This window comes from Pristis pectinata, chromosome 13 (assembly GCF_009764475.1).
Source record: "Pristis pectinata isolate sPriPec2 chromosome 13, sPriPec2.1.pri, whole genome shotgun sequence".
Taxonomy (NCBI): domain Eukaryota; kingdom Metazoa; phylum Chordata; class Chondrichthyes; order Rhinopristiformes; family Pristidae; genus Pristis; species Pristis pectinata.
Genome location: NC_067417.1, coordinates 31656967 through 31801145, shown reverse-complemented (window position 1 = coordinate 31801145; position 144179 = coordinate 31656967). Strand labels below are relative to the sequence as shown.

Here is a 144179-nt window from a genome sequence, read left to right as displayed (position 1 = left end):
GAAGGAGGCTTTTCTGACTGGAAGTCTGTGACCAGTGGTGTACCACAGGGATCAGTGCTGGGACCTTTTCCACTTGTGATATATTTAATGACTTGGATATGAAAGTAGGAGGTATGATTGGTACCTTTGTGGATGACATGAAAGTTGGTGTCGTTGTGTACCGTGAGGAAGATTATCTCAGACTACAGCAAGATATAGACCAGATGGAAAGCTGGGTGGAACATTGGCAGATGAAATTTAATCCTGACAAGTGTGAGGTGATGTATTTTACAAAGTCAGACAGGGATAGCGTATATTCAGTAAATGGTAGGGAGCTAAGGAATATTGGTGAACAGAGAGACCTGGGGGTTCAAGTCCATAGTTCCCCAAAAGTGGAAACACAGGTAAATAGGTTGGTGAAGAAGGCCTATGGCATGCTTGCCTTCATAGGTTGGAGAATGGAATTTAAAAGTTGGGACATTATGTTGCACTCTATGGAGCAATAGTTAGACCACCTTTATGGAGTGGTTGATATTTGGGTCTCACTGCCAGAGGAGTTGGTGGAGCCAGACACAATCACTACATTACATGTCAGAGATAATCGCTAGGGCGGCATGGTAGTGTAGTGGTTAGCGTAACACTATTACAGCGCCAGCGACCTGGGTTCAATTCTGCTGCTGTCTGTAAAGAGTTTGTACGTTCTCCCTGTGACTGTGTGGGTTTCCTCCCACATTCTACAAGGCATATGGGTTAGGAAGCTGTGGCCATGCTATGTTGGCGTTGGAAGCGTGGCGACACTTGCCAGACTGTGTTGGTTGTTAATGCAAGGAGACGCATTTCATTGTGTGTTTCGATATACATATGACTAATAAATCAATATTATTATTATTACTTTTAGACAGACACTGAAATAGGCAAGGCATAAACAGATCTGGATCTAGTGCAGGCAAATGGGATTAGTGTAGAAGGGCAAAAAGGCTGGCATGGACATGGTGGGCCGACAGGCCTATTTCTGGACTGTACAAAACTCTGTGACTCCGTTATAGTAGATTTCTTTCTCTGAAGGATATGAGCAAAACCCATTTTTGACAATCTGATAATTTCACATACAGCTATTAGCTTTTTAATCCATATTTATTTAATTACCTGAATTTAAATTTCCCTGTTGATGGGGTAGTTTTTAAAGGCTTGCTGCTGGATCAATGGTCCTGGCCTCTGGAAATCAGTCTAGTGATTTAACCACAATATTACTGTATGTGATAACACAAGTGATCAATGAACGGATATGACGTTGTGTGATATGGACAACAGCCTGAATTTATGCTCATGATTTTGATTTTTTTTTAAGGTTAACTCAGTTTAAGATTTTACATATAATGTTTACAAATTCCTCAAAATAACACAGATGAAGGATGGCTACTTTGAATGATGCTGATCCTGTGATCAACAGCACCAAATGTAAGATGGGGTACCAGATATTAACTGCCATTTAAAATAACATACATTTCTGGATTTTAAAATATCACTTCCAGTAACACCAGAAAAAAATTGTGGTTATTTATTTACCTTTTTTCACATAAATTCTGAAAGAGCAAATTTTATTCCACATCTCAAATTTCACAAGATCACAAGACAAAGGAGCAGAAGTAGGCCATTCAGCCCATTGAGTCTGCTCCATGAGCTAAACTAAACTATTCCTATCTAGCCCCAATTTCCAGCCTTATTCCCATATCCCTTGATACCATGACTAATTAAATACCTATCAATCTCCTCCTTAAATGCCCCCAATGATCGGGCCTCCACAGTTGTATGTGGCAAAGAATTCCATAAATTCACCACCTTCTGGCTAAAAAAATTTCTCTTCATTTCTGTTCTAAATGGGTACCCTCTAATTCTAAGACTGTGCCCTCTAGTCCTGGACTCACCCACCAAGGGAAACAGCTTGGCCACATCTACTCTGTCCAGTCCTTTCAACATTCGAAATGTTTCTATGAGGTCCCCTCTCATTCTTCTGTACTCCAGTGAGTACAGTCCAAGAGCCGACAAACGCTCATCGTATGTAAGCTCTTTCATTCTGGAAATCATCCTCGTAAGTCTTTTCTGAACCCTCTCCAACATCAGCACATCCTTCCTAAGATAAGGGGCCCAAAACTGCACACAGTATTCCAAATGAGGTCTCACCAGTGCCCCATAGAGCCTCATCAACACTTCCTTACTTTTATACGTTATACCTCTTGAAATGAATGCCAACATAGCATTCACTTTTTTTTTTACCACCGATCCGACCTGGTGGTTAACCTTTAGGGTATCCTGTACGAGGACCCCCAGTCCCTTTGCACTTCTGTACTTTGAATTTTCTCCCCATCCTAGATAATAATCTGCCCGTTTATTTCTTCTTCCAAAGTGCACAACCACACATTTCTCAACATTGAATCTCATCTGTCATTTCTTTGCCCATGCTCCTAAACTATCTAAGTCTCTCTGCAATCTTCCTGTTTCTTCAATACTCCCTACTCCTCCACCTATTTTGGTGTCATCTGCAAACTTAGCCACAAAACCATTTACTCCATAACCTAAATCATTGATGTACAATGTAAAAAGAAGCGGCCCCAACACCGACCCTTGCGGAACACCACTGGTAACCGGCAGCCAACCAGAACAGGATCCCTTTATTCCCACCCTTTGCTTTCTGCCTATCAGTCAATGCTCCACCCATTCTAATATCCTACCTGTAGTTCCATGAGCTCTCATCTTATTAATCAGCCTCTTGTGCGGCACCTTGTCGAAGGCCTTTTGAAAGTCTAAATACACAACATCCACAGCCTCTCCCTTAACACACTACGTGAGATTTCCTCCAAAAATTCCAATAGGTTGGTCAGGCAGGATCTTTCCTTCATGAAACCATGCTGGCTTGGACTTACCTTGTCTTGCACCTCTAGGTATTCCATAACCTCATCCTTGAGGATTGATTCCAATAACTTTCCAACCACCAATGTCAGACTAATAGGTCCGTAATTTCCTTTATGCTGCCTCCCACCTTTCTTATACAGCGGAACTACATTTGCAACCTTCCAGTCCTCCAGAACCACACCAGAGTCTATTGATATCAGGAAAATTATCACCAATGCCTCCACAATCTCTAAAGCCACCTCCTTCAGAACCCGAGGGTGCACTTCATCCGGTCCGGGAGACTTATCTGTCTTTAGTCCATTTAGCTTCCTGAACACCTTCCCTCTAGTAATCTTGACTGAACTCAGTTCTATCCCCTGAGACCTCTGACTGTCAGGTATATTGCTGATGTCCTCCACAGTGAAGACTGATGCAAGATACTCATTAGTTCCTCTGCCATCTCCTTGTTATCCATTATAATCTCTCCTGCACCGTTTTCACTTGGTCCTATATCAACCCGTGTCTCTCTTTCACTCTTCATATATTTAAAAAAACTCTTAGTATCCTTTTTAATATTATCTGCCAACTTCCTTTCATAATTCATCTTTTTGTTCCTAATGACCTTCTTAGCTTCTTTCTGTAAGTTTTTAAAAGTTTCCCAGTCTTCTGTTTTCCCACTATTTTTGCTTCCTTGTATGCCCTCCCTTTTGCTTTTATTTTAGCATTAACGTCCCTCGTTATCCACACTTGTGCCATTTTTCCATTCATAACCTTTTTTCTTGGAATATATCTATCCTGCACTTTCCTCTTTTCTTGTAGAAATTCCATGCATTTCTGTTCTGCCGTCCCACCAACTAGCTTACTCTTCCAATTAATTTTTGGGTAGTGATTTGTGTATTCTGTAAGGGTGAATTTCCGTTACCTGAACAGCTGTAACGGAGGGGTCGCCTGCATATTAAAGTGAAAAATCTAAAAGAGAAAGACTGTAAGCTCTGAAAGCAGAAATGAGCTGTATTGCTGCATCTTTAGACCACCAGTTCCCAACTTATAATTTAATTATGAAATGCTATGCACTATTTATACATTTTTAAGTAAGTGAAATTAGCCCTGAGGAGTTTTAAAATACCACTGAAAAATATCTATGAAGCTCACTTCATGAATCAGTCCACATACTTAAACATTGACTAAAGCCTCCTTTAAGGAATAGTTATATTTTTGCCACTTTCTGCTGACCATAGAAGTTCAGGTCGTATCGTTACTATCCTAACCTGCATCAAAGCAAAAGACTTACAAAGGTAAGGTTTATATCATACAGATTGATAATTGGTAAGATGAACAACAGATTAGAAAATTAGTTCTTGACAAAGCCACCCTGGTAGGGAAGGTGAAATATTGCAGCTTATCGTATCAATACTAAGTGTTTAAATACAGAGACCCAATCTGAACTTATAAGATACACCCAGAGGAATGACACAGAAAGCAATGATTCATGTTGGGGTCCTTTCCATAAACCATTTGATGCCCTAGGTGTTGAGTTCTGACAGCCTTTTTGAGTAAATCACAGTTTAAGTTGATTTACTTTTTACACAAAGTTCAAGTATGTATATTTTGCAGCTGTGGTCACTGGCTAGAGATGAGAAATAAGAGTCCTGGCTAAGTTTCCATCGCTTATAGCTCAGAGCAATGGCCAAAGCTAGGCCCTTACAGCTGCCTTGGCTGTGATTTGTTAACATTGCACAGATCAGAGAGTGAATTTGAGGCCTTCCTTCTCTGAGTCACTCATTGCCGCACAGAGCAATGAACTTACACCAAGGCGATCTTCACATTTCTTGAGCAGAAGGTTAAACTGAAATGGCAAGCACAACAGATGATAGAAGGATGGGCAGATGCTACATGCTGTTCTGGAGATTGAAGGTTTTAGTAGCTAGACCAGTGGAGTATTGAGCAATTGGTTTCCTGCCAAGTTAGAATGGCACGTGTCTGAATTTGCATTGGCACACAACTTGTCCCTTAACTGGGCTTCAGTTAAATTGGCATCAATTCAGCATATGTAAAAAACTAATGCAATTTGATAGTTGCAATTAACCTAATTTAGAGTTCGTTCCATCTTCTAAGATGCAATATAGCTGTGGCATTAAAATTAAGAAATGAGTAACAACAGAGAGAAACGTAAATCTGAAGAGAAAATTAGTGAAAAAATTGGCCTAGAAATTTAATTTCATATGTGCTGTGTGGTTAAATAGATGTATATAATTGATCACAAAATGGGATCAGCACCTCTGAATGTGGATATCACTTAATGGACAAATTGAATTGAAAGCTTCTGTGTGCACAACATACTGGTGCACACTTGATATTACTGCTGCAACGTTGGAGTCCACACAACAGGGAAACAGGATGAGCCTCAGCAAGGTAAACAAGAACAAGCCCTGCTTGAGTGTCGCTCAAAAACGCAGTCCTTACCTGAGCTTCTGTACTTTGCTGATGCACTGATGGATCAATTTTATATGAATTTTGCAAGTAACATCTTTCATTTCCATCTGATAGGTAACCTGGCCATGCTGATCATTGACCTGGTTGTCCACTTCCATCATCACCATGTCTGGTTGGGTGGCTGCAGGCAGGCTGTGCAGTGTTAATATCCATACTGACGCTACTAGTGTAATACCAAACAAGTTCACCCCACTCTTTGTCGCACTGTTTCCTGTTGTGAATCATCTCCATAAAAGCTCCTCACACAGGAAGTGATTGCTGATGTGTGATTTTATGTTTCACATAACTCACAAAATTACACATGACCATTGTACATAACTGCAGTGAAGTCCTTTATGCCTTTCACATTGTATATGCACGGCAACCCCTCTAAGGTGGCCCCTGAAGACACTGGGTTGTGTCCACTGCACAGTGCCATTTTAGTGCCTGCTGCAAAACATCATCCAATTTCCCACCCAGTAGATTTATATGTCATGGGCAGATCTTGCAGCTTCTGTGACAAATGGTTGCAAAAATTCAAATATATTCTGCAACCAACAATGAGTTTTACTTCCATCCTACACAGAAGGACTCCCAGAATCACAATGTGCACAGAAAAACACCAGTTAGTATATGCTTAAAGTAAAAATTACTGCTCTCCTGGATCTTATTGTCGTTAAGAAAACTGTTTACTAATCTGGGAGAACGTTAAAAAGCAACAATAAAACTTCTCTTCTTTCCTCTACTGCCAAGAGCCTCTCTCTTTTGCCAACTCCACCTTAATCTCCAAAATCAAAGTGAGAAACTTGTAAGGATTTTTCTTTCAAAGATTGAGGTCATTTATTCAGCATTCTCTAGTGCTTGACCCATGTTCACAATCGAACATAAAACCTTTCACCTTAAGCCTTTGAATACCCGTATCTGCCTAACTTCTCTGCCAAGCCGCTCCATCTTATTATGTGCATTTGTTGTTCCCTTAACCTTCTTCCAACTAAACAGTTGACTGACATGGCTTCAGGTTCCAATACTAGGTGACATTGTAAATAATTCTTTCAGCCACTGTCTTTCTTCCTTTCAAAAATCAATACAATCAATACACCATCCTCAAAAAATCCCATTCAGTCATTTCAATCTCTAATTTATCAGTACACTTTCAACCTTCCTTTTCCCTCCAAAGTCTATAGACAAGCCTTAAAATGGCAAGTTCTGAAAACCTGTTTCCTGCTTTAGTTTCAATTTTCCCACATCCTCACCATTTTCTTTTATGTGTCCTCAGACATTTTGTTGACAATCATCTGCAGAAATGGAAGCAACTTCCTCATGTGTGCAGAGGTTTCTTCTAACTGAAGGCTGAAACCTGAAGTGTATTCACTCACCAACCTCTCTGCCCCCATCAACTCCAACTCTTTTATCATTATAATAGTAAATATGCTGATTGAGAAAGCTAGTCAATTATAAGTGTCAACTTATTCAACTTATTCCTCAGTCTCCATGGTGTTATGGTAGAAGGAAAATTAAGATGAACTTTTGCAATATTGCCCAGAACAGGTTAAACAGTGGGCCAATTAATGCTTGATTCAAGTCACTGCCTGGAGTTGACACCTGCCCCATGTTCTTCCCACATCCACACTGACCTTGAGTGGATGCATGGGTCCAAATATCCTGGGCCTCCATGATGAGGCCTCAACTGGTGTATAGCTGAAAACACCTTGACTGCCTTTGACAGCAGGTAAGGTGGAGAGCGCATTCTCACCTCCTGTCAGTTGTCTGTGAGGCTTTGTGACAATTTTAGGAGGAATTTAAAAACTGTTCAAATTGCTCTAAATAATGTTTTTAAAAACTTTAAAAAAGATCAAGAGTAAATTATAGCACTAATAAACAACCAAAACATTAAAATAAAGTTCCTTTTCCTTCATATTTTCTATTTGAAGGAATGGGGACTTTGGTATGAGAGGCAGGTAAAACCTATCGCAGTCTACCTCAAGAACAGAGATGATCACAGCTTAAGGCAAGGCTTGGTCACACTCTTGTTTGTTTAGGAACAGGTTTTGCAAATATCCACTACCAAATAGAGAAGATGCAGTATCCTCCTAGAGAAAGCCCAGTGAATTGAACCAGAGGGAATATTTAGGGAAGCTCCAAAGGTGCATTTTGATTAGTGCGTAAATAGTCAATACTAGCGTGTGTCCTTTCTCTCTCCTTCCACTTTTGTACATTCCCCCCTATTTAGCTTTGTTTTCACTAACTTGTTTACCTTGCTCCATCCATAGTTCTCCAACTGTCTCAGCTCCCTTGGTCCTAACTGTGCCAAAGTTTTTCCCAGCAAGTCTCCTCAAGCACGTTATTGTAATTATTATTTTTCTTGTAGTGTAACCATAAGAATATGAAAATGTAAGATATAAGACCCAGAAGTAGGCCACAGAGACCTTCAATATTATGACTGATCCTGGCCTCAGCACCACTTCTCTTCCTGTTCCGTATAATCCCCAACTCCCCTTTAGTCCAAAAAGCAGTTTATTTCAGCCTTGAAAATAATCAATGACTCAGCCTCAGCAGCTTGCTAGGGTAGAAAATTTCAAAAATTACTGAATTTCTGAGAGAACAGGACCAGCCGCATTAAGTACTGTGGCCCTAGGGTCAGGGTCAGAGGATGAGTGCACTTTAGTAAGTAACTGACCTCTGACAGCCCAAAGTCTTTCCATGATTCACATGGCACCTGTCAGGAGGGTAATGGAATAATCTCCACTAGCCTGGATGAGAACATTTTCTATCCAGGTAAGCAGTCTCACCCACTATCCTATTCCCTTCACATTGGTACACCTAGTTACAGTGTGTACTATCTACAAAATGGCCTACAGTTACTTGCCTACACTATTCCAATACTACCTCCCAACCCACAGACTCTACCACCAAGAAAGCAGCAGGCAGATGGGAACACTACCACCTGAAGGTTTCCTTCCAAGTCTCACTCTGTCCTGACTTGGAGATCCATTGCTGTTCTTTTATCGCCACTGGATCTAAAACCTAACTTGCCATGCAATGTCATTGTATGAGTACTTTCACCAGAAAGACCGCAGCATTTCAAGAAAGCAGCTCACCGTCAACTTCACAGGGGCAATTAGGGATGGACAATAAATGCCAGCATTTTCCACATCCTGAATAATGAATAAATAAAACTAAAGATAAAAAATCCCCATCTCCATATTGATTGGGCAACCCATTATTCTGTGACTATGATCTTAGTTCCAGATTCCCCCGCAAGGGGAATTATCCTCTCAGCATCTGCCAATCCCCTTTAGAGTGTTATACATCTCAATAAGATCATTTCTCATTCTCTTGTACTCAAATGAACATAGACATAACCTCATAAAACAACCTTTTCATTGAAGGAATCAATCCAGTGAAACTTCTCTGAACTGGCTCTAATGCAAATAAATCCCTTATGTACATGTACATGTGAATAATAAAGATATCTTATAGACCAAAATTATCGACAATTGCACAAACCCCTTCTAAATTTGATTGCGACAAATCAGATTATACTACTATGCACAAGTTTTTAATGCTCTGCAAACACAAGTCTGAAAGTACATAAGTACAAACATTGTGAACACTCAAATCAGAAATTGACAATGTTCAAACCATTTTATCACTAATTCAAAGCTCATCATGGGATGATACATGATTAAATAGTACAGCTCACAACCATCCCTATCCTCAGTGAATATTTCCATTTGATTCTATAACAGTGATGTTAACAGCAACTTGCCCTTTGAAGAGAAACTTAAGCACAGGGCATGAAACATCATTTCAATTCAACAATAGAAACAATGAAGACAGCAGTATGATTTCATCTTTGTTTTCCCTTATCCTATTTTATTTGATGTGTACAACCTGTTAGAAGAATTGCAGCAGTTGGTAATGTACTATGGGGAGTTATGAGTAACATTGAACTCAGAGTCCTCTGGAGTTTCAAAAGAGTGATGAAAATCAGAGCTCTCATGGATGACCAATGTGCCCTTTCACCTAATTTCAATATAAAACTCGACCCCAGAACTAGTCAAAAAGCTAATTCAGTAACTCTCCTTGTGGAAGTAAACAGCTCTTCATCTAACACTTAAAGCTTGGGGAACGGCATTCATTTCAAATCACCTTACTGCAAACTGAAAATGACTTCAGAAAGGGATTTGTTTTGATGGCCTCCTTTTGTTTTAAGGTAAAATAAAGTCATTTTGGTGCGAAACTTCTACTGCAAGATTTTTCAATAGTTTGCTGAACTCGGTTAACAGCAACCACCACTTATAATTGAGATCTGATGACAAAATTGCCTTTTGGGCTTTGGAGAGGAGCAATACACAAATGTTGTTCTACAGGTGCTGTGAAGAGGCTGTGCTCCACAGAGCTGACCCCACCGTAATTCACAGTAAGACCATTTGAGTAAAGCATTGGATCCCCCAACACATAACGAGTGATGTGCTGTAAGTGGACAAAGGTCACAGATCAGATTAATCAATATCAGTAGCTCTTTATGGCAAGAAAACTGGTTGGGAGTCCAAAAAATGGAGGAGCAAAGGTACTGAGTACAGTTCCAAGAAACTGATTCAGAAGTATGAATGCAGGGAGTCTCTGCTGGCCGTTGATGGAGTAACAGCTATTTGCTGCTGCTCTCACTATATCTAACCTTTTCAACTCAATTTGAAATCCTTCCTTTCCACCCTCGGTAGTAAATTTAAAGGCGATTTTATCTTATTATGAATACAAGGGGTGCTAAGGCTATGAAAACCACTAAGGAAGATGTTCCTCCTGCAACTCTGGAAGCTATTTTCGAGCAGTTTCAACAACTTAATGCTAAATTCGACTCTTTTCAAAGAAGCCTGGAAGATCATGATGGATGAATTAAAGTGAACGAAGCCTCTCTTTCAGTTTTGGATGGGAAAATTGATGATTTACAGAACCTTTGTAAAATGTAAGCCAAAGACAATAAAAGATTAAAGCTGAAGATTACTGACTTAGAAAACAGGAGCAAAAGATCTAATCTTCGAATTCTAGGATTACCAGAATAGACTGAAAGTAATCAACCTACAGAATTCTTTGCAAAGTTTTTGACTCAGTTATTCCCTGGTATTCTAGAATCTTTGCCTAAGATTGATAGAGCACACAGAATACCTTTTTTTTAAACTTCCTACGCAAGTCAAACCCAGATCAATCATCATCTCGCTCCATGACTTTCAAACTAAGGAGCTTCTAATTCGGGAAGCACATCGTAGAGGAATGATTTACTATCAAGATTGTCAGATCAGAATCGTTGAAGATTACTCACCCGAGGTTATGAAGGAATGGGTTAAATTTAAAAACGTTATGTCGGATCTATATCAGAAAGGGTATAAACCGTCACTTCACTTCCCTGACAGACTTAGGATCATACTGAAAAATGGCTTGCAAAAATGGTTTCGATCATCCGAAGAAGCCCAGATTTTTCTGGAAACTCCCACTGAATGATTTCATATTCCTCATTATGAACATTTTCTGTTTTCTATTTTTTTTTCTTTTTTTTTCTAGTAATCACTTACTAATACTTGGGATGATTATGTTTTTTGATTTTTATTGTTTTTTTAAATTTTTTTTTCAATACAGTTTGAAATAAGAAAAAAGCAACATGTAAATCTGTGCTGAACTAAGAACACTTGTATTTTTAATTTGTAACTGTGGTTTCTTCGTTTATCTTATTGTTATGTCTGGGTTGGAATTTTACTAACCTTGAAGTTATTGAGCAGAGATAATTGGGGTTATATTGTCTTTAGGTAGGTGCCAGCTGTTTCTTAGCTGGCTTGTTCTCTTTGGGTGTTGGGAGGGGGCTGGGGGGTTTTCCTGGGAAGCTGTTCTGGGCTGTCAGCCAAATCTGTTGCTTAGTTACCTTATCTCGAAATCTACTGTAGTATTTTTTGCTGGTACATTCCAATGGTTTGCTCATTATTCTTTTTTTACCTACATTTAAATAATATTATAATGGATCGAGTTATTAATTTACTTAGTTTTAATGTGAAAGGCTTAAATCATCCTTTGAAGTGAAATAAAATCTTTGCCTATATTAGAAAACTTAAAGTCTCTATTATCTTTTTACAAGAAACTCACATTTGTAACTGTGATATTTCACGTTTTTTTACTCAATAGAATGGGCTCCAATTTCATTCTTATTTTCAAGCTAAATCTAGAGGGGTTCCAATTCTTATAGATAAGACAATTTTATTTGATCAACATAATGTAGTAACTGATACTAGTGGTCGTTTCGTTATAATATCAGGGAAAATAAATAATAGACCAATGGTATTGGCTAATATTTATGCCCCAAATACAGATAACCCAGGATTTTTTGAACAATTTTTTTCACTCTTAAAGATTTGAATTTTTACTCTTTGGTGTTAGGAGGAGATTTTAATTGCTGGTTAGATCCCAAACTAGATAGGTCATCCATATAATAAATCAGCTTATTGCTTCAATCGTTTTTAATGAAAACTGGTGTCATTGACATCTGGCATTTTTTGCACCCAGAAGATAAGGAATATTCCTTTTTCTCTCATGTTCACCATACATATTCCAGGATTGACTACTTTTTTATTGATAATCAAATGATTTCATCTGTTCGATCCTGTGACTATAAAGAGATTGCTCTTTCAGATCATGCTCCTGTGCTTCTATCTTTAAATCTCCCTGGGCTCCCTCAGACAAACAGATTTTGGCATTTTAACCTAACCTTGTTATCTGATAAAAAATTTTTTTAAATTTATGGATAAACAAATTACTCTTTTTTTTGAAGAGAATTCGTTGGAAGAGATTTCTAGTCTTATCGTTTGGGATGCTTTTAAAGCCTTTATTAGAGGTCAAATTATTTCCTATATGGCAAGCATTAGGAAAAAAGCTAACAGAGAAAGAGCCGATCTAGTTAATCAACTGAAACTATTAGATCAAAAATACGCTTTGGATCCAGATCCGGCTTTATATAAAAGGTGAGTTGAAATTAAAACTAAATATGATCTTCTTTTAACATATCCAATTGAAAGCCAAGTTTTAAAAGATAAAAGTCAATTTTATATTCATGGTGATAAAACAGGTAAATTACTGGCTAACCAATTAAAAATCTCCAGAGCTAGACAGCAAATTAAAGAAACTTCGAAAGCCAATTATGAGAGGACAACTGATCTTTTATAAATAAATGATACTTCTAGAGAATTTTATTTTAAACTTTACAGTTCTAATTTTCCTAAAGATAATACTGTAATGAATAATTTCTTTGACCAATTAAACGCTCCTATACTTTCTACTGAAAAACGAAAACAATTGGATCAATCTATTACATATGAGGAACTCGCTGAGGTTGTGTGATCTTTACATTCTGGAAAGACTCTGGGTCCTGATGGATTTCCTGGAGAATTCTATAAAGCCTTCCTCTTTGCTTATACCTCATCTATGTGCTGTTTTTTCAGATTCTTTTAAATTGGGTAGATTACCACAATCTTTTTATGAAGCCTCTATTTCACTCATTCTTAGAAAAATAAGAACCCAATAGAACGTGTTTCATACAGACCAATTTTGTTACTTAATGTGGATGTTAAAATTTTATCTAAAGTTCTAGCTCATAGATTGGAAAATATTTTACCTTTAATTATATCCGATGATCAGACTGGTTTTACTAAAAATTGATATTCTCATTTTAATATTCATCATTTATTGAATATTACCTATTCTCCCTCTAAGGAAATATCAGAATGTGTGATATCTCTAGATGATGAGAAGGCCTTTGATCGGATTGAATGGAATTACTTATTTAAAACTTTAGAGAAATTTAATTTTGGGCCTGATTTTATCCAATGGATTAAATTACTTTTATTTATCCCCTTCTGCTCAAGTTCTTACTAATTTTCAAAATTCTAAATCTTTTAAACTTCAACGCGGAACCAGACAGGGATGTCCTTTGAGCCCTTTGCTCTTTGATTTGGCCTTAGAACCTTTGGCTATTTCTCTCCGAGAATCTAGGGATATCCTTGGTATCTCCAGAAGAGGTATTAATCATAAAGTTTCTTTATATGCTGATGACTTATTACTTTTTATATCTAATGTTGAAGCCTCGTTACCTCTTATGCTTTCTTTATTTTCTCGCTTTAGTCACGATACAAATTGAACTTACACAAGAGTGAACTTTTTCCTCTGAATAACCTGGTACCATTTGATATTAACATTCCTTTTAAAATTGTAAGAAATCATTTTACCTATCTGGGGGTGTCAATTACTAAAAATTATAAACATTTATTTAAAGAAAATTTTTTCACCTTACTGCATTATGTGAAAAGGGTTTTATCAAGTTGGTCTCCCCTTTCTATATCATTGATTGGCCAAATTAATGTTATTAAAATGAATATTTTACCTAAATTTATATATCTATTTCGGGCTCTACCTGTTTTTATTCCTAAGTCTTTCTTTGACTCTTTTGAGTCAATTATATCTTCCTACATATGGAATAACAAACATCCTAGACTAAATAAAGTTCACCTTCAGAAGGTTAAAAAGAAAGGATGTCTAGCCTTACCTAATTTTAGATTTTATTACTGGGCAGTCAATATACAAAATCTTACGTTTTGGCTACATTACATTAATCAAGAGGCTTGTCCAGTATGGGTTTCTTCGGAAGTTAACTGTGTTAAAAAATTTTCTATTATTTCTCTGCTTGGTTCTTCACTTCCAATATCATTAAATAAACTAACAGATAATTTAGTAGTTAAACACGCTTTGAGGATTTGGTTATAATTTAGAAAATATTTTGGGTTATTTTCTTTGTCCAGTGCCATTTTCTCTGATTATTTTTTTAAATCTTCTATGACTGATGTAGTTTTTAAACAGTGGGACAAATTAGGTATTAATTGTTTTCAGGATCTGTTTGTTGGAGGAAACCTTTCTTCGTTTGAACAATTGTCTACCAAGTATAATTTACTAAAAACTCATTTTTTCCGATATTTACAAATTAGAGATTTTCTTCGATCTCAATTACATTCTTTTCCTTTGAGTCCCGATAAAAATTTATTAGATGTAATCTTTAATTTGGAACCCTTTCATGATGGCGCAATATCTAATATTTATGACAGGTTACTAGGAATGAGTAAGGTACCACTAGATAAAATTAAAAATGCTTGGAAACAAGATTTGCAGATGCCAATTTCTGAGGAAACTTGGAATGAAATTTTCAAATTAGTTAATACTTCCTCATTATGTGCCCGTCATTCTCTCCTTCAATTTAAAGTTGTCCATAGAGCTCACTTGTCTAAAGATAAACTATCTCGTTTTTATTCTGATATACCTCCTTACTGTGACAAATGCAGTAATGGAGTGGCTTCTCTAATTCACATGTTCTGGGCGTGTCAGAGTCTTAAAAAATATTGGGCAGAGGTCTTTCAAACTTTTTCTGTACTTTTCAAAATAAATTTTAAACTTAATCCTTTGACTGCATTATTTGGGATCGTTGGAGAAAAAGATATAACTTTGAAGGCTTCTGATTTACACATTCTGGCTTTTATTTCTCTTATAGCCAGGAGAGCTGTATTGCTTAAATGGAAGGAAGTTACTCCGCCTACTCATGCTCAATGGTTACGGGATGTTATGTCATACCTGAATCTAGAGAAGATTCATTGTTCAGTTTTTGAAACTAACTTAGACTTTCAAACCTTATGGGGACCTTTTATGAATTATTCTCAAAATCTCTGATTTGGTGACTAAAATACAGATATTGGTTGACGTTGTTACATTTTAAGGGTTTTTCCTTGTTTTTTCCATCAAACAGCTTCAGTTTTTGGTAGTGGGAGTAGATTTTTTTCATAATAAAATATTTCATTTTTTTCCTTTATTAACTAACTATTACATGTGATTATTAATTTAGAGTATTGTGATCTTAAGTATGATTTAACACAACGTATTTAGTAGTATTTTTACTCTCTTTCTTGATTCATGTACTCGGTATTTTTTTCATGGATTTAATAAAAATATTGTAAAGAGAAGTATGAATGCAGAATGTGCTCCAATAAAGAGCATATCTGGGGCATAGGTGAAAATGCTAGGCAGTTAAACAACGAGGGTACCACTGTGGAGACAGCACGGTATATTATTCTTGTCTCATTTGTGACCTTTATCTTGAAGCTAGTGGGGACAAAATTTGTTGGGCTGTGTTTGATTATCATTGGAAGCTTACTGGCATGTTACATAATCTAACAACATTGCTTTGAATAAGACCACTGTGACATTCATGTTGCACCGCAGAAATATTATATATACTCTTCAGGAAATGTTCAGCGACTTCCTGAATGTGCAGGCATGGCCACACTTTACTTGGAAATTCTGCATTGCTGCCATTGTAAATAATTTGGTCTGTAGCCTATGAAAATTGGCAAGCAAGAAAACACCAAGTATTCTATAACACAAGCAAAGTAAGACAATTTTTTAAAGTGTTTTTTGGCTTGGAGAGGTTAGCCCCCACAGATCTTTTGCCATGTTGTCTTATCTCAACATCTGTTACTGATAGAATCATAGAACCATGGAATCGTACAGCACAGAAATGGGCCCTTACAGCCCACCTTGTCCGGGCCGACCATGATGCCTGTCTGCACTAATCCCATTTGCCCCTATTAGGCCCATATCCCTCTACTCCCTTCCTATTCAAGTACCTGTCTAAACACCTTTTAAAAATTGTAATAGTATCTGCCTCTCCCACCTCCTCTGGCAGCTCATTCCAAATACTACCCCTCAGATTTATCTGCTGGCAAGAGAAAATTGTGCATAACTCGCCCCAACAGAATGAGGTTGTCTAATTTGCAACCCATCGCTTCTTATGAGAGAACTTTGAAGACTATAAACAAGAAAATAATAAGAAGACAGGTAAAGGTAAAATTGTAAATCTCTGACAAGTCCATGTTCAGTATTATCCATTGATTTGCAAGATTTCGTTTCACTCACTCCCTTACTTACATTGCAGCCTAACACACTGCAATATCTGCCAAGGAAAACTCTGTAAGGCACAAGAGAAATAACAAAGAGAGGAAAAACAAATTCTGGTTGAGTTGCAGGAGCCTGTTGATTGGAGGAACAGTTTCATCATTGCTGCGACACCGAAGTCAGGGACTGCGATCTCACAAACCCCACTTACAAATTTCACTTGGTAACTTAACAGCTCCTGCAACCAACTTAGAACCAACATTGTCCAACCAACAAAGTCTGCTTGGCGATCTCCGGAAAAGTTGATTGAACTTTACTTGATTTCAACCTCTCAGAGATGAATCTACTCTGCAATATAGGAGACAGTTGATCCACTAAGAGGAGTGAACAGTAAGGGAAAATCTGAGCCTGATATCTAATGTAAAGCTCAAGCCATATCTACTGGTTCTCAGTGGCAGAAGTCTTTGTGGGTAGGTGCCAATCCTCAACAATGTTACAGAGGGGAATTTCTTTTGAAATTGCATGATTGCACTGATGGCTGGGATTCATGTGCAGATAACAGAAATATTCCAGGTTTCCTAGTAAGTCACATGAATGTCCCTTTTCCCATGACATCAACTATGAGATCCTGTGTGATTAATAACTTCAATTAAACTTTCTCATCAATTAAACCACAACGTTATCACACAGCAGGATATCTACAAAAAACAGACATACAGTGCAAATTGGTGTTAGAGATACATTGAATGGACGTCATCTGAAGAAAAAGAATGGAGCTGATCAAGCCAGGAAACTTATCTCCACCTTGATATTCACAGCAGCAGTTTGAGACACTGATCTCCATTTATTTACCCTGCCAGTTATGTCTTCAAAAAGCTTTTATTAGATTTGTCCAACACAATTTTCCCCACATAACACAATGTTGACCTTGGCTGATCACGTACTGATTTTCAATGTGCCAAGCTCTAAAAAGAATTGAACATAAAGAAGAGAAGCAGGAGTAAATCATGCAGTTCCTCGATCTTTTCTGTCATTCAACAAGATCATGGCTGATCTATGCCTCAAGTGCACATTGCCACTTAAACCACTATCCTTTGATACATTGTGTTCCAAAATATATGTTGGAATTCGGCATTTTGTCAATGTCAGACTAACATGTCTAGTTTCCTCTCTATAGAAACTGTATAGAAACTGTAACTTCTTTCAAACCTATTGGAACTGTTCCAGGATCAAGGGAATTTTGGAAGATCATTATTAATATGTCCACCTTCTCAGCAACATCTTTCTTAGAATCCTGAGATGGAGGATGTTCAAGAGATTTATCCTGTTTTAGTTCCCTTAAGTCTTCTAGTACTTTCTTTTTAGTCATATTAGTTACTTTAGTGAAATTATTTATTGTAAGCTCCTCGAAGGCATTAGTTCCCTTCCTTTCCTGTTACATTCATTGTATCCTCGGTGGTGAAAAGGGTATTCGTTGAATGGCTCATCCATTTATTTCCCATAATATCTCCTGTCATTGACTCTTCAAACCTCATATTTAAATTTGCTTTCTTTTTACACTGTTATAAAAGTTCTTCCAATCATCTTGTATACTTCTTGCTAATTTGCTTTCATATTCTGTCTTTTCCCTCTTTATCAACTTGTTCATCAACTCCTTGGCACCTCCTAAAGCTTTTCTACTCCCCAAGCTTACTCCTCTTCTTGGCAACATTACAAGTCTCTGTTATCTATCTAATACCGCTGTTATTCTCCTTTGTTAGCCATGCATGCATTCATTTATAATTCTTTTCTCTCTATGGAATGTAAATTTATTGAGAATAAATACACATTCTATAGAGTATTGTTGTTATCTAAGAGCAAACCTTTCCCGATCAAATTCAGGTAATTCACCTCTCATGATTAGCTATCTTTAAGTTCAAGACTCTTGTTTCCAAAGTAACTTTGTCTTTCTTAAACTTACAGCATAGAGAGTTCACTCTGCCCTAGATCTATTAGGTGATTACTAAATAACCTTGTCTCATTTCAGTATAGTTGAAGTAATCCCTTCATTTCTAATCTGCAGATGAGGACTTTTGCAAGGAGTTTGTTAGTGGTAAGACAAAACAGAATTCCTTCTATTCACAGGAACTGTCAGAGAACTGAGGTGAAGGGACAGAGAGAGATGCCAATCTTAGCATCTGTCAAAGAGAAGCAATGTTGTTTCAATAAAATAAAATGACTTTCTTGTTGGTCATTTCTGGTAAGGCCAACACATAATGCTGATCATTAATTGGTCTCCGTAGAGAGGTACATTGCAGGAACAGGCCCTTTGACCCATCCTTGCCAACACTACCCGTTAGTGTTGGCAAGCCTCAGCCATTACCAGGAAGTCCAGCAGTGAATATTCTTCCAAAAAGCAAGTCCCTGTGTTTTCTTGACATCATTGGTGGTTGCCACCAAACAAGAAATTGCTCTCCATGCCTCCTTGGTTCTCTCTCTTTTTTTTCTGCTCTGGCAGCTCCAGTGGTGGACCCCCCTTCATCTCCTCACAATCATCTTTCATCACACTGCCCCCTCAGCCGCAGTAGTTTGAGTATAAGGCAAGGAATTGCCAAAATATTGGCTGAAGATACACACTGAGGAAGCTCTAGCCCTCAAGAGTTCTCTGCTCTTCCTTGGTGCCATTCAGCTCCTTATCAGGAGTCTTGGAACATAAGGCACAGCAAAGCTTTTTAAAAAAGCTTAAGATGTTTAACAGCTAAAAGCTCATTCTAACACTTCATAAATGGATTCACTGCATAGAAAGAGAATTTTGCAGGAGGAACAAGCGATGGAATTTGATTACCTTTTCTTATCTATAGAAGTTAAAGAGTAGATCCATGCGACAAGTCTTTAAATCACTGTTAATACAATTCTTCCATTTTATGATGTTTAGGTTAAAGGACACATCATTTACAGACAGATTGTAACTCTCAAAGGGTTCCAGTGCTTTGTACAGTGCTCAGATAATGTGAGAACTAGCAAAGGAGCAGACAAAACAAAATCTTTCATCCTCTCAGACTTTGTACTGTTTGCAAAATCTGCCTTCAGATGATTGTTAAGTGGAACTGCTTGTGTGACGTGATTATTGTCTTAATACAGGACTTTAATCAAATGGTGCTGAAACAAGATAAGTAGGGCAAATAGACCAGTTGGTTTTAGGTTGATCTTGTTGAGAAACTATTCCCAAGAATGACGAATGTCCAGTGTCGTTTGTTCTGGTCTTTTAATATTTTCCAATGTATTCCCAGATCGTGACGAGCCTTTGGAATTCTCTTTCCAAGAAGGCTGTGGAGGCTCAGTTGCTGAGTTTACTGAAGGGAAAGATGTTTTTTTTTAAATTTTAAGAGAATCACAGGATATGAGATCAATAAGATTACCTCTCATTCTTCTAAACTCTATAGGCTCAGTCTGCTTAATTTTTCCTCATAGACCAACCCTGCTATCCCAGAAATAAATCCATGGAAATTTTGTTGTACACCCTCTATCACAATGTATCCTTCCTTAGTTAAATAGACCATTCCTCTACACAATACTCCAAGTGTGTTTCACTCGGGCCCTGTACAACACCCAAATCCCTCTGAACATCAACACTTAAAAAAACACTTCTCTACTTTTATTACCAGACTGGGTGACATCACATTTTTTCCACTCTATTTCACCTACCATGTCCTCACCCGCTCAGTCAGCTGCTCTCTCTCCCCCTGAGCCTCTCTGCATCCTCCTCACAACACCCAGCCCTCTATCATATGCATACATGGATATATACCATTGTAGGCCGTATCTCAAACAGTGAGAGTCGGAGTACAGGAAGGAGATAGAGAGCTTAGTGGAATGGTGTCATGACAACAACCTTTCCCTCAATGTCAACAAAACTAAAGAGCTGGTCATTGACTTCAGGAAAGGGGGCGGTGTACACGCACCTGTCTACATCAATGGTGCTGAGGTTGAGAGCTTCAAGTTCCTGGGAGTGAACATCACCAACAGCCTGTCCTGGTCAAATCACGTAGATGCCACGGCCAAGAAAGCTCACCAGCGCCTCTACTTCCTCAAGAGGCTAAAGAAATTTGGTTTGTCCCGTGACTCACACCAACTTTTACCGATGCACCATAGAAAGTATCCTATCACGGCTTGGTACAGCAACTGCTCTGCCCAGGACCACAAGAAGCTGCAGAGAGTTGTGGACACAGCCCAGTGCATCCCAGACACCAGCCTCCCCTCCTTGGACTCTTGTCTTTACCTCTAGTTGTCTTGGTGAAGCAGCCAGCATAATCAAAGACCCCACCCACCCAGGACATTCCCTTTTCTCTCTTCTTCCATCAGGTAGAAGCTACAGGAGCCTGAGGGCATGTACCACCAGGCTCAAGGACAGCTTCTACCCCACTGTGATAAGACTATTGAATGGTTCCCTTACACAATGAGATGGACTATGACCTCACGATCTACCTTGCTGTGACCTTGCACCTTATTGCACTGCACTTTCTCTGTAGCTGTGACACTTTACTCTGTAATGTTACTGTTTTTACCTGTACTACATCAATGGACTTTGTACTAACTCAATGCAACTGCACTGTGTAATGAGTTGACCTGTACGATTGGTTTGTAAGACAAGCCTTTCACTGTACCTCAGTACAAGTGACAATAATAAACCAATACCAATACTGCATTTGATCCCCTCAAGCAAATCATTGATGTAATTATGAACAACTGAGGCCCCAACAATATTCCCTGCAGCACCTCTACTAATTATAGCCTCCCAACCCAAAAAATGACCCAAAAAACAACTCTATTTTCTGTCCATTAACTAGCTGTAATTTATGCAAGTATAATGCCCTTAATGCCATGAACTCTAATCTTGTTTAATAGTTTCTTGTGTGGCAACTAAACAAAGGCCTTCTAAAAGTCTCAAGTCTAATGGTCTTTTTGCTCATCTATTCTACTTGCTGCAATCACATAAAACTCTGACAGATTTGTCAAGCATGATTTCCCTTTCATTAATCCATGTTGACTCTTGACAAATTCTATTATTATTTTATGGTGCTATAGTGTAGCAGTTAGCGTAACACTTTACAGCGCCAGCGACCGGGGTTCAATTCTGACCACTTTCTGTAAGGAGTTTGTACGTTCTCCCCGTGTCTGTGTGGGTTTCCTCCAGGTGCTCCGGTTTCCTCCCACATTCCAAAGACGTATGGGTTAGGAAGTTGTGGGCATGCTATGTTGGTGCCAGAAACCTGGTGACACTTGAAGGCTGCCCCCAGAACACTCTATGCAAAAGATGCATTTCACCGTGTGTTTCAATGTACATGCAACTAATAAAGATATCTTATCTCCTTAATAATAGAGGCCACCATTTTCCTATCAACTGATGTCCAGCCATCTTATCTGTTGTTCCCATTTCTCTCTCCTTCCTTTCTTAAGTGGTGTGGATACGTTTGCTACCTTCCAAACTGTTCTAGAACCTGTGAAATTTTTGTACATGACAACCAATCACCATCTCTAAAGCCACCATATTTAAACTTGAGATGAGTTCATCAGGTTCTGGGGACTTAGTGGTTTTCAGTCCCAGTGATTTCGCCAATTTTTTTTAACTCATGGGTAACAGGGTCAAGCAATAAGCGATAAAAGGGGTTCAGTAACATATGGCCCAACCAAATGGTTGTCTAAGTTGGATTCTACTTCATTCATTTACTAATAAGTATAGTTGCATTGTTATCTGGCATTTTGTTGGTGAGAGAAATGCAACATAAGCAACTCAAATGCCCAAAGTCTACCAAACTCTTTTAATTGGATATGCTACCAATAAGAGAAATTATTTAGAAAATGCATTGAGATTTATTTCCCTTTAAAACTCAGTTCTTATCAATACATGAAGAAAAGAATTAACCAAGAGCATTCAGTGATTTTATCTCTTGTACTGTATTAATATTTATTTACCTTTCATTTGCTTTCAGTCTCAGTAAACCCTCCAGCCACTTTTCCTGAAGGTCATTAGCATTTAATTAAATATTCAATAAAAACCCAGACACAGGAACAGGAGTTACAGATATTTGTAACAATAGTATTTGAGTTTTATATTTTAATGAGTGTACTTAATTTTTAAACATTGAACTCTTAAACTTTTGATTGTAGTAGTTTTATAAGCATAAAGCACAGAAACAGGCCCTTCTGCCTAACTCATCCATGCGAGCGTGATGCCCATCTATGCTAATCCCATTTGCCTGCACTTGGCCCTTACCCCTCTATTCCTTTCCTATCCAAGTACCTGTCCAAATGTGTTATAAATGCTGTAATTGTATCTGCCTCGACCATCTCCTCTGGCAGGTCATTCCATATAAACATCACCTGCTATGTCAAAAACTTGCCCCTCAGATCTCCTTTAAATTTCTCCCCTCTCACCTTAAACCTCTTGGTGTATTAAAATGAGCTGATAGCCCAAGTTCAATAAGCAGTAACTGATTGTAATTTATTAATATGTAAAGGACAAGTTACTTTACTACCATTTACTTTTACATGTTACCCTCTTGTAAACAACATCTGAACATATCTTTGGATCTTCTGTTGAAACAAATGGTTGTACTTAAACACTTTGGAATCATAAGCACTTTTGGATTTCACCCCACAACATTTACATGCTGTTCTGTTAATTTCTTTTGTGAAGAGATATTTAAAATATTTCACATTTGCTATCTAGCATTAGAATGTAATAACTATCCATCAAATTGTAACAATCATGGAATCTGTAAGCGTGGTTACTCAGTTCTTAGTAATCTTAATTATTTAGTTTATTTTTAACTAAATTACATTCCCTCCCTCCAGGTTTTCTACTTTTTTTATCTTGATGAATAATGCAACTCTCTAATCCTGACTGTGCATACAATACTGATGGTGTCTCTTGAAGTACACAGAATATAATATTAGTGAGAATTTGCATTTTTGTCAAAAACACAGGGAAACAGATCAGAAATTACTAGTTCCTAAAGTGAAGTACTAATGAACTTGGTAAAATAATTAGTCTCAAGGACACAGGTTTCTTTTAATATAATTGACTAGTTTACCTTTAATGAAAAGGGGTTTCTGTTGGCACAGTTTTACTATTAAATAAATAAAGCATTTAGTCAAAACCATCTATATATACTATACAAAATACTGGAAGATATATTCAATTAAGGATACTGCAAAAAAACGTGCTTTCAGAAGGGAACATTATGAACTGTGTTACACAAGTAGATTTACAACTGAATGGTACAATATGTACTCAATACAGATTTAAATTTAAATACTGTTCTTATACATGGCTGTCAGAAAACATTATACATTGGGAATGTACACAAACGTGTAAGATATATTAATGATGGAGTCATGATTGCATTAAACTTTGATAACACAGGATTACTAATAATTAAAACACTAGGACACAAAAAGCCAATATGCGCAGCAGACGTGTGATTTTCAGTCCAATATATATTCCATAAATACAAAGTATATTTAGAAGGGAAAGACTGCTAAACAAGCAGCATTCTTAACATACCTAACAAGGTTCAACTCTGTCTAAGCCCAAATAAATGAAACATGTTTGTGGCCTCTAATTTCTTCATAAATCTGAAAAGAATCCTGAAAATGCACTTATAATGTTTTCTTCAAGATTGATGTTGTATATAAAACAGTACAATCTTAAACATTTTCTTCTATGGTCCATGAGCAATGATACAACTGTCCAAGGCATTGTCCTTTCGTGCCCATATGTTTTCACAAATGGGAGATAAAGTCCAATTCACACAGCAATGTATCTCTTGATAACTTTGAAACATTTGTCTGAACAGACAGCAACAAAGCCAGCCCTCCTGATAAACAGAAATATATCATGACCTTCCAGCAGTGAAAGTTTACTACATGACTTAAAAGCAAAGAGCTTTGATCATACTAATTAATGCAATAGATTTTACAATTTGCTTCTCATTACAGTTAGATACATGACAATTTTAAATGCAAAACCGTGAGCAAGATCAGCAGAACTTTCACTGAGAAAAAAGGTCAAATCAGATTTTTTTTTCCTCACATTTCCCACCTGGTAACAACCAAAGTTTATTAATGTCTTATTCCTAGAGTTCAAATGATCATTTGCAGTGATATATTTATTGCTGAGTGAATAGGGCTGAACACTTGAACATTAGCAGCAGCATGTAGTGTTTTAGAATTCCTTTGTAATAGAGCTCAAAATGCCAACCATAGAATAAGCAGGATATCTCTTTCACTCCAGACCTCCTTCCATTTGTGCAATAGACTCATCACATCCAACTCCTGACAGAATCCAGCATGTCACCGCTGTGGGTAAGATATCTTCCCCTGATTAACTCCAATGCTATTTCAATAACTTTCAGAGACAACTTCAAAAAGAGTAATGGATACACTATATTATGTCCCATCTTTCTCAAAGAAGTCTACCATCAACAGAACAGACGTATTTCCAAAAAAAATTATTCAAACCACAGTTTTAAGAGAAAATGCACCTGAGATAGATTATATACTTGCCAACTTCTCTGAAATGTGTAAAGGGTGTCCAACCTTCTGTGTTACTTAGTCACATCATACAGGGTCTACCACCATGGTTACCTAGAGTTTCTCCAGTTGATGGCACCAGCTTGACAGAATTGAGAACAATATTAGGATTTACTTGTATACGTACGCACTTCTTATACTTTGCACTTTGCACCATGTCAAACACATACAAGTGATATCACCCAATATTTGATGGTAATAACGTAAACTTACTGGTAGAGGAAGTTTGGAAATTATATCCACAGTACTGGTTAGTCAATACACTCAATGCAAATATACAGTTAGAATAAAGTTAATCTGGGAGATACGCCACTGTCTTGGATATTCCAAAAGAACTCAAATGCAAGTTCAACTGCAAAACATTCAAATTAATAATATTTCAGAAATCACTGAATGTAAGCAACCAAATAAACTAAGAAAATTTGCATCAGTAATGGCGCCAATGCCTCAGAACACCTAGCAGTGCTTCAGCTCCCTTTCTTCAGGCTTCCTCTCAAAAGGTTGAAACAAAAATTTGAGTCCGCAAAGAAGAATTAACAGTACAGTTTTATATTAACTGAAGAGTTGGCAAGTGTGGTTAATGTGAATCTTAATACATAAAATAAATCACAGAAAGTCTGGACAAAATGAAAAGGTTACAAGTATTCAGAACAATAAAACCCCCTGTGACTCATTTAATTGGTTAAAGAAAATAAAATCTGAATTAAAACTAGAGGTAGCCAGCTGTTCAATAGTCTTTTAGTTTCACTTCATGTCATTAGCTTTCACTGTCAAAGTAATGAACTGCTCATTTTATAATTAACATTAACAATACTGTATAGATCAGTGGTCACAAAATCCAGTCAGAAATCTCTCTTCAAATTGGATACTGTGGTTTTAAGTTCCTGTTGAATACCCTGTAGTGCTCTGCTCATGTCTGGTAGAAATGATGGTAGTGGTGATGATGTTCATGGTGGTGATGGTGTTCATGTCTCTGAACAATCCGACCAACATGCCCTTCATACAGCAGAAGAGAAGGCAAATCCCTCACATGTTCCTGTTCTACCACTCTTGAAGAGGGCTGGAAGGCTTTATACAATTGGTGGCTATCCTTAACCCTCTGCTTGTGTTTCTTATGGCTCTGTTGATGCTGTTGACTGAGTTGCATGGGTAGACATGGAATATTTGGGCCTGCTGCCAGAGGAGTAGAGGTCATTGGTATATAGGGACTCTGCGAGGGCTTGTTCTTTCCAACCTTCCCAGCTGCTCCTGAAGCCATCATATCTTTCCTCAGAGCTTTGGGAGATTTAATTAAGTGCTTGCCAATGTCCTGATTGCGTAGTCTTTGCTGCAATTCAATCACCCTGTTGTATGAAGAATGGCTAAGATGACTATATCCCGGATCTATGGTTTGAGACCTCCTGTGGTGACTGTGCATGACTTCAGGTTCATGGGAACGGGATCTGGCTTGATGAGAAATCTTCACATGATTTTCTTTTCTAGAAGCCACAGGAGGTGAACCTGTGAGATAAACAGTTGCATTAGTCTGTATCTCAAGTAAAGTTGTTGAACTTGCATCAGCTTTGAAATGAAATTTCTTTTAATTTTAGTGTGCGTTCGGCTTTCAGTTTTTTTTCTCATCTGGTTTATTCCAAACCTTCTGATGAGTATTTCTCTGGAACCCTTTTCTTGGAGGCATTCTTAGTAATTTCCAGTGCTGATGACAAAGAGTAGGCAATCTACAGAGTACATTCCTCACTCTGATGCCTCCTGTCAGTATATCCAAACTGTAACAGAGATTTGCTTCCATGTCCTATCTCTAAATATTCAATATCACCAAACAAATAATTTATCTTCTTGTTTAAATGTTACCAATCATTTGCACTTCAAAATAGTGCCACATAAGTTAGGAAGGTCCTAAGTTTAACTCCGGGACTTTGCTGCTGAAAATGAGCGACAAAGCAGAGAGAAAGAGTAGAATGGAGACCTGGCTAAAGATGGAGAAATAACATGGGCTGCTGATTTTCCAGGACTCTCTCTGCATTCACAGCTGTCCCAAACAGTTTATTTCAGGCCACTCTGTCCTCCTTGCACTAAAAAAGCAGCAGAGTTGTAAACGGATGCCCATTTAGTGACAGAAATCAGCCACAGAAAGATTAATGACTTTGATTGAAATGGAATAGACATTTGCCTAATCAGGAACAGCTGATGAATCCCATTGGCTGACATCTGATCATTAAAACCTACTCTTTCAAAGAATGCATCTAGCTTTGCCACCAGACAGCAACCTTAATGAAGTCTCTACCTCCATTGGCCTAGCTGAAGAAAATTCCAAATATTCACTCTCTGTTTAATTTTCTTAAATTAACCCTAACTTTGTAAGTGGAACCATACTTCTATATGGAGCGGGAAGACGATATATAAAAAGCAATTAATGTAAACGAGAGAAGAAAGAGCGACACTATCACATGCAAAAATAATTCAGGGACTGGACTGTTCCAATGTACCTGGTCCAAATTTTGAGGTGTAGTTTTCTATCCCTGCCAGGTCAAGATAGTGGTTTCTCCTTTCTGTGTTCTCATCAACACAGTGTTGATGGCAGTTATTCTGCTGAGGATGCTGATCACTATTGTGACGTCTGAGAAAAAGAGGAAGTTATTTATGAATAGTCCAGATGAGACCCAACTTTTTGCATCCAATCAAAATGCAGCAGCAGTAAGTTCTACTTGAAGCCCTAACATACACAGTTAGGTTTAGGATACACTCCCGGTAAATTGTGAGGAAGTGGTGTTCTTTGGAACAATATAACCCTGTAAAATAATGTATCTAGAAACCATGGTGACAATATGGTTACTGCAGGCCACACCAGGAGTCATTCCAGTTATGGGATTGCCATTGCGAGCTTCAGCAGCTTCCAAGCCCTCAGGGAATGGGTGTTGCATTTCCCCATGACTGGAGATGTGCCACCCAAGAATGAAGCTGTGTCAGCAGTGAGAGACAGATGGCAATGATAGAGACCCAAGGGAAATGGGTCAACTCTCATTTGCAATCATATAGAGTGACCAGAGTTTTAGGGCAGGCATGTTGGTCAGAGGTCAGGATTGGAGTCTGGGGTGTGGGTCGTTGATCTGAATTGGGGCTTGGGGAGGATGGGATAGTGGGCGGGTGGATGATGATCAGGTAAGGTGTTGGGGAGAGAGGCAGAAGGAGTGGGGGCAAGGGGGGGGACTGTAGGGAGAGAAAAAAATTATTAGCTTGATGAGGGGGAAAGAGTCTTTTGGGCATACAAGGAGAGGGCTGGGTCAATCAGCCAGAAGTGTCAGGGATGGTGGGGTATTGGTAGAAGGGTATGATGGATACAGTGAAGGTGGGTGTAAAGGACAGAAGGTAAGTTTGGGATTTGCCACAGTGGGGTCCCATTCCCGTGCTGTGCTTATGTAAGCCTAATCATACTGGCTCTGCCCAACGACAGTTCTTCCAAGAACAACATGGACTAATTTTTCCTTCATTGCTCCAAAGGAGCGCCGCATAGGGAAAGACATCATTTGATGCATTTCTGATCTGGAAATCAAGTCATTCAGGTGAACACTACTCCCACTGGGAAGTGCCCAGTCACATTTCTAAAGTGCTGCAGAATGACCTGGAAATGTCCAGTAACACATTTCACTCTATGGCAAGTTCCTTTCCAATTGTGCGGCTTTACGTGATCTAATCTCTAGGCTAAGATGACTTACAGCAAGATGTGGGAAAAAGATTACTGAACCCTTTAATAGTTAAGTTTTAAGGACAGGATACCGTAAAATTTCAGTCACTTTAACACACTGGAAGAATCAAATTGGCACTTGTGTTCTTGGAAAAGATTCAGAACTTTAGTTTATTTCTTACCTGAGAAGAGTGCGAGTTTTCTTCTCTGTATTCTTTGACTCCTCCACACATTTATTATCAGCCTTTTGCCATGGACTGCTAACATCTAAGACGGAGGAGAAAACTAAGTACATTAATTTTTTCAGTTCTGAGTTGTACAGATTCTCACAAGCAACACAATTCAAAATTAAAACTGAAAGTACTGCTGTTAAAGTGGAACAGAGGCTTAGAGGCATGCCATAAATTTGAACCAGTTAGTTATCTACTCCACTATTGCAATATATCATACAGGTTTGATAAATATCAAGTATATAAATATTTTAAACTAATTCAGTTATGCCTTCAAAGGAATTTTATTTGCACAAAATGACCTCCTGTTCAAAGTCATTGCTGTTACTCATTAAGTGCATTTAAATGGCTTCCTTTATAATAGACTCCAATGCATTTCCTACCAAGTTGATAGGCCTATAAATCTAGAGGTCAGATTTCTTGCCTTTCTTCCAAGAAATGGAACATAAGCTATTTTCCAATCTTCTCGTACCTCTTCTCTTAATGAGCTTCAAAAAGAAAAATCAGCCACAATTCCCTAAACTTCCACTCTCGTTTCCTTAAGTGCTGTTGGATGCATTCCATCTGTGCCTGTACACTAGCAAATAATCAAGGGTTGACTATGTCTACAATCTTTAGTTTTCTCTGCAATGCAAATACATTAGTCCTACTTCCAATTACTGGAAAGGGAATACAGTTAATACCTGAAAAGAATAACACAAACTCTCCTTTTCAGCATTTTCCCCCTATTTTTCACATGATGCTGTTCTTCAATAATACAAGTGTAGTATTATGCTTGCTACAAACATACATAGTAAGAAAGCTACTTTCTATTCTATCAATATCCCTTGCAATTTCATAGTCAGTTAATTTAATCGTACACATTTCCCAATCTCCTACTTTGATTGATTAAATAAATCTTTTTTTAAACATCAATGGGGAGAAATTCAAGGGTGCAAACTTTTGGTTGCACACCACCCACCTGCGCACACACACATACATACACACATGCGCACACACACACACACACACACACACACACACACACACACACACACACACACACACACACACACACACACAGAGTTATATCAGGGACACATATGTTGGACCTCAAACCTCAGTGCATTGTTTAAAATGTCAGAAATCTCAATCTTCACAAAGTTCTGACTAATTAAAGTGATTTTTTGGTTTACCAAAAATGACAGAGATCTTTATACCTACCACCATGTACAATTAACGAAAATCAAAAAACTTCAGATGTTGGAAATCTGAAATAAGAATTTGAAGTAAAACAGTAAATGTTGGAAACACCCAGCAGGTCAGAAGGACCTACAACCTGAAATTTTAATATTGAAATAGTGATAGAGTAATACAGCATGGAAACAGGCCCTTAAGCCCAACTCGTCCATGCCGAACAAGATACCCATCTAAGCTAGTCACATTTGCCTGCATTTGGCCCATATCCCTCTAAACCCTTCCTATCCATGTACCTGTCCAAATATCTTTTAAATGTTGTTATTGGATCTGCCTCAACCACTTCCTTTGGCAGCTCATTTCATATATGGACCACCGAATGTGTGAAAGAGTTGCCCCTCAGTTCTCTTTTAAATCTTTCCCCTCTCATCTTACACCTATGCCCTCTAGTCTTTGATTCCCTTTCCCTGGGTGTGCATTCACCCAGTCTGTGCCCCTCATGATTTTATACAACTCTCGTTACTCTCTGCACACATGCTGCCTGACATATTAAATGTTTCCAGCATTTCTGTTTTTGCATCATTTACAATTACATGATTTCGTCTGGTATAAAAGTCTTTCGCTTACCGGCCTGGCATGTTTGATTGCCTTTCTTCTTCTGGTTTGCATCAGGTGTCACAGTCAGCTTTACCCGCAGTGTTTTACTGCTACTTGGAGAGTGGTTCACAGATGCATCTACTACTTCATAGATAGTGTGCAGAAGACTAGTGATATCCTGAAAAAGTATTAAACAAAAACACTTTAGTATTCTTATCAGTTAGGTTGCCCAAATTACAGTATCATATAAACTAATTTCCAGATATTTTCCTATGCATATTAGTTTTTGTAGCTTAACAAACAGTACATTTAAGAATTTGTTAAAATTGGTACACAGAAAAAAAAAGGATCATGATTACATGTGTTATGGCTACATATTTGGGATATTACAAATATAGACATTGTGAAACCTGACAAAATAGTATGATAGGATGAATTCAATCTCCTTATTTCGCATGGAAGGATTCCAACTTTTTTTCATATTGGCCACTTTGAAGGAGATTGTCAATTAAAAAAGAATCTTTTATGAGCATGGTCATAACATGCTGATATCACATAAACTCATTTCAAGGTCAAAAACTGCTTCATTGAAAGCACATGCAAGTAGATATTATTACCGATTATATTGCATTAAAGTTGCAGAGAAAAAGAGAATCCATTGCTGGAGAGGTGCTGTGGTTGGGCTACTAGTAGGTCAATAATGTAAATCTCATCCCACAGTGATGGATGATAGATGATGGCAGCAAATCAAATTAGGCACAAAATTCTCCGGTTGCCAAATGTCGCAAAATCAGAAACCTGTTTGAAGAACAATCAGGGAAGTCCTTCAAAAACTATTTTTCACATTGCTACACAGAACTACCAAATGAATCCCCCTTGGTGAAAGTAGGATCCGAATTCCCTGTCGTGTACTGGCAGTGACTAACCACATTCACAATGTAACAGTAATTTTTGTGTGATACGTGGAGCTCTTTCAACTGTGGAACCATATACCAATCTGAGGAAAGGTGGTCAACGATGGGAAAGGAGAAAAAACCACAAAGGAAAAGCTAAATAAAGACAAGAAGATAGGGAGCACAAGATTTTAGACATTCTAAAAGCAGTTGGCAAAAAACTTATGTATAGTGGGACAAAATTTTGCTTGGGTATAACAAACAGATTTTGTAAAATCATTGAAACATTCCCTTCTACTACATTTTCAGATTGGAAGCTGCAGGTCTCACAGTTCTGGAGCCAATATCATAATTAAAACAAAACTTTCACATAGCAATCTGCTATATGAATCTCTGCCCTCAAGCAGAATTAAAGATCTGCAGCTGAATATTTATTGAAATGATTGATCATGAGAAGATTGGCAGCACTAGATCTGTCACATAATGCTGTTACTGATAGCAGGGGATGTGGTCTCATGCACAACCCTATCATGAGTGCTATTCATTCCATATCTATTTTCAAATACCTGCAGTTAGATTGAAGTGCTGCAAATATTTCACAGGCCATGAATAGCAAACATAAGATTGGAATTGGAGTCGTTTTCTTTTTAAATGCAAGTAGTATCATAACCATACTACTGGAACAATTCTTTGATCCTTCTACAATAAGCTATAATCCCAAAACATGAGAAAGGTAATTTTTAGAATTTCTTATCCATAAGAACATTCTATAAGGGAGATAGGGGCAAGACTTTCTGAGCTGGAACAGATTTAATGCATTGTCAGCACAATATCAGCTCTTGATTTATTAATGTTATAGAAATACAGACACAAGCCTTCCTCTGTGTTTAAGTACATTCCTCATTTACAAGCTTTTTAATTATACTACAAATTACACTGCAGTCACATACAAACCACCAGACAATTCTAGCATCTAAAAGCTTTAAATCACTTTAAGCAACATAGCTGCAAAACTTTTTGCATGAACTTGATAGTTTATAATTTTGATTTCCATTTATTTTAACTGAGGTCCCAGTGAAGGTAATTAGAAGATAATTAATAGTTCTCAACAGACCACAAGAACAAAATTAGTTAGGCCTTTGAATAAGAATAACAAGTGAGATTGCCCTGTATTTTTTAATCCATAATGTTTGCTAATTTATCTTCTAATAAACACAAAGTACTGTAAAAGGGCTTTTATTGGGAGTTGATAAAATTAGTACTACCAATAATTCATAAATAGTCTATATTGATATTGATTCTTAATTACTCTTCCAGCAGATTAATTTTGGTAGCTTTTTTCTTCCATCATCTGTTTAGTAATTAAATACGGCGTGTCCTAGTGTTATGGCCATTCAGGTAATGGAAATTTATCCTTAAGGAGTTCACAAATCACTATCAAAAAATCTGAGATACAGAATAAAAATTCACTCTTACTGAATTTATGTGGGGGAATAAACTAAATGAACACAAAATGTGAAATAAACAACGTATTTTGTCAATTTTTGTCAAAGATTTACATTACGGAAAATTGCAATAGAGACATTCTTTTTAGGGTTGCAAGCTTCCAATAATGTGGGGGTGTACTGTATTCGTTAAAAGAAAAACAGTAATTTAGATAAATCTTTTGGATCAAATGCCCATTTTAAATTAAATGCATTTTAAATAAAATTTACTTTTACAAATACCAAATTTGAATCACAAATACTAATGTCATGCATATACCTTTCAAAAATAATTTTAAACAAGTTTGAGAAAATATTCAACAACTTTGTTCTGGAATAGGACATAGAACATAGAACGTTACAGCACAATAACAGGCCCTTCGACCCACGATGTTGTGCCGACATTTTATCCTGCTCTAAAATCTAACTAACCCTTCCCTCCCACATAACCCTCCATTTTTCTATTATAATAATAAAGAAAATTATCCACAGCAGTTTTCAGGAGCTCAGTAGGAAATAAGGGACATGTTATTTCATTGGTGCTTTGCCTATAATCTTTGAATTACATGGAAATGTACACATCACTCCTCCAGCCTATTTATTTAACTGTTAATCAACCAATTTTGCACAATCCAATGCAGTGCTCTTGGTTCCAGTATGAGTTAGGCATGATTAGAGCTGCAGCTTCTCAATGGTGTCCATAGAAACCTACTAAGAGCCCTCTCAACTTCCAGTAGGTAGTCTCACCGCACCAAGAGAGGCAGCAGAGGAAGGTCCAACATAGCTGAGTCCAACTTGCTAAAAGAAATCTGGACATCCCCAGAGTCTTACTCTGTTCCCAGAGATAATTTGCTACATACAACATAGATTAATATTGGCAAACTGTTCTGTCACGTTAGATGCAGCCTTGGTCATTATAATGCAGAGAATGGACACAGATCGTGAATCATGAGGTCTGTTATAAATCATTTATTATTTTAAATACTTAATTTATTTCTGAGTAAATTTATGACCATTTGTGACACTTTTACTGGGTTGCATGACCTCCAGAAGGTAAGCCTAGTGGTATTTCTGCTCCATTTCACCAGAAATGTTGCTATGGTGATAATTATTTCTAATCTAAATATCTGCACATGGAGTTCCACCAGAACTTTCCAAATAAAATAAATATGTGCATATTTGCCTCCCTAATGAAGCAACCCGATTTAGCTGCAATAACATGAAAGAAGGAAATGTGGATTTTTTCTTATTCTTCCCTCTGATCACGTTATTCACAATACTTTAAAATGAAGAACCTATTGTATATCAGAGTACACTTAACAGTTACATAGATAAACCCTGGAGTAACAAGAAATGACCAAGTTGTAGATGTACTACTCCTTCTCCAATGTTCATAAATGTTAAACAAAACAAGTGTAAAAGGAGGATATTTACTAAATACTGTGTGAACCAAAGCCTCTTGTGAACATTAGGAGGCTTTGTGCACTGTATTCACTATGAAAATGGCTCCAATACAGCTGAAAACCAACAGCAATCTATCCTGAATCAGACCAGTCTCCATGTAAGTACTCAGTAACTCAACAAACCATTCACTGCAATGATCTGCTCATTATGCATTTTATAGCTATCAAAAGACAATCTTACATTGCAATATGCTACTTTACAATTCATACTTAGTTGAAACAGAAATGTTTTAAGACAAACAAGTATTTAAAATATCTTTTGAAATACAACAAAATATAAAGCTGATGTGTCATTTGTTTAGATTACCTCACGGGTGACTTTCCCATTGTTATCGAAGTCATACAGAGTGAATGTCCACTCCTGCCTGTTGTCTTCTTCTACAGACACATCACATTCCAACTCCTGTAAAATGCAGTTTAAGGGCTACTTCAGACTTTCTCTCAGCACAAAGTCTTGACACATTCTGCACTACAATATTCAGTAAATTTCAAACCTTGGGAGAAGGTATTGTCCTACAATTCACTTGAATCAATGCCAAATAAAGATATCTTTACAGAGTTGATAGCTTCCCATATAAATAAATAAATTGCAACGATAATCTCAATAAATAATTATCCAACCAATTTATATATTGATTCCTGATTAACAGTAACTGATTTACAATAAATCTATTGCATTGACCAAGGTATCCATGAATTGCAAGGAATACACTTAATTCCATTTTTTAAGAAATCTGAATCACATATTCAGCAATTTAATATAAATAATGCAAATATCAAGATGAAACATATGTGTTATTTCATAGAGTGTGGTGAAAAACCAAATGGTAGAAATTCACATGTAATATGGTGGTGTCTCCACTTTCAAATAGTGGCGTTCTCCACTTCCAAAATTGACTTCAGTGGAATGACATTTCACACATACTATATTACATGATTAAGTCATGTGACTGTGGACAAATTTCTACCCTCAAATCACTATCTTTTGCTGGAATTATATTTAAAAAAAGGCACACAATGAAGAGAAATATTTTAGATTAGACCAGAGACAACAACTTAGGTTTATTTAAAATCACATAATCAGCACACTTTGGTACTCATCTCCCACTCCTGAATGTAATGGCTTATATGATAGAGGGACCCATATAAAAGATCCATCATCTAGATTTCTGAGGCATTCCCAAAAATGATATTAAGTGTTGATGAAAGTATTTGAGATATTAAGAGGAACCAATAAGGAGAGATAGAGAGAAACTATTTCTGCTAGTTAGAGAATACATAATGTCTATCCTTACCAAATATCACTCCATCTCATACTTCACTTTCCTCTCCAAAGCTCCTGAAATGTCATTACCTCCCATTTTACCTGGAAATTTCTGTTTCAATTCCTCTAATCATGATCACATTATACCACTGAAAAGGCTCTGCACGAAATCACAAATGACATATTGTGTTCTATATCAAAAGTGATCTCTCTCTGCTTACCTTCCTTAAACTACCTATGGCAATCGACAAGGCTGACCACAGCACATTACGCTAATGCCTCCCCACTATTGTCAGGCGAGGTGAACCTTCTTGCACCTGGTTCCCTTCCTATCTTTCCAATTCAAGATAGAGAACCAGCTGCAATGGTTTCAATTCACTCCTGAAATTATTATTTCTGACATTCCCCTCTATTTGACCCTTCCTACTTTTCATCTCTCAACTTCATCCTAAAACATGACATCCATTTCCACAGGTATGCCGATGACACTTTTCTATTAACTCTCATGACCTTTTACAGTGTCTGAAATTCCTGGCAGCTTGCCTGACATCCAGTTTGGACAGATACTCCTTCCAACAGAGAATCAGAATGACCAAAGCCAAAATTTCCCCTATGGCCATCAACATCAACTTTATCCCTGATCACCAGTTGAAACAGACCATTCATTACCCTGACCAGCCTTTCCCTTTATGCTTTATGTTCACATGAGGTTATCTGAAATGTATGTTCGAATTCATTCCACCTCACTCACTTATTACCTGTTCCTGCTGACCTATTATGGCTCTTGGTTAAGCAATGGTTCAATTTAAAAATTCTCATTTTTGAAAATTCCACCATGATATTGTCCCCACCAAATCTCTACTATTTCCTCTAACCCCACAACATTCCAAGATTGGCAAATTCTCAAATTCCAATCCCCAAATTTAATCTGTTCACCACAGACAATAATACCTTCAGCTGCCAAGGTCTTGGTTCTGCAATTCCCTCTCGTAAACCTCCTGGCATTTTTCTTTCTTTCTTTCATGATGACCTTTTGTTTATCTGCTCACAAATGTGACTCAGGTACTTTGTTTAATAACACTGCGATGAAGCACTTTCTGACATTTAGTTAAAGGTGCTCAGTAATGGAAATCATTGTTGTTCTGCTGAAGTAAGGACACATGTCTACACATGAAAGGTAGGGGGAACTTTAGGAAAAATAGCAATTGATGCTGAATCAATTATTCATTTTAATATGAGTTTAATGGATTGATTAAGAGAAATGAGGCAAAGGCAGGTTAATGTTGCTGACAGCCATGAACTCCCTAAATGGCAGATCAGCCCCGAGGGGATAAATGACCAAAGTATGTCCCTATGTGGATCTGAGCCTACAACAGGCATGGGCCAAGCACTCCAAAGGACTGAGATGGGAGGTGATGTTCCCAGTCATTCCATGCTATGGCCTCGAAGATGTTCATTCTCAGAAGCTCCTTAATGAAATTGAGGTTGGTTCTTGTGTTTGAAATGCCTCAAGTTTATCATCAGTACCATCCAGTTCCTTCAGATTCTGTATACACACGCACACACACACGCACACACACAGAATCCAGCAGCTGTCACTGGATAATGATTGTGGCTAATTTTTCCTCTTTCTAGCTTGTAAATGCTGAAATGAACCACGTCCCACTATCATGCAAGCACAGACTGAAGATAATGCTTGTAGCTTTCTTAGTCAATATGCCAAAACTCCTCGTTGGTAGTTCAGATACCAGCCTTGGGAAGAGCTTCTATAAAGTCAATGATATTGAGTGGGAATTGCTTTCAAATGAAATGTATGTGTCTTTGCCTTGGTGGTCCACATCGCTAAGAGTGCACTTCATCAGAAAGGTATGGAAAACCATGTTAAATAGATCTATGTCCAGAGAGGGTCCTTTATATGTCAGTCCGCATTAGCTGAATTCAGATCCAACCTGAAGGTTAGTTCTACTAGTACATAACTGCCACTGAGACAAGTAGTGATCAGCACTGATGCTGCTTAGAATTCCTGAGCTTTAACAGGTCAAAGGTTTAATAGCAGCTGAGACTCGAGTTCTGGGCCAGTGCGAATGTCGGAGTGCCAAGATCAATATCCTGCAGCAGGAATATTGCCAATCCTCAGTGCCAGCCAGCTGGAAATAGACCTGTGAAAATATATCGTCCAAGAGTTCTTTTCCCACTGAAAGATCTAATCCTGCAGTCTCCAGAAGGCTATTTAAAGTCTTATCCAAATAGGAATAGCTTCTCCCTGCAAGTACTGCACTGCTAATTGGTTATTAAAGAAACAGTTCTATTAATAAAAAGATATAATAAATGCTTAAAACATATTTTACAATTATCAATCAATAATTATCAGGTTTTTTGCATCAATCATACATAAATAATAATTCCATATAACTACTACAGTTGAAAGAAAATAGGAGGTCACTTTTCATTTGTTCTCTATGATTTACACTCAGGAGTAACATCTAAAGAGGAAAAGACAGTGTATTTGGCAAACAGATGTCCTGACTAACAAGGAATTTTACTCATGCGCGTAGGCTCCAGTCATCGCTCAATACACACTGTCATGATATAATGATTCTCACCCATGTGATGCTTTAACTGTTTCTTGAGTATTACATCTTCAAGTTTATAGTGCAGATTCTGTTAGTGATACTCAGTTTTAACAATGGTTAGCAAGAGTTGGACATGTCCAAAATTTTGGCTGTGTTTTCGAGAGATGGCAAATGTATGCTGCTAACGCCTAGGCTACAGTACTGGTGAAATTTGTTGATGTAGGAAAGTTCAGTCCAAACATTAGTGAAATTTAAAAGAGAGTTCACCAGATTACACATCCCATTTATACTGAGCATGCCCTGTCCCATAATATGAACTTGGCTATTTAATGAACATCACCTAAAAAGTATGTAAAAATTTTGTAAGATGTTAATGTTTGACACAGTCAAGAAAGATATATAATTAATGGATTCTCTCTACTCTCCCATTATGATGAACTTTTATAAGCTGTGCACTTTACTCTGCATTCTGTATTGTTTTACCTTGTACTACCTCAATGCACTGTGTAATGAATTGATCTGTATGAACAGTATGCAAGACAAGTTCTTCACTGTACCTGGCTACAAGTGACAATAATAAACCAATAATAGATTATAAGCCTTCCTACACTTAGCTTCTGGAAGATAGGCTATTTTTTAAAAATTTCCCTCCCCAATTTTCTTTCCCAGTCTTTTCTTTGTTATAGAGGTAACTCCATTGTCCACAAGGTGTGTACAAAGTGTTTCGAAATAATAAAATCAATAAGGGTAAAATTTCATGTCACTTGGAGCAGTGATGGATGGATAGCAGGAATCCACTCCTAATATGGTCAGGTTTGTCTGTGAACCACAAGGGATCATTTAGGAAATATTAGTAGGTCTAAAAGTATAAAAATGCTGACTGCCTTTGCGTTTTGTAGCCAGAAAATTCGGAGGATTCTGAGATTTCTCTTCCAATTCTAGCCTCTTGAATCTTCCAACTTGAATTCATCTATCATTCAGCTAACTAAGCCCCAAACTCTGCAACTCCAAAATACAAATCTACCAACAAAGTGCAGCACAAGGTCAAGCAACAGCACCTCATCTTCTGACTGGGCATTTTACAGCCTTCTGGGCCCAGCACTGAGTTCAAAACTTTGAAATAATCAGCATTTTCATTTCAAGTTTCCAGCATCTATGAATTATTTCTCTGGGAGTTTCAAATAATTGTTCTGGCTCTCCTATTTACACTTACTCCAGATTGACCTTTTGTTCACTTAAATAAAAGCAGAGGGTGCTACAAATATTCAGCAGGGCAGGCAACGTCTGTGGAGGAAGAAGTAGTGTTAACTTTGTGGGTTGAGAATATGTTATTCGTCTTGATGAAAGAACATCAACTTGAAATGTTAAATATATGTCTCTCTCCACAAATGCTGACTGCCCTGCTGAATATTTCCAGCTTTCTATATTTTTATTGCACATGTTGGATGCAGCAGGACAGGGAAATAAGGTGTTTAAAAAGGCATAAGAGATGATTTCCTTTACCATCCTGGGGTGAATGGGCAGTTGCTAAATTGGCATCACTCATGTCTCTGTGACAGTAGATTCAATTCAGACATGAGTACAAAAAAAAATCTAAAGTTTCCTGAGGACGTGTGCTACATTGTCAGAGTATCTGTTATTGAGTGAGAAGTTAAAGGGAGACCCCCCATCTACTCTCCCTCTCTTGTCCTCTCTCCTCCTCTCTCTGAGGGATATAAAGGGTCCAACGACACCACTTCAAAGAAGAGGCAGAGGCGGGGGTGAGTGGTGGTTTCCCCAACATCTAAGTCAATATAATATCCCTCCATCAATGTTTTTGAAAACTGATCTGCACTCCATCACATTGCTGTTCATGGAAGCTGCAGTATAAAAATTGACAGCCTTGTTTCCTACGTTACACAGGAGCATTAGCTATAAAGTGGTTTGACATATTGTGAAAGAGATGTGGAAATAGTCATATAAATGCATGTCTCCCATGTCTTCTTTCCCTCCCTTAACCTCCCCACTTCTCTACTCTCCTTCTGCCACATCACTCCTCCTTACTCCTTTTAAGAACCTTCCTTACAACTTAAGTTTTGGAGCAAACTTTTGGTCAAAAGTGCTGGATCAATGCAAGCAGTTGGTGGATGCATGTTGAAGCCGGAACTTAGCCTCAGACCATGCTTTCCAAATTGTTTTTGAATAAAGAGCACTATATCTATCCCCCAAGATTCTGCCTTGACAGAATTAAAGGGGGCAACTTAGATCTCAGATGATAGTGTAAAACAGGCAATATTAATTCAGCTGCCCAACTCTCCCAAGTTTCATTTACATTGAAGTTTCACATTATCGGGAAAAATCAAAATTAGCTGCAGTACATCAATTGCCCTAGTGCAATTTTATGATGATCATAGTTCAGTATGTAACTGAAGGTGGTACATCTGTCCTCAGCACATAGAATTTACCTGCAGAACAGAATACGTAAAGGATTTACTCTCCTTCCCTTTTCAAATTATGAATTGGACGATGTGCAAGTGAATGCATTTATAAAATATTCATGGTGATAAAAGATACTCAATTGCTGATGTTTCCCTTCAGTTTCCAGCACAGTAAGACCACCAAGCTCTTTTTTGACTTTGTACACATTACACGTTGTTAAACTGAGATGTTTAAAACAAAACTCACTTCAAATTTCAATTGTTTCTTCATGCCACTCTGTCCAGTTCCTTTTTCCATCTTCTTCTCAGCTGTACCGATGAAGCCATCCGTGTTCTCTGGAGGCAGAGCAACTTCAAATTGCAAAAACAAAGGTTGGGTAAGTTGTCCAATTCATTACAAAAGAACATTTCAATAGGTACAGTCAGCAGAGGTATTTTTGGTACTGTACATTTTTTGCATTTTTCACATAAATTTCATAAAAATGTAAACCAATCTCGTAATCATAAGTACCAATGTCCAAAATATAACACTATGGCAAAACATAGTAAAATACATTAAAAATCAAATGTTAAGAATTTATCATGGAAGATACAAAAGAAATAAATGTTCCACTTGTGTCTCAGCAAGGTAACAAATATAGAACCAAACCCCTTCCCCCCCCCCCCCCCCCGCCCCCCCATTCCTCACACATATCCATGATCTTTTGGGTCTTTCATTAAAAGTACCCTTTCCTTCAAGGCAATTCAGACAGTATAAAGAGTATTGCAACAACCTTCACAAATTCCATTACTACTTCATTTAGACTTGGGTTAAGTGCCAAGCCCTGACCTCAGGACTTTTACTTAATGAGGCGACAGAATACATAGAAACACAAAATCAGTGCAAGAGGACAAGGGCTTGGTATGGAGCATTCAAATATAACTGTAGAAATGAGAGAAAAATACTTAACCAAAGAAGCAAGTCCACCAAGACAAACAAAACTTCTATATGATTTTTCTCAAGTTTGTTCTATAGAATCTTAGAAGATTTTAGCACAGCAGTATAATACCTGCTGCTCCAACAGACTAGCATTTGACAACTTAAATTATTTGCATTAATGTTGCAATTATTTTTTCCATTATTTATTTATTCATTGATTCCATTTCAGAACATTGCTTAAAAATGCAGCTGGTTCATAAATAAAAGTGTATTCTTTAATATGGTTGACTATACAGCCCTGTACACTATTGATAAAATCTGAGACAGCAGTCGTTGGGTACCTGTAAATCTAAGTGATATGTTTTGACTATTTTTAACCAGGTCCTGAGGCATGTCTCCTAAGCATCAGATTGTATTTTACACCTGTGATCTAAAGTCAGAAATTAAAGTTTAAAGCTGTCTAAATCTCTTCTCCAGCAGGAGCACCTGGACACACACTGTTCGTCAGTAATTCACCTCTGAACCCACAAGTGACAGCTTTAGTTCTTAAACTTCAGTTAATCTTTTCTTTCAAACTGTAATCATCTAATTTCCATAAAGCAACAATTCAGGTATTATATTTTCCTAGAAGCCACAAGATTGATTGAAGGATTTATTATTGCATTCTGGGACACCATTAGGATGCCATTCATTAACAAGCACATTAAAGAGAGAGTAGCAAGTGGTACTAATGCTTCAAGTGTGCAAGTTTAGTGCCATTTAAACAATTATGTAAACCATCTTAAAACTTGTCAACAAATACAAGCTGGCCACAGTAAGCTGATTCTTTTCTCCACACCAACTTCCCACTCCTAAGACGGCACTCATTCTGGGATACAATTTAAGATATACCAACAATCTTCCATTACCTCACACAAAGGGCAAGACCTCACATGCTATTGGATAGTACAGCAGAAACCCTGGCTGACTTCTGCCTTCCCTAGTCCAAGGACATGGATTAGGGAGATTTGTATATAAATAGATCCATGTTATTACTCATATAATAGCATATGAAGAGCCAAAGAGCCTTGTTCCAATTCTTTTTTTAAATTTCAGATACCTGCATTCCCTTGTTTAAAGTTGTCTTGCCATCATAATTATTTATAAAAAAATAAATTAATTGAAACAATCCAGTTTTGGTAGTCTTTTTGTTTTCTTGACATTGAAGCACTATTTTGCCTTAACTATTAGAATTATCAACAAATTAGGAGGGGTTATTGAGCATCCAACTTTAACTGAGTTCCATTATTTCCCAACCAATATTCAACACTTAAGCAAGTTTCAATACTTAAGCGTCAGTCTTTTTCGCAGGGAAAGGGAATCAAAAACTAGAGGGCATAGGTTGAAGGTGGGAGGGGAAAGATTTAAAAGGCATCTGAGGGCAACTTCCTCACACAGAGGGTGGTCAGTATATGGAACGAGCCACCAGAAGAAGTGGTTGAGGCAGGTACATTAGATACATTTAAACTTGGACAGGCATATGGACAGGAAATGTTTACAGGGATTTGGGCTAAATAGGATTAGCTTAGATGGGCATGTTAGTTGGCATGGACAACTTGGGCCGAATGACCTGTTCCCATGCTGTATTATTCTATCACTTTATGATTCTAGTGATAATTATATTCAAAAGTGAGCTCTTGCACGTGGTATCAAGATTTTTGATAATCACCCCCGAGTGCAGAAGTTCCCACTTCACATCACCCTGCCCCAGCCTGATCACAGTGATGCAGCTTGTGAGGTGCCAGTTTTATAAAACATTTATCTCAACTTGCCCAAACAGCTACACATAGCAAGGTGGTATGGGAGTTAACATACTACATGTGGCAGTTGTATGTGTGGATTTCAGGCCTAATTAGTTAGCCATTAATCTCCCTTGCAACAGAATGTTGCTGAGGAGAGCAAATAAAACTGCAGATGCTGGAACCTGAAAGAAGATAATGAATCTGATGCAGGGTCGTGACCTAAAACGTCGACAATTCCTTTCACCCCCACAGATGCTGCCTGACTGGCCCAGTTCCTCCAGCAGTTTATGTTTTACTCCAGATTCCAGAATCTGTAGTCTCTTGTGTGTCCAATGACTCTCTGCTCTCTCATAGTTTTCCATTATCATGCTCTTTTATTATCTTATCTTACCATTATCTTTTCTCACCGTTTCTTTAAAATGCCTCCCTAATAGTCAGTATGCATGCTCCTTAAGGTTTGATCTATCTTAACCAATCTCCATATTGTCTTTTGTCTGACACCTCACTCCTCCTTGCTTTGCGTTGAAAACCAACAACCCACTCTTCCCCCAGTTCTGAGGAAGGGTCCCTGACCTAAAATGTTTACTGGTTTCTCTTTCCACAGATGCCGCTTGACTGGCTGAGTTCTTCCAGCACTTCTGTCTTTGTTTCAGAATGTTGCTAAGGTTTGGCATCTAACACAGACCCAGAAAATGAGCAATATGTCAGTTGTGGCAAATTAGAGTTCTGCCTATCTTCCTCTATTTACTCAGAGCACACAGATGCTGTGCAGATAAAGCTCAGAAGATAATGCACTGCCCTTGCTGCTTTGTCCTGAATTGATTGTAACATTTAAGTAGTGGATGGCTGAAAACATACCAGCCAGAGCAGTTATAGTCAAGGATTTGGTTCACTCTGTAAAGTTTGACAAAAATTCTGGAATTGTTTCAACTTCCCGCCATGCAGTGCTCTGAAATAACTGTGCCAAGCTGAAGCTCGATTGGAAAAGTTATTCTTGTGCCATGCCAAAGTCATATTCTTCTGGAAGGTTATGCCCAGGAACCCTCTAGTGGCCTCTACCCTTTATTGATCTTCAGTGGTGTTCATAAACTGCTCAACCTTTAAAGTTAACAGCACACAGTCTTATTTTCTGTGAATGAGCAGGACTCCCCATTCATCCGAAAATCCAAGCACATCTAGAGCTTTTCTGCTTTCACATAAATTTGCAGAGAAAATGCAAATTGTTAGCAAGGCCTGGGGAACTCTTGCCATTAGACAAAACATAGTGGAACTTGCTGTGTGCTCTACCTGAAAACCTGTTACTCACAAAATCAGATATTGAGATGAGAGAAAGCACATGGTAGTCATAATATAAAATGCTTCCGAAGTTATCTACTTTGATTTGAGGATGAGTAACTGAACACCAGAGACACCTGTCTGATGTCTTCAACTGATTCAGCCCTGTTGGGATCAGCACTGTAGCTTTATCACTAGAACATTTTTCATTGAAATTCCTGCTGGTACTGCACTATTAATGTATCATTCAGCAGGCTGCTGAACAGGTCTAAAGGTTTCAGAGATGACTGATCAGTTATATAGTGAGCGCAATGCAGTCTGAGGGAAGCCAATCAGTTGCTTTATTGTTTCAGCCTGGGGCAATCGCTATCCGGCAGAGAAATGTTGCAGGATCAGGACTGCCAAATGGCCACTTCACATAATTACCTCATCACAGCAGGTGTTATAATGAGGAAATTCCCAGAAATGTCCAGTAGCTCTTTGTTCTCCAGTGTTTTGCAATGAGGTATCCCAGGATTAGCATGTTGTTTCTAAAATATAGGGTCTTCCTGAAGAAGTAAACTGATAAGAGAAGCAGACAGCTCAGCAAACCTTGCCGATTGGAATGATTCCAGGTAAACGCAGGCACAGCTTAGTTTTAATCGTTTAGATCTGGTTCTGATTTAGTACCAGTTCCAATTATCCGGGGTGGTCTGGAAAAGCAATATCTGGCTGGGACTAGCGAACAATAGTACTCTAATGAACAGCCTCTAATAATTTAATTATTATAGAAGTATTTGAATTTACATAATAGTCATTACTTACTTTCTATGAATAATTTATCAGAAAGAATTCATGTTTATTATGCTAAGCACAAGAAAAAGAGATTTATTTTTGGTAACCTGCCAACAGATTGAATAATTTTGTCAGTTGAAAGCTGAGGCAGATGAATTAGACACACCCTTAATTTAATAGATATCCAACTGCAATCCTTGGCTTGTAGGACAGATAAACTCTGTGGTGGCTTACTGGGGTAAAGTTTTAGTTCATTTCATAGTGTATGGCCTTAAGCCAAAATCCTAATTATTGTGCCTCAGTATTAATAATTGTTCTCATCCAACATGTGTATCTACAAAACCAAAACTTCAATATATTTCACTAAATTTACTCCACATCCATTTCATGCTTGAGATATGGAAACACAACCAATTATCAATGTAGCCCCCTTTTTGGTCTGGTAGCTTCCTGCCACTACAGTAATAATCATTGCAGCTCAAAACCTGGCTCTATTCATCTCAAATTTACATTCTGCTGAAAATTGCTGTGTTGAACTTTTCGATGTTTGTCCCCACACAATTTGCTTTAAAACTGATGTATTCCAAATTAACATCACTGCAGTGGCTGTGTATGAAAATGTACACTTGATAAAGAGGACAAATTCCTTTGCAAATGCTATTAAATGAATGCCTAGAATAATGGTTATATGATGCATACTTTAATAATTCATTGGTGATTAGTACATATAAATTGGATCAAATGATAAGTTGACAGAAAATTGCTAGATTTCACAACAGACATCTGATTTTTAAAACTTCACTTTCTGGGATGATGCATTAAACTTATTCCTCAAGCTAGTATTTTTAAACGTGTTTTGTAATCCAGTTAATCACAAAAATATGGAAATAAACCATATCCCATTTTACACCAGTTTCACTTAATCCTCACTGAAGCCTTATCAAAGGAAGACAGCTACAAAAAAAAAAGAAATCCGCACAACAGGAGTTCAGAAATATATAGGAAGCATAGAAGTAATTAATTATATGGAAATCTGACATTTAAAGTCATTTTAGTATTGGATTGCTCTTGCAAAATATGACTCAAGGTACAGTAATACTGTCAATTTTGTATCATTGTGAAGTGGAGAGAAGGAGCGTTCCCCCAGATGGATTTGACACTGCATGGTGCATGACCCCTGGGGTCCTTTTGAACATTTTATAAACTTACATTGGAGCAATTTTCACTGGGTTGTAAAGGCAGATGCTTTTCTCCCTCACTCACTCTTGAAGGGACCATCAAAAGCCGTGTTCTCTGCATGGGCATAACTACACCCGCACCCATCCTCTTGTCTCTGACAATCAGATAGGGACCAGTTGGAATAAACAAGGTATTGCTTGGTTGTAAGTAATTCTTCAATTGCAACATTAATGTGGAATAACCTTCAGTCCACAAAATAAAATCAAACTCTAATTCATATCACCAATATACCCAATATTAATACTCAGCAAAGGAATTTAGTAGGAGTGTTATTTGCACTTAAGAATAGCATTTAACTTCCTTTTGCAACCTCTGCCAGCCCAGTCAAGATTCCACCGCCAAGTACATATTTCCCTCCCTTCCCTTTTCAGCAGTTTGAAGGGTTTGCTCTCTTTGCAATTCCCTGGTCTGCTCTTCTGTCCCCACCAACCACTCTCTATCTTATTGCACTTTCGCATGTAACCACAGGAGATGCCTCTTCTCTTCCCACCATCCAGAGGTTCAAAATGTTGTTCAAGGTGAAGCAGTGATTCACTTGCACTTCTTCCAGTCTAGTGTTCTTCATTCAGTAATCACAATGTGGTCTCCTCTGCATTGGAGAAACCAAACACAGTTTGGATGATCGTTTTACAGAGCACCTACACCAAGTCTGCAGCAAGGACCCCGAGCTTCCTATTGCCTGCCACGTTAATTCTCCATTCCACTCCCACTCTGAACTACCTGTGGCCACCTGCACTATTACAGTGAGGCCTAACACAAGCCTGAGGAACAGCTCTCATTTTCCATCTTGGCATGTTGCAGCCTTTCAGACAATATTGAATTCTCCAACTTCAGATAACTGACTTTTTCTTTCTGTCCGTATCAGAATTAAACATTTCTGCCAGTTCTGCATATGTGATTTTGGCTCAGTGTTTCTCTATTAGTATTGTCTGACCTCACAAGATCACAAGACAAGGGGCAGAAGTAGGCCATTCAGCCCATCGAGTCTGCTCCATGAGCTAAAGGAAAAGAAAAAAAGAAAAAGATAAAGAAAAAAAAAGGAAAAAAAAACTATTCCTTTCTAGCACCAATTTCTGGCCTTATCCCCATATCCCTTGATACCTTGACTAATTAGATACCTATCTATCTCCTCGTTAAACACCTCCAATGATTGGGCCTCCACTGCTGTACATGGCAAAGAATTCCAAAAATTCATTACCCTCTGGCTAAAGAAATTTCTCCTCATCTCTGTTTTAAACCAGTACCCTCTAATTCTAAGATTGTGCCCTCTGGTCCTGGACTCACCCACCAAGGGAAACAGCTTAGCCACATCTACTCTGTCCAGTCCTTTCAACATTCGAAATGTTTCTACGAGGTCCCCCTCATCCTTCTGTACTCCAGTGAGTACAGTCCAAGAGCTGACAAACACTCATTGTATGTAAGCCCTTTCATTCCGGGAATCATCCTTGTAAATCTCCTCTGAACCCTCGCCAACATCAGTACATCCTTCCTAAGATATGCGGCCCAAAACTGCACACAGTATTCCAAATGAGGCCTCACTAGTGCCCCGTAGAGCCTCATCAACACTTCCCTACTTTTATACACTATACCTCTCGAAATGAATGCCAACATAGCATTCGTTTTCCTTACTGCTGATCCGACCTGGTGGTTAACCTTTTGGGTATCCTGCACAAGTACCCCCAAGTCCCTTTGTACTTCTGTACTTTGAATTTTCTCCCCTTCTAGATAATAATCTGCCCGTTTACTTCCTGTCCCAAAAGTGTACAACGGCACATTTCTCAACCTGTTGGGCACATACCACAGCTCTGTTATTGGCAGAACATTACACAGACAAAGAAACATAATATGCTTCTAAATGCCACATTATTTGGTCTCTCCCTATCAGGGGTTTTCCCTTTGTTTCATCCATTTCTCCCACCTTCTCTGTAACTGAAAATGAACTTGTTTTCTCTCCCAGTTCTGACACTGGGACTTGGACCTGAAACATTGACACTGTTTCCCTTTCCACAGATGCTGCCTGACCTGCTGAATGCTTCCAATGCTTTCCATTTTATTTCAGATTTCCAGCACCTGCAGTATTTTTGATTTTTTTTAAGAGTAGTGAACTAGATTTGATATACAGCACAATTATGCGAAAGTTGCTTACTTTATTATTTTGCAATTTGGTTTTGATGCCCTAGATTACGTAGATTTAATTCTTGACATTATGTCAATTTCATTAAATTAAAACTGTACACTTCAGAATTCCATAAAAATGTCATACTTTACATATGGAAAAACTAGCTACAATTCTGCAAATCCAATACAATATATTATGTAAAAAAAAACAAGTTTTTTCAGTTATAATGCCAAAATTTTGTGCAAACAGTTTTTTTTAGTTTAAAAGTCCTAGTTATGCTACAAGCAGTGCAGATCATAGTCTGGATCACTAAGGTTGAACTGCCAACTGTGTATAAACTCTGTTTATCCTATTAGGTAGCAACTGCCAATTTAAACGCTTTATTTGACCATATTCACTTGAAACTCTTTGATTCTCAATTCTCATGCTAAGAAAATGCAGTTTGGCTGTAGATCAGACAGAATTAAATAGAATTACTAATTCATTAAGTTAAAATTTAAACACTGTTTCTATGTTAGCCAGAAGAGTGAACTTTTTTCGAAGATCAAAGAAGATTCTCCCCACCCATCTCCAAAGCTAAAGTTAAAGCACTCCCAGCATTCTTCTGTGGGGTTACTTAAAGCTCTGTGACCCTACCATTGCTAATTTGTATTTAAGGAACAATGAAACAAAAAAACTGCCGCCTTCAAAGCTTAAAACTTTTAAATACATTAAAAACAGACATGCAACCCAGAGTCTTTTATCTGCATATTTGTGTCTAAAGTAATGATTTTTTTTTCAAATTCCTTTTCCAGTTTTTGGATGAATGTTTAAGGCACAGTTTACATTAACAACTGTACTGACAATTCTTGAAAGTGATTGTTGTAAAACAAGGTGTGTGGTATTAAGAAATAGCATCATAAATTCTACAGTCACAGAAACTTTCAATCTAAACATGTGATAAATGCTGCAAAATTTGATTAAAATACTTGGAGAAAGGTGAATATTTTTCAATAAAAGGGGTTTACTCGACTGTGAGGTAATGTTACATTGTATTATCAAATGGGATGTCATGATAAAAATTCATATTCTTAATAATAGTTGATCTAAACAGAAAAAATGAAATTAATATATTGCCCAGCATTTATAGTGTAACTACTCTGAGGTTTGAAAATTCATACAAAATGCATTATATAAGAAATGTATCATAACAATTACAATAACTCCAGCCAGAGAACATACAGTTGTCAAGGGAAACTACTCTAATTTTAATCTTTCAGAGAGGAATTTAAGAACTATTCAGTAACCCTAGTAATTTCCAACTACACATCATGAAATTCACAGTATCAACCCCGCTGTTCTAATAAATGAGGAGTGACTCCAGTTCACATACAGATTACAGTAAGAACACTAATTCAAAGCAAAAACTGGAACTACTCCACCTTGTTGAAGCAGTCTTACAGTTGGTTGATTATAAAGCCCCACTGATGTCAACCATAGCAGGTGTGATTGATATGGACAGAAGTAAAAGAAAGATAGAGGAGTTACTTAAGAAAAGCTGCAGCAAGATTTCTTGATTCTCTTCTCTCTTCTCCATTCCAAAATCAAATATATGTACTAAATACACCAGACAATCAGAGACAAACTGTTTCTCTCCACTTCATATATATTAAATCCAGCACTAGGTAGAAGTAGTAACCTTTAAGCTGGAGTTTCACTGAGTCAACATCTACTCTCACAGCTCGATACTTTGATGTTTATTTCGTTCATTCTACAGTTCAAAAGGGCCACTAATGTACCTGGCTCTCACCAAATAAATTCTCAATTCAGGAACCTGCAACCTTGTCTTCCTGGCAACAAAGATGAAGGATCAAATCACACTTTTTCATAACTGATTAAAGTTACGTTCCAACATCTTTCATTTTATAGAACACACTTTCATAGAAAAAAAACAAAAAGCAGTTGCACAGCTTCCCAATAGCTCAGAAACTTCAAAGAATTTTTATTCATCCCAGATAAATGAAGGGAAGTTTGCTTCGAAACTGAATCAATTTGCACCCACATTTTACGCGCAGATCACACATAAAAGTGATTTAACCCACATAGTGATCATTTCAGGATGAAATTGAACACACAGGGGAATTGGACCAAGCACTTAAGATAAGATTTCTTTATTAGTCACGTGTACATCGAAACACACAGTGAAATACGTCTTTTGCGTAGAGTGTTCTGGGGGCAGCCCGCAAGTGTCGCCATGCTTCCAGCGCCAATGTAACATGCCCACAACTTCCTAACCCGTACGCCTTTGGAATGTGGGAGGAAACCGGAGCATCCCGAGGAAACCCACGCAGACACACGGGGAGATCATACAAACTCCTTACAGACAGCGGCTGGCGCTGTAATAGCGTTATGCTAACCGCTACACTACCATGCCTGCCTCTGCCATGCAGCCTTGACACCTGGCATTTTCCTTAATGACATAACTATTCCTGCTGCCACCATTTCTGCCCTTACTGATATAAAGTGGAATTCTAAAGGTATAACCTGCCCCATTTAATGAATAGTTACAAAACAAAACAAGGGGCACATTGAACTGAATTCCCCAATGAGATGGAATAGAATCATAGATATAACACAGAAACAGGCCCTTGCTGACCCATTTTTACACTAATACTTTCATAATCCATTCTATTCTCCCCATATTTCCATCAACTACCTGTCATCTACACACTAGGGAAGTTTACAATGGTCAATAACCCATTATATTATTGGAATGTGGGAGGAAACTGGAGCACCCAGAGGAAACCCAGGCAGTCACAGGGAGAACATACAAACTCTACATAAGCTGCCCCAGAGGTCAGGCTTGAACCCAGGTTGGTGGCACGGTGAGGCAGCAGCTTTCCTAGCTGCTAGTTATATTGATTGACTCACTTTTCACAGATGAAAATATTTTTCTAATCGCTTTCCTTACTCGCCCATTTTATGCACTTCAGCGCATGATGATGCAATCTCTGCTTCATTGGTCATTCCCTCCTTGTGGTGGACTGGAGACACCTACAGCACAGGATTCCATCAGAGTGATCGAATACATGGAGGATAGCCACACACATCCACAATTCTCATGACGTCTCTCTCCTGCATTTGCCCCCTCCTCCACAGTCTTCTCAGTTCTGAAACCCTCCCTGTGCACAGCTCAGCAAAGGTGTGAAATTGCCAATGGATCTCTGCCGCCCATTTGAGCATTGTGCAGGTCCCGTTTTATCGCATCCTTTAAGTTAGAAACCATCTTAGTGCTGTTTCAAACCTCTCTTTGGGAAATTTCATGTTTTTTTTTGCAGGGAAAATGATTGGCCATTAGCAGTAAGCACCATGATATCTTAACACATCTAAAACAGGTGAATTCCGATTTCTAGGCAGCTATGTATGTTATAAATATGATTCTAATGTTAAATTCACATAGAGCTTGAATGGAAAGAGCCAAATTCTCTCTCCACCTGTGACAAACTTTAAAAGCTTGTCTGTTCATGGGTTACTTTAAAATTTAGACACAATTCTTGTTGCTGTTATACACAGCTGGTATGCAAAAAGTGCATCCGTCACCTTGAAGCCAAGTATTAAACCTGAGCCAGATTGGCTGGAGTTAAACCACATATTCTACATTACTGTGAGGTCCAAAGACCTTCACAGCAATATGAAGCACACAGTATGATTGACCTATATAATGTTAAATAAAACCACACTTTTTTTTAAGCAACATTCCCATTGACTCCATCACATTCCCAACAATCTGAGGCAAATACTGAAAAGGGATTCATCAATATTTCATAGGAAGATAATTTCTCATGCTAATCGATACCTAATGTGCACATCCACAATTTAATGAACAATAGCCTTAACATTACAACACCCACTTTTAAAACATCAATTCCAATGATGCTGCCAGGATTAGAGGGCCTGAGTTACAGGGAGAGGTTGGCCAGGCTAGGTCTTTATTCCTTGGAGTACAGGAGAATGAGGGGTGATCTTATGAAGGTTTATAAAATCATGAGGGCCATAGATAAAGTGGATGGTAGCAGTCTTTTCCCCAGTGTAGGAGAGTCCAAAACTAGGGGGCATAGATTTAGGGTGAGAGGGGAAAGATTAAAAGGGACTTTAGGGGTACCTTTTTGATGCAGAAAGTGGTGAGTATACGGAACGAGCTGCCAGAGGAAGTGGTTGAGGCAGGTACAATATCATTTAAAAAGCACTTGAATAGGAACCTGCAGGGATAGGGCTTAGAGGGATATGGGCCGAATGCAGGAAATTGGGACTAGGTGGGTGGGCACCATGATCAGCATGGACTCGTTGGGCTGAAGGGTCTGTCTCCATGCTGTATTGCTCTATGACTCTATGAATAATTTAAGATTGTGCATTTCTATATCCAAGAGCAAGAACCTCTTGATCAAATAAAGCAACTTCACCCACTGTGAGAATAATTACCACAGATCAACCTATTTATAATTAAATTCACTATAGCTCATTAGCAAATTTACAGAGCCATCATCAGGTTAAAACTTAATCTTCCTAAGATAAAATGATATTCAATCACATTTTAGTCTTGCCCTCAGTCAGTGAAGAGCTAATTTACCTTGAAACTCTCAAAATATGGGAATTGATATGGATTTTAAGTTGATCCACAGCTGATGGTAAATCAATGGCTCATGTTGCATCATGCCTCGTTTTCTTTTCCACCATGGCCAATAGAATATAAAAGTCAGGCATACTGTGAATCAACTGCCTAAATCCTGCCCACCCATTTTGCACTGCTAAAAATGACTGATTTCACTTCAAGTTGATTTTGCATTTGTTCAAATTTGTATTCAGATTTAGAATTACCACTCCTAACAGGGATAAGGGATCTGCTGCATTCACCTACAACAGAAGTAGACCCAGCTACCTAAAGGAAATTAGTATGGATCAATAATTGCTGGCTGGCATGGACACATTGGGCCAAAGGCCCTGCTTTTGTGCAGTATGACTATATGAGATGTTTGGTCAATACTTCAATTAGAATTTCAAGACCTTCAAATCACACTTTGGATTCCCAATCATGCTTATAGGCTATTCCAAAACAAAAGATTGTTCTATTCCTTCAGGAGTCTTGCCTCCTGTTGAGAGAAAGTGCAGGAAACATTGCACCCGAGTACAGCTGGAGAGTGTGACTCGAGTTGCACTTCCCTACAACTCCAGGAGATAAAAGTGTTTATCATCTGCTACAGGGTCCATCAGTGACAAAAGTTAATTTAAAAAAATGCCCAGGTGTTACATGGTGACTAGGTTGCATTATTCTCACCTTTTCTGCATCCTAATGCATGGACAGATTACTCTAGTAATGTGACTGACTGTAGTCATGCTGAAACAAAAAACTGGAAGCACTCAGTGGGTCAAGCAGCATCAGTGGAAACAAACAGCGTATGTCAATGTTTCAGGTCAAGACCCTGCTGAGTTATTGTCTCCCTATTCTGTTCCAAAATCAGCAATAACTTCTCATGGTTTAAATTTGTACTTTTGTATATATCTCAACCTAAATAGTTTTGGTTCTCTTGATTTATCCTTAAAATGTACCTTAACATCTTACACTCCTTATAATAGGGTCCTGAACATTTTAGTTGTGCTCCAGGCTTTTTCAATGATAGCTTTTCATGAGACTTGCAAAAACAATGTAAAAGATACGGTTTGATGGCACTTTGTAATATTTTTATAATGTTACAGATTATGTTTGGAATAACTCAGTGTTATTGTGCATGGCTACATAATTAGTAGAAGTTACTCCTTCATATGTGAAGAACTTGGAATTTAAAACATGCCTCACAATCCAAACATTTTGGCTGTCTGTAAATAAGGAAAATAAAAATGACTGCTGAAGAACCTCCAAACATTGAACTTGATGGTTTTACTTCTACCTGTGCACTAAGTCAATGGGTAAGTTGTTCAGATCTAAGTAATAATCTGTTGCCTTTTATCTATTTTGTAATAAACCCCTGACCTTTGCTGAAAGCTAGCTTCTTCCCTGGAGATCTGGGGCCAGTATAACTGCTCATACCATTGAAGTCTACCATTTGGATTCCCCACATACTGGTGGGCCTGGAAAGATTCACTATTGGAATACTCCACCTGTCTGGCCATGTATCACCCTGACTGTAATAGAGATGGATATTGACAGCTGCAGCATCCACCTACACCAGATGAAGTTCAGCTTGCTGTTTGATCAGCACTTAAGTTACAATTTCAGGGTCTGCAAATTAAACTCAAGAAGCCCAATCGTGATTGTGGGTTGTGCTAATAACAAAAGGTTTTCTTCTTTTTAGTATCCTTGCTTCGCAAAAAAAAGAGTGGTGCTCGAGCGTAGCTGGGAGGGAACTTGTGTGGATCCAGTTGCGCTTTTCTATGATTGCAGGAGTTAAAGGTACACACTCCAGCGATGATAAATGTACAGAGAAAACACACTGCAGTGAGCAAACAATGAAACACCTAAAGAGACAGGAAGAGTGGGTGCTTCAGATAAACAGAAATTTAAAAAAACTGAATTGTAATACTCAGCAAGTCAGGCAGCATCTTTGGAGGGAGAAATAGAGAGTGAGCCAGTTCTGATCAAAGGCCAGGGTGAATTTTTTTTCAGTGTTGTGATTGTTTTATGTCACATCTCTAGTGAAATTAAGAAAATGGAGGCTCTGTATAAAGAATTAATTTTCCCACTTACTTTGACCAGAGAAAGGCCAAATACCACTAAATGTGCATCCATGCCTTTATCTACAGTGTGATCAGTGTGCTAGGTTTGCTGCCATTTCTAACAAGAAGTTCCTATTTATATTGATGACATTCCCTGCCATTACAGCTGGGACATAAATGTCCTGTTGCTTTAAATTAGTGGGGACATTGAAAAATGAGGTGGGGAATGGAGGGCTGAAACTGGATTGAATTGAAAGGGGTAGGGGTGTGGAGAGGAGAAACCAATGAAAACAAAGGGTGAAAGATAGCTAAAATTGATGTTGATGAAGTGTGTGGAGGCAGTGGTAAATAGAAGCCAATGAAGAGGTAAGGCAGGTAAAACAAAACTCGGAGTTTTATCAGATAAGGTGAGAATAAGGGAGGAGCAGGAATTGATTGGCAAGTGTGAGGAGAGAGTGATACCATGAATTAGCAAACGAAGTGCCAACATGGAGAGAAAAAGAAGGCAGGAAAAAAAACAGGAATTTTAATTGTTAATTGATGGAGAAGGGAGTCAGGGAATGAAAAGTTTAAATAGCTGTTTTCACAGGTAAGCAGTCACTATTCTTGAGCAGTTAATTTTTTGGTGGACTGTATCAGCTACTCTGAAGGCATCAGATTTCTCTAGTTTTCATGCATGTGTATATTTACACGAGGAATTCCTCTCCTCACAATTAAGCTGTTTGCAGAGATCTACTTAATCCTACAAATGAAGCTACCGTTCATAGCAGTAAAGATCTGAGTGCCAAACATACCAGGGATAAAAGAACATTAAACTTATCACTTCCGGATTATACACTGCTGTTGAAATATTAACTTAACTATATTTAGTTAAAGCTACCATAGCGATACATCAATCAAAACAAATTCATAGTTCCGGCAATAATGAAATCCAATACTCAAAACATTTGATACAACTTCATCAATTCAATAACAATGAGCGACATTGTGATATCATCGATTTAGCAAACATCATCAGACATTACCAAATCCATTACTAAAACATGTTCATTTAAAAAGCTGAATTGCTGCTGAACAACCAAGTAACAAAGGCAGTATTTTTAAAAAGTGATAAAATAGTCTAAAAAAGTTTTCCAATCACATAATGTTTTCTAAATATTAGAAAAAGCATCAAGCAGAATGTAACTTAATCCCTAAAAATATTGATTTATTCTAGATCAGTACTTATAATCTTTCCTATGGCCATTTTGTAGGAAAAGATATCTTCTATAAAGGATCAGCTTATTAAGAAGATGAAGACTGAATTGAGAGCAGAATTTTGCAGACTCTTGCAGACTCAGTCTCTTTTTATCTGGAATGACCTGCACAGAGATACCTTTGTGTTGCAGTTGCTCCATGAACCACAATATATGCTAATGCACTGCTAAATCCAAAACATGCTAATTCTTCTACAGATTTTAATTTTTCTGTAAAATATGCAAATAAATACACAAAAAATATTAATCCCTCACACCTGCTCTGAAATTTATAAGTGAACTGTAATCTCAGAACACTTGAAGAAAGCAGTAACCACGTCACAAATGGAATTTGCAATAAACAAAAATAGGAAAACTAAAATTATTTCTCCTTACAAAGCGTTGATAATTACCTTCTAAAGGATAAAGTTCTTCACTGTATCCTTCTCTGCTAAATTCACCGGTCGACCCCTGCAATACAAAACCCAGAGATATTTTATCTTCAATGCAGATAAAGGAAATAATCTTGTATCATTTTAAATGAAGATATTTTCTGTACATAAAGAACTCAGGAACTCAATTTTCTCAATTAGAAATTTCTAACTCAATTAGAAATGGCAGCAAACCTAGCACACTGACCTAGCACACTGATCACACTGTAGATAAACAGAGCTATAATAACTATAAAAATAGTTAAATCCATGAAACACATTGTATTGCAGGTACAGAATGGTTTTAAATGGTAATTACATGACAAGCATTTGGTTATATGATGTATACAACTTGCATAGATGCCCAGTTTCACAGCAGAGGAAGCAAACTCCTGTAACCTGGATATGAAGGAGACTGATCCTGCAATAGTCAATTGCTTACTGATCAAGCTTAAAACACAGTAATGCTTGGATTGAAACTCAAAGAGTGTCAAATTCCTACCAGACACAATGTTTTCTTCCTTAAGCTTCACCCACAAAAAAAAGTCTTAAATACTATGTACTTCCACGCAGGACAGGGAGAGAGGGAGGGGACTTCAATCATTTTCATTTTGATTCTGATCATTGCAGAAGATCACGACAACTTTGACTGCACAAGTAGGAGAGGGGAACACAAAAAGGAGAACAACTGGGGAAGACTAAATTTACACTGAAGGCAGCTGCGCTCCAATTCCAGATAATAAAAGTAAAAAAAAATACATTGAGGTTCATCAGAGGGAAACTTTCTTCATTTGGATTACCCCTCAGATGCTTTTTTTCTTCTACCTATCCTTCCTCCTCTTTCACTCCCAAAATCTCCTCCAAGCCCACCCCTGGAATCCATTTCCCATTCTATGCCTGTTCCCTCCTCTTGGCTCATGGCCCTCATTCTCCTCCTGGGCCATCTCCTCCTGCTCCTGGCCCTGTCCCTCATCCTATCCTCACCATCCCTCACTCACCTCCATTCTTCTCCTAGCCTTCTTCTCCGTGATGCCCCCTTGTCCTGGCCTTCCTCCCCCTTTCCTGAAGCTGCTCTCTCCTCCTCACCTGCCCCCACCTCCAACCCTTCCCCTATTTCTTTGTACAATCCTTTCTGCCAGCCAGCCTTGCTTTTGTAGATCATTTCCTCTCCCGAGCACATCTCTTTTACCTCCAATTGCAATAAAAAAGATCCTCCAACCCGAATATCCAATTTCTGGGACCTTATTTAAAACACAGCCTTGCTTCTTCTGTCAGTCTTTTAAGGCCTAAATCCCTGATGCGGGGTCTTGACCCGAAACCTTGACTATCTCTTTGCTTCCACAGATGCTGTCTGACCTGCTGAGTTCTTCCGGCAGCTTGTTTTTTTTTTGCTTCAGATCCCAACATCTGCAGTCTCTTATGTCTTCTAAAAGCCCACTGGCTTGGCACTGTGTTGACCCAACCATATTTCTTTTACTGCCTGCTGAAAGATTACCTCCCTTATCATTGTGCTTCGAGGATGTGGTTCATTTAAGGAACACCGAATAACTGCAAGATGGTGCTGTTACTTGATGAATGAGTGAAACAATCATGGCCACTATGGGAAATTTTCCATCGACAAATGGTAATTAACATATGACTAATCCCTCTCATTAAATTCAAGGAAGAGATGGGTAGAAAAAGTGGAATATCTCTGACAGAGCGACTCTAAGTGAGTTAATGGGGACAATATCAGCACATTAAGCTTCTTTGTCTGTTAAGTGTATTATAACTTGCGAGGCTGTGGGATGTGTCCAGCAGACTAGACTACATGTATAGAATAAGAAAAACTGAACCAATATGAGGCAGAATAGCCATTTCTGATATAAACAGAAGGAGACAAACAGCTACCTGGTTGGAGATTTCGATCTCGAGTCTGGAAGGCTACAATGTGCCCAGAAGAAAAATGAGGTTTTGTTCCTCAAGTTTGCATTGGGCTGCGATGTAACTTTGCAGGAGGTCAGAGTGGGAGTTGGGGGGTGAATTAAAGTGGCAGGCAACCACTAGCTCAGGGTCACTCCTGCGAATTTCAATTAGGGTTATCCCTCTGCATGGAGGTAATGTTGAGAACGGATGCTGGAATGGCTCCAAAGGTTTTCACAATTCTTTGAAACAATTAACACCAATCACAAGCAGAGTGGGCTGTCGGGCCCATGAGCCTGTTCCACTATTCAAGACCATGGTCGACTTTCTGCATGGTTTACAACTAAAACTTAGCATTTGGGGAAATACAATATAGTCATCTGCATCTTTGGAAAACTCCAGCTACCACAAGTATATTCAGAAGAGAGCAGGATAGAGGAAAAGAATTGCTGGATGGCTGAATGTGTGCACATCTCCCCGAAGTTTGAGAGAAGGGCAAAGTATAACATTTCTTCCTTCTCTTTAGGAGACCTCTTCAAAATCTGAAGTCAATAAACTGACCACTGTCAGAATGTCATACAATAGGAGAACATGCACCAATAGAAAACATGGAAAACATCCAGGGCACCAATGCTCAATACAAGAGGGCATGGCTTTAAAGTAATGGGTGGGAAGTTCAAGGGAGATATCCAAGGAAGGTTTTTTTACCCAGAGGGTGGTTGGGGCATGGAATGCGTTGCCTGGGGCAGTGGGGGAGGCAGGTACATTGGTCAATTTCAAGAGATTACTAGATAAGCATACGGAGGAATTTAAAATAGAGGGATATGTGGGAAGAGGGATATGTGGGAAGAAGGATATGTGGGAGGAAGGATAGTCCTAGGCGAGGTTTAAAGGTCGGCACAGCATTGTGGGTCGAAGGGCCTGTATTTTGCTGTACTGTTCTATGTTATGTCTCATATCCCATGGTAAATTCCACAAACCAAATAAACAATAACTTCTGGACTATCAAAGACTATGGATATGTTCAACTACCCAGGAAACAGACACAGTGTTTCCATTAAACTACTGACAACGCAGCAGCACTTCCTCTCCAGACTGGCAGACAATAAGCCCAAGTGGGCTATTGTGTCACCTCAGAATATTTTATAAGCACTACATCTCCCATAAACACCTCGACAGTCAAATTGCTGATTGAGAAATGTAGAAGCACCCCTCACCAGGGTGTTAAGGATGAGAGTACACAGAGTGCCATGTTACTCACAATTATTAAAGTGCATTTGTCTGCAAAAGTCAAAGGAATAATTTAGGAAGTGGCATATAAAACATAGCCATTACTATAAGATGCATTTAGTGTAAATGATCCTACAAAGTTACCTACCCTGGCTTTCTCCAACACCTTCATCCTACAAGGAGAAATGTTATTATGAGAAATTGAAATTAAAATTCACTGAATGGTTAATAATCATTCACATACAGCAAAACTAATCTCAATCTATCAGTGACTGGGATATAAATCACCCATTTCCACAGAGGAGCTGTTAAAGGGCTCCCAACTCTCGACTCAGGGATACTGGAGCATCAGTTGCCCATTGTTTTACTTCACAACACCTGGTTCCATTAACTTTAACATCCAGTGTGTGCCAGAGACCAGAGATGAATTTCTGTCCCAAAGTACTTAATTACAATCCAGTTCATGGCGACATGAATGTGAACGTTGTTGTTTGAGATTCCTGACGATGCCATTTAACACACTGAATCAGAACTGGTCACTGTATTCTCAACCAACTACATCTTGATCAAGTGGGAATAAAGTGCAGCCTCTCCCGGTCTCCTTATGTCCTTGGGAACTGTCACCTCAACACCCGTCAAATCACAGAAAAGAATAGAAGCTGCAGTATCCAAGTGGCTCAACTTATCCAATGAATGGCTGAGCTGTAGAGATCAACATTTACTTCAGTTTGCTCCTCTGCCTCCACTGATGCCATTAGAGATAGGCATGCCTTTATACCTGGGCAACATCAAGATTAGTCACAATGGATCTAATGTCAACTGCATAATCTGACAATGCTCATAAGAGCCTGTCTATCAAACCAAGACTAAAAGAACCCAACATGCATCGGGTTTGTGTCAAGTTAACTTTGAAAAGAGCCAAGCCCTTGGGCTCAGGTTGGATTGGACCAGGATGATTCTTTATGAATAAATGCACTAATTCTTAGTACCTAATGAAGAAATGCAATATTTCATGTTAGCCGAGGCCATTATTGGGCTCTGCAATTATGGGTCAAGAGGATGTGTGCCATATGCTATGTGCGCAAGCCAGTCTTGGAGTCAGATTAAAATTAGCTGTCAGGTTGCATCGGGATCAGGTTGGGTTTTAATTTTATATACAGGCAGATCTCTGCATTTGCTATCAAGATTCACACATAAGATATGGCCACTTCAGCAAAATTCTGGATGCTAACACACACACAGTTGTGTTGTTCTCCAGCAAGGAGTCAACACCATTTGAACAGAAGTCTAGCAGAGAAACCTGGCAAAAGAGACACAAAATCTTTATTTTTCTCCATCTTCAGTGCCTGAGCAGCTCCTCCAACCAGATACAAGCATTGATTCTGTTTCCTATCGAAACACTTGCTTCTCCCAACCAGAGCAGAAAGGCTCATGAGGAGATGGTCTTTCCCAACAACTGTCTCACTAGGAACTGTCCCAATGCTCACACTGATGACAAGCAATCAGCCTCTGATCTACAAAACAGCTGATGCATTCTCCTGAAAGTCCAATATGGAGAAAACCTGTAGAAACACAATATAGGCACCTGTGCTCCTTTTTTGCAAAAAGATATAAAATATGAAAAAGCTATAAATGAGGCATTGTTATCTTGCCTAGTTTAACAGAAGAAAAGCAAACCTGATATTTTGGGCCACCAATGCATTTAATTGCAATAAAACTTCCAGTGCAAGTTACATTTTCTGAGATGTAGTTTATAATTGTTTGCAAGTCCAGAGAGACAACATTAAGCAGCAATCTAACTAAAAGCTGAATGCATTCTGCACAATGGTAAAGCCAGCTGTTTGGCACAGTTACATCAGATGACACTTGGCAGCAAGTGCACTTCCTGCTGCTTCCCTCCCCCCCCACCCCCCGCCCTGATCACTGTACAAAGATGATATCAGTAACTGGCATCAACATGCATGATCTGCGATGAAGGATCAAAAACCAGTCTGAATTCAGTGTGTAAAGCATGCCCAGAGATATATTGAAATCCACAGAAAAATCATCACTGATAAGATTACTCGGATTTTCAGTACAGTTGCTTTCTTTTGGGCCCACAGGCTCCTCTCACTGGGTGGTCAGCACTCAAATGTGCAAGTCGGTGATTTGACCTGGATTCTTTAATGTTTGAACTGCATGCGGCTGTCATTTAAATCAATAGTCAGTGTTTATTAATAGGATCATGGAAAAACTAGTGACACTGTGTATACATTTCATTTCTGAGACGATTCAAGTAGCACGCAGTGGGGATACTGTGACTTAAGGCCTCTATTTGTGAAGGATGAAATTACAACAGTTAAATCCATCTCGGCTACATGCAAGCAGTGAACAGCAGAGCACACTTAGTATCTTTTCTCTTCACATTCCAATAAGATTTCATAACAAGACCAATGTACAGAATTCCCACTTTAAACTCGTTTAAGCAAAAACAAAACACAAGGACATTGTAGCCTCGTATAAACAACTATTTTTTTTATCATCCAGTTGCAAACAGAGGAAATTATAGCCCATGTATTTAACTGGGCAGTGACTAAAATTAAAGTCTTATGTCTAAAAGATGGATAGAACCTAGATGCATGAAGTGGTCAGTGTGTAGGGGCTGATGGTTGATTTATCTGAGGGTCTGCTGCTGGGTACTTCATTACCATTGAGGCCAGGTCTTGCTGAGCAGCGAATGAAACCAGCTAAGTCTAGGGTGTGGTCACATGGTGGGGGGCTGGGGCTGTGGACAGGAATGGGGCCACTTTCCAGGACTAACACAGACCCTGCAACCCAACTTGCCATTGCACAGGGTTGCATATGCAAGGCATGATCTCCTGCACAGAATGTGTTGGAGACCTGTAAACAATAGATTATTACCGCAGGGGGCCAACTCACAAAACAGGCATTGGGCGCTTTTCAGTCCATCGACCTCCATCAAATGTCACTGGTTTAATGTACCATCTGAGATGCAGGACAATTTCTAAACTGAGTTGTATCAATCTTTTTGGTAGAATCAGATGAGCCATCATAAACATTAAGATAAAGAAACTTTATCTTCTTGATATGTTTTGTTTGACAAAACCTGTCCTAATTGCTGATGGATTCCCTTGTGCAAATCTACATAACTCACATTGTCTAATAATCCGAATGCTTACTGCAACTTAGCTCTGTAACGTCAACATTGCGTGAGAGATCCCGAGTAAAAGATCCAACATTCCTGTGACAAGCCTACACAAGAGAACATTTCCTTAAATGGAATGCTATAACAAAGGTGAGGGTTTATCACCTTTTTTTGATCTTTTAAAACTCAGAGTATAATTTTAGTCTGTAACTGATTTCACTATTTTGTTTCTCAATCCCTAAAAGTTAACAGATGTGGCACAGCAAGGTTTAAATAAAGGTTGCTGATAGCCATGCAAAGCGATAAGACTTTAAAGCCACTATTAAAATTTGACCATGCACCATGTACTGAAACTTCAAGCACAGGGACTTAAGTGGATTATATGGTTAAAACGATGAAAGAATCTGCACATTTCAACTTTCAATAGCTTTTATTCATTACATTGTTTCTTTAAATCCTCCAAGTATGTTAGGAACCTTTATTCTCTGCTAATGAAGAACGAGTCGCAATCTTTTGACCTGGATTTTAAGTCCAAGTGGGTATGGAGGTGGGGTAGAATCTTTTTCCAAGAAATGAGGCTCTAGCCCCATCTTTGCCCCTGGGTCTGATAATATCTATCACACTGGCCTCTTTCCTAACCATTCATAGGAACAAGCTGATGGGAAGCAGCTGAAGGTTCTATCATCCAGAATCCACTCCTGGGATTGAGTAACTTGCTACATTGGCTTCCAGTGCCACCTTTGGGCAAGTGCTTGGTACAGAAAGTTCAAATTAATAACAATGAATTCCTAGCAACTTCCTGTTGCTATTTTAATTTCTATCTTGTTGGGTCAGTACAGGGATTGCAGTTATACTTTCTGAAGTCTCTCTTGAAAAGGTGGATGGAATTAAACTTGTCCTCTACTTAGGAAAAATTGAGTCAAATTTGTGAAGAAAAAGGTTGAAAAGATGCATCTTTGTGTACAATGATGTTGTATTAGCGGAATCCGGGTCTGAGCAATTCAACATGTGTATTTACCAAAAGGGAAGGCAAAAGCAATATATATTTGGAATCTTTAGCATGGCAGCCACGAGAATTTGTTACAAAATAGATTATATCTAGATTGGATTATTGTGATCAGACAGGCAGATGTGTTCATCTCTCTGTTATTCACATTCATCACAAGATTCATGACAAGGCATGGAATTTCTCCTAAACAGATTTACAAAACATCTCAGTAAACATCCTGCCAGATGTTATAGTTTCCCTAATGCCTTTGTCCTTTCCACCACCTATAAAAGGTTAGTGATGACAATCCAGTGTAAAGGTAACTGAAAGGGCTGGAGCATATGGTTAACTTTCAGGACAACATTTTGACTTGGACTGAATTATGCTTATTCCAGATAAAGTTATTATTTGAAAATGCTAGTTCATGGATTAACAAAGTAAAACATTTCTAACAGATAAAAAAGGTGCAAAAGTAAACATTGATAAAAAAAAATGAATAATTGATAATCATTATTCCAATTTGCACAAACATTGCAGGAGGCATGAACAAGAACAGGAGGCCAGAAATTCAGATGCCTATAGATGTCTTTTTCAGCACAATTTCTTTAGAAAGCAGTGGTGACATTTCTGGGTTTGATCAGGAGACTCCAGAAGTTCATCCATGGGCTTATGTCCACAATGACACAATTTGCATATGTAATACTTTCTTTCTCTGTGCCACAATGATGCCCAGTAAAATAGGTCACATATTCTAAAGAATACTGTCACTGGTTGCTCCCATACGGCACTGCTGCTATTTAAGTGGATTTTGTGGATCAGATCCATACCCAGAGATAGGAAATGAATTCAAGTAAGTATTTTGTTTAGACTCATCTGCTCCCTCAGGCCACCAACCACCCAACCAACACCAATCTACTTGATGTCACATATAACAAAGTCCTAATTCCCCTAACACAACGCTCTTAGACATGCAGAGAGTTGGCATACATTCAATCTTTGTTTTTGTAAATTAGGTACTATTTTTATTACCTGACTTGCAAACTGAGCAGCTTACCAATTAAAGTTACCAAAGTCACTTAACTGCTGAACACCATCAAGAATTCAATTTTAACCTGTTAAACTTGTATATCATGACTGAATTCACCATTTCCCTTTTCCCTGACAAGCAAGCGCCAAGAGGTTCCAAGTTACACAAGTTTCCAAGGCCTAATTAAAGACAGTTCTAATTTCCTGTCTTTCTGCCTTCAATTGGAAGAATAAACTTAAGATAAAGATGGGCACCACTACCCAATTACAAACGTAGTGGCTTGTAAGAGGTTTTATCATCAATCATTTTTGTCAATCTCTGCTTTGGTGCTTGAATATCTTGCAAATAAAATCATTAATGCTGCAGCAATTACTCTCGAATCATCAAGTGCTTCTGACAAAAAGTGTGGCTTCACACAATAGCTCCCACTGAACTGAAACCATGACATATGTTCTTCTCAAAGGTAACATGGTGATCAAATATATAATAATTCCAATGACCTGTTCAAAAGAATGAGCCAATCTGGAATACTCCCCAATTTAACATAGCATGCCAAAGTAAAAAAAATGGTTAGTCAGTAATTACATTTTCCCAATATCTGTAGTCCTCTTCCAATATGTCATAACTAGGAAATATAACTCACTCCAATTAGGGATTGCTTTATATGCATAATGCACTGCACAAACGAGAGAAAGGACACCAAATTTGCACAGCATAGGGAGAGACAAACCCTTTAATATTTATGAATCACACCACATTGCAACTCAAAACTACACCTCTACCAGAAATGTACTTGTTTCCATTTATAGTCACAAGATATATCACCTTTCTAACTCTCAACCAGAGAGTCAAATTCAAACAGCATGGGAACTAGAAATAAATTAATGAAGTACAGCCAAGGTAGCTCTGGGCCTTGTTGGAATTGTGCCCGTTTCTGAGGTGCTGATAGACTGGCATGCTTTGATATATATATTGGCATATCAATGAAAATTATGTTATCACATACAGTACAAGTACTTTAATAGCCGCAAGCTGTCGTTTGAAATAAACATTAGTGTGTTTCTGAAAAGACATACACAGTAAACAGTCCTCATTAGCCTCATTTCTACCCTGTGTGAAACTATTTCACTTCACACTCAGCATGCACAGAGCAGTCGAAAGATGGACAGTCACGCCATATGCTAGAATAAACATCGTTAAAAGCAACAAGCTGGTCATAAGGATGACTGAAGACAACCAAGTGAAAATGATGTAGTTCTTCCTTTCTCTTTACCAAAAGCCATCCCTTTTCTTTCATTTACCCAAAATGTTCCTCCCACCACAGAATTAGGCAAGTCAGAAAATCTTTGTGGATCTAAGCTGTAGTACTTAAGCCAGGTCTTCAATGGAAGTTTACAATGAAGAGAAACTCAAGATGAGCACAATCCCTCTGCATAGAAAATGGCAACCATCCATGTAACTCCTGTGAAGTGCAGTAGAGTCAGTAAGTCTGGTGTAGTGCAAGAAGAGTTGCCATGGATTTTTTTCACACATCATAGGAGTGATTGGCACTGGAATGAGGGAGACAAGTCACATATTTTCTCTTCTGATAACTGTGCTTCATATCTCATTTGATTGCATTTTTTGTAATGAGCTCCGATGGACAGTACTGATTGAAGAGTGTCTCTGAGACTGGAAGGCTGTCAGAAGTGGGTTTCCACAAGGCTCTGTATTCAATCTCTTGCTTTTTGTTGCATATATTAATAACTTAGATTTAAACATTAGAGAAAGACATTTGTAGATGATGCAAAAACTGGCACTGTGGTTGACTGGGAGGAAAGCTTTCAACTTCAGGAGGATATTGATCTCCTGGTCAGTTGGGTAGAAATTTGGGAAATGAAATTTGACCCAGGAAAGGGGAAGGTAATGCAACAGGACAAGAAAATATACCATAATGGGAGGATATTGATAAGTGTGAAGAAACAGAGAGATCTTGACTGTATTTCTAGAAGATAAGATAAGATAAGATGTTTATTAGTCACATGTACATCGAAACACACAGTGAAATACATCTTTTGCGTAGTGGTTTTGGGGGGGCAGCCCGCAAGTGTCGCCACGCTTCCGGCGCCAACATAGCATGCCCATAACTTCCTAACCTGTACGTCTTTGGAATGTGGGAGGAAACCGGAGCACCCGGAGGAAACCCACACAGACACGGGGAGAACGTACAAACTCCTTAGAGACAGTGGCTGGATTTGAACCCCGGTCTCTGGCGCTGTAAAGCATTATGCTAACCACTATGCTACCGTGCCTTAAAATCCTTAAAAGATCCTAAAAGGTAGCAGCCTAGACAGATACAATAGTTAAAATGGCAAACGGGATGTTTTTCTTTATTAGTTGAGGCACAGAACATAAGAGCAGAGAGATTATGCTAAATCATCTACAAGGTTTGTTAGACCACAGCTTCAGAATTATCATAATTCTAGTCAGCATATTACAAGAAATATGATGGCACTATAGAGGGTGCTGAGGAGATTTACTAGGATGTTGCCAGAACTAGAAATTTAGCAACAAAGGAGAGCTTGTACAAGCTGCAGTTAGTTTCTTTGGAACAGAGGAGTCTGGGGAGAAACTTAATTAAGGTATGTCAATTTAAGAGGGGCCTAGACTGAGTAAAAAGGAATCACCTACTTATCTCTTAGCCAAGGGGTCAAAAACAAGTTAAAGTAATTGGAAATGGGAAGAGGGTTTTATATACAGTACACCCCCAAGTTATGGAGGTGTTGCATTCCTAGAAAACCATCTGTATCGTGATTTTCCATAATGCAAAGCCTTGACAAAAATGGACAGAATTTGTTGTTTCTTTTGCATTTTGTGTTTATTTAGTTAATTTTTCTCACATATTCCTTGTCTCAAGTTTTTTGGTTGCGATTTATGAATTCCGTAAGGGCAAATTTCCGTGTCCCGGACTGCCATAACTTAGGGGGTACACCACACACACACACACACACACTGAAACAGGCCCTTTGGCCCATTGAGTTCACACCATCTATCAAGCATCACACCAGCACACGCACCCCGGCCCCCCCACCGCCAAAGTTGAGTTGTGCGAGGATATTGGAACACCAGCGGAAACCCATGTGATCACATGGAGAATGTGCAACCTCCATACACCCAACACCAGAGGTCAGGACTGAACCCAGACCACTGGAGCTGTGATGCAGTAGCTCGACTAGCTGCACCACTGTGCCACCCTTGCTAAAGTGAATATGTTAATACACTTCTTCTGCCATCATTGTGCCCACTGTTACCCTGTCTATATCCTTCTCAAAATTACTTTCCCACCCATCTCTGAATCATCAGCAAATTCAGATACATCACATATTGTCTTTTCTTCTGTTATTAATAAAGATTTCAAGCAGTTGAAGCCTGAATGTTGACCCCAGAGACACCCCACTGGTTAGAGCTGAAATTGTTTGTCCCTGCTCTCTGTTAATCAATCCTCTAAACATAATAGATTCACCTCAATCCCATGAGCCGTTTTCATATGTAGTAATCTGTAATGTGGCACCTTATCAAAAGTCATTTGAAAATACATTACAATACATTCCTTTATTCTGCTGGTCACATCCTCAGAAGAGCTCTAATAAATTTGTTAACTGCAATGTTGCTTTTGTTCAGCTATATCAACTCTGCCTAATCATGTTATGCTTTTCTTGGTGGTGTTATCACATCCAACAGTAATGGATTCCAGCACTTTCGTAACAACTGATTTGCAGTGCCCCATCTTTTCTCTCCATCTGCTATTTTTCAATTCCCTTCCACCTTTCAGAATCTAGAAGTTTGCAAAACCACATCCACTACATCCATTTTCTGTTGCCATCTCCTTTGCTTTCTTTCTTTTCATATACTTAAACAAGTAATTACAGTATTTGCTTATATTCCTTGTTAGTTTACTCTATTTTTATCCTCCGTCAATATTTTAGTCCTCCTTTGATTTTCAAAATATATCCAGACCTCAGGCCCAGTAATATTCTCCACAACTTTACAACCTTTGTCATTCAATCTAATACCATCCTTAACTTCTTTAGTTACCAGAACGCTCCGGGTGGGGTCCTTATTTCTCAATGGAGTACATGCTCTGGAGTACCTGTTTGAAACACGTGCAAAGTAAAAAGAGAAGAATAAAAGAAGAGCAATGTAGAGATGTAATAAATGTAGAAGAGCAACGCAGGGTGATTCTGAATGCACTGTATCACTGTTTAGTCTTTGTGCCAGTTGGATTTAGGCTGGTCTACCAGACTTGTGGAGGAAGAGTCTGTCTCCCAGAGAAAGGTTTACTAGTAAGTGGCTTAAGCGTTAGGCATTAGGCCATAGCTGTCAAAACACATTTTTAGTGAGGTAGGTAATAATCTAGACAATGTAATAAAATGTAAAAGTTCATCTTAATGGAGGGAAGATTCCAATACTGTTGTAATGTGCTCTGGCACTATGCTAAAATCCTGAACAGCACAGCAGCAAAGGCAAACCTTAGCAACATAAATTGCAATTCCATTGAAGCTACAAAAAGTACTCTCAGCGGTCTGGACAACTGCAAAAACCTGAAACGTTAATGTCGCACCAAGATAGGAGTTCAACATCAATGCACATTTAGGTCAGTTTTTAAAGAACCTTGCAATGTTTCACTGCCACTATTGTTGGCAGAATCTCAGATGGTGATGAGGAGGCATACAGGAGTGAGATAGATTGGTTGGTTGAGTGGTGTCACAATAACAACCTCACACTCAACATCAGCAAGACCGGGGAATTGATTGTGGACTTCAGGAAGTGGAAATCGGGAGAACACACACCAGTCTTCACTGAGGGGTCAGTGGTAGAAAGGGTGAGCAGCTTCAAATTCCTGGATGTCAACATCTCAGAGGATCTATCCTGGGCCCAACACATTGATGCAATCATGAAGAAGGCACACCAATGGCTCTACATCGTTAGGAGTTTGAGGAGATTTGCTATGCCACCAAAGACTCTTGCAAATTTCTACAGATATACGGTGGAGAACATTCTGACTGGTTGCATCACTGCCTGGTATGAAGGCTCCAATGCACAGGATTGAAAGAGGCTGCAGAAGGTTGTAGGTTCAGCCAGCTCCATCATGAGCACAACCCCACCCCGCCATCGAGGACATCTTCAAGATACGGTGCCTCAAGAAAGCAGCATCCATCATTAAGGACCTTCACCACCTGGGACATGCCTTCTTCACGTTACTCCCATCAGGGAGGAGGTACAGGAGCCTGAAGACGCACACTCAACCTTTCAGGAACAGCTTCTTCCCCTCCACCATCAGATTTCTGAACGGTCTATGAACACTACCTCGTTATTTTTCTTTTGCATGATTTATTTATTTTTGTAACTTATAGTAATTACTGTACTGCTGCCACAAAACAACAAATTTCACAACATATGTCAGTGATAATAAACCTGATTCTGATTCATTAGCTTGTAATATAGTTGGGATCAATGCCTTACACTGTACACTGTTTTCCACAAAACTTCAGCACATCATTCGATGACTCAGTAGCATAACTAGCTCAGGTACTGTCTATGTGGAGTTTGCACATTCTCCCTGTGACTACGTGGGTTTCCTCTGCGCACTCCAGTTTCCTTCCACATCCCAAGGATGTGCCGGTTAGTAGGTTAACTGCTATATGTAGGTGAGTGGTAGAATTTGGAGGGGGTTGATGAAAATGTGGGGAGAAAGAAAAAAAATAGAATTAATGTAGGATTTGTGTAAAAGGGCAGTTGATGGTTGGGTCCGGGCTCAGAGGATGAAGGGCCTGTTTCCGTGTTGTATCTCTCTATCTTACTTAAAGAGCTCTTCAGAACACTGGTGAAATTCATCCTGTGTCACTTGCACTAAATCAGCAATATAGTAGTGGCTGCACATTGTACTACCTCCATTGAAATAGCTGGAACCGAATTTCATTAGCAAAGTACAATGAAGAGCAGTTGCTACACTGCATGTTTTGTTTAAGTGATTAAGGGTGAACTGTTACTTCACTGTGACTTCATACTCATCCAATTGAATGAATGCCTCAGGTTTATAAATTGAAATTTTACCATTAAAATTACAGCAAGTTATCAACTAACAGTGTAGTCGTTTTTATGCATTTTGTTTCATCAAGCACATTTGGGATGAATGGCAGGATCTCTTTTTTAAAAACTTTTATTTTATTTATACAGCACAGTAACAGGCCCTTCCGGCCCAATGAGCCCCCACCGCCCAATTACACCCATGTTAACCTACTAACCCGTATGTCTTTGGAATGTGGGAGGAAACCGGAGCACTCGGAGGAAACCCACACAGTCACGGGGAGAATGTACAAAGTCCTTACAGACAGTAGATGGAATTGAACCCCGATCACTGGCGCTGTAATAGTGTTACGATAACCACTACACTACTATGCCGCCTTCTGTTGCAACAATTCTTTTTGATTGCATTTTCTGAATCTGCAAAACATATCCAGCTGACAAATGTATCTTAACACAAGAATAAGATTAATGCCTATCTTTGAGCAGTCCAAAATCTGGAAACACATTCAAGATTCAACAGCATCTGAAATACAGAAATAAATGGTGTTTGATGGTCAAACAGCCAAAAGCAAGAGCCCATGTTTTTGTTTCAAAAGCCAATTAACCTGCTGCAAATATCGAGCATTCTCTGGAGCAACAAGCAAGCTGCTGGAAGAACTCAGCAGGTCAAGCAGCATTTGTGGGAAGAAAGAAATTGTTGACATTTTGGGTTGAAACCCTGCGTCATGTGGGGTTTCAATGAAAAGTTGCAATGGTAGGAAAATTCCAAACAAAATGACCACACTTGATGGCCCAACTTTTATTGGAAAACACAGTCCGTCCCCTCTGAATTTCCAATATTTCTCAACGTTGGTGCCAATGTTTCAGAACCATCGCGTAAACAGACAAACCTTGATCTCATAGGCCAAGTGTCATTGGCCATTTCCTGGCTGGATTCTGCCATTTGACTCCTCATCGATTTCAACAGCATTGTTACCTATGTGCTACCTCATGCTCAGCACTCATTCTCCTATCACCTGCCCTTGAAATGATGAAAGAGCACCTTATTGTTTCCCATTATCATCCTTATGTCCCCTTCTCACCTAGTTTCTTTAAAATGCCTCACTAATGACCAGCACACATACTTCTTATCACCTAATCTGTTTTAACCCAATATAGTCCTTAGTCTTAAAACTCACTCCTCCCCCCAGCCTTTCTTTGAAAACTGACAACGCTCCACTCTTCCCCCAGTTCTGAGGAAGGGTCCCTGATCTGAAACATTAACTAATTTGTCTTTCCTCAAATGCTGCTTGATTGACTGAGTTCTTCCAACATTTCTGTTTTATGGAACATTATAGCACAGTACAGGCCCTTCGACCCACAATGTTGTGCCGACATTTTATCTTACTCAAGATCTATCTAACCATTCCCTCCCACGGAGTCCTCCATTCATGTGCTTAACTAAGAGTCTCTTAAATATCCCTAATGTATCTGCCTCCACCACCTCTGCCGGCAGTGCATTCCACGCACCCACCACTCTCTGTGTATAAAACTTAACCCCTGACATCCCCCCAATGCCTTCCTCCAATCACCTTAAAATTATGCCCCCTCGTGTTAGCCATTTTCATCCTGGGAAAAAGTCTCTGACTGTCCACTCGATCTATGCCTCTTATCATCTTGTACTCCTCTATCAAGTTACCTCTCATCCTCCTTCTCTCCAAAGAGAAAAGCCCCAGCTCGCCCAATCCAGGCAGCATCCTGGTAAATCTCCTCTGCCCCGTCTCTAAAACTTCCACATCCTTCCTATGAGGTGACCAGGACTGAACACAGTACCAAGTGTGGTCTAACCAGAGTTCTAGAGAGCTGCAACATTACCTCGCGGCTCTTGAACTCAATACCCTGACTAATGAAGGCCAACACACCATATGCCTTCTTAACAACCCTATCGATCTGCATAGCAAGCTTGAGGGATCTATGGAGGTGGACCCCAAGATCCCTCTGTTCCTCCACACTGCTAAGGGTCCTGCCATTAACCTTGTATTCTGCCTTCAAATTCAATCTTCCAAAGTGTATCACTTCACACTTTTCCAGGATGAACTCCATCTGCCACTTCTCAGCTCAGCTCTGCATCCTATCAATGTCCTGTTGTAACCTACGGCAACTGTTCTATATATCTACATTACATGCAATATATAACTGCATGTTATTATTGCAGTTACTGTTGTTAAAGTGACTCAAACCCTTAACATTTACACAATTCCATAACTGCATATGGATGCACCTTTTGCTACATTAGTTTTCACTTGTCACATTGGCTTGAATTTTCAGACCATGACTAGGGGACAGCGTTTGTGGCTGATCTCCAAGAAACATGCCATAAGGATTCAACAGGCTCAGTGGCATAGTTGTCCTCCTTCCCAATATCAGCTGCTTTGGGTGCCACCTATCGAGGCCCTATAATAACATCCAGCAACAGTGTTGTCATCAAACTGGCTAATAAGTAAGCAGTTAATCATACTGAAGAACTCCCACAGGAAATAAATCAGAAATCTTAATTTAACTATGCTTTACTTAACTAAATTTTGAAGAAAGCAAATAAAGATCAGGGCATAGACAATTATATCACAATCTGATATATCATAAACAAATGGTTAAAAATACTTTTATTATTTTAAAAGTCATAGTATTTAAAAATAATTAATCTTAGCAGATTCGATCCCATTCATATAATGTCAGCTTTTCGTGGTCGGAGGGGAAGTTGGGCCATTATCAAGGTTTAGTACATCACTAAATTCTTGGTTACACTTCAGTTTACAAACAGCAACAATTTCAATGTCTGTTAACAATAAGAAAACTGTAAAATTCTTGTCAAATTACTGATTCTTTTTCATTGCCTCGGCAAAAACTGCAGGATTACCCGAACTGTTGCAACATATGAATCAATGAACTTTGAGCGTCCTTGTTTATAGATGTGCATACTCCAAATTGTTTTCAAGTTTTCCCCATTATAACAGTGAGAACTGATAACCTCACTGTTACACTCAGTACAAATTCCAGCCCTATGCAATAAGTAATGAGTTTTGGCATAGAATTTAAAACTGTTTATTCTACATTCTAGCTATATAAAAATCAACTTTGTATCCTGTTTTACAAATAATAAATAATCTTACTTCTTACTATTTGCAGTCATTTGGCAAAATTATTACCACTTCAGTTGCTTCTTTAAAAATTATCAACTGTAGAACAAAAATAATCCCTTTTAAAACCCTCTGGAAGGATAAAGGATCTCAAACTTTTTAATTGCAGAGAGAATATTTATATTTCTGAACAACGTTATTTATTTCCAGATTGAACACAGAATAAGTAAATTGGCCAGAGTTTTTAAGAACAAACAAACATTAGAGGCTGGCTGTTATTTTCTCAGCTCCCATTCTAACCGTGTGCCAATTGTCATGTCTAATTTTCCTGCTTGATATGTACCCTACCCCCAACCAGCACTTTTCTTTTGCAGCCATCTGTGTTTCTAATCAACGTGTCATCTCCAGCAAAGCCCAGATGATGAAAGGGAAACATCTTGACTCCAAAGCCCACTAGAAAGACCGCTTGACTGATCAAAGGCCAGAGTCACTGCTGTTTGCACTGTATTGGCTTAATGAATGCCATTAAGTGCTCAACAGATTTGATAAACATTTTGTCTCTGATTCCACACAATTTGTGGATGAAATTTAGATTTTCATCCAACAGAAGTTCTGTGCACAGGCAAAATTGATGTAAGAAATCCAATGCTTTAGAAGCAATTTCACATTCGTATCAGTTTATTGAATAGCTGAAAATCGCTCAGCTAAAGAGGGTGGACAGAATCTCTTATTTCATGTTTTATGGATATGTATTGGAATTCAAGAAAATGCAGAAAATCTAAAAGCATTAGGCACACGCCACCTACTTTTATCCCTGTCGTCTGTTGCTTCTCTCTCTAGTCAATTACCAAATGTGAGTTTCAACTGGCAAAACTGTCAGTTGTTTATAATGTCATTAGTTAAGTATCCTCCAACAGGTCAGGAGACAGTTAGGATCAATTACAAGAACAACCTTTTATCTCCCTAGAAAGGAACAGAAAAGATACTGGGAAAAAAAATGTTTTAGAGGTGGACAGAGTTCTCATTACGAAAGGTTAGTACATCAAATGCTGCAAAACCAGGGTCAAGCCCATTCCAGTAAGATTTGAAAAGCGCACCTATATATTTTACTGCCAACGAAGATGAAATTTCAATAGAGTTGCACATCATTGTTTAGTGATTTTATTTTATTGTAGTAATTTTGTATAAAGTAAATTTATTGTTTAGTAACTTTAATCATCAGTAAACTATTTTTGAAATTTTGTTTTACTTGTTCAAAATTTAGTTGCATAGCATCGCTGGTGTATTTATCCATTGGCTGTAGACTTGGAAGCAATGATTGAGTTAATTATCACACGTGTTAGCATCATAAGATCTTCTGCAGTCAGGATCACAATATTCTCAATATTTTCGTGCGATTTTAACCCTACACCTTGTCAATCAGGTGGGTGGTCCAGTGGGCTCCTTTGAATGCATGCACCAAGTCCCAATGATTTTTTTCAGAGCCAAACTACAATCTTGCTTTGCAGCCCAATGGCAATTCTGCTATTCCTTTCTCATACATGACGAGTGGGATCTGGAGCCAGGTTATGGCCCAAAACTTTCCTCAGGTGGACTAAAGGAACAAACGCATTCCTCCAGGCTCCACAAGGAAAAGGTGTGATTTCCCCCTGCCCTGGATATTAATAAACTGATTCACAAGTGTGAAAGACTAACATTTCATAAAAGCCTTAGGTGACAGTAAATAAGGTGATACATAGTAGTTTTAAAACACAGTACCAATATTCCTTTCAGCTAAAATAAATTGACTGCATTTGTGCAACCTACATGGACTAATTCTGTATTACTTACACATGCACCACAACATAAAGTTCATTCCCATTACAGCAGATTGGGCCCTCTGTGAACTGCACTGTCTCCTCTCTTGACTTAAAAGTTGCAACTGCTTCCAAGCAAAGGACAGATCATGGGGGGGGGGGTGGTGGGGAAGGTGGTGGGGGTGGTTAGCAACAAAAGAATTAGCTATAATGAGATCGGATTCTATTTTCCCCTTTGATCACAAGCCCACACCACAGAAATAGCCTGGATCCCTTTTGAGATTTCTTGGACTGCATCAATGGATTGTTTTATGTCGACCTATTCTACACTTAACAGATAGGGTTAATTGGTCGACAGCCTTGCAAAACATCAAAGAAAAGACTAAGAGTATAATCACAGTAAACTCAGTGAACATCACAAGAACTACCGGCTCCTCCCTCTTAAATCTATACTATTCAGGAAGGAACTTGGTGCTTGCATTTTACAATCATATGCTTTCCTAATGCTTGCTCTTGACACAAAGAAGCTTCTTTCTTCACCATTAACCCCTGACAAGAATCTTATAAAAGAAGGTGGGTGCACTCTTTCACCAGTAGGTGTGAAATTTCAATTTAAGTGGCTGGATTTTCACATTTAGGTTCTACTGGTTCTCTAATTCTATCATTCTCAAATCTTTCTCCTGAAATTTGCCCCTGTAGTGTTTATTTTTGGTGCTACATGTGACTTCCTGTAATAGATTCAACGACCACAAATGTAAATGAAAATTAATCAGGCCAAAAGGGTGTTTTTTGTTAGTATGTAAAGGATAGCGAAAGGAAGTACAAAAAGTCCAAAATACAGATTTTTTAACTGTATTAGGTCCATTTGATTTTTTTTCCCTCTTTTGTTCTTAATTAACCTTTTATGGCAATCTCTTGTAAGCTACTTCAAAGCTCTCAGGAAAGACCCCCAAAGTGCAGCAGACCTTTGGAATTCAACATGAACAGAAAATGTAAGTAAACGTTTGTTTTGTTCAGTTCCATTTTAATTTGGGTTCAGTTTTTTTTCTGCTGGTGCTAATTGCAATATTAACTCTTAGATAAACAAGTTAAAGCCACAAAAGAACATAGGATTTTACTTTACTGTATCCACTTTCCAGATGGCATAGCAAGCTTTCTAACGAAAGGGTATCATTTACCAATACATCTTGAAAAATAACATTCTGCAGAGAACAAAGGCAGTCATTCTTTGTTAGATCAGAAGTAACAGATTCCTGGAATTTTCCAAACCTGTCCGTATTTAAACTCCTGCTGACATTGTTCTTAATTCATGGCAATGCAACACACAAAAACAATTAATACAGAACAAGGGTTAAAAGGCAGTCAGTCCTTGCTGACATTCCACAGTTCAGTGTCACTTAGTAAAGATAAAATATAACCATATAACTGTCCTCACAGAAAACAGAACTTCAAATTATGTGGAAATCTAATGGACTAGTCAAACCTCTGAATGAATTCAACCATGAGACCATGCATTACTGATATTAAAGTAAAAGAAAATTCATACTCGATTAGAAACTGTTCTGTAATAACAAGATGCTGAATGGCTTAATTATTGTAAAGTCATTTGGAGTCACTTATATGGAGCACATGTGCTTCACTGGATCTCTCTTATGAATTTTCAACAGCAAGTAAATTGCAAATCAAGCTTTGCACTCCATTTTTAGTATTTCCCTTCTAATTTAATAACAGATGTAGAAATCATTTTATCTATCACTTATAAAATAATAATTATATTTAATGATTCCAAGTCATTTTTATTTGTATGATTCAATTTGCAGATCTAAAGTGGTACATTGCCTCAAATCATATGCCTCAAATTCATGATCAATCTTCTTTCCCAAACTCCCGGCCAATGGCTCAGCAAATGAATGTACATGGTGTGGTAAGAGGCCAAAGAGATGTTCCTGATCTTAGTCTAGTTTGATGCTTAGCCCAGAAGTAGGACAGAGGCACTGCAATTGGCCTCAGAAACAGGGAAACAAAAAAGTGTTTCTGCTGATGGAAATGAGCTGGCGATGCTTGCTGGGAAAGGCAAGGTTGGATTCTGCCTTGATGTCCTCTTGATGACCTTGCCTCACATTTAATCAACATCCACCGGATAACATACCAGAAAGTTACCAACATCCTGAGCATAACAATAATACTTTGGGAATGACAGCAAATTGAAAATAAAAAAATTTGCTTTATGACAGAGTTACCAAGAAATTTCGATTTAATGGAACGCATAATGTGATCAACATCAGTGATCTTGTGCCTTTTCTGCATTCTTCTCCTTTTCCTTCAACTCTTCTCTTCAAAGGTTTGTGCTGTGGCACAGTTTCATAAGTACCAGCTGCTCTCCAGCAGCTCATTCACATGGCTATTCTTCATGCACAAGTCTGCACAATTAGTGTCAAAAGGCTAATTTATATCAATGGTAGGGGTAAAAAAATCACTGCTGAACTTTCTCACCTATCGGATTTACTTTACATCAAGACTTAGTAACTAGCAGTTAAAAATATAAACCAGTCTTCACTTTCTCCTTTTCGTTATCCATGAAGATTTAAAAGACAATTTTAGTAATCCTACTACTGCTCTTCTTGTTTACTCACACATGCTGCTGGTGAAATGCAGGACCTTCCAAGTCTAGATACTTGCATATGAGGCAGTGCAATAGCAAAGTAAGCTACTGGGCCAACACTGATGTCCTTCTCAACCTTTAGAAATATGTCACTAAGAAACCAGAAATGATCCAATTCAGTTCTGCACAGAACAATCTTGAATGTTTCAAGACAAATCCTCCATGATCTTTGTTCATTAAAGCACAAGCAATTTGCTGACCTCCAAAGGGACCAGATCCTTGGCTGATATTCCAAACAGGAAAATATGTCAAGTACACAGCATGATAAAGTAAATGAAGAGACAGCCATGATACACATTTTCATCTCTATTTTGTAATTTTTTTTTACAACCTCAGTTCTTGAACTGGAAAACTGTGCAGAGCATTATTTCAAACTGACAGCTTTTTTTTGCAAAGGCTTGGAATCACTTTCATGTCTACATTTTCCTCTTACAACATCCAGACGTTTATCTCAAAGTTTACACTTTATCTGTTGGTGTTTTTCAGATATTACAAACTATGGGGTCAGCCAAGTACCACAGTTCTAGGCGTAACAAGGCTTCAAATGACAACTTCTGCCCCAGTTTGCACAGATTCACCTTAACCCTTTGCTGGTTCACTGAAATACTCTTATTTATTTAATAACTATCTCAAATAGAATATATTCAGTGAAACGCCCATTATAAAGCTGTAAGTCCCCAGCAATGACATTACTGAAACTTACTTAAATAATAATAATTCAGTACAAACGTGCAGCTACAACTCACTACCCATACAAAGTAGATTTGCTCTACTGCTTAGTGAGTAAAAGCAACACAGTCTATAAAAATCCCATTTCAATTCTGTTTCTACAGTCAGCTAATTTCACCTATGGTTCCAATGGGAAACCACAGTGGTTTCTTTGTTCTCTTCTTATTGGGAAAATATTACAAAGAATTTACAGCAAAGAAACTAGCCATTGAGCCCAAACAGTCTGTGTTCCATTTGGCCTTATTTCATCACATCCCATCTACATGTCAATCTGTTTCTTTCTCCCTCGTGCACTTAGCTAAAATCACCCAAAAAGCTTCTAAGCTATCTCCATCATCTACCCCATGGAGTGGCAAATTTCACATTCTCCAAAGGGAGCATAAGAAAAAAAATACTCCCTATTTATATGCACTTAACTCAGCAAGAAAATGCAGCAGAAAGTGTGAGTGAGGACTGGCTATGATGCTGTAGAATGATTGGCTGACGCACAGCCAACCGAATGAGACAGGAGGCACTTGTCATTACTATATCCCAGCAAAGGAAACAGGGGAATGGGGACAAAATTGGAAATAGCAATCTACAATGGTAGATTGGAAATCCACAATGCTTGGCGCCTGATTGTCATAATGAAAATAGAAAATACCATACTGTGAATTTTATGAGGGATGGAAAAGTCCATTTTTAAATGGACCATTGAAGGTGCAATTGGAGCATCCAGAATACAGAAGCACTGTAACCGAAAACAAATGCTAAGGTTTTCCAAAGATGCAGCACATGTATAGCTTTGTGGCTCCCAAATTTATTGAACAAAAGCTCTTCTTGTTCACACTCAGTGAAATACATGCACCCCCACCTAATGGCATTATGGGCCACTCATTTTGAGGAGATGGGGCTGTTCCGGGCTAGTAGTCCCACAGTTGGGGCAGTTAACATTTTCAAGCTTTCTAACTAAATTATCACAATGCTATCAAAGCCTCAGAGAACTCCTATAATCTTTGGCATCCATGCCAAGGGAGTCACACACCTTGGGTTGAGTACCAATGGTAAAGCCAATCCTTTAACTCCATTCCAAGTTAGGACCTGATATCTTGTAAACTCAATTTGATTACAATCTGTTTTACACTTATCTTTTGGAAACTTTTAAAATTGCTCGATCACCATGCACAACTGGGCACAGGAATCACAATATACTATTAATATGTGTCCATTTTTTCTGATGTGAGCAGCACATCACCTTCATGCTGCCTGTTCATTTGGATGGTTGCTGTGTGCAACCACTGCTATAAATGGCACTGTTCAGTGGCTGCACACCTCAGCAGCACAACAATATTGCAAGGGACTTGCACTACATAGAGGAGAGGTGCGCCTTGGCTGCAGCAGGTCGTCAACCTGCTTTCTGGAGCTCCAGTACCACCTTGTAGACATTGAAAGTTGGGCTACACGACAAAGTCAGGGTTCCTTAGGTTAGAAATGCTGTACTTGAGAAATTGATGGAAGAGAAGTCTGATCTGTTTTCACAAGTCTTCCAAAGAAACCCTCAAACACTGTTGGAAACATCACAGCCATATCTAACAGCTTGCACATACTGTTTCTATTCAACATAACACATGGTAACTCACCCATATATACTTGCAACATCCTCTGATATATTTTTCTCTCTCTATACTGCAGGAAAAGGTGACATAGAATTGGAAGCAGCAGCAACTAACTAGCAAGAGGCAGGTACAGCTGCACAACTTTGCCAGTAGGGAGGAGGTGATACTGTCCACCTTCTTCTTCCTTCCTTTGATCCACCTCCTCCCACAAGCTTTTGGTCCTTAGATGCTCACCATACAACAGCTGGCAAGACAATGCCCTTATAATGGGAGATTGTGCAGCATAAAGCAGAACACTTCCAAACTTAGACCGTCTTTGGTGAGTACTGCAGGCTTCCTCCAGTGCGACCCAGACAATGCAGCATTGTACAGAATGCCAGCAGTGCGCTCCTTTAAATTCCACATAGCATCATAGCTTTTGTTGTATGTATATGGGTTGCAAAACCATACCATCAACCAATGATTGCTCTTATTCACTCATAGGTATCCTTTGGTTTGCCAAGGTGGTTATAACTCTGAAAGCATTGCAGGCCTTCATGGAATAAGGCAAGACATCAGGTACTGATCTGCATCTGTGCTGCTTATGGTCACACCCAAGCAGGACACTTTAAGTGGTGAAACTCCTTTCTTTGCAGTACACATACAACGTACATACAGTCAATGTCAATCTGAACTACAGGGGAGCACAGAATCCTTGCAAAGCCATGTGCTCATGCCACTTGCTGCTCTCTGACAAGAAAAAATCAAGTATAGACAGCATTCTTTGAATAGAGAGCCCCAGCAGCCTCCCTGGTCAACACTGGACAGCAAACTATAGAGGTGCCGCAAATAGTTCCAAGTCCAGCTGGAAAGAGAATGACCAAAGAAAGTCCATGCCATGGTTCACTTGCCAACCACAGGCATTGTAGTCCTGATTAAGGTTGAACTTGTGGCTGGGATAGGAGATATATTTCAACAAAGGTACTATTTCTGAAGCACAGGCATTTTACATGTGGTTCCTTGTCGAAGTTCTGACAAGAGAATGCATTCAACAAACTGAACAGATATGGTCTCTGGCTGAGATCCCCTTGACCAGCTCCTCCCCACCACCTACAACCCAACAGCCACACCTCATGAACAACCACTCCCATCCCCAGCTTCTTCCTCCCTCCTTTCCTAACAGCTAGTCCTGCTGTGCATGCCCTCTGTTCATTCCTTTACGCTGCTATACTTGAAAAACGTCTACAAATATACCCATGAGTACACCACTGTAATGTCTGGTTTGTCCAGAAGTTTGTCAGCATCTGACAAAGCATCGCCTGTAAACTTTAACAATTTGAATGATCTTTACAAAGCCCTTAACACTCATACAACTATAGCAACAGCCTGAAAGAATAAACCAGCCACTAAACCGAAAGCAGATGATCCTTTCAAATAGCACTAGCAGGGGGCGATGTTGGTGTGGAGGGGACATGGGTTCCCTCCTGCTGTTGAATGATTGTTGCATTATATGGAGGTTCACAGAGTGTTGAGCCCCGCGATGCCAGTACTAGTGTCAGTCCGCACACCAACTGACTTTACAATATTCCAACTCAGCAAACTGCCCTCAACAACATGGCATGTGGCACCACAAATATGCAAAGTGTATGCACTGGATGTTATTTTGGAACTAATGGTGCACCTATACAGTCAAAGTTGAAGAAACTTTAGTAGTTTAATCAAGAGAGCAAAACATATGGAGATTACAACATTTAAGTACGGAAAAGGAGAAACTTGCCCCAGCAGGTAATTTTGCTTCCCTTGTTATAAAACATAATGAAAGGAACTGTGAAATTACAAATTGAATGTACAAGTCTATCATCTGTTTCATTTAAGGCACAAAATTAAATGAACTGCTGTACAAAAAAGTCACATTTGTTAATATTCCAAAACTCCCCTGTTGCAGGAACTGCTCAATTTATATTGCAGCACAAATTCCACAGCACATCTGGCAACTAACAATTATACTTGTTCAATGGATAATGCTGCCACTGAAAGAATTACCTCTTTAATTAGTTCTCCATGTCTCCACAGGCAGCGACACCATCTCATTTACAGTGCAGGCAGTCAGGACTGCAATTAGGGGCTGCACTTCAGTATAATACTAGCCTATCAATTACATGGGCAATATCATGTATTAGTTTCCAGCAGTAAAACCAATGTGCAATCCTTAACATCAATCTATAGCAAATCCTATTGTTCAGATGTTAAAAGTGGTTCAACCCTCCCCTATGCCCCCAAATATTAAGATGAGATACAAGAGTCAAGGATGTACAGACATTACTTCCTTCTTCACGTAATTTGTGACTTTCCCCCTATTTATCCTCTGTCTAAATCCCTCAAATGAAAATTTCCCACTCCTCCCTCCCCAACCTCCTTCATTTACAGGTTCTTGTCCTTCACTAATGAGGGGTGGGGTCTCCAACTAAACTAGAAAGTCTTTCCTTCTGAAAAAAATCTCAAGAGTAAAGTCAAAAGATACCAATTTCAAAAACCAAACATGATAGGGAATTTTTTTTAAATTTCAAAGCATTCAAAATGAGTGACCTCAGAAATATGCTACGTTTTTGGTTGCACATTGTCACTAGATACACTGAAGCACTGGGCCATTAATACTGGATATATATTTAAGCTGTCATTGAAGCAAACAAGCTGAATGCAAATTCCATACCCAGTGGTCCACAAAGACGCGTGCTTCCCTGTAAAATGCAGAACTCAGCAACACAAGAGCTACATCCTTTCTTCTCCTCAACTGAGGCAACACATTGAATTCTTGTCGTCCAGCTATTTGTGCAGTCAACAGTGATCTCAACAAAATAGACCACTTGACTGAGAATTCATGGGTCTTTTAACAGTTGTAAACAGAGAAGAATGGCTTTCATGAGCTAAGCTTTTTTTTAAACACAGCACCATTTTGGGATTTCTCTGAGCACCAGCTGCCCCATACAGTACACAAGACTAATACGGGGTTATATTTAAACAGTAAGTATTTCCTTAACAAAAGAAATACAGGTAATTTAGAGCTTAGTTATATAAAGAGGTCTTTGTTCAAAAAGTTCCAACTTAATAATGCTATGAAATGTTCATCCATGTAGTTAATAGCAGGAAAAAGGTACAAGACACACATCAAGGAGAAAAACAATTATTGATTAATTTGATAAACTATAATATAGAATTATTAAAACACAACTTTCTTTCAGAAAATTAAGACCAGTAGATGTGCATTACAAATTACAGGAAGTATCTGCATCCTCTTAATGGTAGTGTTTTAATACTTTTAAAAAGTGACAATTACACAACAATTTTTTTGGTTATCTAGGGAAATCACTGACAACTAAAGCAAATCAAACACAAGTGCTATCTTTAAATAATAATCTCGATTTATGAGCATCTAATTGTTCAAATGAATTAGTGATCTCCTCCACCACCGCCGCCAACTCCCTGCCTCATCTGCTTCCAGTACCTCACCCAGGAGCCTAGTCAGGAAATGTCAACATGCAATTTTGCCTAAGAGGGAAGGGTGGCAGCGGGAAGCATCACTTAGTTTCTGTCTTCACTTGACATCCTACTCATGTGCTCTCCTCATTAAGGGAATAGGGAACAAAAAGATTAGTTGATATTTCCTTCCTTTGTTATCAATAAGGAGGCTAATTGCCACTCTGACTGATCAGTTTAGATCAGGAATGGAACCTGGGATCACCCCATACTCTGCAGCTTCTTATCTAACCAATCAATGTAGTGATCCTTAACAAAGGCGGCAGAGGAGCTGATTAGTTAACACATCAATTGCATAACCTTTTTCAAGTTATTTTTATCCCTGAAATATTACAGATATTATCCACAGAGCATTTTCATTATTTTCAACATTTTCTATTTTGGCAGCTTACGTCAGATTTAATCCAAATGAAGAGTATGAAGTTAAGAAGTCCGTTTGCAACAGTGAGTATTAAGTCTGCAATAGTACATTTTATATAGTGACGCTTTATGAAAGGACCAAGTAAACATTATAGAAACTTTCTTCTATATTTCAAATTCACATAGAAAACACATATCGTATATTTAAAACTTGGGAGATTCTTCTTTTAGTTAAATTAAGATAGTAAAATAACAAATGAAAATTCACTCCATTAACTGACAAAGTAAATTATTCTAACAGGTAACTAATGTATCATTAACACGTGTACAAAGTACTTAAGGCAACCGAGTAACCCAAGGTTTGTACTTCCCTTGCTGGTTTGGACTGGAATCAAGAAAATGAGCAATGTAACTGCGAAATCAGCTTCCTGTGGTGACTCCAGCAGATGTCCCAGTATAGCAGAGACCCTCAAGCTAACAGACTCTAAGGGTCTGCTTAAACATTACCAAAAAATCCAATGGAACTTACACTATAAAGTCAAAACCTTTGACCTTAGTTAAGAGCTTTACTGAAACCAAACGTAGACCATATTAATACAAGGGGAGGTGAGTGGGTGGGTCTCAAACTGCATCAAGCAGGAAATGTGAATGCATCAGGCACCAAACTGAATAATTCTGTATGAACGACTAAATAGTACTTCCACCCATAAAAGACAAACTTTAAATCTCAGAGAACTGAGGGTTGTCAGCCAGGTTAGCGCCGATATTACAGTATCAGATTTTTGAAAGAAAATGCAAAGTTGTGTTTGAAAACAGTTGACACTTCAACAGTTCCAATACACAGCTGTTCAGAGCTCCAACATGTCGACACTATTAGGACCGGATCAAGCTTAATCCAGCCCTCTGCCATGTGCTCACTCCCTCTGCTTTTTCGATAACACTCACTATCTTCTAGTGGTCGTCCAGGATGATTGAGGAGGAATCTTAGCTGCCATGGCCATCTCATTAGGTACGTTGTACCTGTAACCTCACTGTACTTGTACACTTGACAATAGACTCAGCTTGACTTGACTTGACCAGAACAGTCTACAAGTGACAACTTGACATCAGGCAGATCCGAGGCTGCCGTGACAGGGATGCCCAGACCGCTTACTGCTCTCAAAGCCCTTTGTTAATCAGACACATTCAAAAACAGTTCAAATGGATTAAACAAAAATCTTTAAAAAATAGAAAAAATAACTAAAGTACTAGAAGTTACTAAACAAAGTAAAAAAATAGCAAACGCATTTACCTCCACTTACCCTATTAAGATCAATGATCCCATTGGTCAAGCAATATACACCAATCATAGTTGGTATGAGGTCAAAGGACTGAATACAGACTGCATTCAGCCCTCTAGGACAGGACATGCATGCTCATCAGTGCTGAGACCAGTGGTGGGGCAGGAAGTCAGATGTGCCAGCATCTGAACTCCACCTCATTTCTGACCCCCAGACTCCAATGAAGTCAGAGATGAGCTGACCACTAGGAGGGCAATGCTGATGGTTCCCATATGGAACCCCCACAAAAGATAAGTGCATTTAAACCCATTATGATCTGGGTCTACCCACAGGACGTATCCTTTAAACAAACTTTTATCTATCTAATTTTTATTCCTTCCACCACTGAATTTGTATTTTTGATATTCCAAGCTTGAAATGCATACATCAAGGCTCTATTACATATTCAGTTCCTGTACATCATCCCAAGAAAAATGGACTTGGAATAGCATCTGGGTGTCCTAGTGCATGATTCACACAAGGCTAATATGCAGGTGGCAGCTGCTCCACAGAATCCTGTGCATTTTCATTGAGATCCCTGCCTCAACTGACTGAACTGCATTTCCATTTGAGATTCAGTAAAAATAATAAAATGTATATTGATGGTCTGCATCCTGCCTAACATGTTAGTCAGGATTTCACATGAACCAATAAGAGTTAGTAGCAATGAATAAGCCATTCATCCTGTCAAAACTGCTTCATCATTGAATAAGATCACAGTTTATGTAATTATAACTCCAAATCTGCAGTCCTGACGACCAGCAGTAACCTTTCACCCTCTTGCTTATCAGATTTCTTATCTACCTCTGCCTTAAATGTTTTCCAAAACTCTGCTCCGCCATTCTTTGAGGAAGTAGTCCCAGGACCTGTGGCTCTATGGCCCATGATGCACTGAGTGAAACAAATTCATCTCATCTCTGTCTTAAGAGGGCAATCTCTTATTTCTAAATCATGACCACCACCCCCCACCAAGTTCTATATTCTCCCTTAAGAAAAAACATCCTCTCCACATCTATCTGGTCAATTCCTGTCAGGATATTATATGTTTCAATCAAGTCCTCTCTCAATCTTCTAAGTTCCAACAGATGCAAGTTTAGCCTCTTCAACCCTTCCTCCGTAGACAAGCAACCCATTCCTGGTTTTAGTGTAGTAAACCTTCACTGAACTGCTGCCGATAAATTAAACAACAGTGGCATGGAATTTATTGGGAAAAAAAAATCTGAGTGACAAGATTAATCAGCAATTGGAGATGGGGGAGGATTGATAGTTCTGACTGACTAATTCGACTGAATTTTTTAAATTTTTAAAAAAATTTTATTTACAGCGTGGTAACAGGCCCTTCCGGCCCAACGAGTCTGCGCCGCCCATTTGAAACCCAAATTAACCTCCCTGTACATCTTTGCAATGTGGGAGGAAACCGGAGCACCTGGAGGAAACCCACACAGACACGGGAGAACATACAAACTCCTTACAGACAGCGACGGGAATCGAACCCCGATCGCTGGCGCTGTAATAGCGTCGCGTTAACCGCTACGCTACTGTGCCGCTCCGTGGGCAGGGCAGATGATGTTTTCACAAAGATGACTAAGTATGTAGATAATGTTCAGTGAGGCCTCAGACAAGGTCCCACATGGAACACTGGTCCAAAAGATAAGAGCCCGTGAAATCCAGGAGAATTTGGCAAGTTGCATCAGAAACTGGCATGGATCAGAAACAGAGAGTGATGGTTGAAGGATTTTTTGTGATTAGAAGCATGTAACTAGTGGAATACCATTGGGATCTGTGCTCAGAACCTTGCTATTTGTTATTTACATTAACGGCCTGGATGTGAATATTGCAGATGACATGAAGTTTGTTGGCATTGTTGGCAGTCTTCAGTAACAGAACAATATTGAGCAGATGGTAAGACAGGCAAAGAAACGGCAGGTGAAATTTAATCCTGAAAAATGTGAGGTGTTACATGTTGGGAGGACTAAGAAGGCTAGGATATAGATAGAGAATGGCAGGAACCTAAGAAATACTGATAAATAGAGAGATTTTGGTGTACATATTCAAGGGATCCCTGAAGACAGCAGCACAGGTAGATCCGGTGGTAAAGAAGACATGCAGGATACTTGCCTTCATTAGCCAAGGCAAAGAATATGAAAGGGAGATAATTATACAACTCAATAAAACAATGGTTAGGCCACAGCTGGAGTACTGTGTACAGTTCTGGCCAGCACACTTCAGGAAGGACATGACTGCATTTGAGGGGGTCCAAAGGAGATTCACCAGGATGTTTGCTGGGTTGAAGCTTTTCAGCTATGAGTAGGAACTGCATAAGCCAGATTTGTTTCCTTTAGAGTGGAGGAGACTAAGAGGTGACTTAGGTATACACAATTATGAGGGGCAGAGATCGGATAGAAACCTATCCCCTTAGCAGAAATGTCAATGATCAGAGGACACAGTTTAAGGTTAGGGATAGGATATTTATAGGGGATTTTAGGAAGATTTTTTTCATCCAGAGGGTTGTTTAAATCTGTAACTCACTGCCTGAGTGGGTAGTGGGAGCAGAGACAGTCAAGGCATTTAAATATTGGAAGAGCAGTTGAAATGCATTAGCATAGAAGGCTGCAAGCCAAGTGCGAGGAAATGGGATTAGCAGAGATAGGTACCTAATGGCTAGCATGGGCAAGGTGGGCTGAAGGGCCTGTTTCCATGCTGTATCACTCTGTGACTCTAATTTTCCTTAAATAAGAAGACCAATACTGTGTACTCCAGAAGTGGTCTCACCAGTGCCCTATATAAATGAACCATAAACCCTCTATTTTTGTATTCAATCCTATTTGCAATAAATGATAATATATTGTCAGTATTCCTAACTATTTGCCTTATCTACATACTAACCTCTTGCAAATCATGCACTAGGATACTCAGATCCCACTGCATCTCAGAGCTCTGCAATCTCTCTACACTTAGAATAGTGTGCTTCTTGTTTTAATGTGCTTCTTTGTTTTATATGCCAAAATGCACAGCTTCACATTTTCCCACTTTATATGCCAGATCTTTGCCCACTTGCTTAACATATTTATATTCCTTTGTAGCCTCCTTATATCCTTATTTCAAATAAAAGAACGTCCTTTCCTAAATGCAAACACTAGCAGAACTTAACAACATCCATGTTTCTGATCAGCTCGCTGCTGTCAAAACCATACCAATATTACAAATCCCTACATGTTTCTTAGTCTCCAAAAGCAGGCACAAAATCTGAAGTTTCAAGAGTCAAATCAAATCTCAGTCTTTCTCTCAATAAAATTGAGGACACCAAGGCACGTACTTGATGGTTGGGAGTACATCTGTAACAGCAGAATATCTGCCATTCACTGGGAGCTGCAAAATATTCAACCATTCAAAGGGGGACGATAGTTTGAAAAAGTAAAAACAATTGCAATCCTATTAAGACCTACTCTAAAAGGCATATTTGAAAGGATTCTTCTTCCCCCACCCTTCCTTGGGATATTTTTACAAGGAACAGTAATTTTAGAATACTGACATATCAGAAGTCATTTTGACAGTGCTCCATTTATTATGTTTGTGGCCCTTCTCAAAGCTTGCCATTTCTTAAATGTGTTCAATATTATAAGGCAACCTATTCATAGCTACTAGATATCTACCAGATAATGGAGCTTTCATAAACTTTAACAGGTTGAAAGTGACCTCCGTACCTAACTGTGAAAGCATAGACAGTAGCAGTTCAAATTGACAGTCCACTGGTATCTCCGAGCAATATCAGCCTTACCAGTGATACCCATAGCTCAAGAATGAACTTCAAGGAAACAAAACTACCATGCATATCACCAGCATCAGCAGAGAAATTAGCAAGGGGGTAGTTCAAATATTTCAAAATCACTGCAATACTGAAAATAGCTGAAAAACAGCCTTGTTGAATCAATCATTCATATGTGTGTATTCATATATGGTGCAGTTTTGTATAATGCAAATCTCACTGATTTAGAATGGTAAACTACCAACTACATTTTACTGGTGGAGGCTTTGAATTTCTTTTACTGAAGCCAGTACATTTCTGCTTGTGGCAGTATCTTTTCAAGACGTGTGTGCATTCTTTTAACCAGAAAATGCAAAAGAAATCTAAAGTCACATTCACTTTACTGCATATATAGCTGGGAGGTAGAAAGCTGACCTGAAAGAAACTACTCCTTCAATAACCATTTTTTTGCTTGTAAATGTTTGGTAGCAGCTTTCAACATCAGTAATACATCACCCATGAAATTATGGAACTGATCTCCATTCTGTAAAGCTGCCACATCCCATGCTCCATTGATACCAATCCCCAAAACAGACTTCACAAAGTCACCACAGGAGGCCAATCAGCCCATCAGCCCATCATATCCATGCTGGCTCATTGAAAGGGGTACCCAATTAGACCCACTCCCCCACATCACTTCCAAATTGTTCTTATATCCAAATCAAAAGATTTCTCTTTGCCTCCCCTCTGGTGCTATTGCTAATTATCTTGAACTGCTATCCTTTGGTTACTGAGCCATCCGCTGAGGGAAACAGTTTCTCCTTATTTAATCTATCAAACATCCTCAAGTTAAATATCTTGTACAAAATTATGGTGCAGCTTTAATCCTAATGAAGCATGAGTGAAAATCAGCAGAATATGCCAGCTCTTTTACAGCCATAACCTAATTATGTTACACAGCAGCATGAACTGGTGAGAAGGTGAGATTCAGGCAGTGCTGGGACATTTAGAGGGAGGTTTTGGAAGAAGGAAGTAGAAGAGTATGAGCAACACAGTGGCACAACTGACCAAGCTGCTGCCCACAGCTCCTGCAACCCTGACCTCTGGTACTATCTGTGTGCAGTTTGCACATTCTCCCTGTGACCGTGCGGGCTTCCTCTGGTTGCTCCGGTTTCCTCCCACATCCCAGAGATGTGCAGGTTGACAGATTAATTGGTCATTGTAAGTTGCCCCTGTTGTACAAGTAACTGGTAGGACCTGGGGGAAATTAATGGGAATGTGGGGAGAGCAGATTACAGGGAAAAATTAGTGGAGTAATGGATTGCTCTGTGTGCTGCCATAGCCTCGATAGGCTGAATGGCCTCCTTCAATGTCATAAGGAAATATGGGAAGTTGGGAGTAAGAAAAGAAAAAGTACTTGGGAGTAGGAAGTGGCTCATGAACACAAGCAGAGAGTAGGTGGGCAAAACGGATTGTTTTGCCGGTGCAGATTCTAAGTAATTCTGCACAGACTCCCAAACCTGAAGGTAAATTAGAGGCTAACTACTACCGACTTTTAGCAACATAGATACTTGCTGAAGAATAACAAAGTGGAAAGGCATGAATGTTAACAGAAACCAGATGAAAAGTTTCAATAAAACTTCTTGCCTTTTCATTGTTGCACAAATCAAAAACACAAGATGAAAATAAAGTACTTCAAACACAAGTTTTGGAAATGAATGCTAGTTCCTCCCACATCAAAATATTACACCCAAGGGGAAATAAAGATTTTGGATGAGAAAAATTATTTGATCTGCATTAGTTTATTAACTTGGTTTAAGTTAATCGTTAGAAAGATAGACAGAAGTTGAGAAAAAAAAACTGTCTCATTCATTGAGTTGTGACTGCCAGGAGCTAGAATTTACCATCTAAAAGGCAATAGAGCCGTTACCAGTGGTGAGCACTTTAAGAGCTACACCCAACAAAACTATGTATCAAGAACTAGGATGCAGTGTTAACCAAAGGCCAATTGTTGGACAGCCTGGACAGGATAAACCAAATGAAACATCCCCCAGTTTATCATTGCAACATCAAACCATTGCTTAAATGTAATGGCTTCAGGATTTCTGCTTCCACCACATTATTGATGAATCTAATGAACTCCCCAGTACTAATCCAAATGTATTCACTTACTTTTAAATATAAGATTCCCATCCCTTGTCTAATTCATAATTTAAAGTTATATTTCAAATTCTCTATTATCATTTACTGTATTTTTCATGGGATCAGCCTCCATTAACATACGCAGAACTCAAGTGAACAAATGAAACTTAATTCCAGCCATCATGTTTTGCAGGTCTGTTTATCCAAAAGTTATATGTGCTCCATTCTCAGTTTTAAATGACTGCATCATTATCTTGGGACTCTCCCACTCTGGGAAACATCTCAACATCTACTCTGTCATTCCCCCTTAAGATATTATATGTTTCCATAAGCTCACCCCTCATTCTTTTACATTTCAAAAAATATAGATCCAGAGAAAACAACCCTAACCTAAACCATCCTTCCCCAAGACTATAATTCTCCAGGCTTTGCCACATTCTCAGAAGAATGCCCTACACTTTCTTGAGTAGCATCACATCTACCCTGTGGTGTTACAGGCAGAACTGTGCACCTGTGGTCTAACAAGTGTTTTATACAGTTCTAATATGGCCTTCTGCTCTTGAATTCTGTACTCAGTAAGCGTCTCATTTGCCTCCATAACATCTACCTCTTCTCAGACTTTCATGGATCAGTGCTTCACCTGTTCCTCCACCGTCTCAGTATTCTATCATTTATTGTCCATCCATTTGCCTTATTTGCCTCTCCAAATGCATTACTTCACACTTCTCTAGATAAATTCTACTTGTCACTTTGGTGTTCACTTCTGATATCTTCCTGCATCCTTAAACTTCCATCAACCGCAATGGAAATTTTGCTCTTGTCAACAAACCTCCTAATTGTAGTCCCCTTCATTTAAGTCCAAATTACATACGTGTGTGTGTGTGTGTGTGTGTGTGTATACACACACACATACATATATATATTTTTTCAACAAAAAAAAAGACCACCAATAAGTCCTGTGGAACCCCACTACATACAACCCCACTACATAAAAATGTCACTTGTGAAATACTTAGATCCATTTTATCTGTACAGTCCCTAGAATACTTGAAGAGGAAACATCTGCAGATCTATAAAGAAAGATCATGGATTTGGGAATTTCAGAGTGCCTGCACAAGCATGAAGGTCTAAATATTCTTCATTCTATGATTCCTTTACAATCTGTGCATTGTAAATAACTAGATAAATCCATACTAGACACAGTCAGTTCCGCACTGGCATATTTTCAAAATGTATTTTCAATGCTATAGGCTGAATTTAATGTGATAATAAGTAAACTATCTGCACAAACTGTAACTTTACACAATGCTCTACTTAAAGGATCTTCCAAGGACAATTCACATACTTCATCTCCATTCATGTAAAATTGCTACAAAAAGATTTTACTACCAATGGTAGGAACCAGTCACTTTCTGAAAACCCAAGTTCTCTTTAAATGGATGCTACAGTATTGCCTCTGCTACCGGACACTATAGCAAATATAAACTCAACCTGGTTAATCCTTCTGACCTTTCAGCAAGGTCGGTTAATGGATTTCTACAAAGATATGCAATGGGATACGCAGTGAAAAACATTCGCTTGATGGTAGTTTGATCATTTGTGTGGATAAATGCCATCTTAAGTAATAGAAGTATCCAAATAACACCATCAAGAACATACCAACTTACTGTCATCACTGAGACGTTAAACAATGCATCACATAAAATAATAAATATTTAGAATAACGTTATCGATCCTTCTCAATTGTTCAGAGTGCAGAAAAAACTGCAGTTCCACAAACAGGGAATAGGAAAAGTGGAGGGAGAGACGGAATGCAGTGTAAAATAAAAATTCCAGTTTTTTCACTTCCAGCAGCTGTTATTTTAAAATATTTCAAATGGCCTCGTGCATGCTCCCTTCAAAGTTACCCATACTGTGATACAACTAAAGTGTTTCACTGACGTTCAACTAAGATCAAGTGCCTTCCCGCAAATTATACGGTGACTTTGGACCCCTTCCCACTATACAGTGGTCCCAGTGATTACATGATTTATGGTGGTGTTTGAATGAGGCAATGCCAGGAAAATGGTTGGTTAATGAGATTCTTCTACCACATTGACATCACCTTAGTTTTAGCAGAAAGTACTGAGAACTCCATAAATGGTCGCCTTCTACTGCATGTTAAAATACTGTGGATACTGGAAACATAAAACATTAACTGTTTCCCTCTCCACAGATGCTCTCTGACCTACTGATTTTTCCAAGGATTTTTTGAACTGCAGTTTATTTTAAACAAATACTGCAGTTTGACTACAACATGAAAGGAAATTAATGTTTGCCAGCTTTCTGAATGGAAGGAGGAAACATTCATACTGTCAATGTGTGAGTGCTTTTCAATTATTTAACTACACAAATAATGTTAGTGCTACGATCTATCTCCTTCACACAGCATGGATATGAAATATAATTGTAACCATTATTGCCAATGGTAAAAACATCTGGAACTTGAATGAAATTGTACTTTAAGATCACAATGTTACTTAATTCTCCAACATACTTAATCCACAATTGAAAGGATCACGGGGCATATAAAGTAAAATACTTGCAGGAGAAATATGTATTTAATTTTTATCATAATTTCATCATGGTTTGGTCAACCTTTGAATCAGCAAAACAAATGAATAACTTTTGGGTGGAGGTGGAGGAAACCTTCTGAAAAAATAAGAAAACTTTGATACAGTACAAAGCGTACCTAGAGTTCAGCTGACAATTTTTGCAACAAATTATTCAGGAGCTTAACCTTCCAAAAATTCCTCACCACAGCAACAACGCTTCATTGAAAATGCTTTGTTGTCCAAAAGCACATGTCCCTATAAACCTGTACAACTACACAAAGCGCTCACTGCAAGAAACTAACAGAAGGCAGCTGCAGTGTTTCACAATATCTGACCCAAGCATGGATTCGGAAAATGAGTGTGGATTGGGAGAGAGAAAGCGCGTTCCTTCATGTGCTGCTGGTGGGTCACTTTTTTTCATCACTCAATATACAACACAAATTTTCACTTTACCCCTTATAATATGACCTTATGATAGGCACTTTGCCAGCACTATTCAATTTACAATTTAACTAAATAACAAAAGTGAACTAAAAAGATTGCTTCTTGAACATTCAATGCTCTCAGTAATGCTACTTATCTGTCAGAACTAATGGGCACTTCTTTCAATATTAAAAATCTCATTAGCTGAGCTGAAAGTGCACGGACACCATGCAAATAACTGTACATGTACCTGCTTCTCCTTTTGCTCTGCATTGTGTGTGGACACAATAATTAGGGATCCCTATTAAAGCAGATAGCAAAAATACAGTAGATGCTGCACTAGTGACGGAGAGAAATAGCCTATAAATTCATTGCCTTCTCATAAAGGCACCAACATGGCAGGCAATGGTTCTGCATTCACCGGTATTTTTTCAGTCTATTGCCCAAGTGGTCATTTTACAAGTCTGAATTTAGGCAGCAAATACTGAGGGTTTGTGGAACATTAGTGCATCACCTCCACATCTGATCCTCCTTTTATTTATTCTTCCATACACAGAGCTTGCAGTAAGACTGATTGGAGAGAGATCAAAAAAAAGTTTCATGGATTTTGAGAAATTCCCTACCCCAGAAATACAGATTTATGGTGCTTCCATTTTGCCTTAGCTATGATCAGCTAATCCAAGACAGACAAGAAAAAAAGCCTGGGACTTTCAAGCTTTGCTTGCCCCTGTACTATACCAGGTGGTGTAGATTTACTCACTGAGCCCCCAGGGAGTCTTACAACAGCATTAAATAACAACAGAGCACTATAGTTTGACACCTTCCCCATGATTTTTATTCCATAAGTAAGACTGACAGCACCACAGAATTATAATAGAGTTAAAGCAAAGTCATAAAAAAAATTCTTTGCACTATTCTGTTCCTATTATAAATGGATTTTTTTCTGTTTTTGAAATATTTTTCATTTTGAATTTCTGGTTTTACATACATGGGATGATGAATGCTGAGTGACATCTGATTTCTATAATTGAAATGCATCATACATCTATGGATGGGAAAATTATACATCATTACATTCAGCACTAATGGGCAAAGCTAACAAAGTTGGGAATGGAATTTGCAGATCCTCAGATTGCTTGTCAGGAGGCTGTTGTTACATGGCTTCTGCTACTTTTCATCCAACACTCTGCAGGAACTCAAGATACAGTTTCATTCCATTCACAAGAACCCAGCTCAAGCAGATGAATTATTTTCTCCTTTTCTTTCTTTTATTAGCACATGAGCAAAGGGAGGGGTGAGATGGGGGTGGGGGGAGGAGGCACAAGGGCCCTTTAAAAAGAAAACCCTTCTCCCAGTGGTAAGAAATCTGCAGCAGCCAAGAAACTCTTGGCTCCACGTGTGAATCCGTCTCCTGTAATCCATTCATTCACCAAGAAGTGGACCAGATGCAGGATTAGAGCAAATTCCAAGCAGCCTTATTACAGCCAGCTTTAATAGCCATTCAAACCCATTTGGAGTTGCCAGGTTTATCAACCAATTATCATCATTCTGGGCAAGTTTCATTTGATTGGATATCTTTAGAATTTAAAACAAGTAATTACAGTGATTTAAAGTAACTAAAAGCATCAGCCACTTTAAATATCATAAATCTCCACGGTGAACAACTAATAAACATTATACTATACAGAAAACTAATGAAGAACAAATATAAGTAGTACCTAAATGTCAAAAATTGCCAATTAAATCTAATGATTGTGTCAGATGTATAAATATATTAAAAGAACACATAAAGCAAACTGTTATTGAATTTTAAATAACCTGCCTTTGATATTGCAGTTATCAACACACTCAGACAACACAAATGCATTTTCCAAGTTTCCAAAGGATTAATTGTAACAACTTCAAAGCTTTCACTCGACAATGACATCTGAGTCACAGCCTCAACACTCGTCTTTGCACAGATAATGACCAAGCCTCCTTCTTGTTTTTCCTTTAAGGTTTCATTCACTTCAAATGATGTGCATTTTATTACATTTTACTTGAATGTAAGATAAAGTATGTGCCATCATCCCAGAGCAAATTACAAAGACAAGACAGAACATTGAAAAGAGACAACAAAATTACTACATGCTCTGGACACACATCCGATTTGTCTATCCCAGGAAAACACCAGACATTAAAATCACACTTAGTTACAATACGGAGCTCTGAAGAGATGTACATCTCAGTCTACCAGGCATCCTGCCAGAATCCAATTCCTTTGATGTAAGAAAAATATCCTCTAGTTTGAGTACATTTGTAAAACCGCGGGGCAAGCTCTTTAAATAATATTTTCTTCAGTGATCACCTGGACTTTTCCCAAACTACTGGCGCCTGTCTTAGCTTTTCAAACAGCCCTCTCTTCTTCCACCCCACCCCCAAGTAAACCATTGGGAGAAACTGACTCCAGATCTCGCTTCCCCTGAAAACCTAGGATGCAGACATCTGCGGGACACTTTTTTTGTTGGGGAGGGGGGAGGTGGGGAGGGGGAATGAAAAGAACATCTTTCAGATCACACATCGATTCTGAGCTTGAGCAGCCGAGCTGTTCAAAGGAAACAGGAGTGTACAAATGGGAACTTGTAACACTTTCCATATGACATCTGAATCGCGGCCGCCGCATTGTACCAACTGGTACCATTCAGCCCGTTCTTCCAATACACTCCAACCCCCGCCATTGCGAACGTGGTTTCTCTGCAGTTTCTCAGTGAAACAGGCAACAGCTACTTGTAGTTCCACATATTACCTTAGATGTTGTCTCCAAGGTAGTGTTAAATGCCCGTTGAGATCAGACACAGTGCGGTTCCTGGGGGGAGCTGCATGTCCAGTTTTAACAATGAGAACGGACGGGGAGTAGGTGAGGAATCTCCTTCCCGGACCGGTCTACTTGGAAGGCAGGTTGAGCGGGGTCTCCGGGCCGGGCTGCGCTGGGGTAGGATAGGGGAGGAGAGGGGAGGGAAGGGGGTGGAGGGGGGTTAGAGCCGCTTACCGTGGTGGAGAGCCGGCAGCCGGCTCGCTGGAAGCCCTGCGGATGTCCAGGGACGTTCTTCTGTTTGACGATCCACTCCTCCAGCCCCTTCCGACTGAGACAGGCATTCACCACAAAGCTGTCACCTAGATCAACAGAAAGAGCCGTGAGTTCCCTGCCAGTCAACGCCAGCGATGGCCAAACATGGACGGAACTTTTTTTTGCAAGTTTTGCAACATCAGAACTTTTTTTTGTTTAAGAGGAAGAGGTGCCTACCTTCAGGACTCTCTCTGGGTTTACAAACGGCGGCTGCTTGGTGGAGGTGTAAAACAGCGGAAGGAAAAAAAAGAAATGTGGGTTACTTTTTTTTACAATAAAACGAGTATAATCGCTTTGATCACTGCTCCCTTACCATGCTTGGAGTGAAGTTTACCCATGTCTAGCGTTCTTTCTGCATCTGCCCGTGTTTGGGGGACATTTGGAGTGCTGGATAGTCCGGGTTCAGCTGGACTCTCCGTGCTCCGGGCGGTTTAGATGGAGCCTCTCTCCATCCTGCAGCACAGCGACTGATCCCCGGGTCTGCTCCCAGCTCTTTCTCTCCGATCTACAACCCTCCCCCTCGCACACTCACACTCACACACAGAGGGAAGAGAGGCGGCAACAAAAAGAAACTTCACCCACCAGGGGACATGATTGACACCTCCCCGAGATTACAGCACTTCTGGCTCCGGCCCCACTTTTACTGTTGGTTGGCGGGCGGCAGATGAAAGGAAACTTGGTTCCTTTGCAGTCTCCAAAATAAAAGGGCTCCAGCAAGCACTTCCAGCCAGGCGAGAGCAGCAGCCAAGGATTGAGGAACATCAATCCACGCTCAGGCACAGCACACTTTAACATACATAAAACAAACTCTGGAAAATGCTGGAGAGGCTCGGGACCAGCGGCACAGAAAGGAAATAACGTTCCAGGTGTAGTATTTGGTTACCATACACACTTTAATTTCTAAATTTACCGACACCCCCCCCCCCATTTCTGCAGGAATTATTAAACTCCTGAATACCGTTGTGATATAAAACAAAACCCTAGGTGCACTAAAATTGTGTTTTTCTTTCATTTCCTTTATAGCTTTAGTTATGAGACAAAAATATATTAGTGAAGGAAAGGTGTTTGAAGGAGGCTCTATGACCACCATCAGGCATACCTAAAAAGGTGCCAACCGGGTGAAGCTATTACAGAGGACCACTTGCGTGTTAAGCCGTGGGAACAGCGGGCTATAGACAGAATGTAGCAGTCTCACAACCGAGGGATCAGATCAATGCTCAGCAGACCTACCACATCCAATCGTGAATGGTGGTGGACAACTAAACAGCCAATTTGGTGGGGATGGGTGTGGGGGGAGGGGGAGATGTCCCATAAAACATTCAGTGTTGACAAAGCCCAGAGTGTGAATGGAAGAAGCAATATAAACAGAAAACATTGGAAACACAGCAGATCAGACAGCATCTGTGGAAAGAGAAACAACTAATGTTTCAGATCTAAGGCCTTCTATTGGTATTAGTTTATTATTGTCACTTGTACTGAGGTACAGTGAAAAACTTAAAAAAGCAATGCTGAACTCTCTTTAGCTGTCTGTGGCCAGGAATGTTGAGTCAATGATCTGTCTCAGCTTTGTCCTTCCGTGTCCACTGTCAGAAGCCGACATTAAACCAACACAATTCACTCTGTACTCAAAACAAGGCCAAAAGCACAAGATACCGTAACATCGCAAGACCTAAATACATCCCAGTCATAGTCTTAGAAACACAGCCAGGATGTCTCCAAGACTCATCTCTAATTAAATTGTCCCCATATTCCAACACCACTGGCACCTATCCAGCAATGTTGAAAATGGTCAATTCACAAAACCAAAGATAGATCAAATCCAGGCAATTGCTTCTCCTGGCAATTTACTCTCGAATATCGGCAAAACAATGAATGGTATTGTCCACAGTGCTAACAAGCAACACTTAGCCCTATAATCACTATAACACTTACTCACCTATGTTCTTTTTGGGTTGCACCAGACCACTCAGCTCCAGACTTCATTATGGCTTTGGTCCAAACACAGAGAAAAGTGTTGGGTTCCAGAAGAAAGGGAAGGGTGACTGCCCTTGATATCACTTGGCCAATTTGACCAAATGTGCCATCAAGAATTGAGGTTAATGCAAACCGACAGAAATTCTGCAGTAACTGAAACTTTAACTAACACAAACAAAGATGATTGTGGTTGTTGGAGGTCAATCAATTCAACCCCTGGATGTTATTACAGAAAGCATTTGATAAGGTGCCACATGAAATGTTATTGTGGAAAATAAAAGCTCACTGTGCAGGAGGTAATACATTGGTATGAATGGAAGATTGGTTGGCTAACAGGAAATAGAGAATAAGCAAAGTAGGTCTCTTGATGGTTGGCAGGATGTAACAAGTGGGGTGCCACAGGAATTGGTGCTAGGGTCTCAACCTGATACCATTTATATGAATGACTTGACTGAAAACACCAAAGATGTGACTGCTAAATTTGCTAATGGGCCAAAGATTGGTAGGAAAGTGAGTTGTGAAGAGGCTACAGAGGAATATAAATAGGTTATGTGAATGGGCAGAAATCTAGCATATGGAGTATAGTGTGGGATAATAAGGAAAAATAAAAAAAGCATATTATCTGAATGGTGAAAGATTGCAGACTTCTGAGGTGCAGAGGGATCTGGGTATCCCTACTGCATGATTCATAAAAGGCTGGTGTGTAAGTACTGCAAGTAATTAAGAAAGCTAAACAAACGTTACTGTTTATTTCTAGAGGAATTGAATGCAAAAGTACCGAGGTTATGCTTCATTTATTTAGGGCTTTGGTGAAATCACATCAGGAGTACTGAGTACAGTATTGGTCTCCTTTAAGGAAAGTAGTTAAGGTATTGGAATCAATTCACAGAAGGTTTACTGGACTAGTAACTGGAATGAGCGAATTGTCTTACGAGGAAAGGTTGGACATACTAGACTTGTATCTGCTGAAGTTTAGAAGAGTAAGAGGTGACTTGATTAAAACATACAAGATCCTGAGAGGTCTTGACAGGGTGAATGTGGGGAGGATGATTCTTCTTATGGGAGAACCTAGAGCTAGGAATCATTGTATAGTGGAGTCATCCATTTATGGCAGAGAGGAGGTGAATTTTTTTCTCTCAGAACTTCATGAGTCTTTGGAACTCTCATCCTCAAAAGGGTGCTGGAAGCAGAGTCACTGATTATTTTAAGTCAGAGGAAGATAGCATTCAAGTAGCACCCAGTGCCAAACCATTTTCAGCTGCATCATCAATGACCTTCCTTCCACCAGTGCATCAGCAGTAGGAATGTTCATTACATAAAGTTTGTTTCCATTTACAGCTCCTCAGATAATGAATTAGTCCAGGCCCTCATGCAACAATATCCGGGCTTGAACTTTTAAATGGCAAGCTAGGGGGCTTAAGTTATGGGGAGAGATTGGACAGGCTGGGCTTGATTTCCTGGGAGCAGAAGAGGCTGAGGGGTGACCTGGTAGAAGTATATAAGATTATGAGAGGCATAGATAAGGTAGACAGTCAAGATTTTTTTCCAGCAATAGGGGTATCAAAAACAAGAGGGTACAGGTTTAAGGTGAGAGCTAGGAGTTTTAAAGAGGATCTGAGGGGTAGTTTTTTTTACACAGACAGCTAATGACACCTGAAATGTGCTGCCTGAAGAGGTGGTGGAATCAGATACAATGACTACATTTAAGAGGCATTTAGACAGACACTAATAGGCAAGGCATAGAAGGGTGAAAAACACAATGATTCTGGAGGAACTCAGCAGGCCAGACAGCATCCGTGGAAAAAAGCAGGCGGTCAACGGTTGACAGAAGGGTCCTGACCTGAAACGTTGACCGCCTGCTTTTCTCCACGGATGCTGCCTGGCCTGCTGAGTTCCTCCAGCATCATCGTGTTTTTCATTTAGATTCCAGCATCTGCAGTCCTTTGTTTCTCAAGGCATAGAAGGATATGGTCCTAATGCAGGCAAGTGGGTTTATTGTAGATGATCAAAAAGTTTGACATGGTCATGGAGGGCTGAAGGCCCCATTTCAGTGCTGTACAACTCTCTGACTCTATACTTGTATCACAATTAACACGTAATTATCCACTCAGCATGAGCCAGTCCAGTCACGTCCCTTTGGCATTAAGTGATATTATCTTTGTTGAATCCACCAAATTCAACAATTGGGGGTAGCCAATGACTAAAAATTTACAGGATCAGCCTCATAATTACATTGATGCCTCTCAGGGCAAGCAGGACGAGTTCCTAGGAGAGAGAGCAATAATGGAATCATCGGCAGAATGGGTCACGTACCGTTATGTGGAAAGGGATGCAGAACCCACAGCACTGCTGTGCCTGGCACCTGGCATGAACTTCTGCCCTCTAAGCTGCTGCACAACACCATGGACAGAACTTGGTATGAATCCAGCAGCAGATTGCCCCATAGTGCAGTGTGGAGAGGCTGACTGCGAGGGCTGGTGTTGGGCAGGCTCTCTGGGAGTATCTGGGTTAGACAGGAGACAGGAGAAAGCAGATCCCATCACATCCAACAGAAGACGATGAGAGAGTAGGATCTGTGCAGTCTGTCAACACATACAGCAGAAGCTGACAGTCCCCTCCAATGATCCACACTCACTGGCCAGGGTCTCAGTGCTAAACACCTGCCCCGCTCACCCTAACCTGCTCAACACTAACTTTCAAAGGCAAGCTCTCCACACCTAGCTCTGGGGTGATTCATTCCATGCAGAGCACAAATAAATGGCAAGGATTCATACCAGGTTACAGGTTTTTTTTATTTGAAGAAGATGTATTCATAAAATAATGGCTTTCTTTACATTTGCAGTGTTGTTAAGTTCATACAGTCATAGTCTTGAGTCTATAGATTCACAGTGAATCCATTATCTGTATAGAGCTCTTTGAACAATAGACCAAGTGTTTGAGAGGCTGTCACACAGGATCCAGATCCTCAGTGTCCAGTGGCAGCAAGATCTCAGATCACATTCCTTCCTCACAAAGCCTTTGCATTGGCTGCACCAAGCTTCAGTGTGTCCCTGAGTAAGTACTCCTGTCAGCAGCATTCACTTATGGACATCTCAATGCACTGGAAGGCCAACAAGCTTCAGGCAAACCGAAGTGCATCTTACGCCAAGCTGATGATCTTCAAGCAGCACCACATGAAGGTGCTGGGGATCTGGTTTGGAGGAACCAGGGCACATGGCAAGAATTAGCTGGAGCAGAGAGCAAACGTCAAACAAAACTGGGGCTGTGAGAGCAGCTCTCCCTCTTGTGGTAGGCAAGAACCTAGTTATCAGATGTGAGGTACTGTCGGTGCTACTGTATATGGCACAGGTGTGGCCCATACCCCGCTCCTGCACTATGGCAGTCACCCGAGCCATCTTCAATTTCATATGGAGATCTAAGATGGAGCACATCCAATGGGTCATGAGTCTTGAGGGATAAAGTGCATCCAACATTGCCCACTTCCTGGTCACCACCTCGGTGTGGCTGCATCAAGCTGTGTGTTGAACCGAAGTACACAAACACAAACCTCAACCATGCTGAGGTGCTACCTGTCCCCAATATTGGGAAGGATGGGCCTAACCTCTTTGCTGCAGAATTTCACATTCAGTTGGAATCTGCTGCTCTACCTGTCCTTGTAGAAAAGTTTCTGTAGAAAAACTCTTTTGACCACATCCATCAGGGAGTGAGAAGCACAGAACATCGTGCAGGCCCTGTGGAAGAAAAATAGGATGGATCCAGAGGGGTGGTGTCCCAAGTAGACTGAATGCCTCATCGCCAGGACTCACCGACAGTCACCAAGACCTCACTCGGCTGGCGGTAAGAGAGGCCCTCCCCATCAGATCTTTTCTGTGTTGTCAGAATCACACTCCCAACGCATGTTGCCCTCAAGATGGCTGTGATCATCCATCTTGTTGTTGACTGTGTGTTGCAAAGAAGGTCTGGGAAACAGTGCAATGGCCCTTGTCGAGATTCATCCCGAGCAGCTGCGTAACAGAGGACCCTCTGATTTACAAACTGTTCCCAGGAACACGTACAAAGAACAACATCAGATTGCTGGTTATATCTAAACTGCTGATAAGGCTGGATGACAGTGTGTGAGGAGGATGCAAAAAGACTTAAGTTGGATATGGACGGGTTAACTGATGGCATGAACATGGCAGATTGAATATACGTGGAAAAATGTGAAGTCATCCACTTTGGTAAAAAGAAATTAAAAGGTTAAGTATTTTTTAAATGATAAATGCTTGAAAAAGGTTTTGGTGTTCAGATGGACCTGAGTGTCCTTCTACACGGAATTTAATATGCATGTACAGCTATTAATTATAAAGGCAAACCATAGATTGGCCTTAATCTGAATACAAGAGTGAAAATATCTTGTTCCAATTATATAGATCCCCGAGAACATATCTGGAATATTGCGTACATGTCTGTTCGCTCTATCCAAGGATGAGTATACACAAAAGGGGAGGTTCACCAGATTGACTCCTGAGATGGAGGGTTATCATATGTGAAGTTATTGAATAGACTGGACCCATAGAGTTTTGCAGAATGAAGCTGATCTGCATGAAATTTACACATTTTTTTTTCCACAGGGCTTGACAGTGTAGATCCAGAGATGATGTTTCACTTAGCTGGACTATTTAGAAACAGTAGTCACAGTAGTGGGTCAGATATTTAGGAGAGAGATGAGGAGAAATTTTGGCACCCTGAAGTTGATGAATCTTTGGAATTCTTTACCCAAAGGGTTGTCCTGGCTCAGTTACTGAGTACGTTCAAGACAGAGATCAATCGAATTCTAAACCTAAAGAGAATCAAGGAGTATGGAGTTAGCGCAGGAAAGTGCCACCAAAATAAATGATCAACAAAGGTCTTATTGAATGTTGCAGCAGGCACAAGGGGCTGAAGGGGCCACTAGATATTTTCCATATTTTATAACAACTTAGAAGCAGGTCATTTGGCCGATCAAGTTTATGTCGATTTACAGAGAAATCCCATTCTCCCACTAATTTTCACTGTAATCTCTTCTTCCTCCATTCCTGTCAATTCTACCATCCACACTATTCTAGGGACAATTTACAGTGGCCAATTAACCTCCTTACCCATACATCATTGGGATGTGGGAGAAAACCTGAGCACCCAGGGAGAACATGCAAACTCCACACGGAAAGCACCCGGGGTCAGGATTGAACCTGAATTGCTGAAGGTGTGAGGCAGAACTCTACCAGCTGTGCTACAGTGTCACTCCTGCTTCTATTTCTTAAGTTATTATGTTGTGAGGCCAGGTTATTGTTTGTAGACCACTCAGCATTGGGACAGAGCTGCGGCATTGAGGCCTGGACGATGCTTAGCACAGAATACCACAATAATAATCAGAGACATATGAAAACAAATGAAATATGATTACATCACTTAAAATAGCAAAATTACTTACATTTTTAAAAAATAACAAATGTACTTAAAATATGTTTAAGTGATATGGGTTAATTAAAGGCATTAAGATCAACTAAATAAAGAAAGGAAACAAACCACTTACTCGTACTTACCGTTTTCAATCCAGAATTGAATGGGACTGCATTATACACAACAGCCATGGCTGATCCGAAGCTAATGGGCCAGATGCAAAGTTTCTATTTAATGAAATGATGCAATGGGACAAATCTTCTTCCAACATCCACATGGCTCTGCTGATGGATATGCTGGGAACTGGGCAGTTCCCCAGCAGAGTCTGTAGCTCAGCCTTGCATACAGCAGAATGAGCACATGGTCTCTGAACATTTGTGTATGTTCTTTTGTCTTTAAATCTTAACATTTTACTTTGATATTATTTTAAAAGTTTAATGTTATTTTTTATTTTTTTTTACAACCCCTGTGTGATTTTGAATGTTTTTGAACACCAAAGACATTCACATGTATTCAATTGAAAAGGCATCTTTGACAGCCAGCGAGCCTGGGGTGGGGCCTCACTACCTGTCAAAGACGTTGCCTTCAACACGGCCAGTAACTTGGACTAAAAGAGACCCTGAAATACCCTGGTCTTCACCAAAGTGTTGAGAGCTGGCCTCCTGGTGGAAGGCTGCACTTGGTACTAGATTCCAGGGCATAAACAACTAGTGATACAAGGCAGCAGAAGATCTGCCACAGTGCTGTATGATGTGAATCTCATTTTAGCCATGGAATTCAGCCAGAACTAAAACTTATGAAGAACTGTTTAATCATTCCAAAAGCCTCTACATTTGATGCTTTCAATCATTTGGAATTAAAGACAAAATAGTGTAAACTGTTGCATAAAATGTTGATAAGCAGATGCTCATATGGCATTTGGTTTCTGAAGAAAAGTTAATGCTTTGACAAAGTACAATTAATTAGCATATAGATCAAAGTCCTGTGTCTTGACTTATTTCCAGGCCTATTCGACTTGGCCTAGTGCTATAGACAAGTTGTCTCCAGGCCGTCATTCGAAATTAGGCAAAGAAAAAAATCTCCTCTTTTAGATTTGGTTACTTCAGACTGGAATGATGGAAAAAATGGAGGAAGGAATGGAGGAAAGGGAGGGAAGGAGGGAGAGTGGATTTGTTTTTAATGTGCCATTATTGTTCCAATGTGGGAAATTGGACTATTTGTATATAGCAAAGTAATAATGACTAAATTATCTATATTGTTAAAATTCATTGAATCTAAACATTGGCTGGGATAGTGGGGATAATTTCCTTTTTCCTTGAAAATTACAGCCTTGAAATCTTTTACATCCATCCAACAGAGCAGGCGTGGACTTCATTCAACGCCTTATTTGAAAGATGACACCTCCAATAATGTAGCACTCCCTTGGTACTCCACTGGAGAGTCAACCAACAATTTTGTGCTCATGAATCTAGACCGGAACTTAAAACCTCAACTATCTGACTTTGAGGTGGAAGTGCTACCAATTGGGACACGGCCAAAGTATAATCTAGACAATGGCTTTTGAGACTTTCACCTTGATTCATTTTCGCACAGCTGAAGGGGCATATTTAATTCCATAAGGCCCATTGATAAATTAGCTGATTAAGACAGTTAGAATGTTCAGTACCAGAAATTACTCAGGTTCAATTCCTCATCCAATATTGGGGTAATAGTTCGCTGTGTTACTAAAACTAGTGACCATTTGTTAAAAACGTGTTTGTTGCAGTTGAACAACATCTGCTTTCCAAGTACCACAGGTTAAGTTTAAAAAAGGACCTCAGTTAGGTCAACCATAATTGAACTTGTAATTCTTGACTATAATGCACCTTGAAAATTTAAAGAATAACATTAGACTACATGACTAGTTTACAGTCATCACAGGAATCACAATTGCACCCAAATTTAAAGAATATTGCTCCTTTAAATCAGAAGTCAATAATGACTCATGAAATCACAGCTTTAATGAACAAGCTATACAATTTCATTACAGAAATGTATATTTTAATAAGTGTACCAAGTTTATTCCACATTTTAAAATATTTATATCTGTACAATAAGCTCAGTCATTACCACAGTTTTCATTGTGAATAAGTAAACAGTCCATGTCTTTTGACAGACATAAAACACGCTTTGGCTGGAAAGTCTAACCATACTATTAAAATAAATAGAAAAGTCAAAACAAAATGGGGCATCTGCATCTCTCCAAACAAGCTCCTTGTTTGATGCGTTAATGAAATATGAAAGAGATGTAGCTTGTTAAACAATGTTTTGAACTTAGCAAAATATAGAATATTTTTGGACTGGCAGCTCTTAAATAAAGGCTAAAAAAGAGGAATAAAATCAATCCCACTGAACATCAAACAGACATCATCCAGTGTATTATTTATGCATTCTCCAAAGATCAGCATGTCACAGGTACTGGCAGCTTTCTAGTAAGTTAACAAAGTGCAGATCTTCATGCATGATCATAGATAGAATGTTGATGTGCTATTTGGCTGGGAAGGTATTTCAATCCTATCTTCACAAATTCTATCCATAAATTTTTAATGAGGATTCATTGAATGGTGATCAGCAGGGGGAACCTGGCTGTTTTAACCCTGTCCAGCTAGGAATACTGAAGAAAATGTGTTGTCCTCACTAACTCAATAATAATGTGAAAACACATTTCAGACTCATTCATCAAGCCGAAAGACCATCAAAGCAGATTTTTAAAAAATTATTTTAAAATATTTAAATTGTATCAGAATATTTTTTCTACAATTCATAAGCCAAGTGCAAAGTTTTTTTTAAAAACTGAACAATTTTTCAAGGAAAATCCTCCAGAAGTAGCTGTTGTTGTGTCACCTGATGTAATTTTAGACATTAAGGCAGCTCTTTCATCTCATGGATCAAGTGTTTTGTTTGCTTATTTTTGAAAATAGCAATTTTCCCAGGTTACTGAAGAATCTCTCTTATATAAAAAAAGAACTTGATGGCACTCATTACTGAAATGTGTTGTGCTACAAATGGACAGAAAGTAATCCCCTTTTTCAGATTACTGGATGAGTGATAAAGGACTTCAAAGAAGCACAAGTGCCCTCCCCTGACACTGCCTCTCTGTCAACCTGAAAGCACAAACAATAAAAAATAATTTAAAGGCTACTTGATAAAACTTTCTCTTGTACACACAACAGCTCTCACCAATGGGACCAAGTGCTGGCACAATACACTGGAGCAGACCATTTAGTAAATGAACAATCTCTAAACATGGAGAGGGGGTGTGAAGGTATTTTGGCTTCTGCATCTGTTTCCAGGGTTCATTAAGTTAATCTGTCTCTTAGGTCCATATCTATATTTATACTGGACATTAGCTGTTTACTATTAAGAGCAAACAAAATGGACAATGTTCCACAGTAAAGAAAGGCTAATCTGTCAGTTGATACTGTACACAGATCCCACAGGCTCCAAGCCAATATTTAATAGGGACTCCTGAGTGATATTTAGTGCTGTGAAAGTGACCTGAGTCAAAATCCTTCCTCAGAAATATTTGCTGAGCTATGCTCAGTTTCTCTATCTGGCAGGCTATTCCAGTCATTTACAAGCGGAAGAAGGGGCAAAAATAGCAGCTCACTTTGACAGGGAATTAAGAACCAAGAAATAGAGTTTATACCATCTCCTGCACTCCTGTGATCAGGAAAACAGGAAGGTTATACTACTTGAGGTGAGGTAAAGAATTATGAGGGGTTTCAAGCAAAAGCAGATAGCAAGTGGATGTAAAATTCATCAAGGTAAAGCAGAAACAGATTAAAATTCCAAATAATTTGAACTATTTCAAAACGTTCAAGTATGTAAGGTGTAGATGATAAGGCTTATGTTTGCCATGATTTATAGCAACTCTTAAGTCCCTAAACCAACACTTAATAAAAGCGCAACAGATCCAAAACTTGGAAGTAAACTGTAGGTTGTTTACTGAGTAATCCCTTTCTCTTTCATCTTTTACAGCAGCAAGTGCTTTTGTGAGCATGAGAAAATAATGCACAATATGAAACCCTGGGGAATGCTATAAATAAAACAATGTTTCTAAGGATCTTACATTGGGCGAAGAACATAATCTAGCCAACAGAACAAAGAGTGATATCTGAAACACTTTTTGAATGAAAGGAATTGTGCACAGGCAGTGCAATAAGAAGGATATCAATGTTTTCCTTCTACTAAAACAGCAAAGAGCAGCCTACAGATTAATGGCCTGGTACATAGGGCTAAAATGTAACATTCCATCTTCTGTGATCTGGGGAAAGAGGGCAGTGGTTGTCAGTGAGATGGTGGGGGTGGAATTGAAGGGATGGTGCTGTTGTGGGAAGGAGGATTTGCAGCAGCAGGCTATAGGCTCAGAATTTTCTGTAGCATATTTATCAGAGCTGTTATAACACAGCCAACATATTAACAAGTTAGTTCCATGTTTCCTGGTCTATCAGGTTGAGTGGGCATCATGATGAAGATGTGTAAGACTCAAGTTCAGCTCCACCTTTAAAGGCACATTGCAGGTATGACAGAGGATATCGGGGAACATATGAGGCTGCCCCTTCTCTTCAGGTCATAACTCTCAATGTTACAAAAATATATGATTCTATGTTGAGGTGTGTGAGAGCCCAGAGTAATCCTTGCTGATGGAATTGCAGAATCTGCTCCCCAGCATCACTCCTCGCCTCACATCACTTTGTAAGCACTGCTCCACCCTCATCTAAATAAGCACCACTGACATACGTATAACCACATCTTTAAGCATTGTCTTCCCTTTCCCTCATTAATTTTCTCCATCTACCCATTCAACACATGCAATTACTCTTTCCCTCCTTGTAGAAGACGAGGAGAGATGATGAACTGGAGCTGGCCCACAAACTATCTGACAACTCACACCTGCACAGACAGGACTTTGGAGGTAAGTAACGTAAAGGAATGGATGACTACAGAACCATAGAACAACACGGCACAATACAGGCCCTTCGGCCCACCATGTTGTGCCGACCTTCAAACCGCTCCTAAGAGTATCTAACCCCTTCCTCCCACATATCCCTCTATCTTAAATTGCTCCATATGCTTATCTAACAATCTCTTGAACTTGACCAACGTATCAACCTCCACCACCACCCCAGGCAGCGCATTCCATGCACCAACCACTCTCTGGGTGAAAACCCTCCCTCTGACGTCTGCCTTGAACTTCCCACCCATTACCTTAAAGCCATGCCCTTCTTGTATTGAGCATTGGCGCCCTGGGAAAGAGGCGCTGGCTGTCCACTCTATCTATTCTTCTTAATATTTTGTATACCTCTATCATGTCTTCCCTCATCCTCCTTTTCTCCAATGAGTAAAGCCCTAGCTCCTTTAGTCTCTCCCCATAATCCATACTCTCTAATCCAGGCAGCGTCCTGGTAAATCTCCTCTGCACCCTTTCCAATGCCTCCACATCCTTCCTGTAATGAGGTGACCAGAACTGGACACGGTACTCCAAGTGTGGGCTAACCAGAGTTTTGTAAAGCTGCATCATTACTTCACGGCTCTTAAACTCGATCCCACGACTTATGAAAGCTAACATCCCATTGAATATTGGAGAAGATGAGGACCTCATCACTGCCCACTGATAGAATTATGTCATGTTACATACAATGTTCACTTGTGAATAAAGGTAGCAGCATGTGAATAATGAAAAATATTCTTACCCTGACAGCTCTAATTTATACCTTTAATCTTCCACCCATCCCGTAGATATGCAACAGAAAGATGATGACATCTCCTACCCCACCACCCTCCAGACAGAACAGAGTTCCCCTGGTCCTCACCTTTCACTCACCTCCGCATCCAGCACATCATCCTTCGCCATTTCCGCCAGCTGCAATACGATCCAACCAACAGCCAGATCTCCTCCTCCTCACCTCTTTTCGCCTTCTGCAGGGACCTGTCCGCCTGTGACTCGATGGTCTGCTCATCCCTCCCCACCCACACCTTCACGAGCCCTGGCACTATTCCCTACAACGACAGGAGGTGCAACCAATTTGTTTCTGCACCTCCTCCCTCACCACCATCCAGCGACCTAAACAGCCCTTCCAGGTGATGCACAGATTCACGTGCAACTCCTCCAACCTCATTGACTGCATTGGGTGCTCCCGATGTGGCCTCCTCTACATCAGCAAGACCAAGTGGGGACTGGGCAACCGTTCTGCAGAGCACCCATGCTCTGTCTGCAATGGCCATCCCGAGCTCCCAGTTGCATGTCACTTCAATTCCCCTTCCCCTTCCCACACCGACCTGGCCACCCTTGGCCTTCTCCATCAGTAGGGTGAAGTCCAATGCAAACTAGAGGAACAACACTTTTTATTCCACCTGGGTTGCCTACAACCCAATGGCATGTACATTGAATTCACCTCCCCCCCCCTCATGATTCTCATATCACCTCGTTTGCCTATCAGATTCCAGCACTGGTAGCCTTTGTCTTCCTGCTTATCATCCTCCCGCAGCTGTCTCCACCTTCAATCTTCCCTCTCCCACCTCGCTTCATCTGCCTCTCCTTTTTTTTCTCTTCCTCCCTCTTTCCTCCATCTGCCTCTGTCTCCCAACTCCATCCCTCTCCATTCCCTACCTGGCTCAAACCTGCCTGTCATCCTTTATCCCTCCTCAGTCCACCAATCACTTTGGGCTCCTGTCTCACCACTCCCCCTCTCCTCTTTATATAAGCCATCCCTTCTCTCCAGCCTCAGTCTTGATGCAGGCTTTTGACCCGAAATGTCGACAATTCCTCCCCCTCCCCCCCATCACCCCCAAACAGATGCTGCTCGACCTACTGATTTCCTCCAGCATCGCGTTTGTTGCTCCAGATTCCAGAATCTGCAGAGTCTTGTGTCTCCTGCTATTCCTATTAGTTCAGTTGCTCGCACTTTGATGGTTGTGGTAAGGAAGGTAGATGGGTGCACCGGGTGACACACACAAGTGAGTAAAATGAGACAGTGGACACAAGTGGAGTGTCCACATCCTGGAGTACCCTGTCCTCCAAGCTCTCCTCAGCTGGATGCAGACACCACAGCTTGTGGGCCATCAACAAACATGATACTTCTGTAGCAGCAGCAAAGAATGTGTGACATGCTGGGCGGCATTCCAACTGCACTGTGCACACTTGCAGAGAGATTGCAAAGAGATTCCTGATGAGTGGCACTGATACCTCAAATCACAGTTAAATGTTTCTCGCTATTGTTATTCAAAATTGTCACAAAATCTACTTCAGTGGACAGTATTTCTTAACTCTTAGTTTTGTTGGGTTTTCATCTTGAAAAATGTTTGGGAAAGTTATTGGCTTTTCACTAATCAGCTTATTTTAGAATTGTAGTAAGGATTAAAACCATGAGAGCTCACACAGAAGAAAATGTCTATATTGTATAAATGGACATAAATACTGGATAAAACCAAACTAACATACAATCAAAAATCTGGCTGAGAGGAAGAGCAAACACATATATAGCTAAGTTAAACTTAGACTAGATTTAAAATATTGCTGAGTGTTTAGGAAAATATATCTTTCTTTGAAGGACTGTTAATCTTACAAGACATATCAAAGATAACCTTGTGAGAAATCTGTTCAGTTCAGGACCACAGTGACATAGTTAAGCTAAGAAGCCAATGGTGTCAAGTATCAGTAACCAGTCAGGAATTTTATAACACCTCATTCAATCTGGTCAGCATTATACTTAAATTGTGATACAATTTCTTTCTAGATCCTTTATCTCCTCACATCAAATTGCTAGATCCCTTCTCCCGTGGAGTAAGCACTTGGCAACATCACTTCCGGTCGAATCACTGAACTTTGATATTCAACAGCATTACCATCACCAAGTTTCCCACCATGATCATCCTGGGGGTCACCATTGACCAGAAACTCAACTGAACCACCCACCTGAAAACTCTGGCTACAGGAGCAGGTCAGAAGCTGAGTATCCTGCAGTGAGTGACTCACATTTTGATACACCAAAGCCTTTTCATCATCCACCATGCCAAGGGCAGTCATTGGAGTCACCTCATCCCTGGAGTTCAGCTCTTTGGTTGTTTGGAACAATGCTGTGATAAGATCTGGAGCCAAGTAGTCCTGGTGAAGTCCTAACCAAGCATTAGTGAGCAGCTTATTGGTGAGTAAATGCTGCTTGGTAGCATGGTCAGCAACATTTTCCAACACTTTATTGATGATTGAGAGTAAAATAATCAGGCAGTTATTAGCTGAACTGTATTTTTCCTATTTTTTCTGAACAAGAAATACTCAACAATGTCCACATTATTGGATAAACACTAGTGCTGTAATTATACAGGAAAGGCTTGGCTACAGACACTACTAGTTCTGAAACGTGGGTCTTCAGTATTACAGCTGAGATGTTGTTCAGTCTCAAAGCCTTTGCTGTATCATCGTTTCTTAATGTCACATGGAGTGAATTAGATTGGGTGAAAATTGGCTTCTGAGATGATTGGAATGTCAGGAAATAAAACAAGATGGATCACTGACTCAGCATTCTGGCTGAGTGACACTCACAAGCTGGGCCCCACCATGGTTGAGGATGGGATGTTCATGAAACCTCCCCGTCTTCCATTAGCTGTTTAATTGCCTATCACCATTCATGATTAGATGTAACATCCTGCAGTGCTACAATCTGATCCATTAGGTGTGAGATCATTAACTCTGTCTTTTGCAAGTTCTTTTTGTTGTTTAGCTTGCATGGTTATGTTGTTTAGCTTGCCACTTCACATGGTTGGCTCATTTATCATATGTCCAGCATGCCCATCCACACACTTCATTTAACCAAGGTTTATCCTCAAGCTTGATACTAATGGTAGAGTGAAGAATCCACCAGGTCATTAGGTTACACTTGGTGTAATGACACTACCTGATGACTGCCCAGTTTGGAGCTGCCAGATCAGTTCTGAGTCTATCCCATTTTTTCTCTGATTTAATGCCAAGGAAACAGTCCGAAGCAATTTCTAGGCCCTGGCCTTTACATACTAGAACATCCAATTAAATACCTTTTGAAGTACTGTAATGAAGGGAAATACAACAGTAAATTTGTGCACATGAATGGCTCTAAAAGTGTGAGTTGAACAATTACTATTTTTAAAAATGTACAAAATAAAGTCTGTAAATGTGGTGGTTGGGGGATTGATATTAAAAAGAAATTCAACATCATGAAATGTTTAGACCACACTCACAAAAGGAAATAGCTGCTCTTAGCACATGAAACACACTTCAGAAGGTATGTGTGAGTCATTACCTAATTACCACATATCAAAAATTCAGACTAATATACTACAAATAATGAAAGTTAAGCACTTTACCATGTTATGGTGAGAGTTATATAATTGAATTGGCAGCTTTGTGCTTAAACTGAAATACATGGTGTGAATATTGAGGTAGAAATTCAATGCCCCCATGCAGGACCATATAGGATATGCACTCCATTTATGAAATTCAGTTTCAGAAGCCAAGTTCAGTGCATATAAGCATGCATGTTAAATACATACAGCAAGGGACAAATTTCTACCATTCTGCAATCAAGTAAGAAAGCACATTTTTGCCAAAAGTTATTCCTGATATTTACTGCTGCATAAGACTCAGACATATAATGTAATAAACGAAGTCTAAATGTTTCCACAGTTGCTGGGAAAATCAAGAATACCATGACCAATGTTTTGTCATAGAAATTACTGGGTTTACAATACATTCAACATGTTGATTCTTTCAATGAAACATGTAAAATGCTCTCCTTTCGGCATGGTTTTCTTCACATGTGGTGAGTTGCAATCAGTGCAGTCGTATAAAGGCAGCAGTAAGCAGGTGTCATCTTTAATGTCAGTTACCTTATGTTAGTGCATCATGAGTGATAACTGAGGAAAACGATACTGCTTGTTCTCAAAATATATTTGATGCAGGTAATAGATAAAGTATATTTCAATATTAAAAGATGTGGCATTCACCAGTTCTGTGTTAATTGCTAGATCTTAATTTCATGCAGTAATGTTGCATCTGATTTCAGTTATCAAAATGACCAACCCAAACTAGAATTGGCCTTTATATATCTTCTTATTTCACATTGAACTTCATTAAGAGATTGTTTGACAAGTAATTCCTTTGTGTCTCTATTTTTACAATAACTCAAGCATGTCAGGTACCTCGAGGCTTTCATTTCTTTGAGCCCACATCGGGTTTACAGTTTAGCTCAGCTGTTGCCTTTGGGTCTATGCCCAAGTTCCTGCAAGGAGCAGTATATCTTTCTCTACTTCTGTGAAGTAGAAACAACACCTTCCAAATTCCACTCATTTAATTTGAAATTATATTTTCCCTGTGTTCCTGGCTCTTTCATTAGGCAATCATGTATTTATACAGGTAAATTAATGGATCTCAGTAATGGTTTTCATTGCTGTAGGAACATAAATAGCCAGTTCATCAGCTACTTTCCTTTGCCGATTACATTTTATGTCAAAAATATTAACTTGCAGCCAAAGTATATTAATATTTCACAAAAAGAAGGGCCCACAAGACTTGTGAATTACTTCCCCTGTAGGCCACAGTGGTCTTGTAGAGTAGTATTTTATTGCAACATTTGTTACTCTTTATGATTTGGTTCCTTTGCTTCAGAAATTTTTTTTTTATTTGGGTCGAATGCCAGAGTTGAGGTTACGATGCTTATTTTACTTGGTCACAGCTTCCATTTTATGGGTTACTGGAAAATTTAAATTATGACCATTCTCCTGGAGAATGCAAGTCATTTTTATAAAACATATTTTTCTTTGGTTTCCTTGCACATGTTGTAATAAAATGAGCTAAAGTTATTCATCAACACATATTTTACATCTGTTCTATTGTTAACAACCATACTCTAATTCTGGAACATGGCCCAACTCCTTTACCTATCTCTCCTACTACCACAACTGTTCCCTGCATATTCAACACTACAATGTTTCATTACTGATGTTTGTTATTTGATGGCCTCCCCAATTCCACCACTTCAGTTACGCTGTACATTTTATAGTCTCGGTTCTTATTCACATAAACTAAAACACACCCAGCTATTCTTGCTCAGCCCACTGGCTCTTTATGTACCACAAACCATCAAGCTGATTTGAAAGCTTTCTCTGATCTCTTCACTACATTAATCTATCCATTTCTTTAACCATTGTTGCCTCCCAAAGTCACAATTCATTGGGATCTTGATGACTCATCATTTTCCACTGCTACGTAGCTGAATTCTTTTCTGAATTTCTCCCTGAGGGTTAAGTCTTGTGCATGCAATGAGCCTGGGATGTTACTTTCATATGAAAAGCATGATGTAAATATAAGTGGTATTTAAGATTCAAATAAGGACCAACAAGCTTCCAACATAATTAGGTAAATCTGATTGACAGAGTGCCACGTATTTAAGCATACAATTTTGAAGCTGAATCGATAACAAAAATACTATCTCTAATTAAAAAATGAGTAGTTTTCCTTCAGATTTGCATATAATCATTGAGCCATAGAATCAAAGAAATTCATCAGATAGAAAAAGACCATTTGGCCCATCAATTCAATGCCAGCCAGAAAGGGAATATCTGAATTCCCCAAGCCAGCTCTTGATTTATAGTCATTACCTGTATATCCATGTATTTTTTAAACCTGATGAGGATTTCTGACCCTGCCAACCATTTAGATAATCCAAATCCCCACCAAATTTTACATGAAAAAAAATCTTCTGCTCCCATCTAATGCTTCCAGATACAGTTCTCACCTCTCTGCCAAGGGAAAGTTGGTCTTCAGCTCCACAATCAATTTAGGGCAGCAGGGGTTTCTACTGAAACTGTTCTTACATCACAGTTATCAGTAAGAGGAAAGTGAAATTGTAGTTCACCAGTTAGCTGAGAAAAGTTCCTTTTTGTGAACGAGAAAGCAAAATTTCAATGGCTAATCATCCAGTCTATTACATAATTTCTTATTCTTTTGGAGTATTAAATCAAGTTATTACCCACAGGGTTGAGATAAACATTCTGTTGTACTGAAGGAGGAATTCATCCCCCCACCAACATATACACAATATTTGCAATCCTTGCTCAGCATTCACACTTGTAAGGAGATCTGGGATAAATACTCCAGTTCTGGTTGCTCTTCTTCAGTTCGCAGAGCTTTTGCAACTCATGGACATATACACATTCCGTGTATGACAAGGAATCAGCACAAAAGATTGCAGATTGTGCACAAAGGAGCAACTCAGCCGATTCATCCAAAAGGGAGAGTGTAAGTGGAAAGATGGTGATAACAAGATGTGTGAGGAAACAAAATATTGATTTAGAAGAGGTGCAAATGGGGCAAGATTATCTAAAAATGGGAAACTGACTATAGTATTAATGCCAAAGATCTAAAATAAAAACACAACCAAAAACAGAAAATACTGGAAATGCTTATTATCTGAAGTTGTTGAACTCAGGCCAAAGGCAACAAAGTGCAAAGATAAGTTCCTGTTGAGTTTGTGTGACTTCACTGGAACAGTTTGGGAGGGTGAAGGGAGAGAGGTCAAAGCAGAAGTGAGATGGAGAATCAGTGTCATGTGGCCGGAACTTACTGTCACATTTTTGGACTGATGTTCTGCAAAGGTGTAACCTAATCTATATTTGATTTCCTAAATAGTGAACAGCTGATAAAGTAAACAAATGAATTGAAGACAAACAAGTAAATCACTGTTTTACCTGGAAAGAGTTTTGAGGGCTTTATTGTGTCAGAAGGGAGGAGTTTGAAGGGTTAATATTTCTCTCAGTGACTATTATCATGATGGATTTTTTAAAAAATGGTAGCAAAGTTCTCCTGGTGGCTTTATGGATAAACATGCCATGTGATATCATACTGAGCACAACAGTGGGCCAAGGATGCAGTGCAATTAGCTTGATTCCAATTACTGTTCGACCATGATGGTAATGTGACATAGCACTGGGATTGGATTCATCCACCTGTGCCAATCATTATACACAAGCTTCCAACGTACAAAATGCAATTCTTAGACAAGCAAAGGTTACATCCAAGGATTTTATGTGGACCATCAAGGACTCTGCATTCATGCAACATCTTTCACCTCTGTGTGGCACCTCACGGTGGTTTTTAGTCAATTAATTACTTCATCAGTAGTTGTTGTTGTTACGTCAGAAAATCTGGCAGCCTGTCTGTGCACAACAAGATCCTACAATGGACAATGAGATAAAGGATATCAAATATTTGTCATTTATGTTGTTGGGATATATACAAGGATGATAGGAGATCTTTTAATGGAAAGGAGTGAGAGTACCTCTGACATTCACTCAATACATTGAAGTAGCCAGCATTAATTACCTGCCTAAGTCTTGATGTAGGGCTTGAACTCATTACATCTTTCTGGGGCAACCATGTTCCTACTAAAGCAAGATGATATTTGAGAAACAAATTGCCAGTTCTCATTCCAGTTTTGTTTGGTGTATTTTGTCTTCCTTCAAACTAATTGTCAAAATCAGTGATATCACAATCATCAATAATGGATGTTCAGCCCACAACTGACAATAATGGGAAGATTTTGCAAGCCATCAGTGTCACCTCCAACCCCCTTCCTTCCCCTATTAGCAGCATAAAGGAAACTACTGATTGTGAGTATGCAGTGAGGCATTTCAAGGGAGGATCAATTTGGCAGCCAAAGCACTTGGAGGAGGGATCCCTGAAATTTTCCATCATAAAGTTATACATATGGTCTTAGCAAATAACATCAGCAGTTTTCCACAGGAAGGCATGGATGTTCACTTGCTTACCTTTTGTTCTGCAGTTGATGTCCAAGTTTCCACTGGCATAGATTCAAACACAGTTGTCAGAAGAGAACAGAGCTAAAGCTGTATTTCTGTGTGGCCATGTCACTTGAATAGACTAAGAATGTCAGCGAGTGCTAGAAGCCAGAAAAATTGTTTGGAAAGCTTTTGAGTTGTACTTGGAATAGCACTTGTGCTGGCACAGTTTGGAGTGAAGCCAACTTTATTTATGCAGTTCAAGGACCCCTGTGGCAATTATCTACGTGTATGATCTTTATTTTAAGAAACTTTGAATTTCTAATCTATGACCTTGGCATTAACTCCTTTAAGAGACCATCGAAACACTAAACAAATTCATTATTGGCTGATGTAATGGATGAAAATTCTCCATTTACAAATCACAACATTCTATGAATAAGCACTGAGCTGCAGGGTAGCTATGAGCTTTACTTTGTAGATATAATCATATTGAATATTTAGCTATAATTTACCTCTGCTCATTGTACAGATTTAAGTGTTGCAGAGGTACATTTTATGTTGCCAATTTATTCAATATCTTGATCCTCTTTAGATCAAACCACTTTAAATGAGTGTACCCTTTCTTGTTTCTGCACCTGTGGTTATTGAATGGCCCAGGTAGCCTCCCTCAACAGCGCTCAGCAATGTAAATTGACCCAGAATTGGACAGGGTCCATTAGAGCTCTCTGCTTCACTGTGCCAGTATTCAATGTGCCTGACTATTCAATGGCTTCAGGTGTAGGTACAGAAAAATCAGACCCACAATAAAAATCTGAGAAGGATTTATGCAAAAGCTTTTTTGAAGGCAGATGTTGTATGCTATTTTATATAATCTTAGAACTACTTTGAAGAAATTTTTTTGCCAACCCATAGTAAGTGTGGGGAAAACCAATCAAAAGCATCTTCTGAAGATCAACAAGGAGAAAAATACCTTCATGTGTCAAATCTTTCACAGTTTTTGAGGGTTTCTTTTTGCTTCTTCAAGGACTTTTAATAGATGCAAAGCAGTGATTAAAGAGAGGGGTCTTGAAAAACTTAAAGATTAAAATGTCAACCATGTATATGAGCAAACTAGCTCTGCTTTCTATCATCACTGCCCGATGTTCTGTACTGCGTGCTGCACCTAAGCTAAAAGCAAAACTCTTCATCAACAACTGTACCTGAAAATACCTAGGGAGGTAAGTTGGATAGCCCCCAAGAATGGGCACAGGGAAGCTGATGTGTGATGAATCCATGCCCATGCATTGCAATTCAGGCAACAGGCCAAACCTGAGTATGCTCTTTTGAATGATTTCTGCATTCTGCCAGCAAAAACCATGCAGTTCAAGTGCTAGACTCATCAGGGGACAGCCAATATCAAGATTGGCTGAGTTCCAAATAAGATTAGCCTGCAATGCTTCAAACTTGCCTGCAGTTCATAAATGGGAGGTGGCTGAAGCAGGTATTAGCTATCATGCAGAAAGCAAATGGTAAAAAGTGCTTCTTCTTCACAGCATTGGATGCTTCTCTGAAGGCCCTTGCAATGAAAAATTGGGAGATGTCCAGTATCTTTTAAGCCTGGGAGGCCATCCAGACATGTGCTGAGAAGGCAAGGAGTGCAGATCTCTGTGGAATACAAGGCCAGGAATCAAACCCCGAGGATCTGGGTATAATGTCACAAAAGGTGCAATGTCCCTCTGCATCATCATGGTCAGTAAATGCAAGTGCCAATCTTAACAACTGTACCACCAGCCTTAAACATTGCTCAATCCACCACGATCCCAATGCATATCTACCTGCAATCTCTATCAGTTGAGATTCATACCCAACATTAATATGCTCCACAATTAGCACCACTGCATTTCTGACGCCCATATGCATATGTTGTCACTTGCACTGGTTGATTACATTCACTAACACATCTCTCCTGTTGAAGAACAAGGCGGTGCCTCAGCAGAGGCAGCATGAGCTAACTGGATGTGGACACGTCTCCTCTAGGAACTTGTCAGTTGATCAGCCCAACAACAGCAATCAGTGAACGAACTGAAGGTGCCTTTATACTCATGCCCAGTCCCCTTCTGCCTAATCTCACACTCTTTCTGATTTTTCCATAGAAGAGGCAAAGATGTACTCATTAGTGTCTCCTCTCCCCTCATCCTAACTATTATCCTCGTCTCTTTCTCCTTTCAGTTATCTAGTCAGGCAGTGGAAGAACAGCAGGAAGAAAGTGAAGATGAATACATACAGTCTTTACACTTGCAACAGCTCAGGTAATAATAAATTGTTGACTTTTCAGGTTGAAACCCTGCATCAGGTTCTGATGCAGGGTTTTGAACCGAAACGTCAACAGTTCCTTTCCTCCCACAGATGCTGCTCGACCCGCTGAGTTCCTCCAGCAGATTGGTTATTGCTTCAGGTTCCAGCACCTGCAGTCTCTTGTGCCTCCGTGGACAATAATTTGGTCACCCTATCTTAGGATAAGGCTTTCTGGATTCCACAAGCAGAAAGACTTTGGACACAAGTGTTTGCAGTTAAGGCCAGGAGAAAGGATGGCCTAGGTCCCAGATTGCCGCAGCACAAAGTTGTACGAGTTCTCCTACACAGTGCACAGAGAAGACTTTTGATGGGGCATTCAGACGAAATGCTTGGTGTTACCATCTCCATTACACACAGGTGGATTGACCAAGTGCAGCATCTGACGATCAACCTCTAGTTCCACTGCAACAAACATTATTGCCATCAGAAGGCTGAGTGTTACAGTGGAAGCTCAAACCACTATAATGACTGTTGTCCAGCAGTCTGACCTTCAGCATATTACCAAAGTGCTGAGGTGCTTCCCCAGGCGAGCATCCGTGGCTCCATGAAGCACAAACTTGCCTTCCTTCCAGAAGATCTTTACACCTCCAACATGGTACACAATGTAAAACAGGCTAACTGCAAGCTACATGCTCAAGGACTCACTGTGTACAGAATCACAAAATCCCATCCTAGATCAAGGTATCCAACTTTTGTGCTTGGAGGGCCAGTTTAAGAAGCGACTAGGGCCCATTTGACACATTCATGCTCTGCTGATTCACCATTCAGTGACAGTTTGATGCTCCCATTATAATCATCTGTCCTATACTTCTCAACCATTGTTTTATCCTTTCTGTCAACTAGATGTTAACTCATTGCTATAATCACCTGAGTGAACAATAGCAATGCAGATCCTCCCCTCCACCAAGGTTGCAGCAGACGGTGGATACCAGTGAGGACACCCTCAGTGGAGAAGCGACGTCTCACATGTTAGCCTAGAAATGGGATTTCACCCTGTCTGGTGTGCTGAATATTGCAAAGTTGACCAAAAGTGTATTAACAGCTGCAACAACCAATCTGCTGGAGGAACTCAGCAGGTCGAGCAGCATCTATGGGAGGAAAGGAACTGTTGACGTTTTAGCTCGAAACCCTGCATCAGGACTCTCCCCTCCACAGCCTCTAACCTGATGGTGCCCCAAACCCGCACTTCCCACTTCTATCTAAAAGTTTGCACTGTGTCTCCATTAAAAGCAGCACTCTGGTGGCTTGCACCTGGAATTATGCATTAAGGCAGGATTTATGCAGTTCGTGATGGGAGCTGCATGAAGAGTTCTCAACTCCCCAGCTGTTGCTCCGCTGATCACTGAGAAAGGCACCAGACATTAAAAGACCTCTTTCCATTGCAGCCACGAAACAACTGTAGAAACAGTGCCGTGGAAGTGTGGGAAATAAACAGAAGACAGGGACACATGATCTTTTGCTCCAATCAAGTTGTGTGCCCTGAGCAGCCCAACATCACTGTGGGGTGCAGGATGATCAATGATGCAGATCTCACAGTCTGTAGCCCTGATGTACATCACATAAAAAAACTGCAATCAGGGATGGAACAACCACTGATAAGGTTTCAAATATCCTGAGCATTGAAAACTGAACACGATGTATGCCAGACATCGATGTCAGGCTGGAGCAGTTTTAATTAACACCTCATTGGTGATCTCAGTGCAGTTCTTTTGTGAATGTTCTCTCTGACTTCTGTGTTTCAATTCACAGGCATGGCTTCCACACTACAGTTAACCAGTGATTCTCTGCAGAATAGCCAGCTAAAGATCAGTGTGATTCAGCTCAAAATATCATGAGGAGTTCTGCTTAGGGAGTCGACTCAAATTTTCAAATAGAGAAAATAATATCTATTGATATTACTAAAATAATAACAATATTTTGAAAGAATTATTATTAATTGTAAGGAACACTATGACATTCAAACCAGCCTGAACAGACTAACAGCAACCAGAAGAAGTGAAGTGTAAACATTCTCATCCATTTGGATCATATGCCACGATCCTTCAAGGCAAAAGCAAGTAGTACAAAGTACTAAGATGATCAGGTACCTCCAAGGATGTGATAGGACAGATGACTAAAAGTTCAATGTTAAAAGAAATAAAAGGGGAGCCATGAAACATTCATTTATACAAAGTTTGTTACAAGAAATTCATTTATGGATCTTAGTCACATGAGGATCTACATATGGAGACTGAAGGGAAAGCAGCACAGAAATCACTGACCAATGAGGATTAACAAATGTAGCCAGAATTTAGGACACTTCCCTGCACAAGTCCTTCCTAGTGTGGGGAAGAAAATCACTTCCATATGGCTCTGGATGAAACTGATGTAAGTCCTCTGTACAACAACATTTTACATGTGTTTCTGTGCCCCATTCAATTTCTAGCCCATAATTCTTGAAGATAAGATCAAAAGGATCTGACCCATTTTCATTGTTATGAACTAAAGGTAAAGGGTTGAAGACAGATTTAGATCATCCAATCAAGAATGATGGGGATCGCAGCAGTAAACTGGTGACCCACTTCATGTTTTACTCTGAAGTCAGTGGGTGCCAAGTCACTGTCATCAGATTTGCACTACTTGTCCAAGGTGAGGGTGGAGAGCTTTAATTTTATTTTATGTTTGGATTTTGCATTATTATGTATGAAGAACTGATTTTTCAGTATAATGCTACTAATTTCTTTGTGTGAGGTTCTTGGACATTTTATGTATCTCAGTTTCATGACCTGATGGAGCATTGGACTTTCCTGTATCTGGCATTCTATTGTAAGTGGGAAAGTCAAACACTTGCATGTGAAAGGGTTGGAACTTCTGTATTGGAAGAACAGATTTATACAAGGTCAGAGCAACTAAATTGCACGGGGAACCTGATAGCAATTTGCCAATAGAAAGTTCCTCAATATTGACCATATACTCTGATTTTAAGTTTTTTTTTGGGGGGGGGGTTGGATTTAAACATTGGAAGGAGACGGGAAAAATTTACGAACCCTTCTTCAAAATAGTGCTCATGGATTATTTACCTCCAGCATGTGAGAAGATGAAGCTTCTGTTTAATGTTCATCAAAAAGATGTACCTCCAACTATGCAGCTTCCCTCAATACTGCACTGTGCCAGATCTCTGGATTGGGGCTTGAACTTTCAACATTTAGACTCAGGTGAAAGTGCTACTGCTAAGCCACAGCTAATTCAATGAAGTTCAGTACCTGTCCATTGATTGTTCCCACCACCACCCACCACCACCACCCCCCCCCCGCCCCCCCACCACACACAATATAAATCTGCGCTTTACTCCTGCATACAAAGGTACACAGCCGTCGAGATAACCTTCCTGGCACATATAATTTGCTAATTCCAACTATTTAAAATTTGGAACAAAAACAGAAAGCACTGGAAACACTCAACAGGTTAGATTTGTGGAAGGACAAACATACACCCCTCCCCTACCTCCTCTCCTACTGAAAACTAACTTGTTTTTCTTTTTCCCAGTCCCAAAACTGAAGGGTCCCTGACCCAAAACAATAATTGTTTCTCTTTCCAAAGATGCTACCTAACCTGCTGAGTGTTTCCAGCATTTTCTATTTTTATTTCAAATTCACAGCAGCTGCAGTTTTTTTTATTTTCATTTATTTTAAAGTTGATATTCACTTATCCTAATTTGTAGATTTCTTCATTCTTGATCCCCTTTCACTCCCACTATTCACTGTGAGTGTTACATCAGAGTTAGTATTTCTTTACTCAGTGAAGGATTCCTAATGACCTCCAATGCTGGTTGAACAGTCAAACACCATTGTTTCTTCCTTGGTGTAGAAACATGTTCCAAGACAAAAGCAGAATGGATTCCAGCCCAGGAAGGGAGAATTTATAGAGGTGATTAAAGAGTTGGATATTAAAGTTTTTTTTTAAAGTAGGGAGAGAATTGGAGAGAAGAGGTTTAGAGAGAACATTGCAAAGAATGGGACAAACTTTAAATTTTGAAGTCTAGGGTAGGGCTTTGGGGAATAAAAATATGCCAAATAAATGGCAAAGGAAGTCACCAAAGGTTGGAGCAGATTGCAGAGATAAGCTGAAGATACACAGCATCAGATTTATGAAAAATTGAAGAGATAATGCACCTTATAAATTCTGGATGCCCAACAAAAAACTTTGGATAGGCAATCCTAGCAGATGAAGGGTCTTCATTTCCCTCCACAGCTGCTGCTTGACCCATTGAGTCCCTCCAGCAGTTTGTTTGTTGCTCCAGATTCCAGCATCTGCAGTCTCTTGTGTGTTCATCCTGGCTAGTGAGCTAGTCTCACTGTAGACTTTGGCCAATGCCCACTGTGCAAGATTGGTTCCTGGTGTTTATTTCTTTGCTGCTGCTCTTTACCCAAGTGTACAGCAAGGCCTCAGTTCAAGGCAATATTTTGCTCCATATCACGTTCACCTTCAGTACCTCATGTTAAAAGTACCTGTTCCTAGTATCACTCCAGACTATGATCAATGCCTTGGTACCTTTACTTAATGCCTATTTCAACCTTTACACATGCTCCGTAGTATCTTAATTCTGCCAGAATATTAGGAGTATGCAGCAGTGTTATCAACAATGGTGGAATCACACATTCAGCCCTGTATGTTGCTTTTCTTTTAAAGAGCAGTTTCACATTTGATTACATTACAGTGAAAGCATTATCCTCACTCACAGGGAATTATGTGTTGTGCACAGCTGTAAGTTCTTTCTTCCCATGTACCTGTCAAATTCCCTTTTTAAAATATCTTTTGGAGAAAAAAAAATCTCCTCATCACTCTTTTAGAACAGCCAGTATTTTAATATCTATAATTTAGATTATTGATCCATTTGCCAGATGAAGTAATTAATCTCCACTCTATCGAAACCTCTTTTCAAATTGAAAACCTCTTTTTTGTCAAGCCCTGTTCTTTACTGGTCCAAGGAGATGAGTAATCTTCCCAAGACTGATGCCCCTCATTCCTGCTTACATCCTGGTAAACCTCTGCATTATCATTTCTCTCTTTCCTGAAATCCCATGCCCAGAATTGTCCACAATACTCCTGCTGGGGCCCAATCAGTGACCTATAAAGTTCCAGTATGATCTTCTCCTTTGATTCTCCAACTACCTATTTATAAACGAGGTCACCAAATGATTCTTTGACACTTTATTAACTTCAAGGGACAAAGTATTTGGACATTGAGGCTTATACACTTTTCATTGTTGAGCTATAATGGCAAATTTGACGAGCTTAAATGGGCATCTTGGTCAATATGGACCAGTTGGGCCAAAGGGCCTGTTTCCATGCTGTATAACTCTTTGACTCTAAGGGGATAATATCTTTTAATTTTAGGCCTCCAAAAGTGCACCTCTTCACACTATTCCATAATGATGCCAAAAAGTGCCATGCCCAAAAGGAATCCTATACCTGCTCCAAAGCCCACTGGAAAATGTAGGTATCTGAAGGATGGTGGGGTCTGTGTCAGCCTCACTGAAAACAACTCTGAAAAGCTGTTTATGAAACCAGATTTCAGAAAGGAAACTGAGGTCCTTTTTAAAACTCCTGGTCACATACTATCTCTTGTATCAAATGATGAGTGGTTGCCCTGGATTATACAGGTCTAATTTACCCATAAGTATTACCATTCAAGCAGGATCTTTTCACGCACAGCATGATGGGTGATTGGCAATGTTATGGAATTGGGTGATAGAAAATTTGTATGGGTAGATTCTCAAAACTATCAGAATTACCAAGGAAATCTGTGTCTGCCATAATACCTCTTGAAAAGCAACATAATTTGTTGCCACACACATTTACTTAAACCACTACTCTGGAATTGCAATCAAAGATTACAAGGAGTCTCACACCCAGTTTTTATTTCCATGGGTGGAACATTACAACCATTTTCCCGTATCTGTCTTTTCTCCAGCTAGGCCAATTTTGGCCTCAATTAGAATATCAAAAAAGGAAAAATCAATCATATTCTTTTCATCTGATTTTGGCCAGAAGTCAGCAAAACACTAAAGTGCCGGGAAGCTACTTAAAATTGCATCTTTCTTGCTGTAAGCAGAATTAGTTAAAAAAAAATCTCTTAGATCAGAAAGATGATCATATCCCCACCAGCAAAAGAAACATGGGTGTTCCATACTTTCTCCATATGTTGATGTTAACTTAAATGTGGAGCAAGATCTTATGTTTTTTTTAAAGACTATTATTTTTGTTTACTTATAGACAACAAGAGTTTTGTGGCACAGAAGTATAATGGAGACTTAAAGAAGAAAAGTATGGAAGTTAACCCAATATGGTCCATGGGATGAGACTGGTCTCCATGGTCTTTAACCCAGCAAAGTCTAGGTACTGAAACAGAAGCTGACCTGGTCTTTATTAACTGGTTTCACACTAGCTAATGCACTTAGTAACTGAGGTGTCAAGGAATGTAGGACCACATCAAACTGGGTGGAACTCTCCAACTGTGGTGCCACTCCACCTGCATTTACCTGGGCCAGTTGCACAGGATCAGTGTAATTACTTCCTCACCCAGAAGGTGCTGAGTGAAGCCTCAGTGGCAAGCTGATGTTTGGTGACATACTGTTGAAGTTCTGACCTCAACACAGAGGAGGCAAGGTTGAGGATGGAGCCCCCACCTCATATAAAAGCTGCGAGTACTTTGTAACAATTTTAAAAAGTCACTGATGTTCAGAGACATTTAAAAACTAATAATATTGCTTTAAAATTTTTTTTAAATTGGAAAAAAATTAAAATACCAAGAAGTAATTAAAGCAGTGAAATTAATGAAGTATAAAATGAATACAACTTTTCCTCCTGATCTCCCAGCCAGCAGTCTCCATTCAAATGAATGGAGTTTCCAATCCCAAGCCAGGTCTGATCACTGTCACATCTGAGAGTAAAGTTAAGTAAAGCAGAATCCCAGCACAGTCAGGCTCCACAGTTGGACTCCAGTGACAGAGCAGTGCAACAGTTGAGTCAGCATATGGTCAGCATATCCCAGTCTGGGACTTACCTACATAGGAGCAGCTAAGCATATAATTTGGCCCATAAAAATCTGAAATTTCACATTTGCCCCAGTTTCAATAGATGGTTATTACTGTGTTGGCTCCAGCTTCAATCCCTGAACTGAAGGGATGTTGTAATTCATATCAAGGTGTTAGGATCTGGAGAGCAAAAAGTAGGCAGCATATTATTCTGTTGGATTGTACATGATAATGTTTGTGGTAGCTGGTTTATTTTCACCTTCATTACATTACACAGGTAATGTAAAAGCCCATATTACACTCTCCTGCACAAGCTGGCACATGAAGAGCCATCACATGGGAAATACAGCAGGTACCAATGAATACCTGTGGAGCTAAATTACAGCCAGTGGCAGAGAATACCAGATTAGAAGGGGAGAACTGGATGGGGACAATTTTCCTTGTGTATCAAATTCATTATCAACCATATTTGAATCAAGATAATTTTAACTAGAAATTACTCTTTGAGGTATTAGTCTATGCAAGTTTAATGGATCAAAACTTCCACTAAATCAGTGAACAAAGGAGCAACATACATTAAGCATTTATAAATTAATATCACAGATTTCCCTTTATAAATTGAATGAGCTGGATATATGCCCTTCCAAAAATGTACTCACTTAAGATATTTCCAGTTCATGAAAAGATAATATAATTGATTTGCTGACTGGAAGATATCTGTTACTGGTTGATTTCAAGAGAGAAAGGACATTGAAACTGGGTGCCTGGCATTTCTTGCATTCATCTCTGAAATTATGGCTACAGCAATTCATGATTTGCACATGCTCTAATGTATTTCATCACCACTCAGTCTGAGCTGAACTTTTATTTCGTGTAAGTCCATTCTGCTGAGGGAACTTCAGTAACTTAGTTCACTGGAACTTCTACTTATGGAAGTCAGGAATTGAAGGGAAAGGTCTAGAAATGTTTTTTGCAAACACAACATCCTTACATGCTATGCCAATGTATTTTTGTAAAAACTCATTCACAGTTACTGTGTATAACACACACTGAGATCACGGGCCATGTAAACTGACATCAAACATGTATTTGGGAGCCATAAGTGGTGTGGGTCACAAACACCACAAAAGGTCTTAACCAGAGGGTTTGGACCTGTTTCAGTGTTAGTTAATGGATCCAATGAAACTGGGCTGCAGCCAGCTAAACCAAGGCATCCACCTTCCCCCAGTTACTTCACTCCTTTTCGTTCGCCTTCTCTACTGGTGTCTTCAGGAACCCCTCCTCTCACCCTCAACAATCTCTCCAGCAATCTATCCCATCACCAATTAATCTCACTGACTAATTTCCCTTCTGCCACCATCTCCACAGCCTTTAACCCCACCACCACTTCCCCACACACACCTTCCCCCCACTCTAGTCACCTACATATTTCAACATGGCAAAGGTACCAGATCACTCAGAGAAAAGATTTGATCTTATTTGTTCATGTTGGCCTTGTGCACAGTGGAATATTGCAGCGTGGGAATCCTGCAGAATCTTGGCACAGAACCACTGTATAATGGTGATTTAATATATGTATTCACCATATTAAAACAAGCAAACCGTCTAAAGGTCTGCTTTAAAGAGACTGAAGGAAACCATTTAAAATTTTTTTATAAAGGTTTTTTTTATTGTTCATTAAATTGAAGTCCATTATCTTTGCATAGATTTTTTAAGCTTTGCACCTATTTAGTGAATACATGAGTAAATATTGTGTACTTAATAAATGTAAAAAATACAAAATTAATTTGATTGTTCTGATTCTTTTTTTAATCTAAGGATGGCAGGAAATGGAGCAGAATCATTGGTACCACTCTCACAGAGAAACTCACAGTGGAGATCCTCCGTCCAGAGGCTCTGGGACTTAAGTACCTTTCATTATGTCAGTATTCGTAACTACCCAGGTTATGGCATGGTAATGGAATGGTAGTTAAACCAAGCGCAGGGTTTGGCAATCTTTAGTGGCATATTTGCACAGGCCATTTACCCGATAAATGGGACTTTTGGATGGACTTATATTGGCAGCTTCCCTAAAGTATGCAGTGTTCATCTCCATCTGTTCCCGGTTCTTAGTGCATTTTAAACATTGGAGTGAGAATGTAAAGCAGCTGATATCAGCCACTCGTTATGCATCTCTCCAGATATTAATTATAATGAACTTCAATAGAAATGTAAATTGGAAGCAATATATAACAAGCAGCTAATCCAATATCATCTATTTTACACTAACATCCAAAGTCAAAATGCTCCCCATAGTATGTAATGCAAGCAAAATTGACCCTCATTACTGGCTGCAGATCAGCCAAGATAGACTTTTGCTGACAACCATGAGCTGACAAACTGCTTCTTCCCTCTCTATTGTGCCCACCCACATTTTGTCCCCAACTGTTTTTGAAAAGGCTGAACTTCATACTTAAGTTGCTTTAACCTTTTTGAAGGATAACATAAATGATCAGATCATTTAAGAAACAAACACTGTTAACACAAAATTCGCTTTATCCTTCTCATTTTTCCCCAGAAGTAAACATTTCCTGGTCTCAAAGATTATTTGCATACATCTGAATATAATAAATTGACCAGAATTCAAGCAAGTAATTATCAAGACAAAGCTTCTCATAGACTAGTTCCATTTCTTTTGCAAATGGCAATTTAATTAATAGAGACTTCCTAGATGAGGTTTTCCAAACTGGTAAAGTTCAGAGTAAAATGAGTAGAAGTTCTGTCTGGCAGCATAATCCTGTCCTGGCATTTATGAATCTTGTGGAGTTGAGGTCATCTTAATAATGAAGGCAGGTTCCAAACACCCTCGTGCTATTTTTTGGGAGCTTGCCTCAAGGGAAGCGACTGGTGAGAAATCTGGCAAAGCTACAGCACTTAAAATGACTCCAGCAGCCAAAAGGAACAAGTCAATTGTTTAAAGTCAATGGCTATGAAGTCAGTAACAAAGGCAGCAAGTTTGAGAGTGCTAAAGCAGGGCACAGAGCCCAAGAGCTCACGTACTTCACCACAGAAGTTCATTGTCCCAAACAGGTGAAAAGGAGGAATAAATAATTGGAGCTGAGGGAAGGAAGCCAATGGTTTGCAATAAGAATCCAACAAATTGAGTCAAACTGAAACCAAAAGCTTGTATACTTTCAGCATATGTTAGCCAAATACATTTGCTGAAATTTAATTGAGGAATTGTTACACCACAGAAGATGCTCATTTTGCCTATTAAGTCTATGTCATCTCTTTGTAGAACAATCCCATCAAACCCAATCCCTGTTTTTTCACCAAGCCTTGCAAATTACGCAAAAAGATATCTTATAAATTATTTTCTCTCAAGTCCAATTCACTTTTGAGAACCCTGTTTCCACCACCCTCAGTCAGAAAGCTCCAGATCCTAAATATTCCCATGAAAAATGTTTTCCCTACATTCCTTTGTATTTTTTGTCCCGTCAGTACTCCTTTTTTCCTTGAACCATCACTAATGGGAACAGCTTCTCTCCATCTACTCTCTCAAAACCTCTTGTACATCTGTATCAAGTCTCCTCTCAATCTTCTTTGCTGCAAGAAAAACAACTGTGGCATCACCAGTCTAACCCCTCTTTTCTGGAATCATTCCATGGAATCTTTTCTGCATCCCCTCTCAGACTTTCACATCCTTCCTAAATGAAGTGACCAGAATTGGACACAATACTCCAGGTGTGACCTAACCAGTGTTTAATACACATTCATCTTTCTGCTTTTGTACTCTATACCATTATTTACTGATACCAAAATATTTTACCATCCATTCTCTCAACATACCTCACCATGTTCAAGGCATTAGGCACAAATATACCCATTTCCTCCTATTCTTGTGACCCTTTAGAATTCTTCCAGTTAGTCCACATCGGCATTCTCTGTTCCTTTTGCCAAGATGTATAACTTCACATTTCTCTGTATTCAATTTCATCTGATCCTTGACTGCCCATTCTGCCAGCCTATGTCTGTGCATGTCCATTACAATCTTCGTCACTGTCTCTACATTTCCAAACTTTGTGTCAGCTGGAAACTATATTCTGTACACACCACAAATAATGTCAAAGTCATTAATATAAAGCAGGAAAATCAGTGGTCCCATCACTGAACCCTGGGAGTACCACTGCTACTATCGTCCTGTCTGAAAGGCAACCATTTACCTCCATTCTCTGCTTTCCATTTATGCCAGTTCCCTACCCATGTTGCTACAGACCCTTTAATTCGTGGACTATGGGCTTAATGCGAGTAAATGGAATTAGTGTAGATAAGTACAACAGGCAGCACAGACATGGTGGGCCGAAGGGCCTGTTTCTGAGCTGTATGAATCTATGACTCCCTGATTCAATTTTGCCAACAGCTTTTTGTGTAGGACTTTATCAAACACCTTCTAAAGATCCATATTAAAAATATCTTTTGCACTCACTACATCAGCCTGGAAAGAGTAAAGATTGATTCGGAGGGGGTACTAGAGATGCTTGAGTTGGTAAAGATGATCCAGCATGGATTTGTTAAAGACACATCACGTTTGACCAAGCTGTTTGACCTTTTTTGTTGGGGTAACATAGAAGGCTGACGTAGTGAATGCAAAAGACTTGGATCTTCAGAAGGCATTTCATAAAGTCACGCACAAAAATTGAATAAAACATAATAGCTCTGTGTTACTTATTTTTGTTTCCTTAATCGTTTTATACCCCCCATTCTCTTCTCAATTTCCGTCTTCACCTGTCATACTTGCCTTTCCACTTCCCCTCTCAGCAGATTATATTCAGCCTGATCCACCAGGAATCATTTCCAAATTTAGAAATCCACACTTACTTTAAGTCTGGTGTTTATCTGGGCATTAAATAGTAATCAGGGATATAAAAACACTAAGGAAACAAAAATAAATAACACAGATTACACTCTACTCATTAATAATATGCAGATAATTTAAACATACTTGCAAAATACTTTGGTTTCAAGATTTTGGGAGAATTTTAAGACTACCTGGCAGAAACTGAGTGAACAGGTAACAAAGATCATCTTGGCCATTTCCTCGCCCTGGAGTCACTAGGAAGTGATCTGCTTCTGATTAAACATGTTCTATGAGCAGGTGATAAGAGCATCGAAATCACCTGCAGGAAAGAAACTGCGGGAGGAACTCAGCAGGTCAAGTAGCATCTGTGGGAGGAAAGGAATTGTCGACGTTTCAGGTCGAGACCCTGGATTTAACAGCTTTCCTTATGGCTAGACCTTCCCTGCCACAAGTTCACCAGTCCACTCTCAACAAGAGGGATCCTCACAAAATGTCTCAGGGTCCAATTCCACCACCTCTGTGGTCTCCGCTGGCAGCCTTCAGGTCACATGAATTTCCTTCACATCCTGCCCAGAAAAGGTAGGAAAGTGGCTGGAGCCATTTAAATGTTTAAAAGTGCTCCGGGCTTGCCTTTTGATGTTTTTTTTTATAAGTTTTGGATTAATACCAAAACTCATTCACCAAAAAACCACTGAAAGTGACCAAAGTTCATCAATGAATAAAAGAAAACAGAATGACATTCTTAACAGTAACATTATCTTTATAATTGCCCCAAAATTGGAAGGTTAGGACAGCAGCAATTCTGATGAATGATCAACAACCTGAAGCACTAACTCTGCTTCTCTTTCCAAATAGGCTGCCTGACCTGCTGAGCATTCCCAACATTCTCTGTTTTATTTCCGATTTCTAGCATCTGTGGTGTGTCGTTTTAAAACTACTAGACACATTGATTTTATTTATGAGGAACGACAGAAGCATAGAAATTGAGATTTTGTTGGTGGAACAAAATATGGATTTTCTCCTTATTTGCATCTAACATAATTCACCACTTTCCTTGACTGCATGGTTATACATTTTCATTGTATTTTGGGGCACAAACCTATGGTACTAGATAATGTACTATACTTTCTGGGTCATTATAATTCCATATTTCATTCCTTATATGTTAGCTCATTTGAAAAGATATGAAAGTCATGAAATATACACAAGTCTTTTCATTTTGTTTTAGTTTCCCACAATGGTGAGTGAATGAACTATGTATTCACTCAGAGATGGCCAGTGTATGTAGCATGGACCTATTCATCTGATGCTCACAACATTTAAAAGGTACTTGGACAGGTACATGGATCAGAAAGGTTTAGAGGGATAATGGGCTAAACATGGGCAAATGGATCTAGCTTAGATGGGAATCTTCGTCGGCATGGACCAATTGGGCTGAAGGGCTCATTTCCATGCTAGAGAAACAAAGGACTGCAGGTGCTTCTCCACTGCCAGGAGAATTCCAAGCACAAACTGGAGGAACAGCACCTCATTTTCCATCTTGGAACCTTGCAGCCTAACGGCATGAACATTGAATTCTCCCACTTTGGGTAATTCCCACCCCCACTTTCTCACAAACACCCCCCCCACCTTGCTTCTTCTCTTCTTCCCTTTCCTAGCCTCTTTTTTCCTACTATACTTCCTCTCTCTCCTTACCTTTGACCCATCCCCCAGTGGATCTGCTCTCCCCTCCTCACCCGCACCTGCCCATCACTATTTCTTACCTGCATCTACCTATCACCACCCGGTGCCCACCCCACCTCCCCTCTTTTGTCCACCTATCACTGCTCTGCTTTTCCCTCCGATATCTTGGGCTTCCCCTTTTCCTACCTTCAGTCCTGAAGAAGGGTCCTGACTCGAAACGTTGACCGCCTGCTTTTCTCCACGGATGCTGCCTGGCCTGCTGAGTTCCTCCAGCATCATTGTGTTTTTCATCTTGTTTCTGTGTTGTATGACTCTATGACTGTAGAATGGTATGCTGAGTAACATAAACTTCTAAGTGTTTTTAACAAACCCCATGTAACTGCTCTCCAATTAATAGTGGCTAAGAAATTCTATCGTACCCAAGGAGGTAAATGAACCCCTCATTACACATTGCATCAATGATTGCATTTGTCATAGATCTCACAATAGTTCTTGTCGACTACAAATACCTGGCCATTTTCTTTTGGGGGTCTCTGGTCAAGTGCTGTCACTGGACAATTTTTAAATAAGGGATCCTGATTTTGCCCAGGGCAGCCAATTCTTTGGGATGCTGCATGCAATATAGGTCTGTTGACAACAGTAAGACCATAAGAAGTGGTAGCACAACTCTGCCATTCAGCCCCCTGAGCCTGCTCAGCCTTTCAATAAGATCATGACAAATCCAACATTCTATCTTTCCCCATAACCCCTAATTCCCTTCCTGATCAGAACTCTGCTTATCTCAGCTGTAAACATACAGAAAGGCTCCGTCCCCACAGTTAAGATAAGATATCTTTATTAGTCACATGTACATCAAAACACACGGTGAAATGCATCTTTGCATAGAGTGTTCTGGGGGAAGCCCGCAAGTGTCTTCACGCTTCCGGCGCCAACATAGCATGCCCACAGCTTCCTAACCTGTACATCTTTGGAATGTGAGAGGAAACCAGAGCACCCAGAGGAAACCCATGCAGACAGGGGGAGAACGTACAAACTCCTTACAGACAGCAGCTAAAATTGAACCCAGGTCGCTGGTGCTGTAAAATGTTACGCTAACTGCTACACTACCGTGCTCTGTGGCAAGAAGTTTCACAGAGTCACAAGCCTGATAGAAGAAGTTCTTCCAGATCTAAGTTTTAAATGGGCACTTACTTTTTCTGAAACCATACCATCTGATGCTGGACTCTCCTATAAGAGGAAACATCCTTTCAGCATTTACTCTGTTTATTCCCCAAAGAATCTTGTATGTTTCAATAAATTCACCATTGATTCTTCTAATCTCCAATGAGTAGAATTCCAATCCGTTTAACCTTTTCTCATAGGACAATCCCTCTATACCCAGCATCATCCTTGTGAACTTTCTCTGAACCACCCTAAATGAAATAATACCTTTCCTTAAATAGAAAGACTAAAACTGTTTATAGTACTCTAGATATGACCTTGTACAGTTGCAGTAAGACTTCTCTACTTTTATACTCCAATGTCCTTGAAATAATTGCCAACATTCTGTTAGCCTTCCCTAGTACCTACTGCACACGTTCTAGTCTTCTGTGTCTTGTGCACAAGAGCCCACAAACCCTGTTGTGCTGCAGCTTTCTGCAGCTTTTCTCCATTTAAATAATAGTTTTTTTTATTCTTCCTTCAAAAATGAACACTTTCACATTTTCCTATATTATACTCAATTTGATGACTTTGTGCCCACCCACTTACTCTATCAACATCTCTTTGTAATTTTTTTGTGTCCTCCTTGCAACTTGCCCTCTTAGGTATTTTTGTGACATCTATAAATGAGGCTACTGAACATTCTCTTCCCTACCTCCATGTCACTAATATATATCGTAAGTAGTTGTGGCCCCAGCTAGTCACAGGCTCCCAACCTAAAAATGATGCCCTTATCCCTACTCCCTTCTTTCTCATTGTTATCCAACCTTTTATCCATGCCAATATATTACCTCTAACTCTATGGGCTGTTATTTTGTGACTTATCCTTTGTGAGCCACCTTGTTGAAGAGATTCTGGAAGTACAAATACTACCGGTTCTCTTCTATCCACTCTGGTTGAGTTTTCTTCAAAAAATTTTGAGTACAAGTGACAGGAGCTGCATTCTAAACTGCTTAGTGGGCTTCATAACCAGTTAAATTGAGCAAAGAGTGGAAACATCCCAAATTAAGTTTGGATTTTAGAGCCACATATGGTTCAGATAGATTATGTCTCAAGTACAAGTTGAATTTTGGTAACAATGCAGTCTATTTAACTTCAGAAAAAGTATCGTTATCAGGATATTAAACTGACAAGACAGTAAATGTCAGCTGTGAGGAATAAATATGGCTCTTGCAAAATGAACAATTAACAGAAAGGTCTTTTCAGAATTAAGGAAGAACACTTAACAATGTCATTTTATGAAGATGAATTAACACACTTAAGAATAGATCACCCTTTATTCTATTTAATTCACAAACTAATCATACTTGAACTGAATGACTGAAAGTGAGCAGTGTTGAGAAAATAATATTTGTAATGTACTTAGATACCAAACAGGGTCATGAAAGTGCTGTACTTGCAACTTACTCATTTCATATTTATGTTCCCTATCCGACACTTGCTGATTGTATGACCATAAGTAGTGTGCCTAAAAGTTCCAATAGAAAATACAAGTTAAAAGTACTACATGGGAAAAAGGGACAAAATTAAGTTTTATCAAAGATATACCACATTTGAGAAGAGCAGATTGTGGAAACTTTAGATTTGGAGTCACACGTAGAATTGGGCACATTAATTACAAACAACAACAGCTGTTGAGCAAATAGCAACATGCTGTAGGCTGCATCACATAATTTGACACAAACAATTAATACATTTTAGGTAGAATGAAAGCAGCTGTTTAGGCATACCATTGAACCAGAATAGTTGCCAAGGAAACCAATTAAAAATCTGAAAATTGCAGTAAGCAGATATGTTTAACATCAACATTTGCAAAGCTTTTTTTGGTAAACCACATGGAAATGTTTCCATTAAAACAATTGGTTCTAGATACAGATGTTCCATAAAAAAGCATTTTCAATAGCCCTATTCAGCAAGACAATGATTTAATCAGGGCCCATATGTGCCTTTTATGTGGGTAAAAATATTCAAAGCTGGTGAAGATCCCAGAGTGCTTCAAGATTTCTTGAAGCAAATGTGTGTTCCTTTAGTGGCCAAGTTTATTTTAGAAGCTCTAATTGGTGTTACATATTTGTTTCAGTATTTTAACTTCTTTTAAAAATTCACAATAAATTACCTGGCTGATTGATTTTGTTTAAAGAACCTTCTAGTCTAATCTTATGATCGTAGCAAAATAATTGTTGTACTTTTCAAATTTTTTGCTCACTTCAATTTAACAGAATTTGCCAACAATGTTTTAGGTCTTAAAGTTTACCTGCAAGCCACAGTTTTTAGATGTCAATTGTAATGCCTTTCTTAGTTCTGACCCATAGGATATTCTTGGCATTTGTTCAGTACGTGGAGAGTTACTGTCCTGATTTGGGGAGCTGGACAAACAAGTGTAGGTCTGGATCACAGGAAGTGAGGTGATGGATAAAGACACTGAGGTGATTAATCAAGTGCAGGAGGTAAGGGTCGAACAGAATTGCATGCTGGGATAAGTAATGGAGAATCCAAAATGGTAAAAACTATAACCCATCATGTTTGTGAATTCCTGAGGTTCTTGCACACTGTCACTAAATAACAGCTTGCTATAAGTCAAAAATACAACTTCTTTAAAAAAGACTGATGATGAAATAAGTGCTTTGATTTGAAATTGTACAGCTTCTGATGCTGATAACATCCAAATGCAACATATATCCCCTGCCAACAGCATGTAAAATTGCTTATTAAAATCTCTATTTTACTTTCTGAATGACAAGGGCAGCTGCTGCTACTATTAGTATCAGGCAGATCATAAATAATTTGAATGCAGGTTGCCCAGAGTACTTCTCTACTGGGGCTTTCTCTGGCTTAGTGTATTTAGTCAGTCTCAAACAACTCTGATACTGTGGCATCACAACAAGTGTCTCTAATTTAAATGTTGGAAAATTTTATATTTTAGCTCCAAAAAACAATGATGCTGCCTGACAACAATTGTTAACATTGCTCATTGTATTTTATTTCTATTTTTGAATAGTTGCTTTCAAAGGAACAAGGATTAACTCTTAATGCTGGAAAATGTTGGAAACACTCAGCAGGTCAGGCAGCATATATGAAAAGAGAAGCAGAGTTAATATTTGATATTGAAAAACCTTTATAATTACAAAAAAAACCTACAGATGCTGGAAATCTGAAATGAAAGGTTTAACTCTTTCTCCTTCAGATGTGGTCCAGTAATTTTTATTGGCGTGGTTGACAGACAAACATCATGCAAGTGCTTTAAGTATCTAACTCTGGCAATATCATCAAGAGTGATTTTCAGGCTTAGATAAATTTCAATGAGTCTTCATGCGAATACAGAGCTGAAATTAACTTCCTTCGGTTGTCTGAGAAAGAGTATCACTTTCAGGCCCTTGAAGGAAATTTGACTTATTATTACTATTTCCAATATTAATTCCTATTTAGGTTATGTGACTTGAATATACAAGACACTTTATTTTTGATTGGCTAATAACTGGCCAGTGATCAATTCCCAGCCTACTTTGGATCAGTGGTCAGCTTAGACACCAAATCCTTCATCATTCTGTGTCAACAACACTGCAGTTAGACAGTGCAAAACAATTGGAAATATAATTAAAGGAAATACGTATATAGATAATCCTATTGCCAGAAAGGAGGAAAAAGAAGAGGGTTTTATCGTGCTTTGTTGTACATTGTGGCTTTGGATGAAGTAGAGTGGAAGCAGAAGAAAGTATCACTCAGCTATGCCTTGTATATATGTATAGCTTGGTTACATTGTGGAAGATACTTGTACCGCATTTATGCTTTTAGCAATGAAAATTCAGCATTCAATTTCTATTATATAATGTCCAAACCCAAACTAATAGCTACACTCTTGAGATCAACCAGTTTTTATCTGGCAATGGTCAATAGAGTCAAAGAATCACAGAATGGTTACACTGCCTAAGCCTGTTAGGTCCTACCTGGCTCAACGTAAGGACAAGCCAGCTGGTTCCATTCCTCTGTCTTCTCCCCAGTGTCTTTCAAACGTATCCCTTTCAGATACTTCTCCAGCTCCTTTCTGAATACCACAATCAAATCTGTCTCCATCACAACCCCTGCAGTGCATTACAGATCACATCCACTGACTGAGTAAAAAAGTAATCCCTCATATCATAGCTGTCCCTCTATATTGCCTCTTTTCATTCCTTTCTATCAAAATGTACACATCACATTTCTCAGCAGTAAGTTTCATCTGCCACCTATATGCCCATTCTACCAGTCTGTCTATATCCCTTTGAAGTCTATTCCTATCCTCTACCCTTCTCATCATCCACTGTCTCTCCATGAAGAGTTCAGGACCAGCTTATTCCTGTGAGGATGAAAGATAAGGATAGCAAGGTTCAGGAACCTTGAATGACATTGTAAGTTTAGTCAAAAAGAAAAAGGGAGCAAATATAAGGTTTAGGAAGCTGAAATCAGGCACGGCCATTGCAGAATATACCGGAGATAACTTACACAAGAAATTAGAAGGACCTAAAGGGGACATGAAATGGCAAGTAGGATTAAGGAGAATCTCAAGGCATTTTAAATGTATATTAGGAATAAGAGGGTAGCCAGGGAAAGGGTAGGTCCACTCAAGGACAAAGGAGGGAATTTATGTGTGGAGCTGGAAGGTGAGGTCCTTAATAAGTACTTCGCATTGGTATTCACCAAAGATAAAGACATGGAGGATAATGAGATTAGGGAGGGGTATGTTGATATTCCAGGGTATATCAACATTGAGAAGGAGGAGGTGTTGGGTGTCTTGAAAATACATAAGGATATGGATAAGTCCCCAGAGCCTGATGTCATCTATCTCAGGATAGTGAGGGAAGCAAGGGAGGAGATTGCTGATGCCTCAACAGAGACCTTTGTAACTTCTTTAGCTCTGGCAAGGTGCCAGAAGACTAAAGAATAGCCAATGTTGTTCACTTGTTTAAGAAGGGCAACTGGAACAAACCAGGAAATTATAGGCTGGTGAGTCTTACATCAGTGGTCGGGAAATTATTGGAGAAGATTCTTAGCGACAGGATGTACTTGCATTTGGAAAATCATGGACTTATTAGGGATAGTCAGCTTTGCTTTGTGAGGGGGAGATCCAATCCCACAAATTTGATTTTGTGTTTTGAGGAAGTGACAAAGATGATTGTTGAGTACAGGGCAGTGGATGTTGTCTACATGGACTTTAGAAAAAGAATTCAACAAGTACCCCCAGGGTAGGCTGGTCCAGAAGATTAAGTCACATGCAATCCATGGTGTGTAGGTAAATTGGATCAAAAATTGGATTGGTCCGAGAAGACAAAGAATAGTGAAGATTTTCTCACTGAAGGACTGGAGCGAAGTTCCACAATGACCAGCGCTGAGACCTCTGTTGTTTATAATATATACTAAAGATTTGGATGAAAATGTAGGTTGTCTGATAGGTAAGATAACAAATGACATGAAAATTAGTGGGGCTGTGGAAAGTGAAGAAGATTGACAGCAGGATAGAGACCAGCTGGAAATTGGGGCAGAGAAATGGCAGATTGAGTTTAATTTGAACAAGTGTGAAGTGATGCTTTTTGGGAGATCAAATACGAGAGGAAAGTACATGGTAAATCGCTGGACCCTTAGAAGCATTGATGTGCAGAGAGATCTTGGGGAGCAAGTCCATAGTTCCCTGAAAGTGGCAACACAAGTAAATGGGGTGGTAAATAAGGCATATGGCACCTTTGCCTTCATCAGTCTTGGCATTATACAAAAAGTTAGCACGTCATGTTGCAGCAGTATAAAATTTTGGTCAGGCCACGTTTGGAATATTGTGTGCAGTTCTGGTTGCCAAACTATAGGAAGGATGTGGAGGCTTTGGACAGGGTGCAGAAGTGTTTCACCAGAAAGTTGCCTTGTTTAGAGTGTATTAGCTATAAGGAGAGATTGGACAAGCTTGGATTGTTTTCACCACAGCATTGGAGGCTGTGAGGTGACCTGATAGAAGTACATAAAATTACAAGATGGTATACAGTTAGAGTCTCTTTTTCAGGGTGGAAATGTCAAACAGTAGTGGGCATAGGTTTAAGGTGAAGGGGGAAAGTTTAAAGGATACTTACGAGGTAAGTTTTTTTTTACACAAAGTGTACCTGGAACACACTGCCAGGGGAGGTGCTAGAAACAGATACGATCACAAATGCAGCATGGTCTAATATGCAACCTGGCACCCACCCTGATGTCACAATACTATTAACTATTATTTATACCTATGTGGCTGCAAGTTAACTGTCTATGTAGAAAAGTGCATTGATGAGTGGATGTAATATATGTACAGCCACACTTAGTTAGTCATTGACCACTCAGAGGAAGCAAATTTTTATGCTTGCTATCTTAAGAGGATTAATCTTAATCTAATAATTGTATGGAAGACCATATCTTGGAATCGCTGTGAAGAAAATGACAAGGATCTGAGAGAAATATAAAAGGCCATGTCTTCTCGACATCAGGAAAAGACACTAAGGCAGGATGTGAGTTCTTCAGAACTGAGCAAGTATTGTTAACGAGACATTCAGCATTATTGTATGCGCCTCTTATATTCAAATCCCCATTGATTTTAACGTATGCATTAAGAAAACAATTAATTTAGGCATTGTGAAAATATTTAAATCAAAGACTCTTAAAATTCAGGACAGTGACAAATTCATCGGTGAAATACAAAGTTAGAGTTCTTTAATTTTTTATTCATAAGTGGTATATTATGATTTTCCTTTTAGATTATTCTTCAATTTAACCAGGTACGATCTTTTCTTTTTATTTAGTGATTACAACTTTCAGCAGTAAATGTTAAAGCTTTCTCCCTCTGCTCAGTTGGTGAAAGTAATGTATAATTCAGCCATAGTGACCAGAATGTCCCAGGTTTAATTTCTGGTTTGCTCTGGCCATGGAGATCTTAACTGGGACAGCAATAAGGGCAACAGTTTGCTTTACTGCCCTTGGTCACTATTCACGATTGTGCTGTCCAGTGGTACCTGGTTGAAAGTTCACATGTGAGCACCGGATAAGTAAGATCAGGGTATGATATGCTCCTTTCTGGAAAACTTCCTGACCAGACATACATATGAACCTTGTGAGTGTCTGACCATGGGATTGAGATGAGGCAACATTTAATGTACTTAGAATGGAAGGTCAAGGAAATGGAACAGGATAACATACATCAGAAAGGTTAAAGCAATCAAAATTTAGATCCCTGCTTTGCAATTATAATCTCAGAGATGATGTTTTCCACCAACTTACTTCAGTTCGATTTTAATTTTCCTTGAAGTCAATGGGCGTTAACTGGCTTTCCATCTG

The 144179-nt window shown here is 39.2% G+C and overlaps 1 protein-coding gene across 2 annotated transcripts; it reads right to left on the bottom strand.

Moving 5' to 3' along the window:
- Positions 1–23390: 23390 nt before the first annotated feature.
- nkd1 (NKD inhibitor of WNT signaling pathway 1) lies at positions 23391–99102 on the bottom strand. 2 transcript variants are annotated; one of them, XM_052028319.1, is made up of 10 exons: positions 98896–99102; positions 98760–98792; positions 98505–98629; positions 57107–57164; positions 40912–41015; positions 34718–34813; positions 30601–30748; positions 28750–28834; positions 27372–27502; positions 23391–26385 (listed from the first exon to the last, which is right to left on the bottom strand). In XM_052028319.1, the coding sequence occupies exons 1-10, from the start codon at positions 98918–98920 to the stop codon at positions 25796–25798; spliced, it is 1395 nt and encodes a 464-aa protein (XP_051884279.1). In that variant the 5' UTR covers positions 98921–99102; the 3' UTR covers positions 23391–25795. The 2 variants fall into 2 exon arrangements, with proteins under 2 accessions (XP_051884279.1, XP_051884280.1); XM_052028320.1 differs by lacking the exon at positions 34718–34813.
- Between the last annotated feature and the right edge of the window lie 45077 nt (positions 99103–144179).

Excerpts from the sequence above, each read along its gene's own strand:
- nkd1 (XM_052028319.1), bottom strand. The coding sequence starts at position 98,920 with ATGGGTAAACTTCACTCCAAGCATG. Across the intron at positions 34,814-40,911 it reads AGAAACAATTGAAATTTGAA|GAGTTGGAATGTGATGTGTC; the intron begins GTGAGTTTTGTT and ends TGCATTTTACAG. Across the intron at positions 26,386-27,371 it reads CACCTCAAAATTTGGACCAG|GTTCACCTCCTGTGGCTTCT; the intron begins GTACATTGGAAC and ends TTTATCTCACAG.